Source organism: Aquarana catesbeiana, linkage group LG13 (assembly GCF_042186555.1).
Source record: "Aquarana catesbeiana isolate 2022-GZ linkage group LG13, ASM4218655v1, whole genome shotgun sequence".
Lineage (NCBI taxonomy): Eukaryota > Metazoa > Chordata > Amphibia > Anura > Ranidae > Aquarana > Aquarana catesbeiana.
This window is the reverse complement of record NC_133336.1, coordinates 27,393,370-27,537,548: the sequence shown is the minus strand read 5'-3', so window position 1 is coordinate 27,537,548 and position 144,179 is coordinate 27,393,370. Positions and strand designations below refer to the sequence as shown.

General features: G+C 44.4%; 2 protein-coding genes across 5 annotated transcripts; one reads left to right on the top strand and one right to left on the bottom strand.

Moving 5' to 3' along the window:
* Positions 1-48,693: 48,693 nt before the first annotated feature.
* On the bottom strand, positions 48,694-135,524 carry LOC141116361 (interferon-induced very large GTPase 1-like). Of its 4 annotated transcripts, XM_073608594.1 has the most exons (4): positions 135,402-135,524; positions 114,578-114,639; positions 65,645-72,942; positions 48,694-49,497 (listed from the first exon to the last, which is right to left on the bottom strand). In XM_073608594.1, the coding sequence occupies exons 2-3, from the start codon at positions 114,594-114,596 to the stop codon at positions 65,648-65,650; spliced, it is 7,314 nt and encodes a 2,437-aa protein (XP_073464695.1). In that variant the 5' UTR covers positions 114,597-114,639; positions 135,402-135,524; the 3' UTR covers positions 48,694-49,497; positions 65,645-65,647. The 4 variants fall into 4 exon arrangements, with proteins under 4 accessions (XP_073464695.1, XP_073464694.1, XP_073464697.1 ...); XM_073608593.1 differs by lacking the exon at positions 48,694-49,497 and having other exon boundaries at positions 60,927-72,942; XM_073608596.1 differs by lacking the exons at positions 48,694-49,497; positions 135,402-135,524 and adding an exon at positions 127,335-127,664 and having other exon boundaries at positions 60,927-72,942.
* On the top strand, positions 95,318-97,895 carry LOC141117718 (E3 SUMO-protein ligase ZBED1-like). Its single transcript, XM_073610724.1, has 2 exons — positions 95,318-96,856; positions 97,076-97,895. Exons 1-2 carry the CDS (start codon positions 95,387-95,389, stop codon positions 97,544-97,546), a joined length of 1,941 nt encoding a protein of 646 aa, XP_073466825.1. The 5' UTR covers positions 95,318-95,386; the 3' UTR covers positions 97,547-97,895.
* Positions 135,525-144,179: the final 8,655 nt, after the last annotated feature.

Sequence of the window (144,179 nt, the reverse complement as noted above, 5' to 3'; positions counted from 1 at the left end):
TTCGTCCGTCGGACTAGCATACAGACGAGTGGATTTTTCGACCGGACTCGAGTCCGTTGGAAAGATTTGAAACATGGAGCCCACACACGATCGAATAGTCCAACGGAGTCCGGTCCGCCGGACCAAGTCTGCCGGAAAGTCTGCTCATGTGTACACGGTATAAGTCATACAAATTAAGAAATTTGTCTCACAATCATCTGGAAAAGGCAGAAAATACTTTTCCCAGCTATACTGACTTTTTATATTGGCGCATGCAAGCCAGTATCAATTTGGCGGAAGTTTTTTTTTTTTTTTTACCACTTCCTTCCTTGATCAGAAGGGTGAAGTAATGTACTGAAATTAAACTTCGGAATTATTATATAAACTTAGAAGAAAAATCGATCGATTGATGATTGTGAAGACCTGAGAATTTTGTGTGGAAATCACAAGTCTTGAAAGACGGTTATTTGAGATCAGCGCATAAAGGAAAAAGTCCTATATTCGGTGAGTAGAAATCATGGAATGTGTTGCTTGTCTAGCTAATGAAAGCAAATTGGAATTTAAAGTTTTAGTGAATCACGTGTCTGACACTATTTTGTGGAAATCAATGTATGAACAATGTTTACAGGCGAATGTTAAAATTGATATGGCTAGATTTTCATTAGCTAAAACAAAGAGAAAATTACGAAATGTAATGAAACTGGTTTATGATGTGCCTGAAAAACATATGATTTGTGTAGTAAACAAATCAGGAGGTGAAAATGTTTCAGAAATTATTATTATTATACAGGATTTATATAGCGCCAACAGTTTGCGCAGCGCTTTACAACATGAGGGCAGACAGTACACTTACAATACAAATCAATACAGGAGGGATCAGAGGGCCCTGCTCATTAGAGCTTACAATCTAGAAGGGAGGGTCAAGTGGAAACAAAAGGTAATAACTGTGGGGGATGAGCTGATGGAAAAAATGAAAATACAGTTGTTAGGTGTGGGTAGGGTGGGCTTTTCTGAAGAGAAGGGTTTTCAGGGATCGTCTAAAAGCTAATAAAGTAGGAGATAAGCGGACAGATTGGGGTAGGGCATTCCATAGGATTGGAGAGGCTTTGGAAAAGTCCTGTAGGCGAGCATGGGAGGAGGTGATGAGGGTGCTAGAGAGCAGGAGGTCTTGAGAGGAACAAAGAGAACGAGTAGGTTGGTATTTAGAGACTAAGCAAGTGATGTAGCTGGGGGCGAAATTGTGGATGGCTTTGTACGTAGTTGTTAGAATTTTGAATTTAATTCTTTGGCTGAGCGGAAGCCAGTGGAGGGATTGACAGAGAGGAGTGGCAGACACAGAGCGATTGGTAAGGTGGATGAGTCTGGCAGCGGCATCCATGATGGATTGAAGAGGTGATAGACTATGTAGAGGTAAGCCAATGAGAAGGGAGTTGCAGTAGTCGAGGCGAGAGATGACCAGCGAGTGAATTAAGAGCTTTGTTGTATCATTGGTTAGAAAGGGGCGTATTTTGGAGATGTTGCGGAGGTTGAGGTGGCAGGATTTGGACAGTGATTGGATGTGTTGCTTGAAGGAGAGTTCAAAGTCTAGGACTACACCTAGAACCTTGGCATGTGGGGATGGGCTTATAGTTGTGCCATTGATTTTGACAGAGAGATCAGGGGAAGGGACATATGGGGGAGGAAAAATGATAAGTTCGGTTTTGGATAGATTGAGTTTGAGGAAGTGGTGAGACATCCAGACTGATATATCTGAGAGTAAATTAGTGATACGTGAGGAGACAGAGGGAGTGAGCTGAGGGGTAGAGAAATAGATTTGGGTGTCGTCAGCGTAGAGGTGGTATTGGAAGCCATGGGAGGCAATCAGCTGACCCAGGGAGGCGATGTAGATTGAAAATAGGAGAGGTCCACGAACAGAACCCTGGGGGACCCCAACAGAGAAAGGAAGAGGATAGGAGGAAGTAGAGTTGTAAAACACTAAAGGTGCAGTTGGAAAAGTAGGAAGAGAACCAGAGAAGAGTCCAGTCACAGGGAGACCAAAGGCGTGTAGTTTTTTGAGGAGGAGGGGGTGGTCAACCGTATCAAAGGCAGCAGAGAGGTCCAGGAGTAGGAGTACAGAATAGTGTCGATTGGTTTTGGCCGTTAGTAGATCGTTTGTTAGTATTAGGAGAGCAGTTTCTGTGGAGTGTTGAGGACGAAATCCAGACTGAAGGGGATCAAGAAGGTTATTATATTAAATTACACAAACACATGAGAATTTATCTATTGAACCTAGTTGTTCAAACTGTGAAATTTTTTGTAACTATATTGAGCATTTGGAGAGTGAAAAGGAAATGCATGATGTTGCAATTTAAAAAAACAAACATATTTCGGTGGTTACGACGAGGAGTATCAAAAAGCAGTCGGAAACAGCAAAGTCATGTTATATACCAGATTGTCCTATTGAGGTAGGGTAGACGATGCAGACACGACAGTAGCGTATATATATATATATATAATTATATAAGTTGCAAATACATGAATACATGATCAGTTGATGAAAATTTTGAAAGATATCCCGCACTATTTAAGAGCAGATGCGTTTCACAACGGGGATGTCTTTGAAAGTTTTTGTGATCGTTTCAACTTGAGTGATGATCAAAGGAATAACATTTTCTGTTTATGGGTCCCTATGCCCATTGCATGCCTCACTGTGCCCATTTGCTGCCTCACTGTGCCCATTGCATGCCTCACTGTGCCCAAATCATGCCTCACTGTGCCCAAATCATGCCTCACTGTGCCCAAATCATGCCTCACTGTGCCCATGTACCTTATCCGCCGTGTCAGTATTGATGCGGAGGGAAGGAAAGCCATATTACGCTGTACATTGTCCCCATAAACAAATAAACCTACTTTTTTGATCTGCACCATTGGAGCACTCCTTTCTTTTCTTCCCCCTGTTTTTGGTTGGATGAGAGATTTTGGATGTTCCTTTGGATGCATCATTTCTTCGGTTTAGTGGATACTGCTGAAGTTGTTCCAGCCAAGAGGAGATGTCTTCTGAGATCCGGGGTCCCTACCTACATCTGAGAGAGCCATCCATCTGGATTTCTAAGCTTGTTTGATTCTGTGTCACCGGCATCCAAATCCATCTGCTCCGGTAAGAGTGTTTAACCTCTTTCACTTTAAGGATTCACTAGCTGACAAATTACACGTGGGAAGATTTTCTCATTTTTCAGATGGACTTTTTACTTATTTCACTGTTGGACTTTATCACACTTATATATATTTTTTTCACATCTATATTATATTGGTTTGATTTCAATATCCACTATTTTTGAACACTATTAGTTTTGATATATTGTGTTTACATTACATTTGGTTTTAGTGCTACATTTTTCACATTATCTTATTTGAATACTTGTCACATACTTGTGTAGCAGCTTTGTGTTTTTTTCACTGGGTTAGCGCAGTTACATTACAATTTTTACTGGGTTCACACTTGTACGACAATTGCTCCGACATTGGGAGCTCATGCCGCATGATGTGTGAAAATCAATGTTTCCTTATGGGAGCCATCCTAACTGGTCCGACACAAGTCAGTCCGACTTTGAGAATGCTCCCTGCACTACTTTGATCTGACTTTGATCCTACTTCAGCCCATTGAATATCACTGAAATCGGATCAAAGTCGGATCACAGTCTTAACTGACTTAATCTGACTTTGGCATGCGACTTGTGCTCTGATGATCTTGAAGGGGAACACCCAAGCCAAAAAAAAAACCCGCATGGGTACCCCCTCCAAGACCATACCAGGCCCCATGCCAATATAAGTAGTGGGGTTGTCGGGAAGAGGCCCTTGTTCTCAACAACATGGGGACAAGGTGCTTTGGGGTGGGGGGTGCAGCACCCCCCCCCCCCCCATGTTGAGGGCCTGTGGCTTGGTATGGTTCACAAGGTGGGAGGGGGGCGCTCCCTCGTCCCCACCCCCTTTCCTGGCGCGCCGTGCTGCGTGCTCGGATAAGGGTATGGTATGGATTTTGGGCATGGGGGTTTCCCCTTAAAATCCATACCAGACAGAAGGGCCTGGTATGCTCTTGGAGAGGGAACCCATGAGGGAACCCATGCCGTTTTTGTTTTTTTTTAAATTTTGGTGTGGAGTTCCCCCTAAAGATTCATACCAGACACAAAGTGCCAAAGTTGGATCCCCATTCATTGAAGTCGGACGGATGTTGGACTTCAAGTCGCAGGGCAAAGTTGGATCCACAGTGGTACGACTATCGTGTCATACCAGTGTGAACCCGGCCTAAAAGACAAATGCTCCCTTCCAGCCCAGCCCTCTTAACTACAAGGAAAAAACATGTGTTTATGTGTATACGATTTATCCACAATCCCATGGTTTTCTCAAACAGTTAAGAGGGAGAATGAGAATCTGCTGCTGAAAAGGTACAAGCTAAATCATATATCATTATGCTATATATGTTATAAGATAATAATGTATTATTTATTTACTGTGAAATTACTGGTTTAAAGTTATAACTTCAAACTTCAGTAATTTGTCCATTAACAAATGATAAAAGAGGATTTGGGTCTTTTAGTTCAGAAGGGCCTGAAATGAAAAGTTCTTACTACAGAGGAAGCCAATTATCTAGATCCTAGTGCCTGTAGGACGCCAATCATATATTTTTTGCCGAAGGTCCATAAGGATGCTATACATCCGCCGGGGAGACCTATAGTAAACGCCATAGAATCAGTTTTTAGGCCAGTATATTGATCATTTCCTTAAGCCTATTGTCTCAGAGACCAAGGCTTAGCTTAGAGACACCAAACAGTTTATTCAGATTTTGGAGAAAGTTCCCTGCAGGAGTAATAGTATATTGATTACTATTGATATACTAACATTAGCCATTCTGATGCTATCCTTTCTGTTAAATGGGCTCTGTTAAAATCTGATCTGTCTAGTAGACATAGAAAATTTATATTACCGTGTTTAGAATTCTGCCTAACCAAGAATTATTTCTGGTATGACAGAAATTTCTATCTACAAACCAGGGGTGTTGCCACGGGGGCCAAATTTTTCCCCAGCGTGGTAAATTTGTTTATGGCCTTGTGGGAAGAGGGAAGTATTTTTCAGGAATGTCCTAACCAATTAAAGTGCTATAAACCATTCAGTGATGATCTCATCATGATTTGGGAGGGTGACATGTCTAGCCTTGAAGCATTTATGCTGAAGTTGAATACCAACACTAAAAACATATCTCTCTCATGGAACATGGATACTCAAAAAATGGTGTTCCTTGATTTAGAGAGTTATAAGGAGGGAGTTCTCAAGACACGGAATTTTTTTAAGCCAACTGACCCGGAATGGTTATATCCCTCTCGACAGCTGCCACCATAAAAGTTGGCTTTGTAACATTCCTAGAGGGCAATTTATTCGCCTAAGGCATAATTGCTCTTCTAATACTGACTTTTTAGCTCAATCTCAAATCTTGGCAGACAGATTCCACCAAAAGGGTTATCATAAGGACCAAATTCAGAATGGGATAGAGAAGGTTGGTGTCCTGGATAGAACCAGTTTGGTCTCGGATTCTAATATTAAAAAGGATGCTAAATATGAAATTAAAATGGTCTTGGATTTCAGGGGGCCAGACACATGAAATACTATGGCGGATAGGCGGGGGGGTGTATTTTGAAGCACAGGAGTAGAGCCAGAGGCTCTATTAGGCTTCAAAATAGGGTGGGCTCGGGGCGCAGAGCACTGGGTCCAGATCCCACCTGTTGTGTGGCATAGCGAATGAATTTTCGCTATTTTCACACTAACGTTCCTCCCTGCCAATCAGCAGGCAGGTCAGTGAGACCTGTCTCCCGATTGGCCAAAGCATTATTGGATGCCTAACGCTTTGGCGGAAGAGGAGATGAGCGGACACAGGAGCCGCAGCCACCGCTTCCCACCGAGGAAGAGACGAGAGCCACTGAGGAAGAGACGAGAGCCACTGAGGAGCCACTGAGGAAGAGAGCTGCCGAGGAGAAGAGCCACCGAGAAGAGCCGCCGAGCAGGAGAGCCGCCGGTTCCTGCTAAGGAGGAGAGCCCCGTCACTCCAGGAGAGGAGCAGTAAATGCCGCTGGAACGGCCGTCTGTGGGGGGGGGGGGTAGTGAAGTGACAGCCGAGCCTGGCTGCATTTGATGGGCAGAAGTGGCTGCATTTGATGGGCACAAGTGGCTGCATTTGCTGGGCGCAAGTGGCTGCATTTGCTGGGCGCAAGTGGCTGCATTTGCTGGGCGCAAGTGGCTGCATTTGCTGGGGCGCAAGTGGCTGCATTTGCTGGGGCACAAGTGGCTGCATTTGATGGGGCACAAGTGGCTGCATTTGATGGGGCACAAGTGGCTGCATTTGATGGGGCACAAGTGGCTGCATTTGATGGGGCACAAGTGGCTGCATTTGATGGGGCACAAGTGGCTGCATTTGATGGGGCACAAGTGGCTGCATTTGATGGGCACAAGTGGCTGCATTTGATGGGCACAAGTGACTGCATATGATGGGCAAAGTGAGGCTGCAACTGATGGGGGGTTCAGTATTTTTCAGTTTGTTTGCGCACCCCCAAAGAGAGCCGCCAAGGAAGAGACGAGAGCCGCTGAGGAAGGGACAAGAGCCACCGAGAAGGAGAGAGCCGCTGAGGAGAAAAGCCGCTGAGGAGGAAAGCCACTGGTTCCCCCTGAGGAGAGGAGCAGTAGCATTTGATGGGCACAAGTGGCTGCATTTGATGGGGCACAAGTGGCTGCATTTGATGGGGCACAAGTGGCTGCATTTGATGGGGCACAAGTGGCTGCATATGATGGGCACAAGTGGCTGCATATGATGGGCACAAGTGGCTGCATTTGGGCACAGGTGGCTGCATTTGGGCACAAGTGGCTGCATTTGACGGGCACAAGTGGCTGCATATACTGGGCACAAGTGGCTGCATATACTGGGCACAAGTGGCTGCATATACTGGGCACAAATGGCTGCATTTGACGGGCACAAGTGGCTGCATTTGATGGACACAAGTGGCTGCATATGATGGGCACAAGTGGCTGCATATGATGGGCACAAGTGGCTGCATTTGATTGGCACAAGTGACTGAATATGATGGGGCACAAGTGGCTGCATATGATGGGGCACAAGTGGCTGCATTTGATGGGCACAAGTGGCTGCATTTGATGGGCACAAGTGGCTGCATATGATGGAGCACAGGTGGCTGCATATGATGGGGCACAAGTGGCTGCTTATGATGGGCACAAGTGGCTGCTTATGATGGGCACAAGTGGCTGCTTATGATGGGCACAAGTGGCTGCTTATGATGGGCACAAGTGGCTGCGTATGATGGGCACAAGTGGCTGCGTATGATGGGCAGAATGGCTGCATTTTATGAGTACAATGGTTGCATTTGATGGGCACAATGGCTGCATTTGATGGGCACAGTGAGGCTGCAATTGATGGGGGGGTTCAGTATTTTTCAGTTTGTTTGCGCCCCCCCCCCCCCCCCAAATTTTGAGCACCAGCCGCCACTGCTAATAGGACTTATCAAATTAAGAATCTTATTACGTGTGGCACCCGTGGAGTGGTCTATATGTTGGAGTGTACTTGTGGACTACAATATATAGGCTGAACTTCCAGACCCCTGAGTGTTCGCATCGGGGAGCACGTTAATAATATCAAAAAGGGCCTCAGGACCCACAGCGTCTCTGAACATTTCAGACAATGCCATAACAGTTATCCTAGATGCCTAAAATTTTGGGGTATTGAAAGGGTGGACAGACATTGGAGGGGTGGTAATTATGTCCGCCACATCAGCCAAAGAGAATCATTCTGGATTGTAAAGGCTAAAGTTTTAACGCCCGAAGGGTTAAATGTTGATTTCGCTTTAAACTGCTTTATTTCTGCCAAATAATGAGTAATTTTTAATCATGTTTATGAATTTTAAATAAAAGTTTATGATTCTTTGTGATGTTTTAAAGGATGGCATCGGGTGAGGTCTTGTATAGTTCCAACATGACTGCTCACCAGTGCACAAAGCAAGGTCCATAAAGACATGGATGAGCAAGTTTGGGGTGGAGGAACTTGACTGGCCTGCACAGAGTCCTGACCTCAACCCGATAGAACACCTTTGGAGTGAATTATAGCGGAGACTTGAGCCAGGCTTTCTCATCCACATCAGTGCCTGACCTCACAAATGCACTTCTGGAAGAATGGTCAAACATTCCCATAGACCAGTGTTTCTCAACTCCAGTCCTCAAGGCGCCCCAACAGGTCATGTTTTCAGGATTTCCCTCAAATGAAACAGCTGTGGTATTTACTAAGGCAGTGAAACTGATCAAATCACCTGTGCAAAATAATGGTGAGCCTGAAAACATGACCCGTTGGGGCACCTTGAGGACTGGAGTTGAGAAACACTGCCATAGACACACACCTAAACCTTGTGGACAGCCTTCCCAGAAGAGTTGAAGCTGTCATACCTGCAAAGGGTGGGCCAACTCAATATTGAACCCTACAGACTAAGACTGGGATGCCAGGAAAGTTCATGTACGTGTAAAGGCAGGTGTCACAATACTTTTGACAATATAGTATATATCTATCTAGATAGATAGATACTTTATATATTTATTATGGGTACTTATTTGGCACTTTCAATTTATGCAGCACTTTACACATATACAGTGATGTGAAAAAGTATTTGCCCTCTTCCTGATTTTTTTTCTTTTTTTGCATATTTCTCACACTTAAATGATTCAGATCATCAAACAAATTTTAATATTACACAAAGATAACCTGAGTAAATCCAAGATGCAGTTTTTAAATTATTATTTTATTTAATAAGGGAAAAAACTGTTCAAACCTGCCTGGCCTCATGTGAAAAAGTAATTGCCCCCTCCTATGCTGAATCATGAATGAACTGTGATTAACCACAATTTTTTGGAAAGCTGAGTTAAATTTCACTTGCCACACCCAGGCCTGATTACTGCCAGACCTGTTGAATCAAGAAATCACATAAATAGAAGCTGTCTGACAAATTGAAGCATGCTAACAGATCACAAAAAGCCACACATCATGCCACAATCTAAAAAAAATCACAAACAGATTAGAAACAAAGTAATGCACATGTATCGATCTAGGGAGGGTTTCAAAGCCATTTCTAAGGCTTTGGAACTCCAGTGAACTACGGGGAGAGCCATTATCCACAAATGGAGATAACTTGGTACAGTGGTGAACCTTCCCAGGAGTTGCTGGCCTACAAAAATTACTTCAAGAGCATGACGACGACTCATCCAAGAGGGTATAAAAGAACCCAGAACAACATCTAGAGAACTGCAGGCCTGACTTGCCTCAGGTAAGATCAGTGTTCATGATTCAACAATAAGAAAGAGACTGGGCAAAAATGGCATCCATGGGAGAGTTCCAAGGCCAAAGACACTGCTGACCAAAAAGAACACAAAGGCTCATCTCACACTTACCAAAAAACATCATCTGATTATACCCAAGACTTTTAGGAAAATATTCTGTGGACTGATGAGTTAAAAATGTAACTTTTTGGAAGGTGTGCGTCCCGGTACATCTGGCATAAAACTAATACAGCATTTCTTAATAACAACATCATACCAACAGTCAGACATGGTGGTGGTAGCGTGATGGTCTGGGTCTGCTTTGCAGCTTCAGGACCTGGACGACTTGCTATAATTGATGGAACCATGAATTCCGAGCTCTACCAGAAAATCCTAAAGGAGAATGTCCCGCCAGCAGTTTGTGACCTCAAGCTCAAGTGCAGTAGGTTTATGCAGCAGGACAATGATCTGTAACACAACAGCAAGTCCACCTCCAAACGGTTCAAACAAAGCAAAAGTTAGGTTTTGGAGTGGCCTAGTCAAAGCCTGGACTTAAATCCAATTGAGATGCTGTATCATGACCTTACACAGGCCGTTCATGCTGGAAAACCCTCCAATGTGGCTGAATTAAAACAATTCTGCAAAGAACAGTGGGCCAAAATTGCTCCACAGCGATGTGAAAGACTCATTGCCAGTTATCGCAAACGCTTGATTGCAGTCGTTGCCGCCAAGGGTGGCACAACCAGTTATTGGGTTTAGGGGCAATTACTTTTTCTCCTAAAGCCAGGCAGGTTTGGACAGCTTTTTTGCCTAATAAATGAAACCATCATTTAACCACTTGCCGACCGCCTCACGCGGATATACTGCGGCAGAATGGCACAGGCAGGCAAAATCACGTACCTGGTACGTAATTGCCTTCCCGCGGGCGGGGGGTCCGATCGGACCCCCCCCGGTGCCCGTGGCGGTCGGCTTTGGTCTGGGAGCAGTAAGAGGTGAGGGGGAGACCATCCATTCGTGGCCCCCCCCTCGCGATCGCTCCCAGCCAATCAGAATCATTCCTCTGTTGCTGTATGCTAAACAGCAGCAAAGGAAATGATGTAATCTCTCCTCGGCTCGGTATTTTCCGTTCCGGCGCCAAGGAGAGAAGACATCAATGTGAGTGCACAACACATACACATACAGTAGAATATGCCAGGCACACTTTACACTCCCCATCACCCCCCGATCCCCCCCCCCCCCCCGATCACCCCCCAACCCCCCCCCCCCCGTCACACTGGCACCAAGCAGTTTTTTTTTTTCTGATTACTGCATGGTGTAAGTTTGTGACAGTTAGTGTGGGAGGGCAGTTAGTGTTAGCCCCCTGTAGGTCTAGGGTACCCCCCTAACCCCCCCAATAAAGTTTTAACCCCTTGATCACCCCCCGTCACCAGTGTCGCTAAGCGATCATTTTTCTGATCGCTGTATTAGTGTAAATATTTAGGTTCGTCGTCATCGTTTTATAGCGACAGGGACCCCCATATACTATCTAATAAAGGTTTTAACCCCTTGATTGCCCCCTAGTTAACCCTTTCACCACTGATCACCGTATAACCATTACGGGTGACGCTGGTTAGTTCGTTTATTTTTTATAGTGTCAGGGCACCAGCCGTTTATTACCGAATAAAGGTTTAGCCCCCTGATCCCCCGACAGTGATATGCTTCGCCCCAGGCAGCGTCAGATTAGCGCCAGTACCGCTAACACCCACGCATGCAGCATACGCCTCCATTAGTGGTATAGTATCTGAACGGATCAATATCTGATCCGATCAGATCTATACTAGCGTCCCCAGCAGTTTAGGGTTCCCAAAAACGCAGTGTTAGCGGGATCAGCCCAGATACCTGCTAGCACCTGCGTTTTGCCCCTCTGCCCAGCCCACCCAAGTGCAGTATCGATCGATCACTGACACTTACAAAACACTAAACGCATAACTGCAGCGTTCGCAGAGTCAGGCCTGATCCCTGCGATCGCTAACAGTTTTTTTGGTAGTGTTTTGGTGAACTGGCAAGCACCAGCCCCAGGCAGCGTCAAGTTAGCGCCAGTACCGCTAACACCCACGCACGCACCGTACACCTCCCTTAGTGGTATAGTATCTGATCGGATAAATATCTGATCTGATCAGATCTATACTAGCGTCCCCAGCAGTTTAGGGTTCCCAAAAATGCAGTGTTAGTGGGATCAGCCCAGATACCTGCTAGCACCTGCGTTTTGCCCCTCCGCCCGGCCCAGCCCACCCAAGTGCAGTATCGATCGATCACTGTCACTTACAAAACACTAAACACATAACTGCAGCGTTCGCAGAGTCAGGCCTGATCCCTGCGATCGCTAACAGTTTTTTGGTAGCGTTTTGGTGAACTGGCAAGCACCAGTGGCCTAGTACACCCCGGTCGTAATCAAACCAGCACTGCAGTAACACTTGGTGACGTGGCGAGTTCCATAAATGCAGTTCAAGCTGGTGAGGTGGCAAGCACAAGTAGTGTCCCGCTGCCACCAAGAAGAAGACAAACACAGGCCCGTCGTGCCCATAGTGCCCTTCCTGCTGCATTCGCCAATCCTAATAATTGGGAACCCACTGCTTCTGCAGCGCCCATACTTCCCCCATTCACATCCCCAACCAAATGCAGTCGGCTGCATGAGAGGCATTTTTATGTCCTCCCGAGTACCCCTACCCAACGAACCCCCCCCAAAAGATGTCGTGTCTGCAGCAAGCGTGGATATAGGCGTGACACCCGCTATTATTGTCCCTCCTGTCCTGACAATCCTGGTCTTTGCATTGGTGAATGTTTTGAACGCTACCATACACTAGTTGAGTATTAGCGTAGGGTACAGCATTGCACAGACTAGGCACACTTTCACAGGGTCTCCCAAGATGCCATCGCATTTTGAGAGACCTGAACCTGGAACCGGTTATAGTTATAAAAGTTACAGTTACAAAAAAAAGTGTAAAAAAAAAAAAAAAACACAAAAAATATATGAAATAAAAAAAATAGTTGTCGTTTCATTGTTCTCTCTCTCTCTATTCTCGCTCTATTGTTCTGCTCTTTTTTACTGTATTCTATTCTGCAATGTTTTATTGTTATTATGTTTTATCATGTTTGCTTTTCAGGTATGCAATTTTTTATACTTTACCGTTTACTGTGTTTTATTGTTAACCATTTTTTTGTCTTCAGGTACGCAATTCACAACTGAGTGGTTATATCAGAATGATGCCTGCAGGTTTAGGTATCATCTTGGTATCATTCTTTTCAGCCAGCGGTCGGCTTTTATGTAAAAGCAATCCTAGCGGCTAATTAGCCTCTAGACTGCTTTTACAAGCAGTGGGAGGGAATGCCCCCCCCCCCCACTGTCTTCCGTGTTTTTCTCTGGCTCTCCTGTCTCAACAGGGAACCTGAGAATGCAGCCGGTGATTCAGCCAGCTGACCATAGAGCTGATCAGAGACCAGAGTGGCTCCAAACATCTCTATGGCCTAAGAAACCGGAAGCTACGAGCATTTCATGACTTAGATTTCGCCGGATGTAAACAGCGCCATTGGGAAATTGGAAAAGCATTTTATCACACCGATCTTGGTGTGGTCAGATGCTTTGAGGGCAGAGGAGAGATCTAGGGTCTAATAGACCCCAATTTTTTCTAAAAAGAGTACCTGTCACTACCTATTGCTATCATAGGGGATATTTACATTCTCTGGGATAACAATAAAAATGATTAAAAAAAAAAAATGAAAGGAACAGTTTAAAAATAAGATAAAAAAGCAAAAAAATAATAAAGGAAAAAAAAAAAAAGCACCCCTGTCCCCCCCTGCTCTCACGCTAAGGTGAACGCAAGCATCGGTCTGGCGTCAAATGTAAACAGCAATTTCACCATGCATGTGAGGTATCACCGCGAAGGTCAGATCGAGGGCAGTAATTTTAGCAGTAGACCTCCTCTGTAAATCTAAAGTGGTAACCTGTAAAGGCTTTTAAAAATGTATTTATTTTGTTGCCGCTGCGCGTTTGTGTGCAATTTTAAAGCATGTCATGTTTGGTATCCATGTACACGGCCTAAGATCATCTTTTTTATTTCATCAAACATTTGGGCAATATAGTGTGTTTTAGTGCATTAAAATAAAAAAAAAGTGTGTTTTTTTTCCCCACAAAATGCGTTTGAAAAATCGCTGAGCAAATACTGTGTGAATAAAAAAAATGAAACACCCACCATTTTAATCTGTAGGGCATTTGCTTTAAAAAATATATAATGTTTGGGGGTTCAAAGTAATTTTCTTGCAAAAAAAAATAATTTTTTCATGTAAACAAAAAGTGTCAGAAAGGGCTTTGTCTTCAAGTGGTTAGAGTGGGTGATGTGTGACATAAGCTTCTAAATGTTGTGCATAAAATGCCAGGACAGTTCAAACCCCCCCCCCCAAAATTACCCCATTTTGGAAAGTAGACACCCAAGCTATTTGCTGAGAGGCATGTCGAGTCCATGGAATATGTTATATTGTGACACAAGTTGCGGGAAAAAGACAATTTTTTTTTTTTTTGCACAAAGTTGTCACTAAATGATATATTGCTCAAACATGTCACGGGAATATGTGAAATTACACCCCAAAATACATTCTGTTGCTTCTCCTGAGTATGGGGATACCACATGTGTGAGACTTTTTGGGAGCCTAGCCGCGTACAGGACCCTGAAAACCAAGCACCGCCTTCAGGTCTTTCTAAGGGCGTAAATTTTTGATTTCACTCTTCACTGCCTATCACAGTTTCGGAGGCCATGGAATGCCCAGGTGGGACCAAACCCCCCCAAATGACCCTATTTTGGAAAGAAGACACCCCACGCTATTTGCTGAGAGGTATAGTGAGTATTTTGCAGACCTCACTTTTTGTCACAAAGTTTTGAAAATTGAAAAAAGAAAAAAAAAATTTTTTTTTCTTGTCTGTCTTCATTTTCAAAAACAAGTGAGAGCTGCAAAATACTCACCATGCCTCTCAGCAAATAGCTTGGGGTGTCTACTTTCCAAAATGGGGTCATTTGGGGGGGTTTTGTGCCACCTGGGCATTCCATTGCCTCCGAAACTGTGATAGGCAGTGAAGAGTGAAATCAAAAATTTACACCCTTAGAAATCCTGAAGGCGGTGATTGGTTTTCGGGGCCCCGTACGCGGTTAGGCTCCCAAAAAGTCCCACACATGTGGTATCCCCGTACTCAGGAAAAGCAGCCGAATGTATTTTGGGGTGAAATTCCACATATGCCCATGGCCTGTGTGAGCAATATATCATTTAGTGACAACTTTTGTATTTTTTTTTTGTCATTATTCAATCACTTGGGACAAAAAAAATTAATATTCTATGGGCTCAACATTCCTCTTTGCAATTTCCTTGGGGTGTCTACTTTCCAAAATGGGGTCATTTGGGGGGGGGGGGGGGGGGGGTTTGTGCTGCCCTGCCATTTTAGCACCTCAAGAAATGACATAGGCAGGCATAAACTAAAAGCTGTTTTTTTTATAACAAAAAGTAGAAAATGTCATTTTTTTTTTTCAAAATTTTCAGTCTTTTTCCGTTTATAGCGCAGTGCCAAATTGTAAAAAGTGCTCTGGTCAGGAAGGGGGTAAATCCTTCCGGGGCTGAAGTTGTTAAAAACTGCATTTTGTATTTACTCTGGTTATTTAATGTTATTTAATGCAATTTGTTTGATGATCTGAGTCATTTAAGTGTGACAAATATGCAAAACAAATGAAAAAATCTGAAAGGGGGCAAATACTTTTTCACAACTGTAATTAAAGAGGAACATACATGTGATACTACTTCTTCAGACAAAGCACCAATTAGCCCATATCTGCTCTTCTTTTGTTTTTGTCTTTTCCTTACCTGGATTACAAAAATACACTGAAGTATAAACAACAGGCTAGCTGAAGATATCCGGAAATTGAAAGAACATTGATCATTTCCCCTTTGTTATGTACCACTGCTCTGTATTCTATTGTTAAATCACTGAACTACAACCTAGGGGGAGCCAATCTGTAGGATATTATACAATTTACATTGTGGTTATTGTGTGTATGTGCCCAACACTGTTTGCTGGTCTGTGTGCTGAGGCCTCAGAGGAAAGGTATCCGATACATGTGTTAAGGGTGTTGGATATGTAGCGGGCACCTACTTTTAGGTAGGTGACCTTTCTTGTTAGCTTTCTGTTACAGGTAAATTTAGACAGGCTGATGCTATTTGCAGCAGGCCTGTTTTGTTTGATTTCCCTATTTGAGTGACAGGTGGTTATTGTGTTGGTCTCGGCCAATCATTAATTTGCTTGGTAATCCCAGGACTCTCATATAAAATGGGGGTCACATGGTTCCGGGAAGGTTCCAGTCCAGTCCTGCTCTGAGGAGCGAGAGAGCCAGCCTGGTTCCCGGAGGGGAAGTTGGAGGTTTTCCCGTCCGGGGAGCCAATGGAGCTTCACCTTAGTGAGAAGGGTGGAGATCCGGTCCTCATGGAGGAACAGACGACATCTTGCCGCATGTAGTCGTGGATGTTGTAGGCCGCCCCTTCGGGGAGGGGAATGGGCCACAAAGAGGTAGAGAAAACTGAGGATCATTGCGGATGAAGTAGCAACAAAGCAGAAGGAAACTGGGCGATCGATCGTTTATGAGTGGCACGTGGACTATCGATCATGTGAGTGAAAGCCCAAGGGAAAGGTACTGCCAGAGACTGAGGGTTGTTGGTGCACAAGTCAGTGAGATGGGCAGTGATGGCCTATGACTTTGAGTTCAGCATTGCCCCGGGATTCCAATCAGTCAAGCGGGAGGAGTTATCCAGATTTGCTCTCCTTTAGCTTAATTTGGAAGTATCATGTCGGTGGGAAGTAGTGGTAAAGAGGTAGCGGTGAAGCTGCAAGTACACACATAGAGATATGGATCGTTCCTTTTGAAGTTATCCAGATGAAGAAGTTATTCAGAGTGACTCTTTATCAACTCATTCTCTATCAAATCTACTTCCATCGTCCCTGATTGAAGAGATCGTTTAAAAATGATTTCTTGACTACCCGCAATTGTACTCAGATTTTCCTGTATGATTCATTGAAAGATGACAATGTAACAAAAGAGCATCTCAAAGGAAGTCCTTCTCCCATCCCAGTTTATGTTGATGAATAAAGCATTAAGAAAAAGCATTAAGGACTGTGACTTTTAAATCTATGGGCTGCGAGGGTTGAGTAGTAAACGTGAATTATGGATATAGCAAATATTAAGCCACTCTTTCGGGGGTAAGCGCTGCAGATATTTGTTTCTTTGTATACCTGTTCATATAGGTCTTGTAGAGGTTTTATGTCAAGCACCTTTGTATATCAGCTATGAGAAATGTGTTCTGTCAAACATAAGCTGTGTTTTACTCATGCCATTCTTTGTGTTCATTTCTATCTCAGTAAACATATCAGAGTGGTTCAGTGATACTGTGTGAGTTTCTCATTACTAACGCAACATTGCAGGATGGAACCCAAGGTGTCAGAGGTAAGATAGGATTTGCAGAGTCGAGGTAACCAGTGGGGTATAGAGTTTATCAGCAGCCCCCACAGGGGTACCGCTACAAGAGGGTGACTCTCCCTAACGGGGCACAGACAGCAATAAACAGTGACAAGCATTCTATTCCCTCTTCACCCTATCTAAAACCTAAAGAAAAGTTTTGCCTTTAGTTATACTTTAAGGGTTCTTTTACACTGGCAGCAGACCTTGCCAACCCTCTGAAAAGCTTTCATTGGTGAATCACTTTTCAGAGGGCAGTTGACAGGTGGCTGGGAGTCAATAATAATATGTCGCCTCCTCACCACCTGTTTTAACCCTGAAAAGCCCATAACACAGGGCATGTGGTTGCGGAGCAGCTCCATTTACTTAAATGGATTGTTTTCACTGTCAGTGCTGCCCGTCTAACCCGACATGGAGTATCATTTTTGCCCTGGTATGTGTACAACTCTATCCAGCTGCTGTTGAGGCTTAAGGGGGACAGTTAAAATGCAGCTATTTTCTATTACTCACCACCCTCACTATTGCACCCCCTCGCCATCTTAGTCTCTCACATAGTCCAAAACACACCAAAACAACTGTTGTGCTTATTGTGGAAGGATGGCGTTTAGGAAACCACAACACATACGTAACCCTCTATCAGGAGAGAGGAAAAATACTTCTCACGTGTACCACAGAGCAAGGAAGGGCGAGATATTCTGCAGGGGGAAAGCGATAGTCTTCAGAGAGAGAAATGCCATAGGTGAGAGCAGAAGTTACATGAGAGATACTCTGAATGGAGAGGAGAGATACTCTGCAGGGAGAGGGGAGATACTCTGCAGGGAGAGGACAGATACTCTGCACGGAGAGGGGAGTTACACTGCATGGAGTGGAGAGATACTCGTCAAGAAAAGGAGAGATACACTGCACAGAGAGAAGAGATACTCTGCAGGGAGAGGAGAGAAACTCTGCTAGTAAAGGAGAGATACTCTGCATGGAGAGGGGAGATACTCTGCATGGAGAGGGGAGATACTCTGCACGGAGAGGGGAGATACTCGGCACGGAGAGGGGAGATACACTGCATGGAGTGGAGAGATACTCGGCAGGTAAAGGAGAGATACTCTGCAGGTAAAGGAGAGATACTCTGCAGGGAGAGGAGAGATACTCTGCAAGTAAAGGAGAGATAGATACACTTTGCAGGGAAAGGAGAGATGCTCTAGGTCAGTGGTTCTCAACTCCTGTTCTCTGGGCCCACTAACAGTCAAGATTTTAAGTATTACCTTGGGGGGATGCAGACTAGAATACTGCAATCACTGAGCAGCAAATTATATCACTTGTGATGTATTTCAGTTACTGTATATGTAGCACTAACTCACGGTGGAGCTGCTGGTTTAAGCGGGTCTGTTACTTTCACTCTGCTTCCCTCTGTTTCACCGGCACTGGGTCTAGGGTTCCATTGAGTTTACTGATGGACGACACACGCACCAACACTAGAGTACGTTTTCAATGCTTTATTAACACAAACGACTTAGGAAGTAGCAGGAAAGAGGTAGAAAGGGAACTTGCAGAAGAAACTCAAATATTCGCTGGTAGGGTTCTCTTGACAAAATGTCCTGGTAGAATTCAAATACTATTCAGAATGCGCTCCCCTCGTGGGACACACTCTTTTGCTCGTCTGGATAGGCCTCTCTCACTGGTCTAGCAGCCAGCACGCAGCACGAATCAAAGTCTCTGCCACAGACTTGTTTGGGAATAAAATCCGTACGATCCTCTGCCACAGGATGTATAGGTTTTCTGTAGTGAAAGTCAGTCACAGTGCTTGAACCTTTAAGCCGAGCCGGCATCACTATGCTGTGTGGATGCTTTTGGATACGTCCTCCAACCGAGTCACCAGGCCCCTCTATAGACCAGCACGCTGCGAGATCTCTCCAAGACGGGTCCTCCCCTGGGATCTTCTCGACTGTCCAGCTTCATCACACAGGACCGACAGCTCAGGACCATTCCTCGGCCGCGGTGGTAGGCCCCAGACAAGCCTCTGGACCCACCTCTGCGCCGCTGTATCGTGGGCCTCCCGATCGGAGGACCACGAGGTAGCTCCTTAACGCATACCTGTCGGCCAGGAGGGCCAACAGGTGGCTGCAAAACGAACCCCAAACTATGGCATCTGTCCCATAAATACCCTCGCCCAGAATGCAACTCGGAGGACCACCTCCACCGAGCTTGTCTCCGGGACAGAGGAGCATCCATACGCTTCAACACATTGCTTTCCTAACCCTGACCAGTGGTAACAGCGACACCCACCGGTCAGCACGGAAACATACGCAACGTAAGCCAAGCTGGAACAGAGGCAAACTTTACCTTATTAACGCACAATTTACTAAATTTACCTAACATGCGGTAGATTGTAAATCTTCCAGCGCTACATACTCCCCCCACTGCAGTAGACGTTGTCCCCAAAGTCTGTCCAAAAACAGTAACGGTAATTCTCAAGCCTGAGAGTAATCATTTGAGTTTCTTATAACTTTGGATAGACAGAGAGAGAGAAAGACAGTTTAAAGACATTACAAGACTTATATCTATAAAACATATGTTCACAGCCGCAAACAAAACTACAGTATGATTGTACACAACCTCACTATCTAACTAGCTGAAAAGCCTCCCAGCTTTATATATGATCCGATGATCCCTGAAAAGGAAACATAGTTAAACACACACATGTAAATCCTGCGCAACATTAGGAGCAAAGCCTCATTTAAAATGAGACTCTCTTCCTATGATCCATACCACAAACTATATATACATTATCTTTAGGAGTCCATCCCTGCATAAGAACTTTTGTTTTTTTTCTATAAAAGAAATCTGGCTAGCAAAAGAAGTCCTTGGATTTAAACACAGAACAGGATCTGTAGATCTTAACCATGCTGATCTCCTTACCCTGACACTATCTAAATAATTTCAAAGTTCTGTTGTCCATAATTACCAGTAAAACCGAGGATCTGGCAAAGTCAACGATTTTCCTTCTTTTTCCACAGTGGCAATAATATATACAACATTGTCCTTTCCCGGTCTGCAGATTACCACTTTATCAGCATGTATATGCCGACCAAAGTTCCAATGTACAAAGCATCCGTTGAAACCTTTATCCATCCGGACGGAACATCCAGTCTTTCTAAAGGGTTTAGGCACAGACAAGTAGTCCCAAACAGCTTCACTGTACCAAAGTTCCCGATTAGCTTCAATCTCCTGCATTACATCCTGGGGCACATAGGGGAACTCCAGCCCATACTCTGCTGCTACACGCTTGTTCAACATCCATTGTAAGCGAGCAAGTTTTGGCAATGATCTGTCTCTCCCCATACCAGGCGGTACACAGGCATTCAATGACTTGCTCACCATAGACCCAGCCGGTGTCTGTAGTGAACTAGTGGCTTTTAACAAAGTCCCAGCAACAGTACTGTGTGGCTCAACACAGGTTGACATCTTCCCAGAACTTTGAGCAGTCCATTCAGAAAAAGTCATTGTGGAGGCAACATCCTCCCTTTGAGACCACAATAGCTCTTGTGACATAGTCTCAAACAAGTCATCATCACCGGAAAGATCCGACATGGATTCTATTTCCGAGTCTCTCAGTTCTTCCGCTGGCAAATATTTATTTACAGTCCCCAACAATGACTTACCCGTTCCTGACGTGGACTCTGGTAGCTCCGGTTCAGGTAACCTCTGGGGTAGGCCTCGACCACGGCTGCGGGAAGTTTTTACATAGCCCACCTTCTTCTGAGTAGGCAGCATAGAAGTAGGTGTAGTGGACTCCGAAACTAAAGCAATGTCTCCTGATGAGACGACAGCAGCAATGTCTCTCTCCGGAACACTGTCCGTAACAACAGGCAAAGTGGCGGCCTGTCGCTCTCTCTCTGTAGCGATAGAAGCTTCCACTGTGGCGATACCTGTCGCCCAATCCATCTGGTAAGCACGGGGCGGCATGGTAGGTTGCTCCACCACAAACAGGTATTCTCCCCACTTTTGCTCATCTGGATAGGCCTCTCTCACCGGTCTAGCAGCCAGCACGCAGCACGAATCAAAGTCTCTGCCACAGACTTGTTTGGGAATAAAATCCGTACGATCCTCTGCCACAGGATGTATAGATTTTCTGTAGTGAAAGTCAGCCACAGTGCTTGAACCTTTAAGCCGAGCCGGCAACACTATGCTGTGTAGATGTTTTTGGATACGTCCTCCAACCGAGTCACCAGGCCCCTCTATAGACCAGCACGCTGCGTGATCTCTCTAAGACGGGTCCTCCCCTGGGATCTTCTCGGTTGTCCAGCTTCGTCACATAGGACCGACAGCTCAGGACCATTCCTCGGCCGCGGTGATAGGCCCCAGACAAGCCTCTGGACCCACCTCTGCGCTGCAGCATCGTGGGCCTCCCAATCGGAGGACCACGAGGTAGCTCCTTAACGCATACCTGTCGGCCAGGAGGGCTAGCAGGTGGCTGCAAAATGAACCACAAACTATGGCATCTGTCCCATAAATACCCTCGCCCAGAATGCAACTCGGAGGACCACCTCCACCGAGCTTGTCTCCGGGACAGAGGAGCATCCATACGCTTCAACACGTTGCTTTCCCAACCCTGACCAGTGGTAACAGCGACACCCACCGGTCAGCACGGAAACGTATGCAACGTCAGCCAAGCTGGAACAGAGGCAAACTTTACCTTATTAACGCACAATTTACTAAATTTACCTAACATGCGGTAGATTGTAAATCTACCAGCGCTACATATATACTCGAGTAAAAGTCGACCCGAATATAAGCCAAGGCACCTGATTTTACCACAAAAAACTGGGAAAACTTATTGACTCGAGTATAAGCCTAGGGTGAGAAATGCGCAGCTACTGTAAGTGGAAAAGAGGGTCAACAATATCTCAGGGCCACTTGGAGCTAGGAACCCTAGCTATGGATATGTTGTAGTGTTAGTTCCATTTGGTTTGCATACCAAATTTGGGGTTACTAGCACCAAATGGCCCAGAGATACGGGGCCCCAAAGTCGGTTCGGAAAATGTCATTCTCTGCTGCAGAAAAGTGCTTGACTCCAGTATAAGCCGAGCGGAGCATTTTCAGCACAAAAAAATGTGCTGAAAAACTCGGTTTATACTCGAGTATATACGGTATCTTTCAAACCTGGCCTGTTAGTGGGTCCTGAGGACAGGAATTGAGAACCGCTGATCTAGATAAAGAAGGAAAATACTCTAGTCTACCGGGAATGATAAGGGGAAGTCCCCACCTTAGTCAGAGGTTCCTGCAGACCGTCTCTCCATTCTTCTGTTCCTCTTTGCATTTTTGGTTTCTGTACAAATCGGTTTAACTTTCTCTTTCTTACACAAACCAGTTTGCACTGACATTGAGGCCCCACCGAACATTTTTTTCCACTGACGTTTTTGCCACCATCTTCTTCCTTATATGAAGGTCAGTGTCAGGTTATTTTAACCCTTTTCCGACCAGCGGCCATTGATGGCTTTTATCCGGCACACCATTTTCATAAATATTCCGCTCAGAATTTATATTATAAGTTGAGGGAAGTGCCGGAATGTAAAAATATTATATATTTTTGGTTATTTTACTTGTAATAGTTTTATATCACAATTAAGCGATTTGTTGTGGTGTGTTACTGCGCGTTATGACTTGCGTTATCGAGCATTGTGTTACGGCCGCACCTTTATTATGAATGGGCTGCCAACGCACCACAACAGATGAAAAAACGCACATGACCCATCATGACGCATCCTGCCCTCTACAGTGTGTTGGGATGCCATTCACAAGGAATAGCCCGGCTATACACCACACAGAGTGTGGTGCATTGTGGTTATTGTCTTGCATTGTGGTAACACATGGTTCAGCACATGTTTGTCACAATGCAGAAATGTGAATGGGCCGTCCCTTGTTTATTTGTGCATATTGTATCTTTTGCTATTACCCTTTCTATTGCCCCCTTCTGATTGCTACTTACCTTAACTATTGCCCCCTTCCTATTATTCCCTGTCCTCACTATTCCCCCCCCCCCTCATATTGCTACCTCCCCTTACTATTGCCACCTTCCTATTATTCCCTGTCCTGAACTATTGCCCCCCCCCTCCTATTGCTCCCTCTCTCTCTCTATTTCTCCTCCTTATTGTCACCTATCTTCACTATTGCCCATCCCCTCACTATTGCCCTTCTTTATTGTCACCTATCATCACTATTGTCCCTCCCTTCCTAATTCTCTCTAGCCTCACTATTGCCTTTCTCATCTGATTGCTCCCTACCCTCACTATTGCCCCCTTTCTATTGCTCCTCCCCTCACTACTGCCCCCCCTTATTGTCACCTATCCTTACTATTGCCCCTCCCTTTCTATTACTCCCTAGCCTCACTTTTGCCTTTCCCTTCTTATTGCTCCCTACCCTCACTATTGCCCCCTTCCTATTGCTCCTCCCCTCACTACTGCCCCTCTTTTTTTTCACCTATCCTCACTATTGCCCCTCCCTTCCTATTACTCCCTAGCCTCACTATTGCCCCTCCTTCTTATTGCTCCCTTCCCTCACTATTGCCCCTCCCTTCCTATTACTCCCTACCCTCACTCTTGCCCCCATCTTCCTATTGCTTCCTACCCTCACTATTGTCCTCCCCACCCCTTTTCCTCACTGCCAACACTATTGCCCTTCCCTTCCTGCCCATAAGGCTGCCCATAGATGGGTCTTTTTTTTTGATCAGCCAGCAGGCAGATTGAAAAAAATCAAACCCATAATGGATTCTACCCATCCACACAATCAAGGTGGATAGAGGAATTCTCCCCGCTATGCATTCTAACAGTGAGTTCTCCTCCACTGCCAGAATACACTGATCAGCGCTGATTGGCTGCAGCCACTGATCAAATGAAAATTTTCATACTGTAGCCCGAGTAGGAGGCAATTCCTGGACTACAACTGCAAGGACCAGGCTGTCACTGCAGAGTCACACATACTGCAGCAGTTCAGCAGTGAGGAACGGAGAGGGACACTGCCCATTTGTATGACTGCATGCAGCCACAGAGAGAGAATGGGAAGAAAGACCTGCCCACCACCTGGGATCACAGAGAGGAAACTGAGCTGCTGTGGATTGTGGGAGGAACTGAGACTTGTGGTTGATGTAGTCCCCAGACAGACCAAACATGTATTACAGATTGTCAGTGGAACGACACATACCAGCATGACTGGAGCTCTGAGGAGAGGAAAAGGAAGGTCTGCTTCCGGGCTTAAGTGAGATGTAGTAAGGATATTGCGGGAGGCAGACCATACTGCAAGCTTTTAGCATACATTTTGTCATGGCATCAGGGACACAGAGTGGCAGAGAAGCGGACATGAGAACACCACTGTCGCTGACTGGTGCTGATGCTGATCGCTGGGGAGAATGCCAAAAGGAGAATAGGAGACCAGCTGTCACCACAAGAGTTGGTTTTAAGCTGCTGGCCAACCCCATCTGCTCTCCATTAAAGAGGAACAGTATTGTTTGCTTGGGAGACGGTGAAGGTGTTCTATCGATTTGTGCCCTCCGTCGAAAAGTGCCTGCGCATGTGCAGAACGGAAGGGCACTCCAGCTGATTAGCCGATCAGCTGGAGTGACGTCACCATCTCTTTCTTACACAAACCAGTGTGCACTGACATTGAGGCCGCACCTAACATTTTTTTCCACTGATGTGTTCGCCACCATCTTGTTCCTTATATGAAGGTCAGTGTCAGGTTATTATTTTAACCCTTTTTCGACCAATGGCCATTGATGGCTTTTATCCGGCACACCAGTTTCATAAATACCCCACTCAGAATTTATATTATAAGTCGAGGGAAGTGCCGGAATGTGAAAATATTATATATCTTTGGTTATTTTACACGTAATAGTTTTAGGTCACAATTAAGCGATTTGTTGTGGTGTGTTACTGCGCGTTATTGTTTTGGACCGAACAGAACCGCTCGGTACTCTTGTTTCTGTCCCCCTGGCCAAAATAACCTTCAATGTAAAAGTGTGCACACTCGACACAAATCACTGACACGGAAACGTTCAGTAGGTTTGGTACTTCTGTCATTTACTTCCTGGGCTTAGGATAATATACCGAGAGACGGATATTTCGTTATCAAATCAAATATCAAATAAGACAAGCGTGTACAAACCACAAATTATACATATTCATTATTGTGATGAAATATAAGCTTTGCTGGGTTATATCTGTATAAGGCAGTGGTTCTCAACTCCAGTCCTCAGGACCCACCAACAGGCCAGGTTTGCAAGATAGCTGAAATACATCACAGGTGATATCACTTGCTGCTCAGTGATTGCAGTACTCTAGTCTGCAACTCCCCAAGGTAATACTTAAAATCTGGCCTGTTGGTGGGTCCTGAGGACTGGAGTTGAGAACCACTGGTATAAGGGAATAGCAGACTATCATAGCTAAATATGGTGTCTTGTTTTCAGTTCCTATTTCTCTTGAGTGTAGTCTCATAGGCTTGAAAATAGGTGCAATTGGAGGGGACTGGGCGGAGCCTAGCAGAGCAGACATGTATTGTTAGAGCTCCACACCGCTGAGGAGAGAAGAGAAGGACAAAGTGGAGCCTGCAGGCTCAAAAGGTATCCATTTGAACCTTTTTGCCCCAGGGAACAAACTGTGAAAGTTTGGGCAGGAAATATGGTACTGGGAGGAAACCGTGGCAGAAATAAAAATCACCTCACAAAGAGCTCACAGGCACTCACTGCAGCTGAAGCAGCTCCAGTCACCTCACAATATACAGCATCAGGGCGCTCTCACAGACAGAAAATGTCACAGCAAGACTCTCCATTTGAGTCAGATACAGAACAAATCCTCTCACAAACTTCTCCACAAGCCTCCTCAGCATCCCCAGTAATATTATTACAATTTGAAAAGATGCTTCATAAGGCTTTAAAACAAACCTCAGACCAAATAACAAAAAGCCTAACCAAAGAAATAAGAGAGCTGGGAAACCGCACCGCAGCCTTAGAAATAAAAATAGATGAAATTGAAATTACAACCCAAGAAAATATAACAGAATTGGAACAATTAAAAGAAGAGAATTTAATACTTCAAACTAAGCTTGAAGATTACGAAAATAGAGCCAGACGTTCAAACTTGCGCATAAGGGGAATACCTGAAACTGTGACAGACCTGCAATCTACTATTACTGCTCTATTACAAGAACTAAAGCCAGAAATCCCTATTGAACGTTTAGAACTGGACAGAGTACACAGAGCCCTCACAGCCAAAAAGAAAGATGGACCCCCACGTGATATAATCACAAAATTTCATTATTACAGAACGAAAGAACAAATACTAAATGCTGCAAGAGAAAAAAAGGAACTTAATTTTCAAGGACACAATTATCAAATTTTTGCTGACCTATCCCAACTTACTATTACTAAAAGACGATCCATGAAACCCCAACTAATGGAACTGCAACGCCACAACATTATGTATCAATGGGGCTTCCCCTTTTCAGTCAGATTTAACTACCAAGGTACAATTTACAGAAGCAGATCAGCAGATGAACTACAACAGACCCTTTTAAAATTAAATCTGACAGAACCCACAAGCAGCAACTCTCCCACACGCAGAAGAATGGCATCATCTTCACCTTCAGGCAGCACCCAGAAAATTTCAGAACAAAATGGGAATCATCATTCTCACAAAAGAGGCCGTTATGCCACATCATCCATGGACCAAGAAGATTCAATGGACTGACATCCTAATTCCTGATATCTCTTCATTTATTATACTAAGAGATGGTTCTCTATAAAAAACCTGTATTTATAACTGAATGTAACTGCATTCTGATAGTCACACACTGTGTGGGATCATGTTACATTCCAGTTATATTTCTTATTACTTCTGATTCATATAGCCTTAGAATATATAAGTGAAATAAGGAAATTCTTGTTCAGTTATATATTATCAGGTAATAACAATAGATTTATTACTTTTTAGGACAAATATGTTCAATAATCCAGAAGTAATGGAAGCTTTTTCTTTCTTTTCTTAAAACAAATATATTATTACCTAACTAGTTCCTAGAATTATGTTTTTGTTTATTCTAATCTGAAGCAATACAACCTCAATTTTATGAGTTAACATATCTAAACAGTTACATATGAATAAAATATGTAATTGTTTACTCTAAAAGGGTTAAAATCCCAAAATAATTCAAACTATCTTCATCAATACCAAAGTTATTAACAGTACCTTTCTAACTGAATTATTTAGCCTAGGGCAAGACTAACCATATACAACCACCCTGGAATAAATAATTTCAACAAAAACTATATTCTGCACTCCAATTAATGAAACATCATTTTGATGTCTTTTGACATAGCACTTCTCTCCTGTAAGCGGAAGATCCGTGTACCCCCATTAGCCCTCCTCATTCTCCCAACCATATTATGTGGGAGTGTGACGAAGGCACTTATTCCCCTGAGAGAGATATTTATTCTCTTTCACGGGTAAATTGTGATTACTTGCAAAAAATAATTTATACAATGTAGCATCTAATCTCATATGTTTTTAGTTTACTCTTTACTCCAGAATTCACTGGTTTCTTTTTTATCTTTTCATCTCTTCAGTCCACACAAGTTGATCTGCGCAGTCAGCTCTGCATAACAAAAAGTAAGTCAAAACTATTTGATCTGTTGCCATGGCACCACTGAATATACTTTCCCTGAATGTTCAGGAAATAAATGTCCCTCAAAAAAGGACCAAAGCCTTCCGTACTTTCCATAACAAGAAGGCTCACATAGTATGCCTCCAAGAAACACACTTCACCAAAGATTCTACTCCAAAAAATATTTCTCCTTTTTATCAACAAATTTACACGGTTTCTGCCTGTACCAAGCAAAGGGGAACTCTAATTGCATTTCACCGATCCACACCATTCACCTTATCATCAGAAATTAAAGACCCAGAAGGTAGATACCTGATACTCATGGGTTATATAATGGATACAGCAATCACGGTGATTTCCTACTACGCTCCTAACAAACAACCTACACCATTCCTCTCACATATATTACAAGTGATTAATACACACAAAATAGGAACAGTGATAATGTGTGGGGATTCGAACCAGGTCCTCCTCCCATTTCTAGATAAATCACCTTTTACACCATCCAAAATAACCTCTAGATTACCTTTTTCTCAACTTCTTTCCAAATACAATCTGGTAGATTCGTAGAGAGAAAGTAACCCAATGAAAAAGAAATTCACATATTTCTCGCACCCTCATCAAACCTTCACCAGAATAGATCATATTTTTCTAACAATAGGAATGATACCAGAAATTATTGCATCAGATATAATTCCGATTCCGTGGTCTGACCATAATGCAGTATACACTACTATAGCCTCAGCCATACCAAAAGCGCATGACCCAACGTGGTACTTACCGGACATAATGCTCAAACACCCACTACATCAGATGGCCATTGAACAAGCTTTAAAGGAATACATATCAATTAATAATACAACAGACATCTCCCCAATAACACTGTGGGAAGCTCATAAGCCTGTCTTGCGTGGTACAATACAAAGACAAATGGCACTATTTAAACGGGAACGCAAAAATCTAGCAAAAAAACTAGAACTCAATTTTAATGCAGCCTACATATCATTCCAAGATAATCTATCTCAGAGTACAAAATCTCATCTGGAAAAATCTAGATTGGAATACGATCTATTTCTCACTGAGTCAGTTGATAAATCCCTCAAACGCTCCAAACACAATTTCTAAATGAAGACAAACAAACCAGGTACATATTTGGCTCGGGCATTAAATTCAACTAACAAATCTTTCAAACCAATACGTTTGAAATTATCAAAAAATGTTTATACTTGTAATCCAGTTAAAATAGTCCATAAATTTCACTCACATCTCGCAACTTTATACAAGACAAACAATGAATTTAATCCTACAGAGGCTGAATCCTTCTTCTCAAAAATAACCTTACCTGAGTTATCTCAGAATCAAAAAAGCAGTTTGGATGAGCCTATAACTATAGATGAAGTTGCTAACGCCATAAAAGACCTAAAACTTAACAAAAGACCAGGCCCAGACGGCTACTCGGCTTTATACTATAAAACATTCTCAGAAATACTCTCTCCCATTCTCACTGAAACTTTTAACAAACTTCTAGATGGACATTCTTTTCGGCAAGAAACACTAATGTCAATTGTTTGTATGATCCCAAAACCCCTTTCTGATGATACTTCCTGTGTGAATTATCGGCCTATCTCTCTGTTAAACCTTGAGATTAAATTATTAGCAAAAATAATAGCAAAACGCCTCAATAGCATTATAGGAAAATTAATACATAGAGATCAAGTAGGCTTCATGCCAAATAGACAGACAGGCGATAATATACGCAGGGCAGTGTTATTGGCACATATTGCTAAAAAACGGAAAATCCCTTTATGTTTTCTATCTCTCGATATTAAGAGGGCATTCGACACAGTATCCTGGCAATATATGCAATATTCATTACAAAAATGGGGTTTTGGACCCCACTTTTTAACATGGATCAAAGCATTATATAATAAACCCAAAGCCTATATAAAATATGCTTGATACAAATCTGATGCCTTTAATATCGAAAGAGGTACCCGACAGGGTTGCCCATTATCTCCCTTATTATTTGCCCTTATACTCGAACCCATGGCCCAATACATCAGAACAAACCAAACTATAACTGGCATTGAAGTAGGAGGTATTACACACAAATTATGTATATTTGCAGACGATATATTACTTTTTCTATCATCACCACAGGTCTCTGGTCCTAACTTAATACCAGCTCTTGATGGATTTGCAGCCCTATCCGGCCTTATGATTAATCCTAAGAAATGCCTAGTGCTTAATATTTCACTCACAAACATGGAATTGATCCCGGCTAGGGCTGCACTCCCATTCACATGGGCAGAAAAATCAATCCCATATCTTGGAATTCATTTAACAGCATCTCATTCTGACTTATTCTCAACCAATTATCCTCCTGTATTAAGACAGATCACAAATCTAATAAAACAATGGTCGCAACTTCCTTTATCCTGGATAGGGAAGATTAATGCAATCAAAATGACTATTCTACCCAAATTGCTTTATCTATTCAGAGTCCTCCCTATTCCAATTCCTTCCTATTTTTTGAGAATAGTACAAAAAAGAGCAACTTCGTTTATATGGGGCTCTTCTAAACCACGTATACCTATACACACACTACATCTTCCCAAAAATAAAGGAGGCCTGGGATACCCTAATTTTACTAACTACTACAGAGCAGCACATTTGGCCAGTCTGTCCAAATACCATGCAAAACAGGAAACCCCATTATGGGTATTTATAGAGGCTTCAGAAAATGACCCTCTATTAATATCAAACTTATTATGGCTTGATCCTAAAGACCGCTTTAAAATTCATAATCCCATAACTAAACACTTCTTATCTCTCTGGGATAAACTAAAAACTAAATATCAGTTACAATCTCCACACAATCCTCTCCTTTCTTTTATCAGAAATCCGGCCTTTTATCCGGCATGGATCTACCCAAATTCTTTTAAAGCTTGGACAACATCAGGCATTCAGACACTAAATGACTTCATAGCATCTAAATCATTCCTTTCATTCCCATCGCTTAGAGAAAAATATGATCTACCAAACTCTGAGATATTTAGATATCTCCAAATCAAAAATTTCTATACACCATTCCTAAAGGGGGATACACCATTATCCCAATTATCCATTTTTGAATCAATCTGTACAAAAGATCCATTTGCTAAAGGTACAATTTCATCACTTTATAATCAATTATATGGAGTAGCAAATCTTAATAGACCCTCTTACGTTCAGAGGTGGGAGGAGGACCTGGGACGAACTTTAGAAGACACGGACTGGTCTAACATATGGCTCACATCTAAGTCATCTTCACCCAACATCTTAGCACTGGAGACAAATTATAAAGTCCTAACTCGCTGGTACCTTGTACCCGCTAGAGTGGCAAAATATTCACCTAATACCTCAGCTCTTTGTTTTCGAGAATGTCCAGAAATAGGCACACATTTACACATATGGTGGACGTGCCCAGTAATCCAAACCTTCTGGAAGGAAGTCTTCGTGATTGCATCTAAAATATTTAAAAAAATAATACAACCAGATCCATATATAACTTTACTTAATCTAAAACCGGAATGGTTAACACTCTCTCAATTCAAACTTATGATCCAACTAATAACGGCTGCAAAACAAACAGTGGCCAAGGCATGGAAATCTCCTACATTGGTACTAGCAGAAACAATTCACAGAATGAATAATACAATGTCCCATGCTAAGATGGTAGCCATCGATCAAAATCAAATTCCAAAATTTGAAAAACTTTGGCATCCTTGAATAAAACAACAGTTCCTGTCAAACTTCAATGACTCTGTCCTGTTGCCATGATAACAGATTAAATGACTTACAGAGACACCCATTCTAAGACTTCAAAGAGAACTAAAAAGAATAATAAACTGACGAGCGGGACAACCTTGTGGACTATACCTCTACCTTTCTACCCTTTTTTCTTCTTTCTCTTTCCTTTTCTCCACCTTACGATTAAAGCTCATTATCAGAATTTATTTGACCAATATACACTCTACCTGTAAACAATATGTATAGTAGGTATAAATCATTTAAATACCTACAAAAGTGACTAAGGAAATGATCTATATCTTTAATTTAGGTTTACGTGAACCCAATGTTTAATATTTGAAATTTCATGATATTTACCTATATAAACCCTACTGTAAAACAATGAGCTTACTTTATAGATCCTTGTAAACTTACTTTATGTATCTTTATAATATTGTATACTCAATAAACTTCTTTTGACAAGGAAAATAGGTGCAATCTTCTTCTTCTTAACTTTGTTCTTTAACTCTTGCAGTTCTGTTCCACTTGAAGGGAGAAGCTGGCAGACATCTAATTTGAGCATGGTTAAGGCTAATAGCTGGTTTTTGGAAAATAAGCATTTACATCTATATGGTTATATCAGGGAATGAGCATTTCCCCATAACACTCATAATGAAATTCCATTACAGTCCCCCCCTGAAATGCGTATTTCTCAGAACTGTCCCTCACACTGGAGAACAACCTGTCATCACCCGGCTCATTTCACCAACTGCAACTCTTTTAAGCTGTATGTAGAGAAAGGGCTGTGACTAGCTCACCACCCCCCTCGATACAGCTGGTGAAATGCCGCCAGGTGCTATCTGTCCCTATAGCCCTATTGTGTTGCATCTCGGGGAAGGGTGACTGTAACGGAGTGTAATGTGTAACTTTCATCATAGGTTTCGTCAAGCCTTACATAGACATCGTCGTCATCATCTGGGATCTCTTGGTTCACAAATGTGGGGGTATTTTTGGTCAACAGCTTTTTCTACACACTTCTTAATACAGGGCAAGACACAGCAGATTATGGCAGCTATTGTCAGGACGGCTATCCCTATCTGGGTCAGTAGTCCCTGCCATCCTCCCTTTATCCAGGTAAAATACTGGTCCCATGGGTTGGTGAGCCCTGAATTCTGTTTTAATTCTTTGGACAGGTCCTCTAGTTTCTGGATGGCTAAAGTCACTTTACCATTTGGGCCGGTGTTGTCTGGGATGTAAGTGCAGCATGTACTTGTCTCGGGGATTATCTTACACACACCCCCCTTTTCAGCTAGGAGCATGTCTAAGACCATACAGTTTTGGAAAGTCATGTGTGAAATTGCCTCTAACTGTTTGGCCAAACCTTGGAGTGCGTCCCTGGTGTAATTGACAAATCTTTGCTGGTTGTAGTAGATGTAATTTATCCAGTCTACATTCTTGTTTACAGTAATAATGGGAATCAGTGACTCGAAACCTGCTGCTACTTGGTCTCTTGCTTTGAATTCATCTGGGACCCCCCTTGGGACCCCTATGGCATCTATGTATACATGGGGGTCAAAGCTTCCTGCTGGGGCACTCCTACGTTTTCTATTTGATTTGTGTGCATCACTGGTTTCCGGCTCTGGGGTTTGAGGGAGAATATGCAGGGGCATTATGGCTTTAGCTAGTGCACATTCTCCTGTCCACTGTCCTGTCATTCTACTTCTTACTTTCATGACCCCACAGATCCAGTACACGTCTCCTAGGGACTGGACTTGATTCTGCACTAGGTCTGCAGACACCTCACTATAAGACTCACAGTAACCCTCAGTGAAGTTCCCAAGGGGTTTTCCCACCCCATGGTACTTCCCATACCATGTATAATTGCCAGGATATATGGTAATACCTTCTGCTGGTTTAGGGGCTTTAGTGACTATGGGGTGCTCCTTTTTCCAATGCTCGCAAAGGGAGTGGTTTGTAGCTGTGTTGGTAAACAAACTAAGGACACAGGTCTCATGTTCTAGGGGTATGTTAAGGGGGACTGTTCCTAGATGTGGTTTAGCCCCCCCACACAAGTAGCAATTAGTCTTGTTATGTTTCCCTGCATTGTACTTCATCCATTCGAGCCATAAGTTGACATCTGAAAAACTGGTCTCAGCAGCCATGGTGTCCTCAAAGGTAGGGTCTGCTATGGCTACCATGTCTCCTAATGTTTGCATGTGAGGCTTTAGGGGGTTCGAACTGGATGTAGATTGGGGAACTGTCCACTCTGGGTTATTGAACATGTCTTTCAGTTGAAAAGGTTTCCTAAAGCTGGGATACCCATTTGCCCACCACAGACCCAATACATAGGTCCCACTATCCCCTGGGCTGGGATTCTCAATGGTTAGTCTAAATTCTTTTGTGAAGTATTGATCTGCGTGCTTGTTGATTGTCATTCTGTCAAGGAGTGATTTCCCCTTCTTGTCTTTCTTATTTTGGGCGATTTCAGGCTTATACCCCCAGTTTGTGTCCCCAGTGTTCCAACCCACTGCTCCCCAGTAATCACAGTTGTCGCCCCAGTAGTCGTTGGTAACACATACATACACAGTCATGGGACCTACTGTTCTTTCATAGGATCGGATTCTGTGATCTGTACCTGGAAGTATCTTACTATAAGGGGATATAAACGTGGCAACGTGTGTTGGATGAGTTGTACCAGAATTGAGTTAAACCATTTTTCTGTTTGATGGCCACCTCTTGGGCCTGAGCAAAGATTATAACAAAAAGGATAAACAGGATCATGGCTTGGTCTCAGCCTCTTCTTCGGGCATGGGGACTTTCTTGCAATGAGAGGCGTGTATCCACGAGTTCTTTCCGGCCACTTTTACTGACGTGGTAGTTGTCAGAAGGACTTGGAAAGGACCATCATATCTGGGTTCAAGGGTGTGTTTCCTCACAAACTTCTTTACCAGGACCCAGTCACCAGGGACCAACTTGTGCGATCCTGTGTCTAGCTCAGGATCTGGAATGGAAGAAAACACTTGCGCATGGATACGGGTTAATTCTCGAGATAAAGCAGTCACATAATCAGTTAATACATCAGATTGCAGTTGCAACTGTTGTGGAAAGTAACAACCCAGTCTGGGGGCCGAACCAAACAATATCTCATAGGGTGACAAACCATGATTTCCCCTTGGGGTGTACCTGACACTGAACAAGGCAATGGGCAAGCTGTCCGGCCAACTCATTCCTGTTTCCTGAGACATTTTTAGCATTCTAGACTTTATTGTGCCATTTAGTCTTTCCACCTTCCCACTACTCTGAGGGTGGTATGGAGTGTGGAAAGCTAGAGTGACCCCTAAGGCTGTCCATATTTCCTTGGTTACTGAGGCCGTGAAAGCCGGCCCCTGATCACTCTCTATAACCTCTGGGACACCATATCTGCACACAATTTCGGTCAAAAGTCTTTTTGCTGTAGTCTTGGCCGTCATGTTGGTGACAGGGTAAGCTTCTGGCCATCCAGAGAACATGCAGACGATGACCAATGCGTATTCATACCGGCCACTCTTCGGCATCTGGATGTGGTCAATCTGTATCCTTTGGAAGGGGTACTGGGCCTTTGCCAGGTCCTTCAAAGGTATCTTTTCTGTCTTTCCAGGATTGCATTTGGCACAGATAGCGCATGATCTGCAGAAGTTGTTGGTAAGTGGGGTGATACCTGGGGCTAGGTAGTATTTGTTGATTAGGGCATTCATCAGAGTCTTTGACAGGTGGGAGGCCCCATGGGCCCACTGTACCACTGCAGGAAACATTGATCGTGGTAGGCACGGTCTTTTGTTTAACTCCATGATTCCTTCAACTTCTATGGCTCCTTTCTTGATCCACATTTTCTTTTCTTCTTTGTCAGCTGCCTCTTGTTGCTCCTTGAGGTGAGTTCTGCTCACAGGAGGGGTTTGTAGAATCATGGTCGTTTGTGTTGTCTCTTCAAGGCTGTCTATTGGGTTATACAGGATAGGTGGATTCACTCTGCTGACCACTTCTCGCGTTCCATCTGCAGCTTGCTTTGCGGCAGTATCTGCCAGATAATTGCCTCGTGCTTCTTGGAAAACCAGTTTGCCGTGTGCTTTTACTTTAAGTATGGCCACCTGCGTTGGGAGCAGTAAGGCATCCATCAGGGTCTTGATAGCTGTGCTGTGTTTTACAGGAGTTCCTGCTGCTGTCAGGAATCCTCTAGTTTTCCAGATGATCCCAAAATCGCAGGCCACTCCCAGAGCATATCTTGAGTCTGTGTAGATGTTAGCTCGTTTTCCTTCTGCCAACTTGCATGCCATTGTAAGGGCCTGCAACTCTGCTTCTTGTGCAGATATGGAGGGGGGTAACGCTGAGGCTTGGAGGACCATGTCTTCTGTGGTAACTGCATATCCTGTATGGTACCGCCCAGCATCATCTGCATATCTGGAACCATCCACAAAGATTGTCAGGTCAGGATTTTCAAGGGCAGTTTCACTGACTGTCGGCAGGTGTGATGTCTCCATCTTCATCACTTCAAAACAGTCATGGGCGGTATAGTGGTAATCCTCTTCCACAGAGGTTCCCCACTCGAGAAGGGGAAGTAGAGTGGATGGGTTGAGGGTATCACATCGGAGAATGGTGATGTTGTCAGGGAGAGGTAAGGCACACTGGAGTCTGAGGTGTCTTGCTGAGGACAGGTGTTTGGGCTGTACTTGGTTCAGTATGGCAGTTATGTCATGAGGGGCATTGGGCTGCACAGATGGCTTTAAGGCAGGAGGGTCCCCCCCTGGCCACTGAGTCCAGTTGACAGGAGTGATACCCTGAGTCTGTTATCATGGGCCTGAGCCAAAACTCCTGTGGCATGTCCTTGCCTCTCTGAGACAAACAGTTTGAAAGTCTTTTAGTCCCAAAGCAGAGGCTGTTGAGAGGATCTCCTTCAGAGTTTCAAAATTGTTCACAGCTTCTGGAGAAAGCAGGAAAGGGTCGGTTCTCAGGGCATCATAAAGGGATTGCTTGACCTTGAGGCAAAGGGATGCCCTTGATTGCAGCAACTCTTTCTTCAGTGAGATGTCAGGTGCCTTGGGAGATGCAGAGGCCTGGGAAAATCACCTTCTTTCTGGACTTTTTGCTTTTTATGGCCTTGCAACCTTGCTCAACCAGGTAGTGGAGGAGACTTTCTGAGAATATGGAGGCGTCATCGAAGGAATCTGCACACAGCAGGAGGTCATCTACATATTGGAGAAGTACAACATCTGGGTGTAGTCTCATTCATGTGTCCAGGATGAGAGCCATTGCTTTGGCAAATTGAGTAGGGGAGTTCTGGGCCCCTTGGGGCATGACAGTCCAAGTGTAGCTCCGCCCCTCATGAGTGAAAGCGAAAAGGTACTGGCAGCAGGGACTAAGCGGTACACTAAAGAAGGCGTTTGCCAGGTCCACCACTGTGAAGTATTTTGCTGTGGGTGGTATTCCTGCTAGCAACGTGTGGGGATTGGGGATGATGGGGGTCTCCAGGATGGTAGCTTCATTCACTGCTCTGAGGTCTTGTACCATCCTGTACTTTTCTGGTTCCCCTTTTGCGGTTCGCTTCTTCACTGGGAACAGTGGTGTGTTAAAGGAGATGTACAGGGTACCAAGGCTCCATTTGACAGAAGAGCCTCAACTTGTTTTGAGATGGATGCCGATTGTGCAGGCTTCAAGGGGTATTGTGGTTTTCTGGGTAGGGGAGCCCCAGGCTTCAGTTGTACCATGATTGGCGGCACTTTCAGATGTCCTATGTCGTCCGGCCCTGTGGACCATAGGCATGTGGGGACCCGATCCAAAACTTCTTCGGGGACTTCAGGTTCGTCTTTTGGGTTCAGGGATAACAGGAGTGGAATGGAGCAGGGTGCCGATACGTCATCGATGGCCAGTGGTGAGGTGATCAGAACACCACCATCAGGTTGGAAGGAGATAGAGGCTTGGAGCCTGGACAAAACATCAGTTCCTAGTAGGTTGAGGGGGCATGTGGGTGAGACCACAAATCTCGCTAATAAGTCAGGAAAGTTGCCGACTTGCAGGGGGCGGGTCAATGGGCTCTTATTGGGCGTTCCATCAACCCCTACACATGCTATGTTGATGTCCGATAGGAATGAGGTATCGGGTAATTCTTCTGCCCTGATTACGGACTGGGCTGCACCTGTGTCACATAAAAATGTGGTGGGATGTCCTTCAATGGGGAGGGTTATCTTCGCTAAAGGTCCTCCCGAATCTCCCGAAGACATCATGACAGGGGCAGGTGACACAGGCTTGCCGAAATCCTAGCGGAGAAGGTCCATGTGTTCTGGAGTGGGGTGTGGCGGTTGGTGAGGTGGGTCCTGAGATTCTTGGCGACGAGTGGGAGTGGTTCCGTACAGTGGCGTAGCATGGGTTGTCAGCACCCGGGGCAAGGCAAGTAATTTGCGCCCCCCCAACCTGCGGACTTTTAGCTATCCCTGAGTCCCTTCAAATACAATAGTACTGACCTACCTGATTCCTATACTGACCACTACACTACATTGTCCGCTACACTGACCACTATACCATACTGACCACTATACTGACCACTATACTATACTGTTCTCTATATTACACTTACCACTACACTGACCACTACACTGACCATCATACTACACTGTCCACTATACTGACCACTATACTACACTGTCCACTATACTACATTACACTGACAACTATACTACACTACACTTGACCACCATACTACACTGACCACTAGGGATGAGCTTCGTGTTCGAGTCGAACCCATGTTCGACTTGAACATCGGCTGTTCGGTCGTTCGCCGAATTGCGAACGATATGGGCCGTTCGTGCCAAATTCGTGTGGCGCGTCACGGCCCATAATTCACTGCCGCATCGCAGTGCATTGCTTGCTGATGATTGGCCAAGCATGCACTATGACCCGCATGCTTGGCCAATCACAGCGCCGCCTGAACAGAGAGCCGTAATTGGCCAAAGCCAAGGAGGCTTTGGCCAATTATGGCTCAGGGGATTTAGTACACGCTCCACACTATATAAGGCCGCCTGCACGGCGGCCCTGTGCAGTGTGTTCCGGTGTGCTTAGAGAGAGAGAGAGAGACAGTGTCATTTCATTTGAGTTAGCTAGATTAGGCAGGACAGTCAGTCAGTTAGCTGCACTTAAAGTGTATTGTGTATATATATGCATCCCAGGTGTTACATATATATATATATACACTGTATTCAGTTTAGCTAGATCCGTTCCTGTTATCTTCTAGACTATTTACATTTAGTGCAGTGCGTCCTGCTCACAGTGTTCAGCTAGATCCGTTCCTGTTATCTTCCTACTGACAGGCAGGCTTGTCTTGTTACAGTATTTACAGCTACCTAAAGAAAATTACTGGTGTTCTTTTGATCCTATTAGTACCACGGTCAGACAGCTAGACTGTATACATTTAGTACAGTGCGTCCTGCTCACAGTGTTCAGCTAGATCCGTTCCTGTTATCTTCCTACTGACAGGCAGGCTTGTCTTGTTACAGTATATAAAGCTACCTGAAGAAAATTACTGGTGTTCTTTTGATCCTATTAGTACCACGGTCAAGCAGCTAGACTATTTACATTTAGTACAGTGCGTCCTGCTCACAGTGTTCAGCTAGATCCGTTCCTGTTATCTTCCTACTGACAGGCAGGCTTGTCTTGTTACAGTATATAAAGCTACCTGAAGAAAATTACTGGTGTTCTTTTGGTCCTATTAGTACCACGGTCAGGCAGCTAGACTATTTACATTTAGTGCAGTGCGTCCTGCTCACAGTGTTCAGCTAGATCCGTTCCTGTTATCTTCCTACTGACAGGCAGGCTTGTCTTGTTACAGTATATAAAGCTACCTGAAGAAAATTACTGGTGTTCTTTTGATCCTATTAGTACCACGGTCAGGCAGCTAGACTATTTACATTTAGTGCAGTGCGTCCTGCTCACAGTGTTCAGCTAGATCCGTTCCTGTTATCTTCCTACTGACAGGCAGGCTTGTCTTGTTACAGTATATAAAGCTACCTGAAGAAAATTACTGGTGTTCTTTTGATCCTATTAGTACCACGGTCAGGCAGCTAGACTATTTACAGTTAGTGCAGTGCGTCCTGCTCACAGTGTTCTGCTAAACCTACAAGTTAGTGGGGTGCGTCCACCTCACGGTGTTCAGCTAAAGCTACCTGTAGAAGGTTGGTGGTGTTCTCATACTACAGGCAGGCAGTTGATTTTGCTAGCTGCAGTATCAGTACATATATATATATATCCCAGCTTAGTGCAGCTACAGGCCATTAGTATGTCTGGAAGGCCAAGAAGGAGAGGCAGACAGTCACAAGCCAATAAGAGAGGGCAAGCAGGCTCTGTGTCTAGTCTAGTGCTGGTCGTGGAGACGGTGCATCCTCATCAGCACGTGGCCATGGGACACGCTTGGCCTTTTTTTCGGCAGCTGGCCGTGTTGAGCCGCAACATGCGGAAGACTTGGTCGAGTGGATGACCAAGCCGTCCTCATCCTCCTCATCCTCTCTCACCCATGCCCAGGGTGCTTTGTCTGGCAAAGCAGCGGCCTCTTCCCTCGGCTCAATGTCATCAGTGACTGCTTCCCTAGCTCCACCATGTCCTCCTGAGGAGTCCCTCGAACTGTTTGACCACAGTGTTGGGTACATGCTCCAGGAGGATGCCCAGCGTTTGGAAGGCTCTGATGATGATACTGAGCTCGATGAAGGCAGTAACATGAGCACGGACAGAGGGGGTGCCCAAGAAGGACAGCAATCTGGCAGTCATGCTCCCCCTGCTGCAGCATACTGCCAGGTTTGCTCCAGTGATGAGGAGGGAGGGGATGATGAGGTCACTGACTCAACGTGGGTGCCTGATAGGAGAGAGGAGGAGGAGGAGGAGGCGGCACATCACCAACGAGGCAGGATGCCCTCCAGGGGCCAGCCTAAGGGCAGCACATTGACTGCATCACACCCCAAAGCTCCACATGTGCAGGGCGCTGCAGTCTCTGCGCGTTATTCAAAAAGTTCTTTGGTGTGGGCCTTTTTTGAGACGAGTGCATCAGATCGCACCGCTGCTATTTGCAACATATGTCTCAAGCGTATCTCACGTGGCCAAAACATCTCCCGCTTGGGTACCACATGCTTGACCAGACATATGTTGACCTGCCATGCAGTTCGTTGGCAAGCGTATCTAAAAGACCCACACCAAAGAACAAAGAGGACCTCTCCTTGCTCCTCATCAGCTGAGATTTCCAACCCCACTAGACCTCCAGTCCTCTCTGAGACCTGCACTGAGAGGAATGAAGGTGTAGAATTAGGTGTGTCACAGCCAAGTACTTGTGGGCAATCTGCTTTTGGTACACCAACGTCAGATTGTACCAGGCAAATTTCCCTGCCCCAGCTGCTGCACCGCCGAAAGAAGTTTGCTCCCAGCCATCCACATGCCCAGCAAAATTGCTAGCACTTCAACTGCTGCCTTTTCAGTTGGTAGACTCTGCCCCCTTCCGTGAGTTTGTGGAATGTGCGGTTCCTCAGTGGCAGGTACCCAAACGCCACTTTTTCTCACGGAAGGCGATTCCGGCTCTCTACCGGCATGTGGAAGGCAATGTCCATGCCTCGCTGGACAGGGCGGTCAGCGGTAAGGTGCATATTACCGTTGACTCATGGTCCAGCAGGCATGGACAGGGACGTTACCTAAGTTTCACGGCGCATTGGGTGACTCTGCTGGCAGCTGGGAAGGATGCAGGACAAGGTGCAGTAGTGTTGGAGGTTGTTCCGCCACCACGCCTCCAAAATGCTAATGAATGTGACACACCTCTCTCCTCCACCCCCTCCTCTTCTTCTTCCTCCATGGCCTCAACCAGCGGTGCTCCGTAGTCGTTCAAGGGGCTACGCAAGTACGCAGGCCAAAAGATGCCATGCGGTGCTTGAGCTGGTGTGCTTGGGGGACAGGAGCCACACTGGGGCAGAGGTTCTGTCAGCTCTGCAGGGGCAGGTTCAGAGGTGGTTGACGCCACGCCAAATTAAGGCAGGAATGGTGGTTTGCGACAATGGCACCAACCTCCTCTCTGCCCTCCGACAGGGACAAATGACCCATGTGCCCTGTTTGGCTCACGTCCTTAACTTGGTGGTGCAGTGGTTCTTGGGCAGGTACCCGGGCTTACAGGATGTCCTGAGGCAGGCCAGGAAAGTCTGTGTGCATTTCCGCTGGTCATATAATGCCAGTGCTCGGCTGACGGACCTCCAAAAGGAGTTTAACCTGCCCAAGAACCGCCTAATCTGTGACATGCCCACCAGGTGGAACTCAACGTTGGCCATGCTGCAGCGGCTGCACACGCAGCAGAGGGCCATCAATGAGTACCTGTGCAACTATGGCACCAGGACAGGGTCAGGGGAGCTTGGTTTTTTTTCCCCACGCCAGTGGGCCATGATCAGGGATGCATGCACTGTCCTGTCACCATTCAAGGAGGCCACGAGGATGGTGAGCAGTGACAGTGCATGCATCAGTGACACTGTCCCCCTTGTCCACCTGTTGGAGCACACGCTGCGTGGAATAATGGACAGGGCACTTGAGGCAGAACAGAGGCAGGAAGAGGAGGACTTCCTTAGCTCTCAAGGCCCCCTTTATCCAGACAGTGTTCCTGCGTGCCCGCCGATCACACAGGAAGAGGAGGAGGAGGAGGAGGAGGAAGATTGTGTCAGTATGGAGGTGGAGCCTGGCACTCAGCATCAGCAGCAGTCTTTAAGGGATCAGTCCCAAGAAACACATGGACTTGTACGTGGCTGGGAGGAGGTGGCTGCGGACGTTGTCGTCCTTAGTGACCCAGAGGACTCCGGACCGAATGCCTCAGCAAACCTACGCTGCATGGCCTCCCTGATCCTGCAAAGCCTGCGTAAGGATCCTCGTATTTGTGGTATCAAGGAGAAGGACCAATACTGGCTGGCAACCCTCCTTGATTCACGTTACAAGGGTAAGGTTGCGGACCTTATCTTGCCATCGCAGAGGGAGCAGAGGATGAAACATCTTCGGGAGGCCTTGCAGAAAGGTCTGTGCAACGGGTTCCCAGAGACTGGAAGGTTACAAACTCCTGTTTCTGGACAACGTGTTGCTGAGGCTTCGGTCAGTCAAAGAAGGAGCGGTGGAGAAGGTGGCCGTCTGACCGATGCGTTCAGACAATTTTTTGGTCCGCATCCCCAAGGTATGATCGGTTCCAGCAACCATCGCCAGCGTCTATTTTACATGGTGCAGGAATACCTGAGGGCAAGATCAGACTTGGACACCTTTCCCACCGAAAATCCTCTGGGTTACTGGGTCTTGAGGATGGATCACTGGCCAGAGCTTGCACAGTATGCAATTGAGCTACTGGCCTGTCCTGCATCCAGCGTTTTTTCGGAACGCACATTCAGTGCTGCTGGAGGCGTGGTAACCGATCACAGGGTGCGTCTGTCCACCGACTCGGTCGATCGACTGACCTTCATAAAAATGAATCAGTCTTGGATCACCACCAGCTACCAAGCACCTGATGCTGATGTAACCGAATAATTTTTTTTGAAATCTCAGATCCCTTCAAAGACTGCCTATGCTGATGCTGAGTGACTATCCCTGAGTAATTATCCTCTTCCTCCTCAATCATCACGCTGATAGCTTGTAAGAACATTTTTGGTTCTGGGCGCCACCACCAGTGCCTAAGGCACAATTTTTCAGCCCCTGTTTAACAGGGGCGTGTAATTACAATTTTTGATGTAATACTTTGCAGCAGGGCTCGTTCCTGCATTCCAACTAGAGTGTCTGTGAGGGGTTGCAGTGTTGTGGCACCAGCACCAGTGCCTAAGGCCCAATTTTTCTGCCCCTGTCTAACAGGGGCGTGTAATTACAATTTTTGATGCAATACTTTGCAGCAGGGCTCGTTCCTGCGTTCCAACTAGAGTGTCTGTGAGGGGTTGCAGTGTTGTGGCACCAGCACCTAAGGCCCAATTTTTCTGCCCCTGTCTAACAGGGGCGTGTAATTACAATTTTTGATGCAATACTTTGCAGCAGGGCTCGTTCCTGCGTTCCAACTAGAGTGTCTGTGAGGGGTTGCAGTGTTGTGGCACCAGCACCAGTGCCTAAGGCCCAATTTTTCAGCCCTTGTTTAACAGGGGCGTGTAATTACAATTTTTGATGCAATACTTTGCAGCAGGGCTCGTTCCTGCGTTCCAACTAGAGTGTCTGTGAGGGGTTGCAGTGTTGTGGCACCAGCACCTAAGGCCTAATTTTTCAGCTCCTGTTCAACAGGGGCATGTAATTACAATTCTTGATCTAATATTTCACAGCAGGGCCCTGTGAGGGCTTACAGTGTTGTGGCCACAGCAACACCTAAGGCCCAAATTTCTGCTGAGTATATAGGGCAGGACCCTACTTTCAAACATCTAACTTACAAACGACTCCTACTTGCAAACAGAAGGAGACAACAGGAAGTGAGATGAGATGAAATCTACCCCTAGGAAGGGAAATTCTCTCCTGTAAGAGTTAATATGGGAAAAAAATTTCTCCTTTCCACTGATGCTTTCCAATCCTTGTTCCACAAAAAAATCCAAATTTTCAAAAAACATTTTTCATTGGGACAAAAAGTGAGGTGAAATCTTCTGAAGAGGAGGAAAGACAGCAAAACAAATGTCACAGGGGTGATAACCCTTCCCTATGTTTTCCAAAAAGCTTAAAAAAGATTTTTTGGCTGGAGCTAAACACGTTAAAAATGTTCAAAATTACAAACAGATTCTACTTAACAACAAACCTACAGTCCCTGTCTTGTTTGCACCGCCTGTATACTGCTGTTCAGAGTATATAGGGCCTGGTGGCCCCACACCTTTCCTTATTTTAATTTGGGTGCGGGGTTCCCCTTAATATCCATACAAGACCCAAAGGGCCTGGTAATGGACTGGGGGGTACCCATGCCGTTTGTCTCACTGATTTTCATCCATATTGCCATGACCCGACATTACATTAAACCCGCAAGCAGTTTTAAATGAGATTTTTTCCTTTGAAAATGACATTTGGTGCAGGGACTGTTCTAAACATGGGAAACACACGTCACTTTACAGGCATACTATAGACACCCCCCAGGTACGATATTTAAAGGAATATTTCACTTTTTTTTTTTTTACTTTAAGCATCATTAAAATCACTGCTCCCGAAAAAACGGCCGTTTTTAAAAGTTTTTTTTGCATTGATACATGTCCCCTGGGGTAGGACCCGGGTCCCCAAACCCTTTTTAGGACAATACCATGCAAATTAGCCTTTAAAATGAGCACTTTTGATTTCGAACGTTCGAGTCCCATAGACATCAATGGGGTTCTAACGTTCGTGCGAACTTTCGGTCCGTTCGCAGGTTCTGGTGCGAACCGAACCGGGGGGTGTTCGGCTCATCCCTTCTGACCACTATACTACACTACACTTGACCACCATACTACACTGACCACTATCCTACACTATACTGACCACCATACTACACTGTCCACTATACTACACTACACTGTCCACTATACTACACTATACTGACCACCATACTACACTGACCACTATACTACACTGTCCACTATACTACACTATACTGACCACCATACTACACTGTCCACTATACTACATTATACTGACCACCATACTACACTGACCACTATATTACACTGTCCACTATACTACACTGACCACCATACTATACTGACCACTATACTACACTGTCCACTATACTACACTATACTGACCACCATACTACACTGACCACTATACTACACTGTCCACTATACTACACTGTCCACTATACTACACTGACCACCATACTACACTGTCCACTATACTACACTGTCCACTATACTACACTGTCCACTATACTATACTGACGACCATCCTACACTGACCACCATACTACACTGTCCACTATACTACACTGAACACTATACTACACTGACCACTATACTACACTACACTGACCACTATACTACACTGACCACCATACTACACTGTCCACTATACTACACTGTCCACTATACTATACTGTCCACTATACTGTCCACTACACTGACCACCATACTACACTGTCCACTATACTACACTGACCACTATACTACACTACACTGACCACCATACTACACTATCCACTATACTACACTGACCACCATACTACACTGTCCACTATACTACACTATACTGTCCACTATACTACACTGACCACTATACTACACTACACTGACCACCATACTACACTGTCCACTATACTACACTGACCACTATACTACACTGACCACCATACTACACTGTCCACCATACTACACTGTCCACTATACTATACTGTCCACTATACTATACTGTCCACTACACTAACCACTACACTACACTACACTGACCACTATACTACACTACACTGACCATCATACTACACTGTCCACTATACTACACTGACCACTATACTACACTACACTGACCACTATACTACACTGACCACCATACTACACTGTCCACTATACTACACTACACTGTCCACTATACTACACTGACCACTATACTACACTACACTGACCACCATACTACACTGTCCACTATACTACACTGTCCACTATACTACACTATACTGTCCACTATACTACACTAACCACTATACTGACCACCATACTACACTAACCACTATACTACACTACACTGTCCACTACACTAACCACCATACTAACCACTATACTGACCACCATACTACACTAACCACTATACTACACTACACTGTCCACTACACTAACCACTATACTAACCACTATACTACACTACACTGACCTCCATACTAAACTACACTATACTGACCACCATGCTAACCACTATACTATACTACACTAACCACTATACTATACTACACTGTCCACTACACTGCTCCCCATAGTGACCACTACACTGACCTCCATACTATACTACACTACACTGTCCTGCCTACAGTCTCTCTCTCTCGCCCTCCCCGGCCAGTAACAAGACTCTCACTCACCTTCTTATCCTGGCTGCATCAATCCGGAGGAGGAGAACACAGCGGCGGCTCACTTTCTTCTCTCCCCTGCGCTCTGCTTGGTGCCATGTTCAGTGTCCAGCGCCCTGTGATTGGGCGTATGGGGGGTCATGTGCGGAGGCGGGACTTCAGGAGCGATCGAGGACAGGCCAGCCCTATGCCTCACATGACCCCCATACACTCAATCACAGGGCGCCGGACACTTAACATGGCGGCCGGAGCCCGGGGACACAGAATTAGAAATTAGGAGGAGGCAGCCAGTGACACATACTGGCACCCCCTAAATATCGCGCCCGGGGCCACGGCACTCCCTGCACCCCCCACGCTACGCCACTGGTTCTGTACGGCCCATGGTTCGGTCCAGTTTGACTGTGGTTGGGGTTTGGTTGACTGTGGGTGAATTTCCATGGGCTTCGGTATGCCCTTCTGGAGTGGCTGGGTCTTTCGCAGTTGTAGCAAGCAGACACATGGAGTTGGTACTGGTGGGCGCAGATAGGGTGTGTCAGAGGCCATCATGAGAGGAGCTACTCTCTACTGTTCTGTGAGGATTCTGGACCTAATAACTACTAATAACAACGTCTCAAGCTCCAAGGTTGTGGGTTCTCTATATTCAAACCCTTTCATATTGACTCTTTAAGACCTGAAATAAATGCGGCAGCTAACATGTGTCTATGCGCTCTGTTCAGCACGCTAAAACCCAAATCAAGAAACTTCTTGTACACATATTGACTTCAGGCGTTTTAGAGTAGAGATGCGAACCATCTCCATACAGAATATTTTTTTATAGGGAGCCTCGGTCCAGCCGATCTCCACAACATACATATTTATTTTTCTTTCTAAACATTCTAATTAGATACTGAGTGAGTCTTTTTTTTTTTTTTTAAATACAAAACGCTCAGATGTGAATGGGGCCTACCTAAATCTAGCACATGGATTTAAGCAAAGAAAGCATTTCCTCTTTTGCTCTTCTGGCGTAATGCCTAGAATACATAAACTTCCTCTTTATTGCTAATACAGCTTAAACACAATTAAAACCAAAAGAAACACCTTTTAGCTTCAATAATGCAAGGGTATGCAATTACAACTAAATTCAGACTCTGACTGAAATATTCAATACATCCTATACATAAATTATTTATTTAATTAAGTTGCTACTATGCTCCATCACTGGAAACATGTGGGTGGGTTTCAGTGTGGGCGGTGGCATAGGGCGTGTTGCCACAGGGAGAGGTGTCACTTAGAACAGAGAGGCGGTAGACGAAGGGCAGTGTCTACTTACTTAGGACCAGACGCAAATATAGGGCGGTGGCTGACTACGTAGCTTCCTCTTTTCTAGTTTTCTTGTACACGTACACAATGCAACCATTTTGGTTTGTTTCCTGTTCCATCCACCCTCTTCTTCATGAATAGCGTTTGCAACTTTAAACCAAGCATCTGCTGCTCGTAGCAACCCATAATCTGACAACAGACCTTATTTACGTTTCAAAAAACAGTATGCCATTCATCTACTTGTAATCTCCCACCCAAAAGCATATCAATTCCACACACTTTTGCTAATTTCTTTCCCTTTTTCACAACATCCTCTCCCTCCCGTTCTAGTACCAAATCACAAGCTAGACTGCCCTCTGTGGGCCTAGTCAACTTATTTCCCATTTCACACAACTCTTGGATTTAATAGGAGGAGAGGAAAGCAAAAAAGGTTGAGGCAAAACAGAAAAAAAGTGAAGATATGCAGTGACAGGGTGATGTGGAAGATGAGGAAGTGAAGAGATCTCTGTTAAATCTGCAAAAGGGGAGACATGAGACAAAACAGACAAAACACAGAATGTAAGTCAACAGCTGGTACTCAGTGAACCACTTCACACATCTTCTACACGTCCCAACTCAAAACCCAAACTCCTCACTCTGGCTTTGTCTGCCTCCTCGTAATCTTCTGGCTGCTTAGGTTGCAGGGGACACCTTTCACTTCCCTGTCCTGTTATCCTGGCCTCAGCCTCAATAACTTCCAACTTCTTACCAACTGAAAACTTCACTGGATAATGTACATTCAATCTGAATACCCCTGGCATTAGAGGTTTGTAACCGAGAATAGATCTCTTATAACCTGGCTCTACCTTTGTGACCAAGCCCCAGGCCTCCTCATTAATGCCGAACAACAGTCCACAGACACATCTAGGACATGACATTACCAACAACAATTGATGTGACGACTGGAGTGAATTCTGGACTTAATCAGATCCTCACGGGATCCCCACGCCACCGCTGGGCGTATTCCTGACGCCTCCTTTCCTGGTAACCCGTGCTTTACCGCACCCGTGCTTTACCACACAATTATTTCCCCCAGGAAGAGTTTACCGCGTCCCGACGCCCTCTCTTGATATCAATTCTCAAGAGAAGTTTAACCACGTCAATTATTCCATCCGTGACTATATAATCAATCCCTCATTCACAACAGCCGTCACAAAACACAAGATCGATCGACAAAACAAAACACAATATACTCCAAATACAGGCGGGTCAGAAACAATTGCAGGTTCGTACTATATAAATAGGCTCGAGACAAGATATATACCTGTCTTTGTGGACCGCGGGAAGCCGATGCGGAGACAGAAATTAACCAAATACGGATGCGGATCAAACAGCAGACAAACTATTAAGGAAAATGTCTTACCGTTTTCTCCAGAGTTGATCAGGCTCTGCTCCGCTCGTATTTGGTCCTCTTTCAGTGTCCTCTAAGTTCGGCTTCCTTTTGGGCCAATCTCGAGCCCCACGTTGGGCACCAAAATGTTTTGGACCGAACAGAACCGCTCGGTACTCTTGTTTCTGTCCCCCTGGCCAAATTAACCTTCAATGTAAAAGTGTGCACACTCGACACAAATCACTGACACGGACACGTTCAGTAAGTTTGGTACTTCTGTCATTTACTTTCTGGGATCAGGATAATATACCGAGAGCCAGATATTTTGTTATAAAATCAAATATCAAATAAGACAAGCGTGTACAAACCACAAATTATACATATTTATTATTGTGACGAAATATAAGCTTTGGGTTATATCTGTATAAGGAAATAGCACACTATCATAGCTAAATATGGTGTCTTGTTTTCAGTTCCTATTTCTCTTGAGTGTAGTCTCATAGGCCTGAAAATAGGTGCAATCTTCTTCTTCTTAACTTTGTTCTTTAACTCTTGCAGTTCTGTTCCACATGAAGGGAGAAGCTGGCAGACATCTAATTTGAGCATGGTTAAGGCTAACAGCTGGTTTTTGGAAAATAAGCACTTACATCTATATGGTTATATCAGGGAATGAGCATTTCACCATAACACTCATAATCACATTCCATTACATTATGACATATGTTACTGAGCTATGTGTTACGGCTGCACCTTTATTATGAATGGGCTGTCAACACACCACAACATATGAAAAACGCACATGACCCATCATGACGCATCTTGCGCTACACAGTGTGTTGGGATGCCATTCACATTGAATAGCCCGACTATACACCACACAGAGAGCAGGTCATTGTCGTGCATCGTGGTAACACATGGTTCAGCACATATTGTCACAATGCAGAAGTATCAATGGGCCCTCCCTTGTTTGTTTTTGCATATTGTATCTATTGCTACTACCCTTTCTATTGCCCCCTTCCTCATGGGCGTCCGCAGAACTTTTTTTAGGGGGGGGGGCATAATTTTAAACAGATGTATATTCTCTATATAGGCTATATTCATATGGGCATGGTACGCCTGGCTTGAGTAATTTCCAATACAAAGTGACGCTGAATTATCTCTTGTATAACACATATATCTTTGCCCCTGGTGCAACAGGTTCCATCATATTTGAAGGATACAAGACATGTAATTAATTTACTTTCCCAACTTAAACCGAGGGAACACACTTGGTGACAGCAGATGTTACATCTATGTACACCATTATACCAAACAGTTTGGGTATAGCAGCAGTTAAGCATTATTTGGATATTCTATCAAAGGTACCGAGACAGCAGCAGACCTTCATTATGGATTTGCTGGAATTTGCAGTGAACCACAACTATTTCTGGTTTGATAACCAGTATTACCGTCAGCAATGTGGTGTAGCTATGGGGGCTAAGTATGTCCCCAGTTTGGCTAACTTGTTCATGACTAAGTGGGAGGAGGACAACGGACATCATCTATATGAACCAAAGTCCACATTTGATGTTTTGGGCTAGGTACATTGATGACGTCCTCCTCCTATGGGATGGAACGGGCCCCCAGCTGGATGAATTATTTTCCTCCATCAATGACAATGATAGGGGGATCAGATTTGTCCATGAGGCGAATCAAGAAAAAAATCAACTTTTTGGACTTAACAATATCTAAGGGGAGGGACAGTTTCAATACTGTGACCTACTTTAAAAAGATGGATCGAAATGCCTTCATACATCTTGGCAGTTGTCATCTTGAGTCCTGGCTTAAATCAGTTCCCAAAAGCCAGTTTGTTAGAATGAGAAGCAACTGCACAGAGGTGGAGGACTATAGACTCCAAGCAAACATCTTAATAAAGAGATTGGAAAAAAGGGGCTACGATTCCGACTCTTTACAGGATACTATAGAACAGGTTGGTAAGATAGATTCACTCTACTAGATGGAGGATCTAGGAAGCAGGAAGGGAAGGGTACACCTTCAGTACCCTTTGTCACCACACCACTTTTTCTACCCAGCACTATCAAATTAAGAATTTAATTCGTAAGCATTGGCACCTGTTGGGGAATGATAGGATCATCAAAACCTTTTTTATCAACAAACCCACAGTTGATATTCAGAGGGGTTCCCTCTCTTAGAGACAGGGTTTCCCCAAATGTTGTGGATCCTCCTACCAAAAAGTTAGCTTTCTTCCAAAATCTTACGGGATATCATCAGTGTCGAAGATGTCAAATCTGTTCTTTAAATAAAAGTAAAACTAGGAAAACGGAAACTTTTGTTTCAACTAGTACCTCAATGTAACATCGGATCGAACCCTTCATCACTTGCTCCACGACAGGCGTATATTTGTTACAGTGCCCGTGCGGGTTGCAATGTGTGGGCAGGACTAAACGCACCATGCAGATCCGCCTTGGGGAACGTATCACCAATATTAAAAATGGTTTCAGGTTCCATTCAATCTCAAGACACTTCGCTATCCATCATAATAGGAACCTGGCTAACACTTTGTTTATAGGGATCAATAAATTTAGTGCCCACTGGAGGGGTAGCTCTCTAGTTCAAAAACTGTCCAGATTAGAAATGTCTTGGATACATAGGGTACAATGTTACACTCCGTATGGTCTCAATATAGACTTAGACGTCAATGCGTTTATTGATAATGCTTGAAGTCATATTTTTTGTACTTGTGAACCTGTTCTGAGTTCCCAGCTGATCCCATTTGGACCTATCAGATCATTTACATCTGGGGTCAGAATGCTCTTCTATTATTACATTTCGTTATTTAAGGGGTATGGCCACATTGCTCGTTTACATTCTGTTATACAGATTGTTGATACTACATTTCAATATGTTGGCCATTATGCTGTGCATATAGTCAATTTAGGATTCATTTATCCATAATTCATCATTCCCTCTTTCAATCAAAGGTTATGAGGATCTGGTGACGAGGCTATCTCCAACCTTATTTAACCATGACACTTAGCTTTGTGTAGAGCCATATCAAGCCAACAGGTCTGTGGTGGCATTTTCATTAAGTGCCACTAGGGGTCACCACTGGTCAATCAAAGTTTGGAGCTTGTTATCTGAGTCTGATTTAGGGGTTCTCAATCCACCGTGTGGTTTCGTACTATGAGGTGGGAGAGAGAAGGATTTGGTGTACCATGATCTGACATTCCTCCTTTAGAGTCTCACTTCAAGGTTGCCATACGGCGATCGAGCGTAATTAGTATAGACATTTATTTTTTTCTCTTTTTGATGTATTTTTTTCTTTTTTTTACATATTCTTCTCTCATATGGGGGAGGGGATCTAATCATTAGGCCCTCTCCCGAAGGACTCTGAGGGTCTTGCATTCATGTTGTGATGCAACCCCCAGAGTGGTAGTCTGGCATTATTAAGTTATGTGCATTTGGACTAGTCCCAGCACATATTAGAGTACTTGTGTTCATGGCACAATATTACTTTTATATTAATGCCCGTTCGGCAAGTTACATATTTTAAGTCTTTTAGGTTACAATATTTAGAACCCCTTCTTGCCAATAACTGTGCAGGTTAGGATGCTTTTAATAGTAGTGATTTTTTTTTTTACTGCACATAGCCGCAACCTGTGTAAGTGCTCCGGTTGCAGGGTATCCTAAGGATGCCATTCATATTGTTAACCAACAGTAATATTAGTATTTTTTTATTTCATTATTAATTCTATATTTACATCTAACACGGCAATTTTCAGTGTCCAATTTAAAGCGGAGTTCCACCCTAAAGTGGAACTTCCGCTCATCGGATTCCTCCCTCCCTCCGGTGCCTCAATTGGCACCTTTCAGGGGGGAGGGGGGAGCAGATACCTGTATAATACAGGTATCTGCACCCACTTCCGGGAATAGCTAGCCGCAGCTAGCCGCAAATGCCCCCCCCCATTGTGTTATGGGAAACACACAGTTCCCACAACACAACGGGGACCAGTGTAGACGCGCAGTGCGACTCGCGCATGCGCAGTAGGAAACCGGGCAGTGAAGCCGCAACGCTTCACTTCCTGATTCCTTGACCAAGGATGGCGGTGGGGGCAGCCGAGAGACGAGCGATCGATCGGCTTCGGCTGCCGACATCGCTGGACCCTGGGACAGGTAAGTGTCCATTTATTAAGTCAGCAGCTGCAGTATTTGTAGCTGCTGGCTTTTAATATTTTTTATTTAAGGTGGAGCTCCGCTTTAAAGCCAGTTTAGTTTTTTGGGTTACTCCAGTAATATGGAGAATATATAAACAAGAAGCGCAGCGCTGGATATAAATAAACAATGAAAAAATTGTGCTATGTGCAAATGGACATTGAAAATACAAATGATGACTGTGCACATTAATTCACTAAATAATGTCCGTGAATAATCCTAATCAAGCAAAACCAAAATATAGGTATAAATAAAAACGTCCATGAAAAACATGTGAAGAAATCGCTATGGATATCTGACTTCCACCGCTGTAAACCCGTCACCACAGAAGGATTAAAGGCTTACCAGACAGCCCTTAAATAAAGGCATGAATCGATCTCCACTTTGGATGCTGTCCCTTCTATGGATGGATCCTGCTGTGAAGTGCTAGATGGTTAATCTCCGATTTATCAGCCATGGAGGAAAGCCATTCCCAGCGATAATGGATATCCAGGAAGAAAAAGAAAGGGATGCTCCGATAGTGTAGTAAAATTATGGTTCCTTTATTAAAATGCCATACAGGCGTTCACCACAAAAAAATCCTTGCAAGGAAAGTTTAAAACAACTCCGATAGAAAACGAAAGTTCGCGCATGCGCAGTCCGTGCGTGCGTGTCTACCCTACGGCCGATGACATCATCAGGGGCACGCCTACACGTCCGCGCATGCGCTTTAAGTACCTGAGCGGCGAAGCGAAGAGACTCAGCCATTGGTCACATAATTACCGGAGTTTTAAAACAGCTGAAGCGTCAACACAAGTGTTGTTACTTATATACATGCATGAACCTTATCCAGTGCCATCTTGTGGACAACTAGGTTATTGCTTCAAGTTTAAATTAAATTTGGTATTTTAAACCTGATAAGATAAAAGAAAAATAGCTGAAGGACAATTCGCATCCCCCTTCAAGTTAAAAACATTTCTCATTAAACAAATTTCAGAAAAGAGAAGGAATATTTCCTCTCTGAAAATTAAATTAAAAATAAAATTAGAGATTCCAGTAATATAGAAACGTAACATAAGTAAAGATCTAGATATATTATGCAAAAATATCTTACTGGGAACTGAAACATCATAAAAAAAGGAGGGTTATCTAAATGTAAGATGATAGCCCCTAGGTAGGGGAAACTTGTTTTTAATTAGAGGGTTATTAAAAACCTAATGGCCCAAGCGGCGAAAACCGAGATCCTTCACTATATAGAAAAAATAAAAACAGAGGATATTGACCAAAGAATGTGGAGGGGACATCAAAAAGGGGGCGGAGTCAAAAAAATGTAACTATTATTAATAAAACAATTGATGTCCCACTCCACATTCAGACCTGTAGGGACATGACAGCCCAATTTGTATATCCAGTTAGTCTCACTTCTAGATATACTACGTTTGCTGTTACTGCCTCGCCAATGTGGTGTATATTTTTCGAGGGCTAAAAACGTAGTCCCTGTGGGGTCCCTTCTATGTTTAAGGTCATAATGTTTTGAGACATTATGCTTATGTTTAAGGTCATAATGTTTTGAGACATTATGCTTATCAAGATAAGCATAATGTCTCAAAACATTATGACCTTAAACATAGAAGGGACCCCACAGGGACTACGTTTTTAGCCCTCGAAAAATATACACCACATTGGCGAGGCAGTAACGGCAAACGTAGTATTTCTAGAAGTGAGACTAACTGGATATACAAATTGGGCTGTCATGTCCCTACAGGTCTGAATGTGGAGTGGGACATCAATTGTTTTATTAATAATAGTTACATTTTTTTGACTCCGCCCCCTTTTTGATGTCCCCTCCACATTCTTTGGTCAATATCCTCTGTTTTTATTTTTTCTATATAGTGAAGGATCTCGGTTTTCGCCGCTTGGGCCATTAGGTTTTTAATAACCCTCTAATTAAAAACAAGTTTCCCCTACCTAGGGGCTATCATTTTACATTTAGATAACCCTCCTTTTTTTATGATGTTTCAGTTCCCAGTAAGATATTTTTGCATAATATATCTAGATCTTTACTTATGTTACGTTTCTATATTACTGGAATCTCTAATTTTATTATTTTTTTTTTTTTTCAAATATTAAGTTTTATTTATTTTTTACAGGCCCAATCTGGGCTTAAAACATACAATACAGTACAGTACATACATATATTGGAAATGAGGAGAGGTATATTCATTTACCTTCCTAGATAATCCTTTATATTGATAGATTTCGTACATTCGAAGGTCAGCAGTAAAAATTCACATTTAACATTTCTCTCCATTAATCTCCACTCGCCTCCTCTCCCAGTCAGGCAGAACCTCAGTACCCGAGAGGGAAGGAGCAGCGGAAATAATCATAGGTGTACCTCGGGAAAAGGGGGGATAGGAAAGGAGAAAAATAAGGAAAGGTAGGGAGGGGGGGGGGATTTGCAGAGGGAAGGGGGGGGGAGGGTATAGGGGGGGGGGTATAGGCTCTGGTTGATTCAGGACAGCCTCAGATTGTGTATTACCTGGAGAAGTGTACTTATCAGGTGGTTCTAAGGGTGGTGCCCTCTGAGGACAGAATAAATTGTTGCCATATTGCCCACGTCTTTCTATATTTTTCCTGTTGGTGTCTCGCCGTTAGTACCAGATCTTCCATTCTACTTATCTCCTCCACCCTCCGAACCCACTCCGCCACAGTTGGTGGGGTTTGTCTTTTCCAATGGCGTGGGATACAGGATTTAGCTGCGTTAACTAGGTGTCGCACGATGGACTTTTTATATCTTTTAGTTGGTATAGTATTTACGTGTAACAGAAAAAAGGCCGGGTCATTGGGGATATTGTATTCCGTGAATTTTTGGATGGTTGCTCTAATAGTGGACCAGAAATGTGAAAGTTTCGAGCAGGTCCAGAATATGTGCAGCAACGTGCCCCTCTCCGCCCGACATCTCCAACAAAGTGTCGAGGTGTTCGGGTAGAAGGTATGTAGGGCTTGGGGGGTTAGGTACCACCTCGTCAAAAGTTTATAGTTAGTTTCCTGTATTTTTGTGCAAATAGAGGATTTTAGCGAAAAAGTTACTACGCGTTGAATCTGGTCCGATGTAAATGTATGGTTCAGATCTCTCTCCCATTTACGTATAAAGGTTAGATGTGTGTCGTCCGTCGGGGTAATGAGTAGGTTATACATAATCGATAGTGTCTTTGTGAGTGCACCTTCCTCTGAGCAGTAATCTTCAAATGTCGTTAGAGGTTGTGCAAACCCCTGTGGGTTAGGTATAGACGTGAGGTAGTGTCTCAACTGGATAGCCGTCCAAAAAGATAACTTAAAAGGGCCTGTTTGGTCACTTAATGTCTCCACGGATGGCCATGAATCTCCTGTCAGAAAGTGTCTAGCTTGTGTGCGTTTTAAGTTCAAGAGTACATTTTTAACCTGAGGGTCTAGGCCCGGGGGGAATTGTGGGTTTCCTATAATTGGGTAGAGTGGGGAGTTAGCCGACGACAGTGATTGCTGTTGGCATGTTTGTGAGCTCACCCTGAGCGTCGTCCCAATCAGCGGGTGTCTTTTGTCTTGTACTCAAAGGTGTTCATAACACCACAGAGCTCCCTGCAAGGGTATTTGCACCTGGGCCTGTTCCAGGTGTGTCCACAGTTTGAGGTCTTGATGTCGACACCAGTCTATAACTCTGCCCAGGTGTATAGCTTGGTAGTATTTTCTCACATCCGGGACAGCAAGGCCTCCGGAATCTTTGGGCATAGATAGGAGTGTACGTGGTAATCTCGATTTTTTGTTTGCCCATATGAATTTATGAAATTGACTGTGCACCTTTCTGAAGTAGGATGTGGGGATTGCAATTGGGAGTGCTTGTAACATGTAAAGGTATTTGGGCAAGATGCACATCTTGATAAGGTTGCATCTACTGAACCAGGAGTGTAGGCCTTTACCCCAAGACGTCAGTATAATCCTTGTTTTCTCTAGTAAGGGTGGGAAGTTCAACCTAAAGGTATGGTTAAGATTTGCTGGGATAAGAGTTCCCAAATATGTCAGAGCTGTGGATGTCCACTTAAAGTTGAAACTGGAGCGCAGTGTTTGCATTGTGGGTCGTGATAACTCTATACCCATGGCCTCTGACTTATTGTAGTTAATTTTAAGATTGGAGATATTTCCAAATTCTTCAAATTCTTTAAGAAGATTTGGGAGGGAGATTACTGGGTTTGATAAGGAAAACATCAGGTCATCCGCGTATGCAGAGACCTTATATTGGGCCCCTCCGACCTTTAGACCTTGGATGTCTGGGTTGTTTCTAATTTTGCTTAAGAACGGTTCTAACGTGAGGGCAAACAATAGGGGGGACAGTGGGCAACCTTGTCTCGTCCCGTTCCTAATTTGGAAAGGGTCCGATAAAATTCCGTTCACTTTGACTTGAGCTGTGGGGGTATTGTATATCTGGGTAATCCATCCCAATATCTTTTCTCCCAGTCCTATGTGTCTGAGTACTGTAAACATATATTCCCAATTAACCCTATCGAATGCTTTTTCAGCGTCCGTGTTTAGAAAGACTGAGGGTTTATGGGTCTGGTTAGCTATATGTATCAAGTTTATTACTTTAATTGTACTGTCTCTAGCTTCCCTGGTGGGGATAAAGCCCACCTGGTCTAAGTGAATTAAGGATTGCATATGATGGGTTAGACGGGACGCGAGGATCTTAGTAAATAGTTTGAGGTCTGTGTTTAGCAGGGAGATGGGTCTGTAGCTACCACACTTTAGAGGGTCTTTGCCCTCTTTTGGGATGACTGTAATGTGCGCTCTTGTGGTATCGTTTGAGAAGGCTGTTTGAGGTCCTATTGCATTAAAAAAGGATATCATGTGGGTGTTGAGAGATGAGAATAGCGTTTTATAATATGGGAGGGTAAGGCCATCTGGTCCAGGGGCTTTGTCAGGTTTGGCGGACTTAAGTGCTAATGTCAATTCTTCTTGCGTGATTGGTGAATCTAAATCCGCTGTATTTTCTGGTGTCAGTGTGGGAATCTGGCTGGAGGATAAATATGCCTCCATCTTCGACTGTGCTCTTGGCACAGAAGGTAGGTTGTAAAGAGTTTCGTAATACTCCTTAAAGGAGTTAGCTATCTGACGTGGTAAGCTGACTTTCGTATCTGTTATTGTTTTAATATGGGGGATGTATGTTTTTATTTTGAGATCTTTGACTGCTCTGGCTAGTATCCGTCCACATTTATCTCCTGACTCATAAGTAGTGAGGCGACATCTTTGTAATGCTGCTTTTGCCCTATACCCGAGAAGGTCATTTATTTGACTGCGGATGGAGTTTAGTTCGGCTTCGACTAGAGGGTCTGGAGAATTTTTGTGTTGCGTCGCAGTGATGTGGAGTTTGTTAAGAAGTAGCTCTAGCTGTTTCCCATTCTCTCTTTTTATCCGTGCGCCGTGTTTTATAAATATCCCCCTGATAACCGCCTTATGGGCCTCCCATACCGAGCCTGGGGTGCAGTCAGTCTAATTTTATTTTTAATTTAATTTTCAGAGAGGAAATATTCCTTCTCTTTTCTGAAATTTGTTTAATGAGAAATGTTTTTAACTTGAAGGGGGATGCGAATTGTCCTTCAGCTATTTTTCTTTTATCTTATCAGGTTTAAAATGGGCGGCACAGTGGCGCAGTGGGTAGCACTCTCGCCTAGCAGTAAGAAGGGTCGCTGGTTCGAATCCCGACCACGACACTACCTGCCTGGAGTTTGCATGTTCTCCCTGTGTCTGCGTGGGTTTCCTCCGGGTACTCCGGTTTCCTCCCACACTCCAAAGACATGCTGGTAGGTTAATTGGATCCTGTCTAAATTGGCCCTAGTATAGGTATGAATGTGAGTTAGGGACCTTAGATTGTAAGCTCCTTGAGGGTATAGGGACTGATGTGAATGTATAATATATATATGTAAAGCGTTGCGTAAATTGACGGCGCTATATAAGTACCTGAAATAATAATAATAATTAAAATACCAAATTTAATTTAAGCTTGAAGCAATAACCTAGTTGTCCACAAGATGGCACTGGATAAGGTTCATGCATGTATATAAGTAACAACACTTGTGTTGACGCTTCAGCTGTTTTAAAACTCCGGTAATTATGTGACCAATGGCTGAGTCTCTTCGCTTTGCCGCTCAGGTACTTAAAGCGCATGCGCGGACGTGTAGGCGTGCCCCTGATGATGTCATTTCTGATGAAACGGCCGTAGGGTAGACACGCACACACGGACTGCTCATGCGCGAACTTTCGTTTTCTATCGGAGTTGTTTTAAACTTTCCTTGCAAGGATTTTTTTGTGGTGAACGCCTGTATGGCATTTTAATAAAGGAACCATAATTTTACTACACTATCGGAGCATCCCTTTCTTTTTCTTCCTGGATATCCATTATCGCTGGGAATGGCTTTCCTCCATGGCTGATAAATCGGAAATTAACCATCTAGCACTTCACAGCAGGATCCATCCATAGAAGGGACAGCATCCAAAGTGGAGATCGATTCATGCCTTTATTTAAGGGCTGTCTGGTAAGCCTTTAATCCTTCTGTGGTGACGGGTTTACAGCGGTGGAAGTCAGATATCCATAGCGATTTCTTCACATGTTTTTCATGGACGTTTTTATTTATACTTATATTTTGGTTTTGCTTGATTAGGATTATTCACGGACATTATTTAGTGAATTAATGTGCACAGTCATCATTTGTATATTCAATGTCCATTTGCACATAGCACAATATTTTCATTGTTTATTTATATCCAGCGCTGCGCTTCTTGTTTATATATTTAGTGGTGCCCCCTATCAGGGTTATAGCGTATAGCTGCAGGATACCTCTTCACAGGTTTATATTGTATATTTTTCACAAATATTTGCACACCCAGTATAATATATACCTTTTCATAGGTCTATATTTTATTCACAATATTTACACCTAGCGCAAATTTTTCCTTTTAGAATAAGTAATATGGAGAACCAAAGCCGGGGGATATGGGCATTTCCCCTGTTCTGACATGGTGGATCTAAAAACATTAACATCGAGAACATAAGCCGTGGGATGTGGGCAATTTCCCTGTTCCAATATGGCGGATCCAAAACACACGACACACAGAGCTCAGAATAGGGCGGTACTGTGTTATGCAGATTATATAATGGCGGTGAGTCAGCACACCGCCCGTGCCCCAGGACGACGTCAGGTCTGATGAAACGCGTATGGCTGACGTCACCCCGTGTACGCAGGTCCCGGAAGCAACGGGCTGCTATCGAGAGCCGGCCGGCTCGATTTTTTCCAAATGCCGATTTTATTTCATCTTACTTGTAAGTGCAACTTCATTTTTTAATTCGAATAAAAGTATTTACACTATGCAAGTCTTTATTTCAACATGGGGACCTGTTGATTATATATGTGTATGAGGACATCCATTGGCGAAGACTCTGAGACAAGCCCATTTGATCTCCCGTAATAGGGGATCAATTACAGCTGGTAAGCGGCAGTGTGTACAGAGGTGGAGGCAATATTCTATCTTACCTTTTCACTTCCTTGGTGGTGTTTTGTCCGTGTGTCACCGTGGATGAATATACTGATTCACTACTCACAATATATGGACTTTTGTTTTGGTTCTTTATTCGTCAAGGATTAATTTGTTACATTTGTATTATTTAAATTTTTTTTTTTGCAAGCACTAAGAGGTATTCTTTTACATGTTATATGGACTTTATATGTCATATACTGTATTTAAGGCATGATTTTTGATTCAGCAATCTATAAATCAAAATGCTCCTCCTAACTGCTGTTACCTGTGGTTCTTCTTCTGTTGCTTGCAACTGTATATGCCACTCACTTCAGGTCAGGATTTCCTGTGATGTGCTGATGAGTAGGCACTAGCAGTGTATCATTCAGCAGCTTGGCCACTCACTGCACTGAGTAGGCGGTGCCAGCGCCGGCCGGATCTACGCAACATGTACACAGGCAGCCAATCACTGAAGAGGAGCGGCGGAACGGCCGAGCTGCCGAGCCATCTCATTCTGTCACGGTACTACTACAGTGAGCCCACAGGTGAGCAGGTGACATGGAATCCCCCAGGGCGTGGAGTCTAAAGGACAGCCGGTATTCTGCCAGAGACCCCCTTACGAGGGTTTGGGCTTAGCTGCGTGCTCACCCCAGGTCACGACCCTCGGGTTCACCCTGCTCGCTAGGGGAGTACCAGAAGGCACTGTCAGACAAGGATGGATGGATAAAGCAAAGGAAATCTGGATAGCGAGCCAAGGTCAGGGAGGGCAGCAGACAATGAGCTAGAAAATAGCCGAGTCGGTACACAGGAGATCGGTTCACGAGAGGTCAGGTTAAAGCAGGTTATACAAAGGGAGCTCAGAAACAAATGTTGTTCAAGCAACCAGAAACTGGTCTGAGAGTAATTTAAATAGAGAAGCACATGGGGGCAGGGTTGCAAACCGCCAGTAAATTTACTGACAGCTTGTAAAAATCAATGATTTATTTACAACTGCCAGTAAATATCAGGGGCTGATAATTTCATGTTGTGTTGACTTTTTAAGTGTAAATCAAGCAAATTACTTTGTTATAGGTATTGTCAGTGTTTCCATATCATATTTATACTGTTCAAATATTCACTGTGTTAGTTTTCAATAGGAGTTCTGTAATCTCTCAGTTTGCCAGCAAAAAAATGTGCTCTGCCAGTAAATTTCCCACGTTTTGTCAGTAAAAAATGCTGCGGGAGGTTGGCAACCCTGATGGGGGGCAGGACAGGAAGTATCAGGAAGGAATGATGTATTAAGCAACAGGTGAAACCAGCAACACCCATAGCTGCAGAGTGCAGCCAGAGCTGAACACAAGCTAGTGGAACAACAGGTGCCAGCCGACCTACAAAAGATATAAACAATATATCAAAAGATATAAACAAGAAAAGCTGCCATGGTGTAGTTTGTGGTGTCTCCACAGGCTTCTTTCTGCTTCCTGTTTATAAAAAAGCCTGTGGAGACGCCGCAATCTCCATCTTGAGTCATATTGCTGTACCGCTCATGAATATTCTACATCTTGTAAGTGCAATTAATTTGTTTTATTAAATTCAGTTTTATTGAGTACTACACCATGGGAGCTTTTCTTGTTTATATCTTTTGAGTGTCACGGGTCTAGCAACAGTTCCAGACATCAGTAAAGGTTTTTGGGGAGACCGAATTCCTTATGCTCGGTGAGACTACTTTTAATAGTGCTCATGGAAAGCTGGTAAGGAGACTACTTACTCACTCGGGTGTGAAGCATATTGGATGAAGGTTTCCTTTTCACTAATTTTCCTTTGTAATTTTATTACCTGCACTCTGCACGAATGGTTGTTGTTAACCCTTCATCCCATGGATTTGAATCACTTTGGGACTTTGCTTAAGTTTTCATCTTTTTTTCACTTTAATATTTGAAAATTGGGACTTTGCTTTTGTTTTCCGTTTTCATCTTAAAAATTTGAAAATGTATAATGCGTTTAGATTATTAGCGCTGCATCCACTTTTTATATTTATTCTATTGAGTTTTTTGTATTTAATACTTTTGGTGCTGGCGGCTGTATATTGCACACTATTATTCATATATAGTTTTTTCACTTACTATTTATTTATTTCTAGCGCAACGTTAACCTTCGGGGTTTTTTTTACACAATACTAATATGTACATTGGTGTTCTGTATATTTTTCTGATGATATATATTCTATCATCATAGATTTAAGTCACAGCTTTTGAAATTTCAAGCCCTTTCAGTCCATGAAGAAGATCCACACTAAGTGTTTTTTGTTGGACGCCCTGTTGGTTAACAGTTCCTGTGCCTCTTTCTCAGCTGGTTTCATATTTGTCCCCAATTTTATGTGTTTGTTTTTATCATTGTCCAATTCAGTATTTTCTTTTGTGTTTGATTATTTGTCTAAATTGTTGTATATTCATTAAAACATTTGTACTATTTGTTTTAAATTACTGCCTGTGGTCCATTTAAAATCCCAATTTGAGGAAAATTTCTTTACTTTGGTGGTATTTAATCACCAATGGGTTTTTTATTTTTTGCTAAGCAAACAAAAAAAGACTGAAAAAAAAGTTTTTCTTAGTTTCTGTTGTAAATTTTGTAAATAAGTAATTTTTTCATTCACTGATGTGCGCTGATGAGGCTGCACTGATCGGCACTGATGAGGCGGCACTGATTAGGCAGCACTGATGAAGAGGCACTGATAGGTGGCACTGATAGGCACTGAAAGGTGGCACTGATGGGCACTGCTAGACGGCACTGATGGGCACTGATAGGCGGCAATGATAGGTATTACTGATAGGCACTGACAGGCAGCAATAATGGGCGCTGATTGGCAGCATTGATTGGCACTAGTTGGCAGCACTGGTGGGTACTGGCTGGCAGCACTGATGGGGACTGTTGGGGCTGCACTGATAACCAGGGTACCGATAATCAGTGTAGATGTCCCCTGTGTGGATTTGCCGGTCATTGGCTCTCCTCTCCTCACACGCTGTCAGCAAGAGAAGAGGAATGCCGATAACTGGCAAATCCTGTTTACACTGTGATTGGACAATGCTGATAACATGGTAAAAAGCTGCTATGATTGGCTCTTTACCACGATATGTGATCAGCTGTGTCTCAAGAGCCCAGCGATCACAGATGCCTGCAGATGCGCGCTGCGGGGCAATGTGCAACCACGCTGTAGTCGTCATTTGGCTATAGCGAGGTCATGAAGAGGTTAAAAGCGAAGTATGGGATTCACTTTTTTGGGAATCATATTTACCTTTAGACTCCCTGTGGGTTCTTTGCAACCCTGACACACTACAAGCAAAATTATTTTCTAGTGTGCTGTCCCATTTTTAATTGCTAAATAGTAAATGCTGAATACAAATAAAGGGAGAAAATCCCCCACCCCAAAAAAAGTGGGTTTACATTCCATTCTCCCTAGCAATAAAAACACAGTACTGAATATAGAGCTGCATATAGCGCTGTATAGATGTAGTAGCACGATACTTTGCCAACTCTCTTCTTGCAACACTGTAAGCTGTCACTAACACTAAACTCCCATACACTGACAAAGGGTTGCTGGGTCAGTAGCTTTATGGGTAGCATGGAGGCTGCAGATTTGTTAAAACCACCATTGGCAAAAGTCTTTCACCGGTCCAGAGGTCTGGTGCAAGACTGTGGCCAATGATAATTTCCAGTGCATTATGGGACATTTGGCAGAGTACTTTCCATTGAATGTCCCTAAAGTTCAGATTTAATCTGAATGTCTGAAGAGCTAAATTTTCTCACCCCACTTAGCTTCGAACTAAACTCTCAGCTCATCCCAAATAAGGAGCTTCCAAGATACCAGTGTATGCCTGGAAGGATTTAGTTAGTTGCATCATCTTGAGAATGAATATATCCAGTCAGTTTTAGTTTGGCTTTTGGTAGATCTTCTGTTGTTCAACTTAAAAGACATAGCATTCTTCGCTATGTGGCCCTGCTTAGACTTCCCTCAGAAATCCCACCCATTGGGTGCTCTTGTTAGTGTGCAGTAACCCCCACACAATCCCTTTGCGACAATCTTACTCTGTTGGATTGCTGGAAGCCGCCATGAGTATAGCTCTCACATAGGAATGAATGAGGCCACAGTTTACATGCACACTAAGAAGATGACCTGATGGGGACGTTTTCTGAGGAAAAGCTGTGCAGCACTGCACCAGATCGGAGTGCAGGGGCGTCTGGCATTTTTTTTCCTGCCTCCAGATGCTCCTGCATGTTAGCCTATGTGTCTATGCAAACATAGGCTTTTAGAGGCAGAGAGTTTAGAGGCAGAAAAATAAACCCACTGCCAGTGCGTCCAGGAGCAGCAGCGTTTTGGCTGAAAAAAACACTTGACGCCTGTAAACGTGTCTAAACGCGTGTTAACATTAGATGTGATGTGTTTAGCGCTTGAGTGTTTTAATTCCTTTAATGGCCAGAATACATTTTTATTCTGGCCAATTAAAAGAATTCACGCCCAACCCCTTGACACGCCTAAAAACGCTACACACTTTTACAAGTGTTTTTTTCTGCCAAAGCGTTGCTGCCAGCAGGAGAGGCTTCTAGAAGAGTTTGCAAAACATCCTCTGTGCATGAGGCCTTAATGTCTATCTATAATCTTTTTTACTAGTTTTAGGGGGGAACAGTTAGAACCTCTGTCAGGTTTCTAATCCTGTTCTTGCATCAGAGGAGAGATACACCCTATTTGTCCTGGTGAACAGTTTACTACAATGCAATGTTACATATCTCACCAGAACAGGGATAACCAGAACAGGGATAGGGTAGGAATCTTCCAATGGGGAAACCTGTTCTGATGACAACTGTCTACAGGGGGACTCCCCAAACTTTTCTATTGCCTCCTGTTGTGTCCTCTGGACAACTGAAAACCTCAAACAGGACACATGCACACCATAAAAAAAAAAAAAAAAAAATGATTGGGCGTTCCAATTTCCAGTCATCACGTGCTCAATCCAAAATGATTTTGCTAATAGATACATTTTAGAGTTCCTTCAAGCTAGCAATCACATCTTCCTTTGTGATATTTTCCCACTGGGATGGAATTTCTCCTCTGAGTTCAAACTTCAAGTCATAGTTCTTTTCCAGGTTTGCACGGAATTTGCACACAAACCACTTCCAGTATAGCTGAGAAGACGTGTCTGGGGTGATGCTCCAGTTGGCATAATTAGGGCCAATTTTTCTATAATGTTTATAGGGGATTGTTTTGTCTACTTGTGAGCAGACATTTGAGCTAACAAGGGATGAACATATTTCAGTGATAAATTCTTTTGAACCATTCCATGACATGCCATTAACTGCCTGGGAACGGTGGAAAGCCACAGAATGATCTCCATCATGGTTAGGGATTGTGTTGGTGCATATTGCTTTACAGAATGGGCACTGTTTCCAGCAGCCACAGAGCTGATCAATAAGTATTTCATGAGGCTTCTTCTCAAAAGAGTCAAAATTAATTATTGCTAATTCTTTTTGAAAACTCTCAATGGCAGTATCCCAAGCAGTACACATGACTTCCTGAAAGAACTGGATGTCTTGGATTGCTAGGTGCTCAATGTACTTCAGATCTGCTCTTGAAAAAGCCACAACATTCTCAATTCTTTCGTAGAAGACATCCAGCCAGTTAGACACATTGCTGCTTTCATTCTTAAATTTAGTGGATTCTATGATGTTTCCAAGAACTTTTTTTTGGAAATAATCAAGACTGATCTGCAAAAATGTTTTCATTCTTGATGAATCTTTCCCTAGACAGTAATCATTAACGTGTTTCTTAATAAAGTGTTCGAAAAACCTCTTTGGGAAGTGAATATATTCTCTATATTGTTCAAAGTCTCCCTGCTCAGCTAAGTCTAATAAAATGTAACTTTCCAGCTTGGAACGATTACCACTAAATGCTGGAAAGTTGCATGTCATCTCATCGACAATCGCCCGGGATGTTCTATCATACAATGCTGAACGCATAGCTTCCACAATCTTCGTACATAGTAAGTCAGAAAAAGTTTTGATGGAGACAGCACCTTGGCAAGAAATTTTGAAACAATTGAAAAACTCTTCACGGTTGTTCTCAAGAGTTACAACAGGATTGTTGGCTCTCTGAAATGCCTCATGCATGGATTCAAACTCTGGCACTGCCAAACCAAAGAGATGCAAGGACACATCAAACTTGAATAAGTTGGTCACTGTAAATTTCCTTGATGCATCAGAATTTATGCTGCTTACAGAGTCAGATACTTTATTAATTATCTCATGAAAGTATGCTTGATTATAATCTACCCGTTCTTTCCTTTTTTTCTCCAGGTAATCACAAATGTCTACAACAAGGTTATTGAACACCATCATGATCTGTGTCTTATCAGAGTCATCTGGTTTATGGTTTAGTATCTTCCATTGTTTTTTACCGACAGCATGGTTTGACAAGTCAGTGGAGAATGACGTCCATCTACTGAAAGTTTTTAGTTTATCAGTCATACTACGTTCATGCCTGAAATACCCCAACAGGACATCCTCTGCTTCAGCAATAATGTTAGGTTTTTCTGTATGTGGGGTAATGGCATTTATTTCAGCAACCCATTCTTGCCACAGTATGTTGAAGTGGTCACTTAGTTGGGATTCATCTAGACCTTCATCTTTAATATCAAGTGCCAGCTGTTTACTTTTAGTAAATAATTCTTCCTCATATCCCGTCTGCCTCTGCTTCACTTTTCTCTGACTCTTATTCAGATTCATGTGTTCCATTGCTTGTCTTATGGTTTCTTCTACAAGCTCTGTATATAGACACTTTAATCTGTTTTCAGTGTTGGCTTTCCACTGGATTAGAATCTCTTTGTCCTTATCTTCACTGAAAAATATTTCAAATTCTTCTTTAATAGTGTCAAATGTTTTTGTCACCTCTTCCTCCACAGCAGTTTGGCTGACAGTGCTTATTTCACCCTTCTTAATTTTGTTGTTCAGTCTTGTTTGGAGTTCAAGAAAACTCCGTCTCAGCTGCCATGTTAGTTTTCTGTATCTGTGTTCTACCTTGCTGTAGGCAGAAATCTCCAAGGTGTTTTTAAAACTAAACACAAAGTTCTCATTTCTCAGAGCTGACCAAAGGTCCTCTATACGGACAATGAGCTCTGAGATGTTCAGAATGCTGTGGGAATCTTTTTGCTTACTCAGTAGGATATCTTTAACTATTTGAGCATCCTCGCTATAGCACGGGTTGGGTGGAGCCATTGGAGGGTTTCCTTCCCACAAATGAGCAAAATAATATATGTGTGTTTTTGCATCAAATCTGATGACCTCACTGAATCGCTGAATATTGCACTGTTCTTGTTCAGCTGCGAGAGCCGTCATTTTGTCTAATTCCATCTGAAGGGTATGACGCCCTTCCATGTTTTTACCCCTAGCAGTTAAGTCTCCAACATTTTGGTGAACAAAAAGACAGCTGGAGGAGAGCTTAACCCGTTTCATTCTCAGAAATGCCTGGACAGCAATTTGGGGAATGTCTTTGATCTCAGAAAGATTTTCACCAAAGACGTTGATCAATGTCATGTTGCCCACGCCTATAACAAATGTTGCTAGTTCATTGTCATGCTTCAAGGTTACTTTGCTGGATAGTTCCATGGCTCTCAGGCCTTCAGTATCAATAACCAGGATGTAATCAAAGTCCAAGTCTTTTCTGAGCTCATCTGCAATTTCAACAAGCTGCATGAAAGCTCCTCGGGTACATCTCCCAGCACTGACAGCAAACTGTAGACCAAACATGGTGTTCAGCAGAGTTGATTTACCCGAACTTTGAATCCCAAGTACAGACAGAACAAATAATTTCTTATCTCCTATGATCTTTTTTAATTCTCCTAGAACAGCTTTTATCCATTTCAAGGGCACATAGCAAGCATCACCATCCATTAGCTCAATGGGATATCCAGCAATCATCATGTCAGCAGCAATTTTGGGCAGCTCATAGAGGCAGTCATCTTTATATTGCAAGTCATAGAGAGCTTCATAAGTCTGCCCAACTTCCCTAAGAAGATGCTCAAGACCAAACATACAGGCATTCATCTGTTCTGAGAAAGACTGTACTGTGGTCATCAAATCTTTGGCCTCTATCTGTTCTGATTGAAGTTGACTCCATAGTTTGTTGTATTCATCATGTAGATCCATCACACGGTCACAGGACAAGTCATCAATGTAGATTTTTAGCCACTGTAAGAAAAACAGTTTTGTTGTTTTTGAAAGAGATTTTAACTGAGAGATGAACGTTTTCATGAATTCATTGTGACTTGCTTTTTCTATCTGTTTCTTCCTGATTAACTGTTTTTCCATTTCAATATTGCTGGATTGTTGCTCGATGCTTTGATTCATCTTGTTATGTAATTGAGTCAATTCTTTGTCTTTTTTGCACCAGGAATGCCAGAGCTGACCTGAAAGGGGTAACAAATGATCCTTGGCCCCCAGAAGATCTTTTTGTGTTAAAAATGACATAATTTTCTGAGCTTGGGATTTGCCCTCTGTGCATTCCTTGATGTCTTCATCCACTAGAAACCCATGCTGTCGACCTATTTCAGCACAACGTTCAAGGCTGCAAGGCTTAGAATACAAAGCCAACAAACGACAAAGAGAATCAGTTAGTTCCTTCAAGACTTTTGCTTCATTTTGGTTTTTTAGGCCAATTATCACCTGTTTGCTTTCTGTGTACACATTCATAGAAGACTCTTTGTCTGGGGAGAGAATGATCAGTGGTTTCTCTTTTAGTTTTTTTAACAATTCACTACCTTGTTCTTTTTTATCAGATCTTGAGAAAAGAATTACATTTACTGAAGAAATCTCTTGTAAAACTGAAGATTGTTTGGCATATGTAAAGGCATCGCCATGGAGGTTAACAAAGGCAGTGAATTTTTTAAACTGGTCTGTGTCCTTCCCACTTGGGCAAAACCAGAAGATCTCAGCAAGTCCATTAACCAAAATGCGATTTTTCACACTGCCTTCACAGTTTCTGTGAAAGAATATATCATGTTTGTGCTTACTCAGCAGATTGTTCAAAATCTGGGATTTTGAAAATGGAGCTGTTCCAAACCGAGTGAAACAGACTACTGGAAAATCACTTTGACAGATCATTTTTTCTTTATGTTTCACAACATCTGATACATCAGTGTCCAAAATACACTTATAGACCTGTCTGAAAGCCCACAGAGGTATTTCTATCATGGAATCATAAGGCCTTGGAACTATAAGTGGCAGTGCAAACTGGCACATGGACAACTTGGTAAAAATATACTGTCTCATCATGTCATTTGCACAGTGGTAGACAGCCAACCACAGGTCCATAGGGTGTATCACTTTTGTGTCGATTTGAACCACATGTGTCTCTTCTTTGGAACAGAAATCAAATAGGTCATCAACTGTGTCAAACATGCTAATGTCATCTTCAGGGTTCTTTACATTTTCAGTATTGCTGACAACAATATTCTTGCATACAAGGTACCTAAAGCGATAATCTAAACCCATTAGCATCTGCATAAACCGCTGAAGGAGTTCAGTCTCCTTCTCTGGATGAAACTGAACAGATCTGTGAACTACATGAAAGTTTTTTCTGTTCAAACCTTTAGGGTAATATTGCCCCAGGCCCAACCTTTCCACGAGACTGTGAACATTTTGATTAACAGTAGTAGTTTCTACAGTGGTAATGGTTGGTTGGTCTTGAGATTCAGTTGTTGGTACAATTATTGTTTTTAATGTGTTTACAAGGCTTTCTGTAGTATTGTCGATAATGTCTTCAAAAGTACTCAAACATAAATGGTTCAAGTCAGCAATTAATGATTGCAAATCAAAAAGTTCACTATGTTTTTGCAGAACAGTCAGAATCTCTGGTTTCAGGGTACTTCCTATGTTCTCCAGCATTAAATTGAGAAGTTCCTTTTTTTGTGCAGTAGACCTTGGCCTACTGTCCTCGTCACCCAGTGTTAGTCCTGTTGCCAGTATAAAGGCTTGCCCTCTATATGCTTTGATGCATTTGAGATTTTTATATTCTTTGAATAAATACTGGATCTTTTCAACCAAGAAGGTGACCTCTTGCCACCCAAGACTCTGCTGGAAATAATGATTCTGCAATGAGTATCCCACACAGCTTGCAGCACAAACAACCAAAAGCTCCTCTTCTTTTTGTTCCATGTGTTTCAATGTGTTTAAGAATGATTTAAGATAAGAATTAATAATATCAGAAAGTTTAGTTGTTGCTCCTTGAAAGTCCTCATCACCATCAGCAGTTGGATTAACTTGTAGATATTCTTTTGCCTGAGACATCTGTTCAATGAAAAATGAAAAATGAGAGACGTCACTAAGATCTTGCTCTTTCTTAGACTGGTAAATCCATTTAATTAGGGGTGCATATAAATCTTCATAGTCACTTGAACATGCAATGTTTTGAAGAAGACATTTCAACATGCAACGAATAACAGATTCATCTTCTCTGGAGCTTTGACTGTAAAATTCTTGAACTCTTCCTAAGAAACCTCTTAATTCTTCATGAGGGAGGCAAACCTTTAACCAGATATCGTAGTTCCCGGTCTTTTCATTGAGATATTGTCTGAAATCAATCAACCTCTGTAATTGATGCTGTGTTGGATGAACCTTCCAAGATTGCAGTTGTGTAAAAAAAACATTGACTTCATGAATGGCAGTGGAAACTTTTGCACCAATTGGCAAATTGTGGTGTAGACCAGTAGCAGATGCATATATGTTTTTTAAATCTTTTGCTACTTGATAAGCATTTTTAAAATCCTCTATATGGCTAGACAGTATTATATCCCAGACTGGAATGAGATGGGTACCTCGATCAATCACACTCCATGTCTTATTGTTGGCTTGAAGACCCGATTTCCAGTCATTTAGAGTGTCCACTGTTGGTGGTCCTCCAGTCTTTGTTACAGAGAGTTCAATGTTTTTCTCAAGCATTTTAGTCTCATGATTGGAAGAGGGTTGTTTTGTGTCAGTTTTTGTGAAATCAACACCAGCTGATGCTGACCATAGCCCAGAGTAACTTACATGCACTGAAGCATTTACAGCCCTTGTAGTTTCCTCTTTAACTTTTTCCAACATCTCCTGCTTAAACCCTTGGGATGAAGCCGTCCACCAATATATCCCTCCAAAATGAAGTGGCCCTTGATTTGCATGAGAGCCGAAACGGCTGAAGAACTTTTTATATCGTTCATTCACAAAAGGTTTTTCCACCATATTACAATATTCCAAAAGTTCCTCAATTGATTTTAGTTCTTCCAGGGCTGCTGGAGAGAGATGGAGCTTCTCTTCGGGAATATAGCAGGAGGCCAGTGGAATGTAGTTGTATTTTGTTGTAGAGATATAGGCATGTTCTGCGTGAGATTCTCTCTTTTTCTCTGACATATTGGTTGAACTGTAGCCCACACTAGCCTCGGCTTGCAACTTCCAGGAGCCACCTTTAGCTGCAGTAGTAATACTGAAACCCAACTTCTCCATTGATTGTTGAAACATTGATTCTTCATCAGAGGATGAGAACTCTTTCTGCTTAAGCACAGGCTGCTGCCGAGGACCAACGAGAGTAATGCTACTTGGAACAGCGAGAAGTCTTTCCCGTTTCATTAGAACATCCTCCTGCCTCTTTGTCATGTAAATTCCTTCCAAAGCAAGGCCGCCTGATGCCTGGTATAAAACATCTGCATCTGATAGGTTAGCAGCATTGGGAAGCGATTCCCCTGTTACAGTCAGCTCCTTGTGCAATTTTTCAACTATTTCACCTAGCAGTTTGGGGGATTTAACAGATTTATCTTTGTGCTTCTGCAAGCTCTCAGCTGCTGACTTAGCAATGTTGTCAGTCCAAGTTTTGGCTTCTTTCTGCAATTTTTTAATTTCCTCTAGTCCTTTCTTGGCTTTGTCTTGCTTTTCTTCTAGTCCTCTCTTGGCTTTTTCTTGGTTTTCTTTCCTCTTTGCGGCCTGCTCATCTAATAATTTGTTCTGGGTAGTTTGCGGATTTTCTACATTCAAAAGCTTCTGTAGTGCTTGTTTTTCCCAACGATGTTCTGCGTTCTCTTCAAGCTTAAGATAGTCCTCGGTATCCAGATATTGCAAGGCCTCTATGTTTTCCACTCCCAGGAGTTGCTGAAAACGTGGCACCCATTTTTCTGGTTTAAGTGCAAATGTTTTAAGCTTCTTGCTAAGCTCTGTTTCTTCTGGTTTGGGTCCAACTTCTTTGTCTTTTTTGCCAAGCTCCATTTTTGCAGGAGTCTCAGCATTTCTTGCTGCCTCTTGAAGCTCTTCATACAGGGCTGGAAAACAAAGACAATATGCTTTAAAGTGGTTGTAAACTCTTACATATAGCCAGTGAAGTGACTGAGCTCAGTTGATACACAGAGATGAAACAAAGTGCAGATTTTTTACAGGATTTCTCAGCTCCTAAAAGCAGGGGGTGGAGAGCTGAAGTTACCTTAGTGAGAACCAGGGCTTTTTTTCTCAGAGAATAGGTGCAGGAACTGCCCCCTTCTGAGTCACTTCTTATCTCCACCCCCTACCCACCTCTGAGCACCGTTCCTTAGTTTTATCCCCTACCCACCTCTCAGTATTGCCCCTTTTAGAGAGTACAGAGCCAAGTATAATTGTGTGGTGCTAAGTAATTTGTATAAAATTTGTTAATGATAGCAAGAAAAGTAGTAAAATAGATTCCCCACAGCCAGCAGCAATAGAACTCCCAGCAACAATAGATTCACTCAGAGACAATAGACCCCCCCTAGCAATAATGGACTCCCACAACAAAATACCACCCAGCAGCAACAACAGATCTCCCAGCAGCCAGCATCAATAGACTATCCAGCAGCCAGCAACAATAGACCCCCTCCATCAATAATAGATCTCTTCCAGCAATAATTGACCCCCCAGCAACAATAGACCGCCACTCTAAAAGAGATCCGCTCCAGCAACAACAGACCCTCCAGCCCACCCCAGCACCCCTTGCCATTACATACATTCAGTGCTGGAGGTGCCGGAACTGCGTTCCCCCGCGTTAAAATATTAAAAAAGTATGGTACAGCGCTGCGCTAAGAGAAAACTAAGGAAGCAGCCAACACACCCGTAGACTCAGGGACAAAAATAACAACAAAAAATTCACAGTGTGGCGCTATTTGTTAAGTGTGTACAATATGAGAGCCTAAGCGTTAAATAACATCAAATCATACAATGTAAACAAGGAAAATACCACGTAAACACCTGTGACAGTGACTAGTGAACAAAATAATAATACATATATGTGTTCAATTAAAATAAACATCAAAAACAATATCAAATATAAAGTCCATAACACCAAAAAAAGTCTGTGATGACAGTGCATAAATGATGATGAGCAGGTGTTTTCTTGTACGTGCAGAAAAATTAGTTAGACCCGGTAGCCTGGTAGATGAATGGACCATAGAAGACCAGAGGTGCACAGAAGTTTTGGAAACAGTGCCAGGACCATCACCAGAATGTATGGAGGCTTACCAGAAGTAGTGGCCTGAAATAGCATATGCCAAACAGGTCAAGAAAGCTTGATGACCAACAGGTCTAGATGTATTATCTGGTCAGATGTCATCACCGCACAAAACGAGGGAAGGGGGGAAATGATCAGCACGACTTCCTCCAATGACCTCCGTGTCAGCGATGCCACCTGCACCATCCGTAGAATAAGCCAGGAGCCGGCTCCTGGCTTATTTGCTGGGTGTCTGGTGTGCTCCTGTACCTTTAAGAAGGGATGGGCTGCCCTTCAGTCCACCTGCTCTCATTTATCCATCAGAATGCATGTGCCTCCACTGTGGGGACACTCATATTTTAGTGTTAGGACCACAGATATCAGGGTGCCGTGACGAGGCTCTGTGGCTTACGCATGCGTTTGCAAATGCGTGCGGACTAAACCCCTGTTTTTAACGCATACTGTTAGACAGGTTAATTTGGTTGTCTGCGAGCTGGTGGTAAGTAGGCTTGGAATTTTTTCCTGGGCATTCCCCAGGCCTTGTTTATATCTGTTGGTCATCAAGCTTTCTTGACCTGTTTGGCATATGCTATTTCAGACCACTACTTCTGGTAAGCCTCCATACTTTCTGGTGATGGTCCTGGCACTGTTTCCAAAACTTCTGTGCACCTCTGGTCTTCTATGGTCCATTCATCTACCAGGCTACCGGGTCTAACAAATTTTTCTGCACGTACAAGAAAACACCTGCTTATCATCATTTATGCACTGTCATCACAGACTTTTTTTTGGTGTTATGGACTTTATATTTGATATTGTTTTTGATGTTTATTTTAATTGAACACATATATGTATTATTATTTTGTTCACTAGTCACTGTCACAGGTGTTTACGTGGTATTTTCCTTGTTTACATTGTATGATTTGATGTTATTTAACGCTTAGGCTCTCATATTGTACACACTTAACAAATAGCGCCACACTGTGAATTTTTTGTTCCCCCGCGTTCCCGCTGAAATGCCCTGGTGAGAACTGGTCTGAGAGCTAATTGGAGGGAAGGTACACACCCCCCTTCACATAGCACACTAGAACAGAGCTGAGGCTGTTAATCAGCTAGAGATCCCTCCCCTGTCACCATTTTTCTCTCTGTGTCAGGAAAACTTGTCAGAAGTGACTCAAGCTGATAGCAGAGGAAGGAGGCAGCAGACAGAAATCATGGTGCTCTGGATTGAGGCAAGTACACACTATAGAGGGATATGCTTTGTTAATGTTTCATGTCTGAGGTTTACAACCACTTTAAAATAATGTGAGAGTTAAAGTGGTTGTAAAGGCAGCACATTATCTTACCTTAAAGTGTTTGTTAAGCCTTTTTAAAAAAAAAATGCCAGCCACTCTATTAGAGGCTGGCATAGCACACTGTGTAAATCCTTTCTAAAAATGTGCATTCTAAATAGCTATTAAGAGCTGTCTTCAGGCCGGTCACGTGACTTGTGGCCCGCTTTTCAGCTCTGTTACACGGCTAATGTAGGAGGGACCGTGATCCCCCTCTTGTTGGAGATACAACAACTTTCAGCTTAGCCTATTGACTGCAGTTCACAAACAGGACACTAAATGTCGCTAATGCTCAGAGATATGCTATGCTATGCATTTTTCTATGATGTGTTGTATTTCCGATACAGTGGGGAAAAAAAGTATTTAGTCAGCCAACAATTGTACAAGTTCTCCCACTTAAAAAGATGAGAGAGGCCTGTAATTGTCATCATAGGTATACCTCAACTATGAGAGACAAAATGTGGAAACAAATCCAGACAATCACATTGTCTGATTTTTTTAAAGAATTTATTTGCAAATTATGGTGGAAAATAAGTATTTGGTCGCCTACAAAAAAGCAAGATTTCTGGCTCTCACAGACCTGTATCTTCTTCTTCAAGAGGCTCCTCTGTCCTCCACTCATTACCTGTATTATTGGCACCTGTTTGAACTTGTTATCAGTATAAAAGACACCTGTCCACAACCTCAAACAGTCACACTCCAAACTCCACTATGGTGAAGACCAAAGAGCTGTCGAAGGACACCAGAAAAAAAATTGTAGACCTGCACCGGGCTGGGAAGACTGAATCTGCAATAGGCAAGCAGCTTGGTGTGAAGAAATCTACTGTGGGAGCAATAATTAGAAAATGAAAGACATACAAGACCACTGATAATCTCCCTCGATCTGGGTCTCCACGCAAGATCTCACTCCGTGGAGTTAAAATGATCACAAGAACGGTGAGCAAAAATCCGAGAACTACATGGAGGTGTGACGAACGCGGGTGTCAGATCCCTGCCCTCCTCGCTAACTTGCAATGAAGGACCGGCCAACCTCACACCACGCTGTCACTTACGTAACAATGCCACTCTCAGCTGCGCCCAGCACAAAGATTTTCCAGCTTTTGGGACCACAATCTAGGTGCGAGCAGCCTGAGAGTGATTGTCACTGGGCTAATTACACAATTAACCCTTTAACTGCCACCACCCCCGTTTAAAAGACTGAGCCGGGGGAGACTCGTAATTTTAGCAATGCCAATTATAATTTTAGAATAAGCGTCTGCCACACACACTGCCACCACAGACAGGTCTGCTCAGAGTCTTACTCTACAACAGTAGCGCCCTTCAAGAGGCAGGTTCGTTTATAGCTTGCATTAAGAGCTTTAGAGACAAGGTTAACACTTTTCAACATAAGGGTTTATTATGAAAAGGTCAAAGTTGATGCAAATAAAACATTTACAGAAAAAAGATGTTTCAAAAAATAAAGACAATATACAGCCACAAAGCAATAAGGTAGAATTGGGAAGAGAGAATACTTGCAATTAATGTCCGAGGGTTGATCAGAGTTCGATCAATGAGCTTGGTAATCGGTTCTCGACTTGGCAGTTGTTTCTTCTTGGATGGTAAAATCTCCATCTCCTCTTTTCTGTCAAATCAAAGGGGGTGTTGACAGTGACCAGTAACCAATCGTCTGGTCATCTTGTTTAGGGGTTGGTTGCTGGGAGGTGTCTACACTCATGACCACGTCCCAGGTAGATTTTGTGATACATATTCATATATCTGCATCTGTAGTGTTTACAGACTGCCACTATCCATATTATTATTCAACGTGAGATTTCCTTCAAAACAAGTCTAAACATGCTATGTCTATAATGTATAGTCTGCTCAGGAGGAATAAGTGGTACCAGTGGTTTCCCATAAGACCTGACATAGGGGTGTCTGGACTTGAAATGTTACAAATTATCTGAGGAAACTAAATATGTCCATATTATGGCTGTGCTATTACTAAGTCAGAAGTTATGAAACATGCTGAGATTTCATACTTACTACACTGAGGTGTATTCAGACAATTTACAACCGAGGCCTGTTAGGTCTCTGAATGGAGAGGGTGACAGTTTTACGACAGGCCTGAACACTCTGTCCTTTTAACACGCAGTTTTTTCTGACCTAGCATGGTTCTGTTTTCTCTGTTGAGATAACCTTTTCTGTTGAACTTAAAAAGCTTTGAATTCCTAAGACAAGGGAGGAGGGAGGAGGGAGTTCAGATTTCTCTGTAAGGTTACATGGTTAGCCAAACTGTCATAGCTACTTCCACACAAGATGGCAGCTAGCTACAGCTTTTCATGTCCCGTACGTGATATCGTTACAGGAGGGACCAAGTGAATGACCTGTAGAGAGCTGGGACCAACGTAACAAAGGCTACCATCAGTAACACACTACGCCGCCAGGGACTCAGATCCTGCAGTGCCAGATGTGTCTCCCTGCTTAAGCCAGTACATGTCCGGGCCCGTCTGAGGTTTGCTAGAGAGCATTAAGGATGATCCAGAAGAGGATTGGGAGAATGTCATATGGTCAGATGAAACCAAAGTAGAACTGTTTGGTAGAAACACAACTCGTTGTGTTTGGAGGAGAGAGAATGCTGAGTTGCAACCAAAGAACACCATACCTACTGTGAAGCATGGGGATGGCAACATCATGCTTTGGGGCTGTTTCTCTGCAAAGGGAACAGGACGACTGATCCGTGTACATGAAAGAATGAATGGGGCCATGTAACGTGAGATTTTGAGTGCAAACCTCCTCCCATCAGCAAGGGCATTGAAGATGAAACGTGGCTGGGTCTTTCAGCATGACAATGATCCCAAACAGACCACCCAGGCAACGAAGGAGTGGCTTTGTAAGAAGCATTTCAAGGTCCTGGAGTGGCCTAGCCAGTCTCCAGATCTCAACCCCATAGAAAACCTTTGGAGGGAGTTGAAAGTCCGTGTTGCCCAGCGACAGCCCCAAAACATCACTGCTCTAGAGGAGATCTGCATGGAGGAATGGGCCAAAATACCAACAACAATGTGTGAAAACCTTGTGAAGACTTACAGAAAACGTTTGACCTCTGTCATTGCCAACAAAGGATATATAACAAAGTATTGAGATAAACTTTTGATATTGACAAAATACTTATTTTCCACCATAATTTGCAAATAAATTCTTTCAAAAATCAGACAATGTGATTGTGTGGATTTGTTTCCACATTTTGTCTCTCCTATGAGAGAGGTATACCTATGATGACAATTACAGGCCTCTCTCATCTTGGGGAGAACTTGCACAATTGGTGGCTGACTAAATACTTTTTTGCCCCACTGTACATAGTGTTTTGCTTGTTGGTTTCTTTTTCCTGTCTGTGTTTTTTCTTACCAAGTGTGGTGACATCTGTGCTAGTGTGGTTATGTTCCAATAAAGAAGCCAGTTCCTGTTACTCCACAACGTCTGATCTGAATTGACTCCACCGCACCCAGCAATCATACTCTGCAACAGGTTATGGGCCCAGTGTCCGGATAAAGTCATATGACCAGGTGCGGCCCAGGCAGAACAAAGCCTCGAACGGTAAACAGTGTGGCTGAGGTGGAGATCGACATAAGGAAGTTTTCCAGTGACATCTCCTATAGACAAGTAAGACTGTTCATATATAAAGGAGGGAAAAAATGCCCGGAAACTCAGAGCTTAAACTCTCAGTGGCCAAGCTGAACAATGACAATTATCAACTATAGAAGTTCAAAGTGGAAATGCTATTATCAAGAGACGACTTGTGGGAGGTTACCACCACAGAGAGGCCACAGGATAATAATCAGGACTGGGACAAGAAAAACAGACAGGCATGGGCCACCATAAGCTTACTAGTGGAGGATGATCAGCTCATTCATATACGTCATGAGGACATAGCGAAAGGCATGTGGGATGTACTGAAAAGACTGCATGAAAGATCCAGTTTAAACAGTAAGCTGTTTCTGCTGCGGAAACTTTACAAAATGAGACTTGGCAAAGGACAGGACATGCAGGAGCATATAAATGCAATGCTGGAAGTGATTGCGCAACTCAGATCAATCGGGGAGAATATAACAGACAGTCACACTGCAGCCATGTTGTTATGCAGTTTGCCCGATACATATACTGCACTAATCAATGCACTGGAGACACAACCTGAGACAAATCTGACGCTAGCATTTGTAAAAAAACAGGCTCATAGATGGGTATCAGAGAAGAAAGGAATTAGTGCATGACTCCACAGAAACCGACACCAGAACCGCTCTTAAAGTTACAGATGCAAGGTTACACAGGAAAGAGACCAGAGTGTGTTTCAGATGCAACAAACAGGGACACATAAAGAACGACTGTACTTAACGAAAGCAGAGCAAATGAGACAGCGTCCCTCTTACGCTAAACAAAAGGTCAAAACCACAATCAATGATCCATTGGAAGGAAACTGGAATGCCACATTTAAAACGACAGGCAACAATAAATGCCAAGGCTGGTGCATCGATTCGGGGGCCAATTCGGGGGGCATCACTCGTCACATGACGAGTGATAGAAGTTTCTTCACAGAACTTGACCTGAACAACAAAGAAAAAAATTTATCCTGCAGATGGAAGCCAAATACATGCAGAAGGATATGGGCATGGAACCCTTGTATGCCCGAATGATGCGGGACACAATTTAGCCATACCAGTGAAAGATGTGCTTTATGTTCCTAATCTAGAAGGAGGACTCTTATCTGTGAAGCGTCTAACAACCACAGGACTCACTGTAAAATTCCAAGGTGACAAGTGTTCTATTCTAAATGGTAAACAGACAATAGCAAGTGCCAAGCTCATCTATATCACCTCATGCATACAGGAACTACAAAGGAGGAATCTGACAAGGGATCTAACAGTATCCTCTTGTCCAGAGAGTCACGGAGCCAAAGGGGGACCCTAAGCGCAGGGACGGCATGACAGTGCTGGACTGCACATCTGCTTGTCTCTGCAGGGTACAGTTCTCCTTTTAGAGAAGGGGAGGGGCTGGAGGAAGAAAGTGTAGGAGATGCAGGAAGGGGAAGTGACGTCAGTCTAAGAGCGGTGGTGGATGAGATTAGAAGCACACCTCACCGCTCTTCACCTTCCCCTTCCTATAACACAGCATGGCAGCGATGGAGGGGTTTATAGATCAGCTCAGAGCGGCGGTTGCCGCTAACGGCGCGGACTGGCTCCAGCAGCAGCTCCGTGTGATCGCTGACGGCGGATCGACGGTGAGCGGGGGGGGGGCCACCAACTCCTAGGGCACGGCGGTCACGGCCGCCGGAGAGATACAGCCCTGAGGCTGGCTTGGGCTCATCCAGAGCAGCGCAGCGTGGGATAGCAGCGGGAGAGGCCCAGACACCCACTATGCAGGTCAGGCAGAGGGATGGACGAGGAGAGGCCCAGGGGAATCGGAGGAAGGTTGGAGGGACAGGGGGAAGGGTGCCCAGCAATGCACGCGGCTCTTCCCCTCCAGCAAGGCGCAGATGCTTACAGCCCCCTGAGAGGTCAGCAGGAGAGGGACGGAGGGCTCGGGACACACAAGAACGCACCACGGCAAGTGGAGGAGGGGCACGGGCGACAGAGATGGCCAGTAGTCCGCCGCAGGGCGACAGCGGGTCAGAGAGAGACGCCAGGGCCAGCGTGAGGGGGGGTAATGGACGGTCAGCACGCACCCCGCGCAGCAGTAGACGTAGGAGTCCGTCACCAGGGGCATCCAGCGGGCCTAGCGGTATCCAAGGGAGGAGTGGCCGAGCTCAGCACCGCAGGCCCTCGGCAACCACTGCGACCGCAGGTGGGGTGCAACAAGAAGTTGGCAGGATGGACGAGCACGACGATCGGTCGGAAGGAGAGCTGTCCGGGTCTGACGGAGGCATTGGTTCCAGGAGTGGCGGCTGTTGGGCCCAGTCCAGGGCAGCCCGGTGAGTGCGATTCCTCTAATCCTGTTACTATTCTTTTACATAATCTATTGGGGCAAAATGTACAGGGGGGAGGTTCACGGTTGGGGGGTTTAGTCAGGCCAGGGGGGGCGGAGAACGTACCAGCTCCACCGTCAGCATCAGCGCCCCAAACAGGGAATGAGGGTTTGCGGGAGTTGCTAACTGGCCTAAAAGAGCTAGTAGCACGCGTGGAATCAGGGTCAGGAGGTGGTCCGGCGACTGCGTGGACGACAGAGAGGAATACCCCGCAGACGGGGACCACCCCAACTCTTACGAGTGACGTCCAGGTTTCGCCGGTGGCGGCTCTTACAGCGGTTGGGGTGCCCCCCTCTACAGCAGCAGTGGCTACGACTTCGGGGGACCAGGGGAAGACAACTGAGAAAAAAGCCGATGCAGTTAGATTAGCAGATGCGGCAAGGAGCGAGGTATATGTCTGCTTTGAGGGCCCGTTGGGGGCTCATTTAAAAGCAGAGATAAAGGAAAAAATATGGAAGGGCGAATACGTGGAAATTTTCACGTTACTGCCGTTAGAGAAATTTAATCTGGATAGGTTGAAATCGGTGGAGGGAAAAAAGGAGGACGAGGAGAAGCGTAGGTATCGCTTGATCCCGCGAACGTTCGCCAACTGGCTACAAGCGTTCGCAATTTTGGCGTGCGTGGTAGGCGAGAAAGCGCCAGAACATTGTACCTAGAGGCCATTAGTGAGGCCCATAGAACATACGGGGGCATGGCGTGGCTACGCTATGATGAACAATTTCGTCAGAGGATGGCTGTGCGACGAATCTACGCTGGGATCACAAGGACATCAGCTTGTGGATGAGGTTGATGACGGCAGCGAGGGCCCCTAGTCAGTTTTTTCAGGCAGGGGTCGGAGGTTCAGCAGCCCCAGGACAACCGGCTGAGAAAAAATGGGGATATTGCTGGCAATTTAATGAAGGAATCTGCAGATTCGGAGCCAACTGTCGTTTCAAGCATTTGTGTTTCGGCTGCGCGGGATCCCACGCATTGGCAAAATGCTTCAAAAAAGGAAAAGGACGCGCCGGAGATACTTCAGGTAAGAGGGAGGACTCCGGTACGGGTGGAAAGGATGCGGCCTTTCCTCAATAGGTACCCAGACCGGGCAGCGGCTGCCACGCTGGAGGCAGGTTTTAGGGAGGGTTTTCACATTCCTTGCGAGGTGCCGCCTGAGGCCAAGAATTTGCGGTCGGCCTTGCTGCATGAAGCGGTGGTCTCTGAAAAATTGGAAAAAGAGGTTTCATTGGGACGCATGGCGGGTCCTTTTCGGGAAACTTTGGTGGTACCAAAAAGAGAGCCAAACAAATTTAGACTCATACACCACCTCTCTTTCCCAAAGGGAGGGTCGGTGAATGATGCTATAGCCCCTGAAGAGTGTGCGGTTACGTACACATCTTTTGACGCAGCGGTCTCATGGGTTAGGAGATATGGGCAGGGGTCTCTAATGGCCAAGTCCGACATCGAATCGGCTTTTCGGCTTTTGCCAGTTCATCCCGACAGTTTCAGGTGGCTGGGCTGTAAATGGGAAGGGGCCTACTATGTAGACCGATGTCTTCCAATGGGATGTTCTATATCCTGTGCTCTTTTCGAAACGTTCAGTTCGTTCTTGGAATGGGCAGTTCGGGATGTGGCAGGTATCAATTCAGTCATCCATTATTTGGACGACTTCTTATGTGTGGGTCCAGCAGGTTCCAACATATGTGCAGTGCTTTTGGGGACCTTGCAATATTTAGCAGAAAGATTTGGGGTGCCGCTAGCCCCGGAAAAAAACGGAGGGTCCAACGGCGACTATCACATTTCTCGGAATAGAGATAGATTCAAGGAGGATGGAATGCAGGATTCCGCAGGACAAACTGTTGAAGTTGAAAGAGGAGGTTCGCGGGACTATTGGAGTTAGGAAATTGCAGCTTCGCCAACTCCAATCTCTGCTAGGTAAGCTAAACTTCGCTTGCCGAATCATCCCTATGGGCCGAATTTTCTGCAGGCGGCTGTCAGCCGCCACTGCAGGGATCCGGGCACCGCCACATTTCGTGAGTCTGAATAGAGTCCACAGGGATGACTTACGGGTGTGGCAGGTATTCTTGGAGTCTTTCAATGGAAGGGCTTTATGGATGTCTGGGCCGATCAGCAACTGGGACCTAGAGTTATTTACTGATGCGGCCGGGTCAACTGGGTTTGGTTTAGTGAACGGCCGATGTTTATCATCAGGCTTGCTCACTCTCTTCTCAGCCCTTTTTTATCCCCCTCCCATCAGTTGAGGGCAAAGATCTCTCAAAATGGCGATTGGGGACTGCACATCTAGGCAGTCTTTCCCATCTGTCATTTCAGCCTGGAGCGCATGCGCAGTGACACCTCCCTTACGTCCGCGGAGTGACGGTGACGTCAGACGCCGTCCACTCCGGAGTCTAATACTTAAACGGGGAAATCCACCTGTGTTCCCCGTCATTCCCTCTGTTGGACACCACGAGACAAGGAGGATTTTTCCTCCATGGATTGTCTTTTTGGACTACTCTTCACCAGGTATGAAGCTATATCTTTTTTTGGCAGCAGCCTGTATATATTTCTTTTTTCTCTAAACTTTACATTGAAACTGGATATGGCTATTTTCATTGCTCAGGTTTTGGATATTCAAGCAGGCTGATCCGGCCCCCCTCAATTCCACACCTGTTCAAAACATCTTTATATTGAAGTCCTTGGTTCCCTACATCCCACAACGGTGCTTATGTCCCTTTCTACACCCAGGATGTCATTTCTAATGAATATTGATTCTATCTAATAAATACACAAAAGGTAAAATTTAACTGAATATTTAAATATATATATTTTTGTTTTTGCAAACAACCAATCAGAGTCTTATATAGAAATTCTATATAAATACTCTATACAATTACAATTATTATTATAATTATTTTTTGTCCTGTGTTTCAAACTAGGACACTCTAATAATCCAACCTAAACAGTATTACCTCTGCAAGTTATTTCTGGGGGATTCAGAAACCTAGTGAGAGCGGGCTTTTTCATGGATGAATTTTCTCTTATTGCCTGGTGATCTTCAGCTTCATCTTATAATTGATAGAAAGATTTTGGGAAAAACAATTTTTGTCAGAGTTTTTTTTTTTTTTGTGTTTATTTACATGTATATATATATTTTTGTACTGCATTATCTGCATTGTATAAATATAGACCTATTAAAAATATATATATTTTAAAAACGTATATATAAAAAATTCGATTTTCAATTAAATTTGTTAATTTTCTTCATTTTCAATAATTCGTGGATTCTATGATCTTGTATTGTACTGATTTATTTCTTCTTTATGTAAATTACAGTTATAACGGTACCATCTAATCTCCTGAGGAAGCTCCAGAGAGCGAAACATGTAGAGAACAAAATAGTGGTATCTGGAATATAAAATTGTTGTTACATTTTTATATATATTTTTGAAAAAAGATTGTACTATATGTGGCCTTGATTAGGCTCTTTTTAATCTATTTGTAATAAAAATTTCTTTTTTACTTTAATGTGGTCTAAATACCTACTATCAATACCAACACCTCAAAAGTCCCTAGGCTTTATTGCCTAACAGTCCCCTTCTTTTTTCATCAACTGGGTTTGGTGCTTTCTGTAAGGGCCACTGGTGTGTGGCCAAGTGGCCAGCGGCTTGGCAGGAGGCTGGGTTCTTAAAGAACTTGGTTCTCTTGGAGTTGTTCCCCATTGTAGTGGCCATGGAGCTGTGGGGCGAGTCATTTCGAAACCTTAAGGTCCGCTTCAATTGCGACAATCTGGGGGTGGTGCAAGTGGTTAATCGGCTGACCGCGGCATCAGTGCCGGTGGTCAGGCTTTTGTGCCATCTAGTACTTCGTTGTTTACAATTGAATGCGTTCATTTATGCTGTGCATCTACCAGGGATCGAGAACACCTTGGCTGACGCTTTGTCTCGTTTTCAGTGGGACAGGTTCCAGAGGTTGGCACCAGAGGCAGATCATCAGGGGGTCGCCTGTCCCAGCTGGATATGGAGCATTGCCTTGGAACAGCAGCAAAATGGATTCAGCGATCCGTGAGTATGGCTACATGGAATGCCTACTCTAAGGTATGGAAGGAGTGGTTCGCCTTTCTGAATGACTTGGGCATGGGATCGGATGATCCGGACGTGGACAAGGCAGTGCTGTACTTTAACATTAGGGACTTTGAAAACGGTATCTCGGCAGCTGCCGTCAATCGTGAATTGGCAGGTTTGGCCTTCCTTTTTAAATGGCAGGGGAGTCGGGACCATACGAAGGAATTTTGGTTACGACAAGCAGTCAAGGGATATAGAAAAGCTTACAAACAGAGGGACGGGAGGCGCCCCGTCTCATTCGAAATGCTTAAGCAGTTGATGCTTAGTTTGGAAAGGATCAGCAGATCCGAGTACGAATGTGCACTATTCAAAACAGCGTTCGCGCTGGCCTTTTTTGGGGCGCTGAGGATAAGTGAGTTGGTGAGCCCTTCAAAGACGGTTCCGGGCGGGCTTTTCAACGGGGAGGTTGAAGTGTGGGAGGATAGAGTCCGCATATGGATTCATAGGTCAAAAACAGATCAAGCAGGGAGAGGTAAATATCTGGAGTTTGGAAAGATTGCGGAGCATAGCATATGCCCGGTTAGGATTGTGGGAGCTTTCATGGAAGTCAGGCCTGCTGTTAACGGCCCCTTCTTGATACATGAGGACGGCTTGTGTCTTTCAAAATACCAGTTTGTAACGGTTTTTAAGAAATGTGTGGTCAGGGTGGGATGTGACCCTTTACAATTTTCCTTGCATTCTTTTAGGATTGGGGCGGCCACAGAGGCTGCCAGGGCGGGTTTGAGTCAGGAGGTAATTAGACGTATTGGCAGATGGGATTCGGATAGATTCAAACTGTATGTCCGCCCTCACATGGTTCAAATGTAATTTTAGCTGGGAGTTGTTTATGAGTGGGAGTTGGGTATCAAGGTTCATGAGGTTGTATTATCTATTTCATTAACAGGTCAAGATGTATGTCTGGTTTGGATACTCGGTCACTCCTACGTGTTTTGGGGCGCCAAGAGGGTGGACGTTCGGCCGAACGGCAGACAGCTTCGTATTCCCAGACAAGAGGCCCTCATAAGGTGGATTGGGGTTCCGGGCATGCAGTGGAATAGGGTGCTTGGGGAAGTGCATAGATTTTCCCGCTTGGATAGGGCCCCTGATGTATTGTTATTGCATGTGGGGGGTAATGACATGGGAGCTAGATCCATGAGGGACCTCATCAGAGACATCAAGTGCGATTTTTTGTGTTTAAAAGCTGCTTATCCCAAGATGGTCTTAGTGTGGTCTGATATGATTGGGAGGTTATCGTGGCGCTGGGCTTTGTCAGATAAAAAAGTGAATAGGGCTAGGATAAAAGTAAATAAGGAAGTGAGCCGGTTTTCTATAAGGAATGGGGGCTTAGCCATTCGTCATAGGGAGTTGGAGGTTGACACATGGCGTTATTTGCGCAGCGATGGTGTACATCTTAATGAGGTGGGCACGGACCTATGGTCATTGGGCTTACAAGAAGGCATACAGAGAGGGCTTAGTGTGTGGAGGTGCTCGCAAGGGTAAGGGGTTACCCCTTTCGTGCTGTGGCAGTTGTTGTTTTCCTTTAATAGGATAAGTTCTGTTACAAGTTGTAACATGTGTACCCATCCAAGGATGGGGGGTTGTTTGATGGTACCCATCCAGATGATGGGAGGTTTTGATGGTACCCATACATGGAAGGATGGGGATTGAAGTTGGTACCTGCAGGCCTTAAGGGTTAACCTGCAGGAGTTAAAAATGCTAGGTCACTGGGGTATGTTGTTATAATGCCGTGTCAGGGGTTTCCGACTGGCAGGTTTTAAATTAAGGAGGTTGCACCAGTGACCAGGTTCATAGTCATCGTTTTACTGAGAAAGTTACCGTAACAAGTTATTTAAGAATATACAGTTATTTATAATATTTATGTTAATTTATAAGTTTGAATAAAAGGCCGCAAGGCCATTTTACTCCAAAAACTAGTCCGAGTCATCCATGATGTTTTTGGAGGGAGGGTATGTACGGGTAGGATGGTATTAGGTATATGGGCTTAAGTCCTACAGTGTCAAGAGAGTCACGGAGCCAAAGGGGGACCCTAAGCGCAGGGACGGCATGACAGTGCTGGACTGCACATCTGCCTGTCTCTGCAGGGTACAGTTCTCCTTTTAGAGAAGGGGAGGGGCTGGAGGAAGAAAGTGTAGGAGATGCAGGAAGGGGAAGTGACGTCAGTCTAAGAGCGGTGGTGGATGAGATTCCCACCCACCCTCCCGATTGTTGGCAGTGGTTGTTTTCCTTGAATAGGATAAGTTCTGTTATAAGTTCTGTTACAAGTTGTAACATGTGTACCCATCCAAGGATGGGGGGTTGTTTGATGGTACCCATCCAGATGATGGGAGGTTTTGATGGTACCCATACATGGAAGGATGGGGATTGAAGTTGGTACCTGCAGGTCTTAAGGGTTAACCTGCAGGAGTTAAAAATGCTAGGTCACTGGGGTATGTTGTTAAAAATGCCGTGTCAGGGGTTTCCGACTGGCAGGTTTTAAATTAAGGAGGTTGCACCAGTGACCAGGTTCATAGTCATCGTTTTACTGAGAAAGTTACCGTAACAAGTTATTTAAGAATATACAGTTATTTATAATATTTATGTTAATTTATAAGTTTGAATAAAAGGCCGCAAGGCCATTTTACTCCAAAAACTAGTCCGAGTCATCCATGATGTTTTTGGAGGGAGGGTATGTACGGGTAGGATGGTATTAGGTATATGGGCTTAAGTCCTACAGTGTCAAGTTACTGTTAAGTGTGAATGTTGCATTAAATCCAAAGCTACAAGAGCAACACTTCCCAAAGTCAGTCAGAAGAGAGCTTCAAGACCACTTGACTTCGTTCAAAGTGACGTGTGTGGTCCCCTAAACCCACCTACACCTGGAGGCAACAGGTACATAGTGACTTTCATAGACAACTATTCAAGATACACAGTCACCTACCTAATGCAACACAAGAGTGAAGTTTTCAACAAATTACAAGACTATATAATAAAGAACAGTAACAAGTATACTTCGGTGCGATAATGGAGGTGAATTCACAGGAGGTAAGATACAAGAGTACTTAAAACAGAATGGAATAAAACATCAAAAGACAGTCCCGTATACCAGTGGTGTTATTAGGTTTTGTGCTGCCCTAGGCCTGACTAAATTCATGCACCCCCTAATTTAAATACGACCCACCCTTCCTGTCAAAGCCACACCCCTTCCTATTTAAGACCCACCCTACCATCTGTAAACCACACCCCTTCCAGACCCCCCGACCCTCCATCTCTCCCTAGCAGCAAAAATACCCCCTTTCAACACAAATCCTCACCCTCATATAACCCCTTCCAGTACAAATCCCCCTTCTCAGCACAAACCCTTGCCTCAATCTCCCCTTTCCCAGCACAAATCCCCCCTCTTAGCACAAATCTTCCATCATCTCTCCCTCCCAGCATAAATCCCCCTCTCAGCACAAATCTTCCCCCATCTCCCCCTCCCAGCATAAATCCTCCCCCATCTCCCCCTCCCAGCATAAATCCGCCCTCTCATCACAAATCCTCCCCCATCTCCCCCTCCCAGCATAAATTCCATCTCTCATCACAAATCCTCCCCCATCTCCCCCTCCCAGCATAAATCCCCCCCTACGTCCCCCATATCCCCCTCCCAGCATAAATCGCCCCTACCTCCCCATCCAAACATAAATTCTCCCTCTCATCACAAATCCTCCCCCATCTCCCCCTCCCAGCATAAATCCCCCCACCATCTCAAATCCTCCCCCATCTCCCCCTCCCAGCATAAATCGCCCCTACCTCCCCCTCCGAGCATAAATTCTCCCTCTCATCACAAATCCCCCCCCATCTCCCCCTCCCAGCATAAATTGCCCCTACCTCCCCCTCCGAGCATAAATTCTCCCTCTCATCACAAATCCTCCCCCATGTCCCCCTCCCAGCATAAATCGCCCCTACCTCCCCCTCCAAGCATAAATCCCCCCACCATCACAAATTCTCCCCCATATCCTCCTCCCAGCATAAATCCTCACTTTCAGAAAAAAACCCCTCATCTCAAACCTGTGCCTCCTTCTCTCCCCTCCCAGTACACCCCCCCAGCTCCTTCTGTTCTGTAAGAGCAGCCTCCTATGCTGGGGCTTGTAGTGCCCTTTGTGTGGAGCTGAGATATGGCAGCCTCCTATGCTGGGACTTGTAGTGCCCTAGACTACAGGGGACTGAAGAATGGAAGCCCACTCTGCTGAGACTTGTAGTGCCCTCTGTGGGGGACTGAGGATTCCTCAGTCCCCCAACAGTCTAAGGCACTACAAGTCCCAGCATAGGAGGCTGCCATATCTCAGCCCCCCAGAGTGCACTACAAGCCCCAGCATAGGAGGCTGCCATATCTCAGCCCCCCACAGAGTGCACTACAAGTCCCAGCATAGGAGGCTGCCATATCTCAGCCCCCCCACAGAGTGCACTACAAGTCCCAGCATAGGAGGCTGCCATATCTCAGCCCCCAGAGTGCACTACAAGTCCCAGCATAGGAGGCTGCCATATCTCAGCCCCCAGAGTGCACTACAAGTCCCAGCATAGGAGGCTGCCATATCTCAGCCCCCCCACAGAGTGCACTACAAGTCCCAGCATAGGAGGCTGCCATATCTCAGCACCCCAGAGTGCACTACAAGTCCCAGCATAGGAGGCTGCCATATCTCAGCCCCCCAGAGTGCATTACAAGTCCCAGCATAGGAGGCTGCCATATCTCAGCCACCCAGGGTGCACTACAAGTCCCAGCATAGTAGGCTGCCATATCTCAGCCCCCCACAGAGTGCACTACAAGTCCCAGCATAGGAGGCTGCCATATCTCAGCCCCCCAGAGTGCACTACAAGTCCCAGCATAGGAGGCTGCCATATCTCAGCCCCCCCACAGAGTGCACTACAAGTCCCAGCACAGGAGGCTGCCGTATCTCAGCCTCCCCACAGAGTGCACTACAAGCCCCAGCATAGGAGGCTGCCATATCTCAGCCCCCCCCCACAGAGTGCACTACAAGTCCCAGCATAGGAGGCTGCCATATCTCAGCCCCCCACAGAGTGCACTACAAGCCCCAGCAAAATGGGCTGCCACCAGACCTCCAAACACAGCATGAGGAGAATGCACAGCCTTCCACTCATTCCTTTGCTGCCATACACTCTTGTGTATGCTGCATGTCACGCTGCATGGTGAAGCAGTGGGTGGGATTTCCTGAAGTCTGAAGACGAGTCCAGGCTCCCAGACCCCGGCGCAGCACAGAGTACACAAGGCTGCAGATCGATCTGGTCAGGCACCTCAGTGGCTGTGGGCGGCGGATTCGGCCGCCGACACCACGTGTGTGCACACAGGAGGCTGCATTTAAGCGGGAGGAGGCTGCGGGAACCGGGACTCGGGAGGACAGGACGGGGGAAGTTTTTGTGAGGGGGGGGGGGCTGTTCTGCCGCCCCCCCCCACCCCCGCAGAGTGCCGCCCTAGGCCTGGGCCTTGTCGGCCTAGGCCAAGACACAGCACTGCCGTATACACCAGAACAAAATGGAGTAGCTAAAAGAAAGAATAGAACTCTGACTGAAATGATCAGATGTATGCTGACAGACTCTGGACTACCACAAAAATACTGGGGTGAGGCAGCTATGACAGCTACATATTTGTAGAACAGACTTCTTTCCAGAACAGTGGAGAAAACCCCGTATGAACTATGGCACAATGAGAAGCCAAGTGTAAAACACCTAAGAGTTTTTGGATGCAAAGCATTCATCTACATACCTGAAGAAAAAGGCACCAAACTCCAAAACAGAGCATTTGAAGGTATCTTTGTTGGATACAGTGACATTGTCAAGTGTTACAGAATTCTAAATCCCAAAACAAACATGGTTACCATTAGCAACAGCATAACTTTTGTTGAAGATTTCAGAGACAATGTAATGACAACAGTAGAAGCAAGAATAAAAGAGAAAACTGACATTGACCAGCCCATCTCTGTAACTTCCGAACAAAGAGTTGAAGTGAGTGCAGACTCAACCAGTACTGAAGAGCAGACACAAGAAGGCTCAGACACAAAAAGGAGACGTTCAACAAGAGAAAACAAAGGTAAACCACCTATACGTCTCTCATACAAAGCAAGTACTGCCAGTATCAACGAACCTGCAAGCTGGGAAGACATATCTCAGCATTCAGAACAAGAAGCAAGTAAATGGATAAAGGCTGCTGAGGAAGAGATAAAATCCATGCATGACACTAAAACATGGACACTTACAGAACTACCACCCGGAAGGAAAGCCATAGGCTGTAAATGGACTTTTAAAGTGAAATTCAATGCAGATGGCACAATTGAACGGTACAAAGCAAGACTAGTAGCCAAGGGCTATTCTCAAAAATACGGAGAGGACTATGATAAGACATTTGCACCTATAGTCAAGCACGCTACAATACGGACTGACAGTAGCCGTCATAAGGAAAATGCAAGTGAAACATTTTGATGTGAAAACCGCGTTTCTACATGGTGATTTAACAGAAGAAATTTTCATGGAACAGCCGCCAGGATTCAAAGATGAACAAAGGTCAGACCTAGTGTGCAAACTTCGCAGGAGTATATATGGTCTAAAGCAAGCAGCCAGAGCGTGGAATATAAAAATAAATGAAGTGCTTACACATCAAAACTTTCTAAGGAGTAAAGCAGACCCCTGCTTATACACAAAGAAATTGGCAAACAGATGGGTCTATATGCTTATTTATGTGGATGATATCCTGATTTGCTTTGAGCAAGAAAGGGATGAAGCAGAAATACTGGAAAAACTAAATCAGCACTTTGACACCAAAGACCTTGGCAACATAAAGAATTACCTTGGCATCCAGATCGAGCGAGAGGAAGATGGCAGCTTTCTTCTGAACCAAAGGCACAAAATACAAGAAATAATTGAAACATTTGGAATGGAAGATACCAAACCAGTAAAGTCTCCCATGGAAACCAACTACCTAAAGGAGATGAATTGTCAAGATAACCCATTACCTACTAATACTCAATACAGGAAAGCAATAGGGAAATTGCTGTACCTTACCACTGCTACAAGGCCGGACATTGCAGCAACTGTTGGAATCCTATGCGGAAAGGTTTTGATGCCAAGTAAAAAGGACTGGAATGCTGTAAAGCAAATTATTCGCTATCTTAAAGGGACTTTGCACTACAAGTTAAAGTTACCAGCAAGTGATGAAAGCACCTTAACAGGATATGTGGATGCTGACTAGGCAGTAGGGCTGTTGAAATTAATCGTCGAATCGATGCATCGCGATTCGACCGTCCACGATGCGGCATCGATTCTATAGCTTTAAATAATCGATTATTGAGGATGACGTCATCCTCGCGCTGTGCCGCCGCGCCATGACCTGCCTCCGAGTGAAGCCGAGTGAAGCCGAAAGCAGCCGAAGCTTTCGCGCCGTTTTCTCCCGCCTCCCGCTGACGTCATCCTCCTGTGTCGCGGCTTAGAAAGAGGAGACACAGACAGCGGAGCAACACGTGTCCGACCTCCTCCAGCCTCCTCCGTGTCCCGGACTACCAGTCCCCCCAGAGCTTTCCTCCCAGTGGGCTCCCGCTGTGCAGTGTGTGCACTGCAGTGAGTGAACAACACAGCAGGCTGTCACAGGGGGAGAGGGAGAAGGTCCGTCAGTGCCGTCACCGTCACCCGACTCAGGGCACGGACGGAGAGACCCAAGCTAGGCCGCACTTGGTTGTCCTCAGACTCCAGTCCTCATCACCAGGCTGAGTGTCCTGTCAGTGTGTCCAATGATGAGTGCCCTCACTCCAAGTCCACTCCGAGTCCTCACAGGCAGCAGCAGGAGAGGAGACCCGCTCCAGACCAGCAGCAGCAGTGAGTGCCAGCCAGGCCAGCCAGTCAACTCATCTTGTCGTTGTCAATGCCAGCCAGTCACTCTACCACTGCAGTGCTCAGCTCAGTAGTACCACTACCACCACCACCACCATCATCTTAATCAGGTAGGTAACTGACTGTGTGTGTGTCACATCATCATGTTAGTGTCACCATATCACACAGACACACACACACACACAGTATGAACGAAGAAGTGACACTCAGTAAACTTGTCATTCTGTCCTGTCCTCAGACTCCAATCCTCATCCTCACTCAGTCTCGCAGGCAGCAGCAGGAGAGGAGGAGAGACCTGCTCCACCAGCAGTGCCAGTGAGTGGCTGAGTGCCAGTGCCACTGCCCAGCTCAGCTGTAACACGTCACCGACTCGTCATCATCACAGGTAGGTAACTCACTGTCTGTGTCACACACAGTAGTATTAGTAGTAAAATAGTAGAGGACGGTGTTACACTTAAACTAAGATAATATATTATAAATAAAATATCATATAATCTGTATCTCTGATGCATTATGGAAGGAGTGGACTGTGTCTGTCATTGCAAAATGCAAATGCCAAATGTATTATTGTAAATAATAAATATTAATAATGATGATGGTGCTTGCCATGCCATTCTGAATTCCTATTCCTAAACATTAACCCCTTTGCCTCGTCGAGTGGACGCATTTGCGGCCTCGGCTTAGGGGGGTTATACCAGGATAATGCCCGCAGCTGCACTGCTGCAGGCATCATCCCGCCCGGTACCGTTTTTTACAGCGGGCACTGGGGTTGTGTTATCCCGGAGGAGCGGACTGGACATCCCCTGCCTACTCCTAGTGCCTACCACCGCTCTAGCCTCTCAAATTAAAGACATAAGAAAAAAAAAAATTATAAAAGCGGCCCGCAGCAAAGAAAACGCATATGGAAGTTGGCTTGGCAAGTCGCACCCGGCCCACATAGTTAGTTGCAGTGTTCAAATCTCATGTGAGGTATCACCGGGATCGTCAGAGCGAGAGCAATAATTATAATTCTAGCACTAGACCTCCTCTGTAACTCTAACCTGTGGTATCCGTTATTTTTTTTTTGTCTCCTTTGGAGATTTTTAGGTACCGTAGTTTTGTCACCATTCTACGTGTGCGCAATTGTAAAGCATGACATGTTTGGTATTTACTCGGCGTAACACATCATATTTCATATTATACCAAAAAATTTAGGCTAACTAACTTTGCTGTTTCGATTTTTTTAAATTCATGAAAGTATTTTTTTTTTCCCCAAAAAGTTGCATTTAAAAGACCGCTGCACAATAAATTAAATACAATGAGACATAAAATATTGCAACAATCGCCATTTTATTCTCTAGGTTCTCTGCTAAAAATATATATATATAATGTTTGGGGGTTTTCTAAGTAATGTTCTATCAAAAAAAATATGGATTTTAACTTGTAAAAAACACCAAATGTCAATAGGCTTAGTCATGAAAGGGTTAAAGTGAGTTTAAGTGACCATGCCAATGCCATTTAATTAATTACGGTTTAGGTCAGTCTAACTCTATTCTCTAATCTATTGAATGTCCAATGTTTGTCTTAGTGATTGATCACAACTTCATTGATACCTTTGTATGATTTATGGTTTTGCTCATCACTGCCCCACACATGCTGCTGCGGTGAGTGCAGTGCATGTGTGGGGCAGTGATGAGCAAAACCATAATAATATCATACACAAACAAGATAACTATGAAGTTGTGATGTGAATCAATCACTAAGACATTGACAATGACAATGAATACATAAAACTATAAACTATTTGTTTAACATATCATGACATACATACAATCATACTACACTTACACTAGTAGAGGAAACTTGTTACTTTTGTTTTCTGGTGATCTCGTGGCAGGCTTTAGGTTTAAACACTTAATTTTTTTTTTTTTCTTTTTTTTTTTTTAATACTGACAGAGTTTGTAGACGACAACATTGTCATCATCACCCCTGTCACAATTACATGGCATGCTACACTAGTAAAAAATGGCAGAAGGAGACCAAAAAGAACGAGAGATAAAAAATGCACCTAGCTTTTTAAAAGCAAACATCTGGGCACATTTTGGCTTTTATGAACATGAACAAAGTGGGAAGCATGAATTGGACAAGTCATACGCTGTGTGTAAAGCCTGTCATACAAAAATTAAATATCTAGGGAATACTACTAATATGAGAAACCATGCTAGCCGTTTTCACTCAGAGATGCTAACACCTGCCACCACCACCACCACCACCAGTGCCGCCGCCAAGTCAATAGACCCAGCTCAGCCAAAAATTGATGCAATACTCTCAACTTTGCCGCCCAACTCTGAAAAGGGGAAGAGAATAACAAAAGCTGTGGCAGCTTTCATAGCTAAGGACCTGCGCCCTTACTCTGTTGTGGAGAACACTGGGTTTCGCTACCTGTTGAAGACGATAGAGCCGCGTTACAAGATCCCATCACGAAGTCACTTTACAGAAAACGTTATACCTGCACTCTACCACGAAACCAAAGCTCAGATAATTGCGTCAATGAGCCAAGCAAGTCGAGTCGCAATAACGTGTGATTCATGGACTTCAGTCACGACGGAGTCTTATGTTACAATAACAGCACATTACGTTAGTAAGGACTGGCAGATCTTGTCGCATGTGCTGCAAACGAGAGCCATTTATGAGTCTCACACAGGTGCTCATCTGGCAGAGCTACTGTCTCATGTTGTGGAAGAATGGCAACTGTCCGATAAATCTGTAGTGCTTGTGACCGACAACGCATCAAACATGATAGTTGCAGCTCAAGTTGGGAAATTCCCCCATGTGAAATGCTTCGCCCATACACTGAACCTTGCATCCCAGCGAGCGCTGAAAGTGGCCACACTCTCCAGGCTTCTTGGCAGAGTGCGACGGATATCCACATTCTTTCACCGCAGCACTAGAGCAAGCCACTGTCTAAAAGAGAAACAGAAATGTCTTGGCCTGAAGAATCATAAGCTGATAACTGATGTGCCAACAAGATGGAACAGCGCATATGACATGGTCGAGAGGTTCTTAGAACAACAACCTGCAGTCTGTGCCACCTTGTTGTCTCCAGAAGTCAGAAAAGGAGAGACCGATCTCTGCACTCTCAACGAAACAGATGTGTCAAATGCAGAGGATGCTATGAGTGCATTAAAGCCAATGAAGGATGCAACCATGCTGATGTCAGAAGAGCGTAATCCAACAGTTTCTCTCATTGCCCCTCTAAATGCACAACTCCTCCAGAGCATGACAGACACCATGGGAGACACACCCATGATCCATGAGATCAAGAATGCCATCAGAACAGATCTTCAGAAGAGGTACAGCAGCGAGGCAGAGAAGAAGATCCTTCATACAGCCTCTGCACTGGATCCTCGCTTTAAGGGACTGCCTTTTATCCTCACAGAGGAGGAGAGATTGGAGATATACAATGGAGTGACTGAGGAGGCTGCATCCTTGGAGGTAATTCAACTAATTTGAATTTTATCATGTTTCTTGAAACGAATTGTAACTAGCAGCTAGCTACAGCTTGCTACATAGTGTAAGCCACGCTTCTGAATCTGATGAGGTGCAGGAACTGCACCATCCGTTTCCTGTGCTTTTTCATCACCCCATCGGAATCATAGGCAATTGACAATGTGTTTTATTTATTTTTTTCTATTCTTTTTCGTTCAAACACAGATTACATCTAAGAGGACACATGAGGAGGATCAAGTGCCTAGAAGAAAAGAAACTCTGGAAGAAGAAGAAAGTTCACCCGTCGAGGATAACCATTCTCCATCTCCTCCCAAAAGAAAGGCCAGATCGCTGCTCATGAGTTTGCTGGGACAGTCTTTCACTGACACTGAAGGTACAATAGAACCCAAGACCCCCTATGCCAAGGCTGAAGAGGAAATGGAAAAATATTGTAAAGCCCCACCTCTGCCTCTCAGTGAGGACCCTTTGAACTGGTGGTGTGAGCATGAGGTCATATTTCCCCTCCTTTCTCAGCTGTCAAAGCAATACTTGTGTATCCCAGGCACAAGCGTGTCTGCAGAGCGTGTTTTCTCCACTGCAGGAGATGTGGTAGATGCAAAAAGAAGCGCACTCAAACCAGAGCATGTGGATCAACTAGTGTTCTTACAGAAAAATCTACACATTCCCAAATCTTGAGCAGCATTGCTTGCGCCTTGCAGTCACCCATTTTTTTTATCCAGGAAGTGCTGATGTACTGTTGTCGTGTCTGCCAGTGCCACTGCCCCTGCCAAGTTGCCCAGCCCGCTGTTAGTCTGCCACACGACTGACCACTGTGACCAGTGACCACACCAGTGTTGTTAATTTTATATATTTTGTTTATAGCACAGCACTGTCAGTGTCTGCCACTGAGATTTTGATTTTTGAAGATTGGAAAAAAAAGATTTAAAAAAAAGTAGGGGTTACTTTAACCCTCAGCCAAATACTAAAAGTTCCAAACAACTGATGCCAATTGCCAACCAAGCCTCATCCCCTCTCCCCCCTCAGCCCAGTCTCTGTCTCCCCTCCCAGTCTCGCCCTAACCCTAGTCCCTCTACTCCCCTTCCCTCTCCCCCTACCCTTCCCCTTAAGGCCCTCTTCCCCTTTCCCTCTTCCCCTTTCCCTCTTCCCCTCTCCCTCTTCCCCTCTCCCTCTTCCCCTCTCCCTCTTCCCCTCTCCCTCTTCCCCTCTCCCTCTTCCCCTCTCCCTCTTTCCTTCCTTCTTTTCTCTCTCCCTCTTTCCTTCCTTCTTTTCTCTCTCCCTCTTTCCTTCCTTCTTTTCTCTCTCCCTCCCTCTTTCCTTCCTTCTTTCTCTCTCCCTCTTTCTTTCCTTCTCAGAGAGAAGGAATGGAGGAGAATCTTTCTTTGTCTCTCTCTTTGTCTCTCTCTTTCTTTCTTTGTCTCTTTCTCTCTTTCTTTCTTTCTTTCTTTGTCTCTCTTTCTTTCTCTCTTTGTCTCTCTCTCTCTTTCTTTCTTTGTCTCTCTTTCTTTCTTTGTCTCTCTCTCTTTCTTTCTTTGTCTCTCTCTCTCGCTTTCTTTCTTTGTCTCTCTCTTCCTTTCCTTCTTTGTCTCTCTCTTTCTTTCCTTCTTTGTCTCTCTCTCTCTCTCTCTTTCCTCCTTTCTTTGTCTCTCTCTTTCCTCCTTTCTTTGTCTCTCTCTCTTTCTTTCTTTGTCTCTTTCTTTCTTTCTCTCTCTCTCTCTCTCTCTTTCTTTCTTTCTTTCCTTCTTTCTTTCTTTCCTTCTTTGTCTCTCTCTCTCTCTTTCCTCCTTTCTTTGTCTCTCTCTCTCTCTTTCTTTCTTTCTTTCCTTCTTTGTCTCTCTCTCTCTTTGCTCCTTTCTTTGTCTCTCTCTCTCTTTCTTTCTTTGTCTCTCTTTCTCTCTCTTTCTTTCTTTCTTTCTTTCTTTCTTTCTTTCTTTTCCCTTTCCCCCTCTTCCCTTTCCCCCTTTTCCCTTTCCCCCTTTTCCCTTTCCCCCTTTTCCCTTTTCCCCCTTTTCCCTTTTCCCCCATCCCCTTTCCCTCCCCTACCAAATACCAATGCCATACCCCTCTCTCCCCCCCCCACCCCCCTTCTACAACCATCCCCATCCCCAGTCCCCACCATTCCCCTTCATCTCTACATCCCACTTTCTTTTTTTTTCCCTCCCGAGTCTCTTCTATCTATTGTCTATGTCATTGTCAACAAGACCTTATAACGCCAGTTATGCCACTCTAGTCTAGCGTCAACTCAACGCAGTCACAGTCACACTGTTTTTGACTGACTGGTGGCAGCAGGCCTGCAGGTGGCCGTGGCACTGGCAATTGCAAACAATCAATGATCATCACAGTGAATTGAACCTGGAGTCATATAAATATAATATTTGTTATAACTTTTCTAGCACTGAGGAGATGGAGAATGGTTTTCTATTGTTGTGTCCAACTGTCCATTTAGAATTTTTATACTAGTGTCGTCATGTGACTGTGGCGTGTTCAATGTCACAGTGTGTCTGTCATGCTCTGTGACTGCCTGTCTGTTTCTAGGGGTTTAACCTTCAACAAAATCAATTCTGTATTTAATTCCAGACAACTGACGCCCGCCAAGCCACCAGAGGAAGGCAAATCCTTGAAAGAATAAATTGAATCTTAAAACTTGGAGTAAATCTTTATTGGATCACACAAATATACACACACAAAAGAAAAATCACACACCGACCGGCGACCTGATGAGTGGCTGACTGTGCCACTTGCCTGCGTTGTTCATGTTCACACAGTGGTCTGCCCTTTCTCATGATTCACAACTGACGTGATGTCACGTGTGTCTTTTTTGTTGGTATTGTGTGTGTATATTTCTGATCCCATAACGGTTTAACTCAAGGTTTTAAGCTTCAATTGATAATTTATTCTGTCAAGGATTTTTGGGCTTCCTCTAATGGTGACTTGGCTTGGCTTCAGTTACAGATGTATCGTGGTAGAGTGCAGGTAACGTTTTCTGTAAAGTGACTGAGTGACGACTTGAGTGACAACAAGCTTTGCTAGCACTGGGGGGAGATGGAGATAAATGGTTTATTTTTGAAGATTGTGTCGGACACAATCTTCAAAAATGAATGTGTTCATCGAATTTTCACACTTGATGTTATATTGTCAAATGTCAATGTTTGGGGGGGTCAACTCAACCCTCAGCCAAATAAAATTCTAAAATTGTATTTAATTCCAGACAACTGACGTCCGCCAAGCCACCAGAGGAAGGCAAATCTTTGAAAGAATAAATTAAATCTTAAAACCTGGAGTAAATCTTTATTGGATCACACAAATACACACACAAACAAAAACACACACCTACCTGACCTCATGTCTGACTGTGCCTGTGCCATTGCTGGCGCCTGACCTATGGCCTGCCCTTTACCATTATGATTCAGTGATGTGTGTGTTTTTTGGTATTGTGGTGTGTAACTGTATATTTGTGATCCCATAAAGATTTGTCCAAAGTTTTTAGATTTAGTTGACAATTTATTCTGTCAAGGATTTTCAGACTTCCTCTAATGGTGGCTTGGCTTGGCTTCAGTTACAGGTGTATTGTGGTAGAGTGCAGGTAACGTTTTCTGTAAAGTGACTGGGTGACACAACTCCGAGAGCTTATAACGCCGATCTAGCCATCTGTGTTGACTCACTGGCGCTGGTGGTGGTGGTATTGGCAAACAATTATCACTGTGAACCAGGAAGTTCTGCAACACAGTGTGTGACTGTGTTACAGGTTCACTGTGATGTTTGCCAGTCAATAACTGGAAGTGCTCTGTGTTATATAGATGTAGGTGTTACTGTTTACAAGTTATAGTTTACTTTTTCATAAAAGAAAATATTAAAATGTAAACTACTGCTCCAGGCCAGCACTGTATGTATGTATTATACACAACAGTTTGATGTCACAGTACTTTTTTAAATAAATACTGTTGTTGTCTGCTGCACTGTTCAATGTTCATGTTTAGACTTTGCTATATGCAGGGAACTTGGTGTAATTTGTTTAAATAGCAGATACAAATAAATATATTTAATATTTCTTTAATTTCTGACTGCTTGAATTAATTTTTTGAGGAAAAGTTGAAAACCATGGGCACTTGGGTATTAATCGTGATGCATCGTGATGCATCGCGGAATCGCATCGAATCGAATCGTGGATGGGATAATCGTAATCGAATCGAATCGTGAGGTGAGTGAAGATGCGCAGCTCTACTAGGCAGGAGACAGCAATGACAGAAAATTTACCAGTGGGTACTTATTCTTTCTGTCAGGAGGTGCCATCAGTTGGACTAGTAAAAAGCAACTCTCTGTTACAGAGTTGACTGACTGAAGCAGAGTATGTTGCTGCAGCGCAGGCAAGCCAAGAAGTTATATGGCTGAGACAGCTATTAACAGACTTTGGTCAACCACAGTTGGGACCAACAGAAATCTATGAGGACAATCAAGTATGTCTTGTACTTGCGCACATGGAAGGAGTTAATTCAAGAACCAAGCACATTAATGTGAAGTTCCACTTTTTTAGGGATCTTCAAGAGCTAGGCCTTCTTGAGTTACTTTATTGCCCAACCGAGGATATGACAGCAGATATCCTTACAAAGCCCCTGACCGCTGAAAGACATTCAAGGCTTACAAAGAAGATGGGTTTAACAGACTAAGCCTTAGCTGTTGAGAAGGGGTGTTGGAGATACAACAACTTTCAGCTTAGCCTATTGACTGCAATTCACAAACAGGACACTAGATGTCGCTAATGCTCAGTGATATGCTATGCTATGCATTTTTCTATGATGTGTTGTATTTCCTATACATAGTGTTGTACTTGTTGGTTCCTTTCTCCTGTCTGTGTTCTTTCTTACCATGTGAGGTGACATCTTTGCTAGTGTGGTTATGTTCCAATAAAGAAGCCAGTTCCTGTTACTCTACAACGTCTGATCTGAATTGACTCCGCCGCACCCAGCAATCATACTCTGCAACACCTCTGACGTCAGCCGGGGAGATCACGTGGCCGCTCAGATCCTCCAGCTCTGTCTCTGAGCTGTAAAGCGGCCACGAGTCATGTGACTGGGCTGAAGACAGCTCTAAATAGCTATTTAGAATGCTAATTTTTCAAAAAGGATTTACACAGTGTGGTATGCCAGCCTCTAATAGAGAGACTGGCAGTGACAATTTTATTTATTTTTTTTTTTTTCAATAATAGTGGCGGGGGGCAGGGCGGAGCGGGAACAGAGAGGGCACTGACAGACAGGAAGGAGGGGGGTGAGGGGGGAGAGAGGAGAGCAGAGCAGGGCAGCGTATGATGGAAGGACATACTTTGACCATGGTGATCAGGGCTGAGTAGGCCTGGTTATCGTGGTCAGTTTAGAAAGGCCATACAGAAAGTGGCAGGTTCAGGGAGTTTTTTTTTTACAGTTTAGAGGGGTGCAGATTACACAGCACAAGCACTGTGCTGTTTAATCTGCTTTAACCACCTCAATACCGGGCACTTACACCCCCTTCCTGCCCAGGCCATTTTTCAGCTTTCAGCGCTGTCACACTTTGAATGACAATTGCGTGGTCATGCTACACTGTAACCATGTGAAATGTTTATCATTTTCTTCACACAAATAGAGCTTTCTTTTGGTGGTATTTAATCACTTCTGGGTTTTTTATTTTTTCCAAAAAAAAGACCGAAAATTTTGAAAAAAAAATGTCTTTGTTTCTGTCAGTGAATTTTGTAAATAAGTAATTTTTCTATTTCACTAATGGTCGCTGATGAAGTTGCACTGATGGGCACTGATAGGCGGCACTGATGGGCACTGATTAGGTGACACTGATGAGGAGGCACGAATATGCCGCACTTATGGGCACCGATAGGTGGCACTGATATGTGACACTGATGAGCACTGATAGGCGGCACTGATGGGTGGCACTGGTGGGCACTGATGGGCACATATAGGTGGCACTGGTGGGCATAGGTGGCACTGGTGGGCACAGATGGGCGGCACAGATAGGCGGCAATGATGGGCACTGATGAGCGGTACTGATGGGCATTGAAGGCTGGTATTGATGGGCAGCAGTGATAGCCAGCACTGACTGGCATCACTAATTGCTGGCAATTGTGGGCACAGTTTGGTGGCGATTGTGGGCACAGATTGGTGGTGATTGTGGGCACTGGTTGGTACTGATTGCTGGCACTGGTGGTACTTAATTGTAATCAGGGCACTGATGATCAGTGCCCTGATTACATACCTAGCTGTCCCCTGTGAGGAGAAGCCGCTGATCGGCTCTCCTCTCCTCACACTCTGTCACAGGCGGACGTTTTTTAGCTCCGCTCCGCCGTTCGGATCATCCATCCTCCATTCCCGCGGTGCTGGGAGCCCATCTGCCGCTGCAACACCTCCGATTCAGCCCCTGGATCCACCTGCCCATGCCTGGCTACAAATGGGGGGGAGCAGTGCGCCGACAATCCTACAAACAAGCCGGGACCCCACACCACGCCGGGGGGAAGGCCGCAGCTGTCCCTCACATCATGGCATCCCAGGAGGAGGAGGTGAGTCACGAGGCTGCTGCTCCACGGGCCCCTCCAGAGCACACAGCACTCTTGGAAACAATTAATGGCTGTAAAACAGCCCTAACTGAAAAAATGGACAGTGTGTATATAGAGCTGGGCCTTATTAGGAGAGACATTGATGCCTTCAGGGGTAGGGTGACAGAGGTGGAACAGCGTGTGTCTGTAGCTGAGGATGTACAGAGGGAGCACACGGCTGACCGTCACTCATTAAAAGTTAGAGTTAAACACCTTGAGTCGCGTGCCGAAGATGCTGAGAATTGCAACAGACGCAATAACCTGCGCATCATAGGGCTGCCTGAGGGAGCAGAGGGCAATGACACCACCCTGTTTACGGAGGAGCTGCTGCGGTCTCTTCTACCCCGTGCCTCCTTTTCACCTCACTTTGTGGTAGAGCGGGCCCACAGGATCCCCACAGTCAGAGGTCCGCCAGGGGCCCCCCCACGCACGTTTTTGTTTTAAACTACTGAACTTTCAGGACAGAGGGGTGGGGGACCTGAAGTACGAAAATGCTTAACTTGTAATATTTCCAGACTATTCCATTGAAACACAGGGTCAAAGGAAATCATTTGATCAGGTGCATTCCCGCCTTCGCGCCAAAAATCTGAAGTACAGCATGCTATTTCCCGCCAGACTCCGGGTCCAAGATGGAGAACGAGTGAGATTCTTCACGTCACCTGAGGAGGCGTCCTCCTGGCTCGACACGATCTGTGCGGGATAAAGCAAGTATATGTTCTACAGTTCATGTTTCAATTGAATATTCCCTGCTGATCATTCACGTGTGGCTTTCTGGCTTTCTCTGACGATTGACTCTATTTCCCCCTTTGACATTGTGGCTACAGAGGGTAAGGTAGCCCCCTCCGCCCCAACTATTCTCCTTTTCTTGGAGATGCGGAGTCACACAACCCAGCGCCTCCCTGTTGATGGGGGCCTACCATCATGTTCCCCTGAACCCTTCTTCCCTCTTGCCCCATTTGCCTTTTACGGGGAAACTCAGCCTAAGCCAGAGGCCCACATATGCCTCAGGAACATTTGACTGCCTACACCAAGTCTTGTACCCCCAGCTTGCTGGGAGACCGGTACCTCACTTATCATCCGGATGACCCTAGCTGTTATGGGTCAGCAAAAATATGTACAGTAAGCCTCTTGCACACGTTACCTCCATGGCTTGGCGTCTTGCCGAGCGGTTTTTGGGAAGGAATACCACCCACTGTTCTGGGGGGGCTGGCAGGGAGGGGGGGGAGGGGAATGTTTTGTTATCGTTTTTGTTTTTGTTACTGTTTTACTGATTACTATGTGTATGTATACCTGACACAGTCATATGGGCCATATGAGTCATATGTGGAACACCAGGGACCTTAATTCCCCTGTGAAGCGGTCACTGGTGTTCCAGTTCCTTAGAACATACAGCCCTCACATATGTGTCCTCCAGGAAACCCACCTGGTTGGGAGGAAGACCCTTAGTCTGAAAAAACCTTGGGTTGGCCACCAATATCATTCAACATACTCCAATTTTGCCAGGGGGGTTAGTATTTTAGTGCGCAAGTCTGTGCCGTTTACACTCTTGGGGCTGGTTTTCGACCCGGATGGACGGTATATAATAATACATGCTATGGTGGAAAGCTTGGAGATACTGCTAGTGGGTGTTTATATACCTCCCCCGCCTCGACTAAGCTACTCCACAAACTGGGCCCTCTTATTGCCAACTATGGTACGGACAATTTGATGCTTAAGGGGGATTTCAACATGACACCGAACCAGTGTTGCCAACCTACCAGACTGAAATTTACTGACACGACACCCAAAATTTACTGGCACAGCCAAGTTTTTACTGACATATTCAAAAGTTACAAAATGACAGTTTTAAGTGCAAATTTCAGTTTTTAGGCTACACACAAGTACAATATGCAATTAGCAAAGTGATCTAAGGTAAATATTAAGGCAAAAACATATTTCTTATTTTATTTTCGATATAATAAATAAGTAGCTCAGGGCCAGGAATTGAGAGGGCAAGAAATTAAAATGGGTGGCACACACACATAAAATTGACTCACAGTGACACTGACAGCAGTGTGGGGCAGCACAGATGATGATGGCACCTCACCAACATGACACAGCCCCTCCTGAGTCACAGTGACCCTCTCTCTCCATGCCAGGTGGTCCCTTCAGTCCACTACCGGCTTGTCTTCCTCCAGTTCTGCAGACCTGCACATGAGGCTCCGGCTGCTCTGTTCTCTTGCACCATGACTTCACGTGACACAGTGTCGGCACAGTCTGAACACACTGTAGCAAGCACTCGGATAGTCTCGGCCAAGCGTCACAGCCATATTTTTTACTGACAACCTTTTTCTTTCACTGGCATTTACTGGCAGGAGAAAAGTGCCCATTTTTTACTGGCTGCCAGTAAAAATACTGGCGGTTGGCAACACTGCACCGAACCCTGGGCTAGACGGCTTCAACGCGCTGGGGGAGTCCACCTCAGATCTGTCTAATTGGGTGGAGACGTATGGGCTGACAGCTTTGTGGAGGTGGCGACACCCCACTGATAGGTCCTTTACCTGCCACTCGGCCACTCATAGGACTCTCTCACGCATAGACTTGATATATGTGGGGAGACCTCTATTACCCAGAGTTCAGCAGGTATCCATCCTCCCGAGGGAAATATCCGACCATGCACCACTCCTTCTCCAATTATCTTTGGAGGGTTCCCCCGCGGATAAATTGTTGAGACTGTTGATATTTTGGATCTCTGACCCTGGGGTGGATGCTGGGTTTCGCCAACAGATGAATACCTATTGGGCACTGAACCTGGGGTCGGCCCCAGCGGCGGTGGTGTGGGATGCCTTCAAGGCCTCCTCCAGGGGACAGTACCAAACGCTTATTGGCGGAGTTCGTTGACAGCTAAGGGCAGATTTAGTTAAGGTTGAAGATAGGGCCGCCTCACTGGAGCGCCAATACACCCAGACTCGAGACCCGGAGCTCTACACTAAACTTCAGGAGTGCACTAGAGAGGTAATGCTGCTTCGCACCTCACGAACCAAGAAAAAATGACTGCAGCAATCCCAGAGAATCTTTGAGGGGGGTGAACGAGGGGGCAAACTGCTGGCATGGTTGGTCCGAGAACAGTCGGCCTCCATAAGTGTTCCTTCACTGATTGACAAGGACGGAGTTAGACAGACCTCCTCCAGAGCAATTAATGAGGGGTTCACATCACATTACTCAGAACTCTACTCTACCCGGGTGGACTATTCTATGGAAGACTTCCATATATACCTCTCGGACGTTGACTTCCCTGTCCTGACTGATACCTATAGAGACCAACTTGACTCCCCTATCACCCTTAAGGAGGTCCAACAGGCCATCTCCTCACTCCAGGCCGGGAAGACATCGGGTCCAGACGGGTTTCCTACTGAATTTTACAGAACATACCCTGAGGAACTGGCATCCAAGTTTCATTCTATGCTCCTGTCCTCCCTGAGAGAGGGGGCCTTGCCGGCCTCCATGTCGGAGGTGGTGATAGTGGTTATTCCCAAGCTGGGTAAGGACCCCGAACTCTGCAAATCCTACCGCTCGATCCCCCTGGTCGACGTGGATGCCAAGCTGCTGGCCAAAATATTGGCGACCCGGCTGAACAAGGTGATCACAGCTCTGGTTCATCCAGATCAGTTTGGCTTCATGCCGGGCAGAGGAACGGATATCAATATCCGCAGGCTGTTCCCCCACGTTGATCTGGCTAGAGAGGGCGACACAGGAATAGTGGCTGCGCTTGATGCCAAAAAGGCATTCAACTCAGTCGAATGGCTTTTCCTCTGGAAGGTGCTGGAATGTTTCGGATTTGGACCTAGGTTCGTCTCCTGGATCCATCTGTTTTACAGGGACCCGACTGCCCGCATTAGAGTTAATGGCCTACTGTCAGCCCCATTCAGCTTACATACGGGCACCAGGCAGGGGTACCCTAGGTCCCCGGGGCTTTAGGCCCTGGCGATTGAGCCCTTGGCGATCCTGATACGTCAGGATCAGAGGGTGGGGGGCCTATAGGTTGGGGTACTCCAAGAAAAAATTTCACTTTATGCCGATGACACCCTGTTGTACCTGGCGGACGCGGGAACCTCCCTAAGTTCTGCTCTTGAGATAATAGACCAATTTGGGAAATACTCCAGGGTTCGCGTTAACTGGGACAAATCGGTCCTGTTCTCCCTCCACCAGTCGGGTTACAGGGTGGTCACTGACACACCACTCCAATGGGTGGATAAATTTAAATATCTTGGAGTGATTGTCAGAGGATCCCTTCAGGCATACATGGAGGACAATTTCTCTCCCCTCCTGACCCAGTTCGGCAGGAAATGCCATCTCTGGAAAACACTGCCCCTGTCCCCGGTGTGAAGGGTGAACCTGCTAAAAATGGTATATCTTCCCAAGTTTGTATATTTTTTCAGGAATGCCCCATACCCTATCCCTAAATCCTTTTTTCAAAAACTAGACTCCATTATCTCTACCTTTGTCTGGGCTGAGAAAACCCAGAGACTGGCAAAGCGGAACCTCCAACTCCCCCTATCACAGGGTGGCTTGGCAATGCCTCACTTTCAGCTCTACTACTGGGCGGCAGTCCTGGTGACGGTCCGGTGGTGGTTTGACCAGCCCAGACAGAACCCGGTGGTGACCCTCGAGGCGGCCGTTCTGGGATCCTATGCGGTGCTGAGTAATTTACCTTACAGAGGGCCCAGAGCCCATCCCCAAACAACGACTCTGATGCGTACAACCATACAGACATGGCAAAGGGCTAGGGCTATTTACAAAGCAGACTCTGTCATTCCACCCCATACACCCTTATGGGGCAACCCCATGTTATCCCACCTCTGCAAACTTCCAGACCCCCAGTTATCGGCTGCTAAAGGGATAATCACAATCAAACACTACTACTCCGATGGGTCCTTCTCCTCCTTCGAGATGCTAAAAGCCAAATATGCCGTTCCCGCCTCCATGACGTTTAGATACTATCAACTCAGACATGCGATTCAGGCCCAGTTTCCCGACTCCCTGACTCTACAGACTGACTCTGTGGAACGACTGCTCATCTCAAAAATCTTGGACAAACCCCTGTCTTCCCTCTACTTCTATCTATCCATTGTGCACATGACATCCCTGACTAAAGTGTATAATAAGTGGAAGAATGACATCCCGGGAACTGACAGACGAGAGCTGGGAGGATGCTGTATCTGACTATACTACCAAGACGATCTCAGCAGGGGATCGTTTCATTCAACTCAAGTTTTTGCACAGAGCATATTACACCCCTGTTAGACTAGCCAGCATATACCCCGGGACGAGTGCCCTCTGTTCCAGATGTGGCTCATCCCCTGGATCATTCTTTCACATGGTCTGGTCATGCCCTATACTGCGCCCCTACTGGGAAAAAGTTCTGAGGGTCTGGGGTCCTTTGGGGATTGGTCTCTCAGCTTAGACCCGGCCATGGCATTGCTTGGTAGTATGGAAAACGTTGAAGCCTCAAGGCATGAAAAACTATTTTTGTTCTATGCTCTATACCAGTGGTCATCAACCCTGTTCTCAGGGCCCACTAACAGGCCAGGTTTGCAAGATAACTGAAATACATCACAGGTGATATAATTTGCTGCTCAGTGATTGTAGTATTCTAGTCTACATCTCCCCAAGGTAATACATAAACCTGGCCTTTTAGTGGGCCGTGAGGACAGGATTGATGACCACTGCTCTATATACTATGCCAGACGAGAGATTCTCCTCAAATGGAAGCTACCCACCCCTCCCACACACCACATGTGTATTGCCACAATCAACTCTGTCCTACCACTATATAAGCTAACGTACGAGAGTAGAAACTGCCCCAAAAAATTTAATAAGGTCTGGTCCCAATGGATCGATGAACATAGTCAGGCCCCCTAGGGCTCATGGAAACCCTGAGTAATACTACTGCCTCTTAAAGTGCCTCTTGGTTATATCTGGATATGCTGAATTACTATGTGTCTATTATCTCCCCCTCCCCTCTCCCCCCACTCCCCCCCCCTTTTTCCCTCTCCCCCCTTTCTTATCCTCTCCCTATCCTCCTTTCTCTTCCGATTCCAGTAATGTTACTACAAATCAGGCTGCCATATTTTTTAATACTGAAAAAGACTGTTACTCACTTGGGAAAATAATTACCAGCTGTAATTGAATCGCTAATTGTGACCTTATGTACAATGTAATGTCCATGCACTGTGTCATTGTCAACTTCAATACTTTTAAATAAAAACCTATTTACTGTTAAAAAAAAAAAAATCAAGTAGAAGCTCTTGTTCTATTACCATCAGACAGCTTAAACAAGAATGAAGAAACACAATCAGAGAACAAAACAATGCAATGACCCCTAACACTATACCTTCTATGCTACATAAGCCCAACTGGCCGTGGTTTCACAACCACTCAGATCAGCTTAAACTGTAACAAGGACACGAAGGGTGTAGTGGTGGCAGCAAGGAGTGTAGCAGCAAAACTTCTAGAGACTATGCCACCATCAAACCCACCTAGAGTGACCTGTGTATGTTCAGTTCTGCCTGCAGGACTTCACTGTGTACCCATTAAATAATAACCCAATAAAAGAAAAAAGGCATGGTTGATAAAGTCTGTGAAGCTGGATATATGGAGAGAAAAAAAAATATTTCTCAGAAAATGAGAGAGAAAAGAATTTCGGTCTTGTCGGCTTGGTTGGGGCCCTGATGGTGGTGCAAAATTTGTGGAGCTTAGAGTCATCACCTGCTTAGTCAGTTGTAACAGAGGTAACCGGAGGAGTTTAACTCTAAGGCATTCAAATCAAGCACAGAGGTACAACAAGTTCAGGGTGGTAGGATGGAATTATCAATGGACAGTAGCCTTGAGAATGGTTTGGATATGCTGAATGACCCTCAAGGTGGCAAGGTAAGTCAATGATGAACTATATTTTCAGTGTCTGCTGTACAGTGCAAGGAATGGGTTAACAACCCTCTCAGCAAACACCAAGCTTCAGTGGTAGGTTCTGGCGATGCAGGGGCCCCTCATGCACTGATGTGATGACTCGGGGGAACCCGCTTGGCTCTTCTGGGACAACTAGTGATCTGGTACTGTCTCTCTGAAACGCTGAGGATAGGCCTCCCCATTTTCACTGTCTTCGGAGTCTGAGATGACTCCTTTAGGACTACATCAGGGATCGGACCCCCTACGTTTCATCTGTGGAGTACCATTATATTGTAGCGCTGATACACATAGTGCATGTCATGTACCTGGTCGAGGCCGAGTTGATAAGAGGGCTGCCCTTTCACCTCTTGTCCTGTTTCCCCTGGGGATGATGACGGGGTATAACAGGGCACAATATGAATTGGATCCTGGGCAAACATTTTCTTGCCCCCCCCATGCAATTCGCTCTCCACCCCAATATCTAAAAACACAAATAAACACAGACTTATCTCAAAAAAACTTTAATAATGTAAACAAAAAGAACTGGTCCACACTCACCGATTGGTTGCTGGAGGTTAATGCATATTATAACTGCTCACTGATTGGTTGCTAGAGATTACTGCACATCTTTGCCGCTCACTGATTGGTTGCTAGATGTTACTGCACATTGTTACTGCTCACATATTGCTTGCTAGAGGTTTCTGCAAATCATTATTGCTGACTGGTTGCTAGAGATTTTTACCACTTCCCCATGCCCTCTCAATGAACCTCATATGTAAGTACCTTTTAGCCCAAATATCATATAGTCTACTATGTAAAACTACCTGTGCTTCTTTGTATTTCTGTACAAATACTATGTAACTATATCTATGTTGCAGATAAAGATTAAGTCACCCAACTATAAATCTCCCCTGATGAAGGAAAATATGTACCAACAAGAATTTCCGAAACACGTCGGGATGTATGCTAAAAATCTTTATGGACTGACCTCAGCTTTACTCTGGCAGGACCTGAATTATTAGCTTTGGGTTTGATATATATTTTTTTGTATAAACTGGTTCATTGGTGTACTTTTGTATATTTTAAAGTGACTCTTCATGATTATAAAAAACTCATTACATTTTGTGTATTCAATAAAGGTAGCACGTATGTGCCTTTTACATACTTCATTACTTCTATTTTCTGCCTTAAAAGTCCAAGGGGGCAGCCCCTGATGCACTCGTTGCATGTTCCCCTTCTTTTTGCTAGAGATTACAGCAGATCCCTACTGTTCACTGATTGGTTGCTAAAGGTAGGGCTGGTGCAAGGATTTTTGTTTTGACTGGTGAAGATGCATTTTGCTGCCCCCCACCCCACCCACACCGTCTTCTTGGGCATAGCATAAATTGAATGTTGGGCGTGGCTTAATACAACATTCTGATTAGAACCTATGAAAAAAACTGAGATTTAGCCCAACTTAAATTCAAAAAATTTGTTACTTTTCGTTTCATTCTTTTTTTTTTTTTTTTGGGTCATTCGTTATGATTGAAATTCGTAAATACGAAAATTCGTACATTTGTAAATTCAAAAATTCGTAAATTTTATAAATCAAAAATTAAAAAATTCAGAAAAATTCAGAATTTTTAAATTTCGAAAACCTGGAAATTCGAAAATTCGAAAATAAGAAAGAAAATCTGAAAATTTGAAAATACAAAAATAAGAAAGAAAATTTGAAAGAACGAAAATTCAAAATAATAGCTAACTAACTAATAATAACTATTAAACTATAGGTATTGGAATTTCATTCAAAATTGGCTGTTAAATTCGTATTCATTACGTTCACTATCTGAAGTTACGAATTATCCAAAATAACGACTGGAACGGAACGAATTAATAATAATAATAATAAAACATAGTTACATAGTAGGTGAGGTTGAAAAAAGACACAAGTCCATCAAGTCCAACCAATGTGTGATAACATTTTTATTATTATTATTATTGTTATTTATTATTATTAATTTGTTACGTTCCATTCGTTTAGATACGGCAATTGTTGTTTCGGATAATTTGTAACTTCACTAACAGCCAAATTTGAAAGGAAATTCCAATAACTTTAATTTAATAGTTAGTAATAGTTATTATTAGTTCGTTATTTCAGATTTTTAGAATTTTTGGGTTTTTGAATTTTCGTTGTTTTGAATGGTCGTTCCTATTGTCAGATTTTTAAATTTTTGCATTTTGCGCATTTCCGGATTTTCAAAATTCCGAATATCCGGATTTTCGAATTTCTGAATTTTCGAATTTCCGATTTTCCAAATTCTCGAATTTCTGAATTTTTGAATATTAGAATTTACGAATATTCAGAAAAATTTGCTAAACTGTTTTCATCTGTTCGGATATTTCAGAATTAACGAATTTGTCGAAATTTGTTAAAAAGCACTAATTCGTGTCTACATGCTATGCCCTTGTCAATCTAATGTCGCCAGCAACAGTGCCACCCAGTGACAGAAGAGAGAGGTGCAGCAAACCCAGAGTTAGGGAAAAGTTAGTGGATCTTCTAACAATAAGCCAGGACACTTACTACCTGGCAAACTAAATTTGTTAGCAACCCTGCCTAAACACTAGGGTGCTATAAACTTAAAAGAAAAAAGAAAAACATTAAAGCCTATAAGATTATTTCATTAACTGAAGACATATAGTTTGTATATAGTAGGATGAGCGTGGTCAAAGAAATTACCTTTTATAAATCTAGGATCCACCATTTCTTAACATCTGATGCTTACAGGTCTTGCCCCCTAGTCTATGATTGAACAGTGAGAGGAAAAACAGCAGACTGATCAGCTCATCTGTCCCTCTGCTCTCTCCTCCTATCTGTATGCCTCATTTTAGGACACGAGAACTGATGTTCCTTGCACTGTTTTTCCCTTTCCTACTACATCAATCATTTAAGTACCCTCCAACTAGAGATGTGCATGACAAAAAAAAAAGTTTAGTTTTGTATTTGTTTGTTAATTTAATAATTTTGTTATCACATTCATTATGTTAGAATGATTCGTTTTCGTAAATTTGTATTACTATTGTATATTCGTTATTTTCAAATCGATTCATAATTCCAATTTCAGAAGACAGCTATATTTGTTCTATTCTATTCTAAACTATTCTATATTTTTTTATTCTATTACCATCCCATTACTATATATTTGTCCTATTGCCATCCCAATCCCCATTCCATTACTATCCCAATCCCCGTATCATTACCATCCCATTCTCCATATCATTCCCATCCCATTCCCCATCTCATTCCCATCCCAATCCCCATATCAATACCATCTCATTCCCCATCTCATTACCAACCCAATCCCTGTATCATTACCATCCCATTCTCCATCTCATTACCAACCCAATCCCTGTATCATTACCATCCCATTCCCCATACCATTACTATACCAATCTTTGTTCTATTGCTATCCCATTCCCCATACCATTACTATACCAATCTTTGTCCTATTGCTATCCCAATCCCCATCCCATTACTATACCAATTCCTGTATCATTTCCAGGCAATTCCCCATCCCATTACTGTCCCATTCCCCATCCAATTATCCGATCCTGTCCTATTACCATCCCAGTCTCTGCCCCATTACCATTGCAATACACGTCCTATCACAATCTCAGTCTACGTCCCCATTCCATTACCTTCCGATTCCCCATCTCATTACAGTGCCATTCCCCATCCCATTACCATATCAATTCCTGTCCTGTTACCGTCCCAATCCCTGTCCATTTACCATCCCATTACTATACCAATCTGTCCAATTGCCATTCCAATCATATCCCATTATCATCCAATTCCCTATTCCTGTACCATCGAAATCCTTCTCCCATTCATCATATTACTACAATGCCAATCCCTGTACTATTACTTTCCCAGTTCACACCCATTACCATTCCAATCCGTGTGTCATTACAGTCCCATTCCATTACCGTTCCATTCCATGAATCCCTGTTCATTTACTGATACAACCTCTGTGCTTTAATCATCCCAAATTTTTGTCCCATTATCCATCCCATTACTGTCCCATTCCACATTGTATTTCCTTCCCATTTTCTATCCCATTACTATACCAATCCCTGACTTTTTGGCATCACATTACCATCCCAATCCCTGTCCCATTACCATCTCAATCCTCATTTCATTACCCATTTTAATCTCCATCCCATAACTGTCTTATTACCTGGAACTTTTATGTCCATCGTTTTGTCGTTCCATTGTCCTCACCCGAGTCGGCTCTCTAATCTGCAGAAGAAAAGTTAGTATTTATTATCGACAAGTCCAAACTCCTGGATTTTTATATAAAGAAAAAATCTCAGTAAGCCATATTTTGTACATAGTTACATAGTAGGTGAGGTTAAAAAAAAGACACAAGTTCATCAAGTCCAACCTATGTGTGTGATTATGTGTCAGTATTACCTTGTATATCCCTGTATGTTGGGGTCGTTCAGGTGCTTATCTAATAGTTTTTTAAACTATCGATGCCCCCCGCTGAGACCACCGCCTGTGGAAGGGAATTCCACATCCTTACCGCTCTTACAGTAAAGAACCCTCTACGTAATTTAAGGTTAAACCTCTTTTCTTCTAATTTTAATGAGTGGCCACGTGTCTTGTTAAACTCCCTTCTGCGAAAATTTTTTATCTCTATTGTGGGGTCACCAGTACAGTATTTGTAAATTGAAATCATATCCCCTTTCAAGCGTCTCTTCTCCTGAGAGAATAAGTTCAGTAGTTGCAACCTTTCCCCATAACTAATATCCTCCAGACCCTTTATTAGCTTTGTTGCCCTTCTTTGTACTCGCTCCATTTCCAGTACATCCTTCCTGAGGACTGGTGCCCAGAACTGGACAGCATACTCCAGGTGCAGCCGGACCAGAGTCTTGTAGAGCGGGAGGATTATCATTTTATCTCTGGAGTTGATCCCTTTTTTAATGCCAATATTCTGTTTGCTTTGTTAGCAGCAGCTTGGCATTGCATGCCATTGCTGAGCCTATCATCTACTAGAACCCCCAGGTTCTTTTCCATCCTAGATTCCCCCAGAGGTTCTCCCCCCAGTGTATAGATTACATTCATATTTTTGCCACCCAAATGCATTATTTTACATTTCTATACATTAAACCTCATTTGCCATGTAGTTGCCCACCCCATTAATTTGTTCAGATCTTTTTGCAAGGTCTCCACATCCTGTGGAGAAGTTATTGCCCTGCTTAGCTTAGTATCGTCTGCAAATACAGAGATTGAACTGTTTACCCCATCCTCCAGGTCATTTATAAACAAATTAAATAGGATTGGTCCCAGCATAGAACCCTACAGGACCCCACTACCCACCCCTGACCATTCTGAGTACTCCCCATTTATCACCACCCTCTGAACACGCCCTTGTAGCCAGTTTTCAATCCATGTACTCACCCTATGGTCCATGCCAACAGACCTTATTTTGTACAGTAAACATTTATGGGGAACTGTGTCAAATGCTTTTGCAAAATCCAGATACACCACGTCTACGGGCCTTCCTTTATCAAGCTGGCAACTCACCTCCTCATAGAAGGTTAAAAGATTGGTTTGGCAAGAATGATTCTTCATGAATCCATGCTGATTACTGCTAATGATACCATTCTCATTACTAAAATCTTGTATATAGTCCCTTAACAACCCCTCCAAGAGCATGCATACTATTGATGTTAGGCTAACTGGTCTGTAATTCCCAGGGATGTATTTTAGGCCCTTTTTAAATATTGGAGCTACATTGGCTTTTCTCCAATCAGCTGGTACCATTCCAGTCAGTAGACTGTCAGTAAAAATTAGGAACAATGGTTCCTAATTAAGGCTTACCTGTAGGTGCAAGAAATATCTCCCTAACCTACACGGTTAAGGAGATATTTGCAAGAAAGATGGCACCAATGTCTACGGCGCATGCATGCCTTAGACAATGGCGCAGACGCACTGAGCGTGCCCTTTAATGAATGAGATCATGCCGTCACTGACGGCTCCCGTGCGCAAGAACGGGAGTGACGTCATCGCGGCTCCGGCCAGTCACAGTGCTGGAGCCGCGATACAGGGAAGTCACTCATGGCGGTGACTTTGTTTTTTTTTATAGAGAGGGTTTACTTCCTCTTTAAAGAATTTCTTGGGATTTTTTTTGCTCTCCTCCACTATGTGTCTTTTGTGTTCTATCTTAGCCGCCCTAATTGCACTCTTACATAAATCACAAAAATCCCAAATTATCATTCTATAGACAGCTTGTTCCTCTCAGAGAAAGATATTTTTTTAAAGGGTCCCCATTCTATCAGGAATTGCAGAAAAATTAGTATTTTTGTTCCTGTGTGTGGGCTGCTCCCTCATCATAAGAGCTTACTGGGAAAGAACCAGGAAAAGAAAGGTTATGTTCCCATCGTATTGTAGCGCTGGTAGATTTATGATCTTAAAACGGAAAAACTGCGCTAAAATGAGATCAAAGCAAAATAAATACAAACATATTTTAAGAGTCCATATGAGTGTTAAACAGATGTTGTTATCCCTCAGAGGGAGATCACAATATGACATGCATCTTCATCCCAAGCAAAGGTGACATCACACATAAAATCCACCGCAGAAGATAATGTTATGGAAAGGACAGTCCTTCACCTATAAAACCGCTGCCTCTTACCAGCTATTTTGATCTCTGGTCAGTAGATCGCACACGCCTTTTGGCTTATAACCCAGCCACAGTCTCAGGATGAAGCGATATACCATCAGCTCTCTTCCTCTCAAAATCTTCTCTATTGGCCCACAGACAGCATCTCAAATGATAGTCACCAGACACATAGAAGAGAAGAGGGCTCCCATAGTGTAAAAACGTATATACCTTTATTCATTAAAAAGAAATGCACTTACACACATCCAAATGTATATGGCATCAGATACTAGTCGAGCCGGCCAGCTCTCTCAAAACGAACGCCCGTTGCTTCCGGGACTGCGTGTTGTATTCAGGTGGCGTCAGCACGCCACTCTCCCTACGCTGTTTCGTCAAACCTGACGTCGTCCAGGGGCACGGGCGGCGTGCTGATCCACCACCTTATATGCTTCACATTACAGGAAGAGAACGCCCAGTCCTGAGGTCCGAGCAGTCATAAAAAATGTGGGGAATTCATCAAAATTAAATTATCTACAATATACTGAAATACCGGTATTAATTATATTGAGTTTGTAAACCAAAATGGTGACATCTAGTGGTCAGACTCTATATGGTATGGCATCTGACATCTTTATATTATTAGCCATACCATCAGGTTTTCTGAGGTTAAAATTGAAAAACAAAAAAAAAATTAATTTTTTTCCCAAACATGGGATACAAAATCCATTGACACGCTTGTGCAAAAGGGAAAGAGAAAAAGGAAAAAGAAAAAAGGGGAAAAAGAAAAAATCAAAAATATATAAACGTAACTATCTTAGGCCTGCTGAACCATTAGGGAAATGTAATTAAGTTCAATATGGGAACTAATCATACCAGTCAAATAGGCCTAGAATGGAATACGACCATACGAGCATCTTATGACTCATGCAGTATATGGGTCGTTCTTCAATAATTAAAAAGAGCACTCTTAAAAAAACTTTAACAAGAGAGGGCCCTCCCTTAATTATAAAACATAAAGTCAAGCATAAGTGAAAACACCCCTCACACCCACCCCCACGGTGCTACAAGGAACTCAGGACTAGTTCACACATACTTAACCTTAACTGTTATCAATAAAGGCATTAACATCTGTATCTATGTTAAGGCCGTACGGGGTATAGCAGCGCACCCTATGGATCCACACCATCTCCATCTTGGACAGCTCTCTAACTAAAGATCCACCCCTCCAGTGGGCATTGTACTTATCTATAGCTAGAAAGATTGTATTTGCAGTGTTGCGATTGTGAACCATATCGTAATGTTTGGAGACTGAATGAAATTTGAAGCCTGTTTTAATGTTAGTGATGTGCTCTCCTAAACGGACCTGCATAGCACGTTTGGTCCTGCCTATGTATTGGAGCCCGCATGGACATTGGAGCAAATATACCACTCCAGTGGAGCTACATGTGATGAACGGCTCTATTTTGTGCTCCCTGGATGTACTGGTTGAAATAAATGATAATGTCTTTTTGGTTTTGATCAGATTGAGTGTACAAATTTGGCATCTACGGCATTGGTGATAGCCTGAGAGGTTTTGAAAAAAAGATAATCTTTTCCCAGGAGGGTCCACTACATTGGGAGCAATAATGCTCCTCAACGAGGGGGCCCCCCTAAAAATTACCTGAGGTTTGTCAGGCAAAAAAGTATTAATTAATCCATCATTAGCCAACAAATGCCAATGTTTGCTTATGATCTTTTTGATTTGATGATGTTGAGTTGAATAAGCAGTGATGAAGGGAATAATGGGACCATCTCTCTTTTTCTTAGGGCCCATATCCAAAAGTTTTGATCTATCACGTTTGGCCACTTCCTCTATGATGGTCTCCAGAGGGTCTCTTTCGTAACCCTTCTCTAAAAACCTCTTTTTTCAGGACATTCGCTTGAGTTCTATACTCCTCCACATCTGAGCAGTTGCGTCTCATCCTGACGAACTGGCTCATGGGTACTGACTTGAGCCAGCTGTCCTTATGACAGCTGTCAAGAGGTATGAATGCATTTCGATCTGTCTGTTTAAAGTAAGTGATTGTTTTAAAAGTATCTGTTCCTTTGTAGATGGTCAAGTCCAAGAAATTGATTTTTTCCTGACCCGCTTCATGGACGAACCTGATACCCCTCTCGTTATTATTTGCGAGAGAGAAAAATTCATCCAACTCCGGCAAAGATCCTTCCCAGAGGAGGAGGACGTCATCTATATACCTCGACCAAAAGGTCAAATGTGGATTACGGTCCTTATAGATGACGTCCTCCTCCCACTTGGCCATAAAAAGGTTGGCCAAGCTAGGGGCGTACTTGGCGCCCATAGCCACACCTCCTTGTTGACGATAATATCCTTGATCGAACCAAAAATAATTGTGGTTTGCCGCAAAATCAAGTAAATCCATAATGAAGTCTTGTTGTTTTAATGGAATCTTGGAAAAAGCATTCAAAAAATATTTGACAGCTGAAAGCCCCAACTGGTGTGACATTATAGTGTATAACGAAGTTACATCAGCTGTAACTAACCACATCTGACTGTTGGGTTTCAACTGGGACAAGAGATGGATCACATGCTTCGTATCTTTTACATAGGAAGGCATTTGTTGCACTAGAGGTTGCAGAAAAAAATCTATGTACTTGCCCACCCGGGATGTGACTGAGTCAATACCTCTTACTATTGGTCGTCCCGGGGGCCAAGTCAAGCTTTTATGGATTTTAGGCAAACAATACAATATCGGGACCCGTGGGGCCTTAGGAACCAGGAAAGTTTTTTCTTTGTCATTGAGTATCCCTTCTTGATATCCTCTTGTGACTAATTTTTCTAAATCACCTTTGTATTTAACAACAGGATTACCAGGTAAGGGGGTATATGTGTCTCGATCACCTACAAAATTATGCATTTCTTGTAAATAGTCTTTCCTATCAAGAATTACTATCCCCCCCCTTTATCCGCGGGCCGAATAACAATCTCCTTGTTATTGCAAAGGGAATCCAGTCCTTCTCTTAATGTGATAACCATCTTGTGGTTAACCACTTTAATGGAATCCAAGTCCCTAAGGACCACGTCTCTGAAAACCCTTAATGAGGGTGCTAGAGTACCTGGAGGGGTAAAGGTGGAAGCATTAGCTAGTCCAGTGTGTTGATATTCATGTTGGACAGGTTGCCTCAATCCCACTGGAATGTTTACAAAGTGTCTTTTGATATTGATTCTTCGGACGTACTTATGGACGTCCATGTATGTCTGAAATTTGTTTAATTTTTTGGGGGGTGCAAATTTAAGACCTTTATTCAATAATACTAATTCCGATTGAGTCAAAATCTGAGTACTAAGATTGAAGATACCATCTGCTCTTACATTCTTTTCTTCTTTGGATCGTGCTCTCCTCCCCCCTCTTGTCCCTCTTTGTTTTCTACTGGCCTTTTTTGCCCCTGGTTGGATCTGGGAAAACCCCAAGGATGTGATTCTTGATTTCTACCATGGGTGCTGATAGGACGATCCCTTACCGATCTATAATACCCCTGTTCGTTGTTAGGGTGGTCTCCTCTGTTATACTGGGTGGGACCTTCTCTATCTCTTAATGGATAAAAACGGTTTTGGGTGTCTACCCCATAATCCACATCATCCTCATCACCCTCCCTATCATAATACTGAGGGTTATCAGAATAGTGATACTGACTGGGTTGTATATCATAACCATGCTCATTGTGCCTTAGTCGCTCACGCTCAGAGTACAGAGTTGTTCTATAATTTTGATACTGGTTTTGATTGTGTTGTTGTACATATCTCCGCTCTTGATTCCCTCCTTGTCGTTGTTGGTACCCTCCAGTATTACGCACATGCTGGCCACCCCTATTGGATACCGGTGGGCTCTGGGGTGATTGATATGATACTCGTCTACCTTTTTTACTCTGTTTGTTGTTACTATGTTTTTTTTTTGGAGTTCTCTGAGATTCTTTCCTAATTGGGAGATGCTGAATCTGAACTGGGGGTTGTACTGGAGGTGGAGGCGGTCCTCCGAGTTGCATTCTGGGAGAGGGTATTTATGGGAGAGACGCCATGTTTAGGGGTTCGTTTTTAGCCACCTGATTATACACTGAAGGCTGACTATTCCCCGTCTCCATTCTATCAAAGTCTTGCCTTCAGCTTCATGGGCCCTAAGCACCGGCCCAAAAATTCATCCACACCAGGCCACCCGGCCCCTGCACCGGCTACACAGCCTGACTCTTCTCTCATAGGGAGGCTGCAGGAACTGCTGACCGAACTAGCCATGGAGCCCGAGGCTTCACCGAGTGCGGCTCTCCCTGCCCCACCCCCCTCCCAGGACAGCACTGCATTGATCCTGGCCGCCATTGAACAAAGCAAAACCTCCATGCTGGTGAGAATAGACCGCCTAGCTGAAGAATGTAATCTCATTAGAAACGACCTGGATAAGATTAGGGGCAGGCTGACTGAATCAGAAACCAGAATTTCTGCCACTGAAGATCTTACAGCTACCCACTCCAATACCATAGCAGACTTGCAACGCACAGTACAATTGCTTGTTGCCAGTACAATTGCTTGTTGCCAAAGCCGATGATGCAGAAAACAGGGCGAGACGCAACAATGTTCGAGTCCTGGGTCTCCCGGAGGGGGAGGAAGGTGACAGACCGGCGGAGTTTGCAGAAGAATTCTTCAAAAATCTGCTAGGCCTCGCGGATATCTTCCCGACCTATGTCGTTGTGTACCGTGTACCCACGGGACGCATTATCCCTGGTGCGAATCCCCGAACCTTCTTGGTTCGCTTCCTCAACTTCAGGGACCGAGACAGGATCCTTTCCGCAGCTCGCAAGCATCCTTCGCTCCAGTATGGCAATTCCGCAGTCCTATTATTTCCAGATTTATCAGCTGACCTACAGCGCAAGAGGAAGTCCTTTAATGACATCCGTAAACGCCTACGTGAAAAGGACATTAAATACAGTATGTTGTATCCCAGTCGTCTCCGGGTCCCTCACAATGGCTCGGTCAGGTTCTTCGACTCTCCGGCTGATGCAGATGACTGGCTAAACAGCCTGGGGTGAGCACCAGATATTATCCCTTATTACAAGTGGCTCCCCGACAGTTTTCATAAAAATTCTATCTCCCTTCCGGATCTGGGCTTGTGAGGGTTTTGTCCAGTTATCAGTCTGTTGTATAGCCCCTTGGGTCTTATCACCTAAAGTTGTTGCTAATTGACTCCTGAACCCCCCACGCAGGACTTACCCGTTATTTTGGGTGCGAGACCAATCTAACCCCGGGAGCTGGTATGTTTAATCTACCCCTGATTATGATTTTTCTTTTGCAAGAGCCATTGATCACTAGACATGTGCACACTGAAATATTTTGTTTCGGAATTTCGTTTTCGTCCGAAAAATACATTTATTTAGTTACTCCCGAAATTCGTTTTTATATAATTTCGTTTTTCGTTAAAAATTGCATTCGTCCGAAAATCCAAACTAGGGTCGAATCTGTCATTGAAAGCTTATGGTGTCTGTCGAATGTTCAAAGAAGATTCGACGGAGCAGCTAAACTGTACGACACCGTATAGTTTACCTGCTCCGTTGAATCTTCTTAGAACTTTCAAAAGACACCATAAGCCAAAGTACATGTTTACTTAGTTCTAGCTATTTTACTGCTCCTCCTCAGCCAATAACATTCATCATCATTATTATTTTTATTTTACTTCTACGTCAAATCTTTTCTCCCCTACGTCGAATCTTTTCTCTCCATGTCGAATCTTTTCTCTCTATGTCATCTTTTCTCTCTATGTAGAATAATCTTGAACTAATAGAGTTAAGGTTAGGCACATTCGACCACAGGTTTGATGGACACAGATTGTTATTGTCATCATCATGTCGAATCTCCCATCTATATTGAACTGTTGTAGCAACGAAAACGAAAATAAAGCATTTGTTTATGTTGGATCTTTCGTTTTTCGGATTCTGCACTTTCGTTATCGTTTGTTAAAACGATAACGAAAATACCTGAAATTCGGACGAAAATGCATTCGGACAAAAACGAATGCAAATGTCTATTGATCACTGGAGATTCCTCTAGTTCAGGACTAGACATGCAGTACTTCTACATTCTTCTACCCCGGAGCTACCTTGTTGGGCACAACTCACTAAAGTATCTAACCCCCCCCCCCCCAGTTTTTCTTTGCGCCAATTGAAGAGGCATCAGCGGCACTGAATCGCCGCACTTTGGAACTTTTCACAGAAGTCTGAAGTTCTAAGAATTTTGAGTTCAGGTTTTTGGGTATTAAACTGGCTATACTTCTGCTTTTTCTTTTTTCTCTTTTTTTAAATAATCACAGATCCCATATCTTGTTCCTGCAGGAGACCCATCTCTTGGGGAATAAGATCCTGGCACTAGGTAGACCCTGGGTACGGCAATCATTTCATGCAACGTACTCCAGTTATGCCAGGGGAGTGGCCATCTTATTAAACAAATTCCTTGCATATAAGGTCCTACATCTACAAACTGATCAGGAAGGCCGATTCATAATCCTCTTACTGGAGATCAGAGCAGTGGTCTAATGCTTTAGTAAATGTATACATTCCTCCTCCTTTCAACCAACAGGTCCAAGTTATATGAACATTTAGCTACATTACAATTCTCCAGACTTTACATAGCTGATACACAGACCTCAAGGCCTCAAGGCTGATACACAGACCAGTTTTATGTTGGAAACGCGTAGTGGACCCCTGTGAATCTGAAGTACCCGAGTGACGTCATCACCCATGTGACCTGTTGGAACGCGGAAGTGACTTTTCCACTTCACTGCACACACAGCCGGTGCTTCCGAGCGGAGGTCCGCGGCCATCCGCCCGGCATCCATCCTGCCCCACACTATTGGAGTTTTGACGATACCAGGTCTAGTTCTCTATGGAAGCTGTCACTCCTCAGCCTTAATGTAAGTGCTCATGTATGCTTTTAATATTTGAATAAATCACTGATACCTAAGAGGCGCTTTCTCTTTGAATCCTTGAGGAGGGAGAGGCTAAGGCAGCAGAGGCTTTTTCTGGTTCCCCGACTCGGATCACTTCAGCCAGCTAGCTGAAGCAAGAAGAGCATTGTCTCTACATCTTGCATCGGCCACTCATCTGGATTTAAAATCTCTGGCGGGGAGGATCTTTGAGTCGGGAGACAAGAATAGCAAACTCCTAGCAAATTTAGTTGCGGACTCTAAAATGCAGACAGTGGTGTCAGAAATCCGTGGTTCGGATGGTCAGGTGCTCTCTACTCCTGAGCAAATTTTGGATGAATTCAGATCCTTTTATGAAAAATTATATGAAGCAGTCCCTGGCTGGCCTGAGGACCGGCATAGGGAGTTTTTACATTCCCTGCACCTACCCACTCTTTCACAGGAGGATCTTGAATTTTTAGACAAGGATTTTACCACCGAGGAGATAGAGGCAGCGATTTGTTCGTTCCCCAGTGGAAAAACACCGGGACCAGATGGCCTGCCGGGTGAGTGGTACAGAATGTATGCCTCTTTAGTTATACCAAAACTGTTGAAGGTCTTCTCTGAAAGTAAAAAAACAGATGTCCTTGCCCCCTTCTATGTACCAGGCACACATAGTCCTCATTCCTAAACCCGGCAAAGACATATCCCTCTGTACTTCCTATAGGCCGATCTCCTTGCTAAACTATGACCTCAAGATCTTGACAAAAACCAGACTGCGGACGATTCTACCACCCCTGATTAATATAGACCAGACTGGTTTCATTCCAGGGAAATCAACAGATATAAATTTACGTAGAGTGTTTACACATCTTTAGCTGCCTTCCACTGAGTACTCCACGAGGGTATTGGTTACGCTAGATATTGAAAAGGCGTTTGATTCGGTGGCATGGCCTTTTATGTCTTCGGTTCTAGAGGTTATGGGTTTTGGAGAAGAATTCCGTAGGTGGATCGATATTTTGTATAAGGACCCAACAGCGCAGATAAAACTCAATGGTGCTCTGTCAGCGCCTTTTTCGGTGGGAAGAGGTACGAGCAGAGGCGTATCTAGTGAAAATGGCGCCTATGGCAAGCACTGAAACTGCGCCCCTGTCAAAACATTTGAAACCCATCTTTCAGATAACCTTAGCAGAAAAGACAGCTAACAAAATGACAAGTCAAGCTCTTTAATCTTTCAATTAACAAATTATGGATTGGCACTACATAAAAATTGCAACTGCACCTTCCTTGCTTTCACTAATGCAAACTGGTCTATGATGTGCTCAAAGTAATTTTTTTCTGTTTCTACACTCGGCACACACATAGTCCGCAGGCACACACTGATACAAAAATCACTGATGATACCAACACTGGCACTCACAGTCATTAAAATACATTGGTGCACACAGTAACTCATACAAAAACAATGACACACACACTCAATGCACACACATAATCGTTAACATACACTGACATACATACCAGTATGATGTCAGTGTAACTGCATGTCTTTGTGTGTGTGTGTGTGTGTGTGTGTATAAATATGTATATTACAGGAGGAGATGATCAGAGACTGCAGACACAGTACAGGAGATGATCAGAGACTGCAGACATACTACAGGAGATGATCAGAGACTGCAGACATAGTACAGGAGATGGTCAGAGACTGCAGACACAGTACAGGAAATGGTCAGAGACTGCAGACATAGTACAGGAGATGGTCAGAGACTGCAGACACAGTACAGGGGATGATCAGAGACTGCAGACATAATACAGGAGATGGTCAGAGACTGCAGACATGGTACAGGAGATGGTCAGAGACTGCAGACATACCACAGGAGATGGTCAGAGACTGCAGACATAATACAGGAGATGGTCAGAGACTGCAGACATAATAAAGGAGATGGTCAGAGACTGCAGACATAATACAGGAGATGGTCAGAGACTGCAGACATAATACAGGAGATGGTCAGAGACTGCAGACATGGTACAGGAGATGGTCAGAGACTGCAGACATGGTGCAGGAGACGGTCAGAGACTGCAGACATGGTGCAGGAGACGGTCAGAGACTGCAGACATGGTGCAGGAGACGGTCAGAGACTGCAGACATGGTGCAGGAGACGGTCAGAGACTGCAGACATAATACAGGAGCTCAAAGACTGCAGTTTCTGGCTTACCAACAGTCTATTTTACAAGCACAATTAGTAAGATATTAAATGGTTAAAAAGTCTGTGAAGATCCAAGCCTGACCAGCCGAAATCCCGAAAGGCCATATAAAAACCAAACAAATCAAATCATTGGGAATACTGTGTCACACTCTTGCAGCGTCTTCCAGAAGTCTAATCATCAGTGTGCTCACCCGTCCTGTGTGCAGTGTAAATAGATAAAGAGAAGAGCGAGGGGAATAATTCTCTAACCTGTGGGTGCTGGCTGATCTGCATACAGGACGGGTGAGCTGCTGCAGCTGTGACAGTGTGAGAGAGAGAGACCCATCTCCTGATATCACCTTTGCCATGAGCACTCCTCCATCCTCATTACATGTCACAAACACTCCTCCATCCTCATTACATGTCACAAGCACTCCTCCATCCTCATTACATGTCACAAGCACTCCTCCATCCTCATTACATGTCACAAGCACTCCTCCATCCTCATTACATGTCACAAACACTCCTCCATCCTCATTACATGTCACAAGCACTCCTCCATCCTCATTACAGGTCACAAGCACTCCTCCATCCTCATTACAGGTCACAAGCACTCCTCCATCCTCATTACAGGTCACAAGCACTCCTCCATCCTCATTACAGGTCACAAGCACTCCTCCATCCTCATTACAGGTCACAAACACTCCTCCATCCTCATTATATGTCACAAGCACTCCTCCATCCTCATTACATGTCACAAGCACTCCTCCATCCATGTCACAAGCACTCCTCCATCCTCATTACAGGTCACAAGCACTCCTCCATCCTCATTACAGGTCACAAACACTCCTCCATCCTCATTATATGTCACAAGCACTCCTCCATCCTCATTACATGTCACAAGCACTCCTCCATCCATGTCACAAGCACTCCTCCATCCTCATTACAGGTCACAAGCACTCCTCCATCCTCATTACAGGTCACAAGCACTCCTCCATCCTCATTACAGGTCACAAGCACTCCTCCATCCTCATTACAGGTCACAAGCACTCCTCCATCCTCATTACAGGTCACAAACACTCCTCCATCCTCATTACATGTCACAAGCACTCCTCCTGGTATCAGCTCTGTAATGGGCTCCCACCTTCTCCTGTCCTCGCCTTATCTATGATCTCCCTCCCCCACTCAGCCTGTATCACTCACCTGTTCTGCTGTCTTTCAGGGCAGCCCAGGCCACAGCGTCCCCCCTCCTCCTGGGCACTGTGCTGAGGCTCCCAGAGAGTGGGTGACAGGCACCTCCGAGCTCTGCGCCCTCAGGACTGAGGGAACCAACACCATCAGCAACATGCAACAGGTGGCAGCCATCTCTCTCGTCATGTGATGGCAGTCAGCTGACACTTCTGAGAGCACTGATTGGCTAGGACTCCCTTGCTATCTATTTAGCTCGTAGTTGGCTGCTACATCCCTCCCAGCACACTGTGTGGGCGGCGCCGGGTGAGAGCGAAGCAGTTCAGGTTTTTTAGGGGGGGGGGGGGGGGGGGGTCGGACACCTCAGCCCAGTTCATCCATGCCCAAAAATGATTTTTCTGGAAACAACCAGGGACGGCCACAGGTCCAAAACCCGGGAATGTGCCAACAAAATTGTAACTGTTGCTGGCAAGTATGTGATAAGTGCCTTGCTGCCCAGCCACTCATGAGCGCCCCCTTCACATGGCGCCCATGGCACTTGCCATATCTGCCATACCCTGGATACGCCACTGGGTACGAGACAAGGTTGTCCGCTGTCACCGGCTTTATTTGCCTTGTTGATGGAACCACTTGCTTCGGCCTTAACCACTTCCGGACCGCCCATTGTAAATATACGTCCTTTTTTTAAAGATGGATATCTCGGTAACGGCAGCAGCTGCTGCCACAACCGAGGTATCCATCTTTAGGGCCGGCGGTTCCGTACATGATAATGGTGGTCTCTGCGGCGGGTTCGCCGCGAGATCACCGTTATCGGCGGCGGGAGAGGTGCCACCCCCCCTCCCGCCGATCTCCCGCACCCTCCGCCGCTTACCGGAGCCGTCGGTAGTGGTGGAGGCGATCCGGTCCTTTCCCTGCTTAGGTATGGAGACGAGTGAGGCTAAGATGGCCCCCACCCGTCTCCATACCATGTGACGGCCGGAGCGACGTCATTACGATGGCTCCGCCCACTTCTCTTAAAGGCACAATTTTTTTTGTGTCATTTTTTTAAACGACTTTTTTTTTTTTTTTTTGCATTTTAGTCTAAATATGAGATCTGAGGACTTTTTGACCCCAGATCTCATATTGAAGAGGACCTGTCATGCTTTTTTCTATTACAAGGGATGTTTAGGAATAAAAGTGATCCAATTTTTTTTTTTTTTTAAAACAGTGAAAAAATAAATAAAATAAAGTGAAATAAATAATTAAAAAAAAAAAAAAATTTTTTAAAGCGCCCTGTCCCGACGAGCTCGCGCGCAGAAGCAAACGCATACGTGAGTAGCGCCCGCATATGAAAACGGTGGTCAAACCACACATGTGAGGTATCGCCGCGACCGGTAGAGTGAGAGCAATAATTCTAGCCCTAGACCTCCTCTGTAACGCAAAACATGCAATCTGTAGAATTTTTTAAACGTCGCCTATGGAGATTTTTAAGGGTAAAAGTTTGACGCCATTCCACGAGCGGGCGCAATTTTGAAGCGTGACATGATGGGTATCAATTTACTTGGCGTAACATTATATTTCACAATATAAAAAAAAATTGGGCTAACTTTACTGTTGTCTTATTTTTTTTTCAAAAAAGTGAATTTTTTCCAAAAAAAGTGCGCTTAGAAGACCGCTGCGCAAATACGGTGCAAAAAAAAGTATTGCAATGACCGCTATTTTATTCTCTAGGGTGTTAGAAAAAAAAACAATATATAATGTTTGGGGGTTCTAAGTAATTTTCTAGCAAAAAAACCTGTTTTAAACATGTAAACACCTAAAATCCAAAACGAGGCTGGTCCTTAAAGTGGTTTAGACAGGCAGATGGGGTTAGGGGCATACAGGTGGGATCCATACATGAGAAAGTGGCTTTATACGTGGATGATCTCATTCTTTTTTTGAATGACCCTGCTCAATCCCTCTGAGAGACGCTGACCATTCTTTCAAATTTCACTAGTTGCTCGGGACTCAAAGTGAACTCGGAGAAATCCCAAATCTTACCGATAGATATGGCCGCAAAGGACATAGCAGATCCCAACCTTCCCTTATTATGGACAGACAAAATTAAATATCTAGGCATCCACATTTCCACATCTACCTCTGACTATTATACCCTTAACTTTGAACCACTGATACAAATGATGAGGACAAGACTGAAGGCTTGGGCACATCTCCCCCTCTCTCTAATTGGGAGGATTAATTTATTCAAGATGAAACTACTGCCTGCCTTTCTCTATGTTCTCAGACACGCCCCTATCTGGATTCCAAAAAAAGTCTTTTGCCTGATAAATACCATTCTATTATCTTTTCTCTGGGGAACCGGTCAGCCGAGATTTAGGCTGACGGTGCTACAGAGACCTTGGGGTGAGGGAGGCCTGGCTTGCCCTGACCTCTATTCTTATTTTGTGGCGGCTCTGTTATCACATGCCCACAACTGGCTGGTCTCTGATGAGTCCAATGCAGCAGTGGTTCTAGAAGCAGCACATCTGGGGTCATACGAGGTGCTACAGAACTTACTTAACCGGGGTCCTAGAGCTCCATTCCCTCTTACAACGGCAATGAGAGCGGTTATACGAGCGTGGTCGGTGGCGAATTCCATGCGCCCCATACCTTCTGGACACATATCCCCGCACAGCCCTCTTTGGTTTAACCTGCAAATGTCAGAATTTGGGTCCATTCCTGACCCTAGTATATGGGCATGCAAGGGCATCAAATATATAAATCAGATCTGTTTTGATGGCCGAATACAGACTTTTGACAGGTTGAAACAACAATATGATTTACCCAACTCACACTTGTTTAGATTCCTGCAGCTTAGACACGCCTTTAACACCCAGTTTGATCATGCCCAAATGGCCTTTTACACCTCAAATCTGGAAACTCTGCTCAGGGATGAAACTCTAACTAAGCCCTTATCCACCATATATAAAGCGTTACTCGCTAATGTACACACGGGATTAGAAAACCTTAAGGCAAAGTGGGTGGTCGATTTCCCTACACTAGACACAGAAGATTGGGAGGAACTGTGGGAGTGTCCCTTTTCACAGCTAGTATCAGCTAGAGACAAATTAGTGCAATTTAAAATAGTACATAGGGTATATTACACACCCGTGCGTCTACACAAAATATATCCATCTATTCCTGCCTCCTGCTGGAGATGCAACTCATCCTCAGCGGATTTCATTCACATATTTTGGAGCTGTCCTCAGATCGAAATTTTTTGGGTTGAGGTAACCAATTTTATTTTGACTGTCACCGCTGTTCCTGTACCACTGTCTGTAGAGGTATGTCTACTGGGACTTGTGTAACCCCTGGCCCCACGCCGGACAATTAAAACCCTACTAGGATTACTACTTTACTATGCCCGTAAGTCGATAGTACTCAGATGGAAGGCCTCATCCGCACCCTCATTACATTTTTGGAAGAGGTTAGTGAATGCGGCTCTACCACTATACAAGGCTACCTACCTGTCACGTGGATGTGCCAAAAAATTCCACAAAATATGGGATATTTGGACAGATTCCCTGTCCACTAATGCAGACTCGATGGACGATTAGTAACGTTCTACTAAGTACCGTGAATGACCCAAGTGGCATCTCCGATCTCATAACACCCCTGGGATGCTCGGTCAATAGTCAGGGGGAGGGGGGGAATGCGATTATGTATCTATAATGTACACTTTATTTCACAAGAAACTAAAGTAAGCTTTGTAGGGTATATGTGGAATTGGAAAATTGCTTTGGATATTCTACACAGGTGGTCGAGCGTACAGTGGTTTAGGTAGTTTTTTTTTTTGTTTTGTTTTGTTTTGTTTTTTCATCTAGTTTTGTAGTTGTAGTAAACGAGCCTGGGTATGCCCAATAGGCTCTGTATTGTTTTGTTCTCACCTTAAAATTACAATAAAGATAACTTTAAAAAAAAAAAAAAGGGGCAACTGCAGCCAGGAGGGCTGGCAGAGCCTTAAGAGGTGGTACTGGGAGCAGTAGCCACATATAAGACAGCTAGCACCAAGGACTTCTATTTTCTTGCTACACAATAGGTGCACATGGTCCATGCCTGCAAGGGGCATTCTACTAAGATCCAGCTGAGGCTGTGTTTTGGATCTAAAATCTGTGCTAGCTGGTCCTGGGATTTGTTGTGCTGCAATCAAGATTATGCAGGAGGTAGAAGAGGAAAGTGTGTGTATATACTGGAGTATATATAGTTCTAATTCCTCACAAGTTCTGGTGATCAAATGGGCATCCCATATTATCCCTTCCCTATCCAAGTTCAATTTCCCTGCGGGTGTGACCATGACATGAGAGTGTGAGGACGCGCTCTCACTGAGCTCCAGGAGACCCGCTCTAAGATCCGTACCTGCAGCAGCTTTTTGGGGGAGATTGCAACCCGCAGTGATGCTCCCTAAGAGGAGGACCTCCCCACAATCACAGTGGACCCCTCGGGGTAACTCCAGCTCGCTGGACGTAAATTTTACAGAGATCCACCAGGGTGTATCAGAATCATCCAAGATGGCGCTGTGTGAGCACGCTGCACATACAGCCTCCCCTATTCCTTCACCACTTCTGCCTCTTCCCTTGCTTCCTCCCCTCACCTCTCCCTCCTGCTCGGACAGCCAGGATACACATTCTGACATGGGGGATGCCCTAGGGCAGTGGTCTCCAAACTGTTGCACTGGGGCTGGATGCGGCCCTTTGCTTGCCTTTATCCAGCCCTTGAGGCATCATTCCTGCCACTGACACCAACAGTGGGGCACTATTCCTTCAACTGACACCAACGATGGGACATAATTCCTTCCACCGACAACAAAAATGTGGCACTATTCCTCCCAATGACACCAACTATTTATCCCCCTAATACCAAAGATCAGGCATTGTTTACTCCCACTGGGCACAGTCCGGCCCCCTTAAAGTCTGCAGGACAGTAAACTGGCCCACTCTTTAGAAAGTTTGGAGACCCCTGTCGTAGGGGATAGAGACCTACACTCCCATATCCTCTCCCTCCCCACCAAGGCTGACCTGGAGCTATTTGCACACAGGATAGAGAAAGCCCTACAACAGGACATTGAGGCCCTGCACATTGACACTGTGCACATTGGGGGTAGAGTTGAAGCTCTGGGATCACATTGGGAGGAAACCACCCCTACACTTCAAGCCCTTACTGAGAAATGTAAGTCGCAAGATCACAGAATTAATTCCTTACTGGATCAAATGGATGATTTGGAAAACAAAATATATCTGGAATGGGAAAAGCCCATGTTTAGCCCTTTGCACCTTGCAGTGCCCTAAACGGGTGGAAGGCATGGGTGTACCCGCTTTTCGTAAATACTATGAGGCAATTGGCCTTCAACGGATATTGGATTGGTACCATAGTGTATCTAGTAAACTATGGGCCCCCCTCGAAAAAATGTTGGCTGGCCGCAATCTCTCCCATGCCTCTTAGCTTCCCCGGGAAGGCCGAGGTTTGTTTGAACTCACCTCTCCCACAGTTATCCATGCCTTGAAATGGTGGGATGCCCTAAATAGTCAAGGAGAGCTTGCCCCTCAATTTTCCCCTCTCATTGCCGTTGGTGGCTTCCCCTGGTTTGCTCCAGGGGAACACCTCTCCTTCTTCTGATCCTGGGCAGCTGACGGGGAGATGTGATGTGGCAGATTTGTGCAAGACCATGAGTTACTGCCTCTGGCTACTCTGAGAGCACAGTACAGCTGTTTTCCTCTGGACAACTGGCGATACAGGCAGATCAGCATTTCCTTCAGAGCCTGCCACAAGTCGTTTGCTCTCCCACCTTAGCGTCCCCATTCAAGAAATTTTGCATGTCAACCTCTGTGATTCCTCATTCCATTTCTGTGTTGTATTTGATGTTGCTGCCGCTAGAGATTAGGGAAAAGCCTGCTTATGTAAGGGAGTGGGAGCGGGACCTGCAGCATGTATTCACTGAGAACCAACTTGACCACCTTTACTGCCTCACTTATTCTAGTTCTGTGGACACGAAAATTCAGGAGAGTGGTTATAAGATACTTACCTGTTGTGTCAGTCAGATGCCTGCTGGAGGGAGTGTGGACATCGGGGTACATTGCTACACATTTTGATGGGAGTGCCCCAGGTTACAACCCTACTGGCAGGACATTAGATCCCAAGTCAAAGAAATTCTAGACATCAAACTGCCTGATTCCCCACTGGAACTCCTGCTTCATGTCCCGACTATCCCTCTTAGCCACTATCGTAAGTCCGTACTGCCCCACCTTCTAAATGCAGCGAGGAGGCTAATTACGGTTTTCTGGAAGAAACCTCAGATTCCTAGTCGAGCGGACTAGATCCGCCCAGTGAACGATATCATGGCTGCAGAGGAATGGATGGCGACATGTAAGGATCAATACGATAAATTCTACAGTATCTGGGCCACCTGGATACATCATGTTAATAAAACTGCGGCGGGCTCTCAGGTGGCTCAACTTCATTCGACCCTTGCACCATGCACGGTCGGGGCCCCCTGAGACCTCTGACCCTTAAGGGCCATCAACTGTTTTGAGCAGACTGTGCCTGAATCCTCATATTTCTTTAAAACTAGTCAAACCTGTTATGTTACATTATGTAGTAGAGTTCTGCTTTGTTCCCCACACTTTCCCTTACCTGTTCCCCCTTTTTCTTCCTGCCCTTATCCTCTCACTCCCCTTTACCCCAGCTCTCTTTCTGAATATATCTGGATCTATGTCCAAGTCTAAGGTATTGAATTTCCATAGGCTCCAATGTATGTAAAGGGATGTGAGACTTTAAATTGTGTTATTGTTCATCAGTTATAACACGGTTCTGATGTTTCTTTTGTCTCAATTCTCCTCATTTGATTAATCTCATATTTTCACAGACTGTTACCTACTGAGATTTGTTTATTGTCTATTTTGGTCTAAAGTCTGTAATTTTCTTTTAGTTTTTTACAGTGAAAAAATAAAGTAAATAAAGATTACATATAAAAAAATAAATAAAAATAAAGGTAAATTCCCCTAATAAAAAATAAATAAATAAATAAATAAAAACAAAGCTGTAAGGACGAGAAGAGGAGGATCTGGGCTGCTCTGTGCAAATCCATTACACAGAGCAGATAAGTATAACATGTTTGCTATTTTTATAGGAAAAAAAACGAGACTTTACAATCACTTTAAGGGCTCTTTCACACTGGTGGCAGACCTTGCCATCTCTCTGAAAAGCCACCCACGGTGGCTGGGAGTGGATATGTCACCTCCTCACCACCTGTTTTAAAGAGGAAGTAAACCCTGATGGGTTTTACTTCCTTTTTGTTTCCCTGCAAAGGCAAAGCATAATGGGCTACTATGCATCGCATAGTAGCCCATTATGTGTCACTTACCTGAAACCGAAGCCTGCGATGTCCCCGATTTCCTCGCTGGCTGGAAGCATCCATTCTTCACCCCTCTTCCTCCCGGGGCCCCCGAACTCCGGCTCTGTGACTGGCCAGAGTCGCGTGACGTCACTCCTGCGCATGCGCGCGGGAGGCGCCAGTCACGGCATGACCCCGTCTAGAAACGGCACAGTGTGCCCTTTCTAGAGTGTGCATGCGCCGAATACATCGGTGCATGCGCAGTAGAAATGATCGTACAGGGAATTATAAATATCTCCTAAACCGTGTAGGTTTAGGAGATATTTCAAGCACCTACAGGTAAGCCTTAATAAAGGCTTACCTGTAGGTGAAAGTGGTCTGTAAGGCTTTACAACCACTTTAACCCTGAAAAGTCCATAACACTGTGTCGCAGTGCATGTGGTTGCGGAGAAATCACAGGAAATCACAACACACAGAATCCTCCATTAGGAGAGAGGAAAAATACTTCTCATGTGTAAAACAGAGCAAGGAAGGGAGAGATATTATGCAGAGTGAAAGTAATAGTCTTAAGGCAGAGAGAGAAATGCCGTAGATGGGAGCAGAAGAGACATGAGAGATACTCTGCATGGAGAGAAGAGATACTCTGCATAGAGAGGAAAGATACTCTGCATGGAAAGGTGAGATACTAGATGAAGAAGAGAGGTACTCTGCAGGAAATAATAAGGAAAAACACCCACTTTAACCAGAGGTTCCTGCAGACCTTCTCTCCGTCCTTCAGCTTTTCTTTGCCGTGTGGTATTTGTACAAATCAGTTTCACTTTAGCCTAGTAGTGACGTTTCAACGTACTGACGACACTTCAAAAGAGGACGTTCAATTCTCCGGTGCCACCCTTTGGTCAACTTCTGTATTGTTGTCTGATCTTTTGCATTGGTTCTGATCATGTGTTTTTGTACCTTGTACAAAAGTCCGATGGGTTTGTGTACACACGATCGGACTTTGCTCCATCTGACTTTTGTTGCCGCCAAGTTTGTCTGTTCGCACACCAAACATTTGTCTGATGAAAACCGAAAAAGTTTGTCCGATAGAGCGTACACACGGTCAGATGTTGCCTTAACCACTTGCCGACCGCCTCACGACGATGTACGTCGGCAGAATGGCACGGGCAGGCAGAATCACGTACCTGTACGTGATCTGCCTCCAGTGGGCGGGGGGTCCAATCGGACCCTCCCCCCCGGTGCCCGAGGCGGTCAGCGTTTGTCCCCCGGCAATCGGAGGTGACGGGGAGGCCATCCATTTGTGGCCCCCCTCCTTCGCGATCGCTCCCAGCCAATGGGATCATTCCCCTGCCTCTGTATAGTACACAGAGGCAGAGGAAATGATTTCATCTCTCCTCGACTCGGTATTTTCCGTTCCAGCGCCGAGGAGAAAAGGCACACAATACACCCCCCTTTACCCCCTGATCCCCCCCTTTACCCCCTAATCACCCCCCCCCCCCGTCACACTGACACCAAGCAGTTTTTTTTCTTTTTTTTCTGATTACTGCATTGGTGTCAGTTTGTGACAGTTAGTGTGGTAGGGCAGTTAGTATTAGCTCCCTTTAGGTCTAGGGTACCCCCCTAACCCCCCCTAATAAAGTTGTAACCCCTTGATCACCCCCCATCGCCAGTGTCACTAAGCAATCATTTTTCTGATCGCTGTATTCGTGTCACTGGTTACGCTAGTTTACGCTAGTTACGCTAGTTTAACTCCTTGATTGCTCCCTAGTTAACCCTTTCACCACTGATCACCGTATAACCGTTACGGGTGACGCTGGTTAGTTCATTTATTTTTTATAGTGTCAGGGCACCCGCCGTTTATTACCTAATAAAGGTTTAGCCCCCTGATCGCCCGGCGGTGATATGCGTCGCCCCAGGCAGCGTCAGATTAGCGCCAGTACCGCTAACACCCACGCACGCAGCATACGCCTCCCTTAATGGTATAGTATCTGAACGGATCAATATCTGATCCGATCACATCTATACTAGCGTCCCCAGCAGTTTAGGGTTCCCAAAAACGCAGTGTTAGCGGGATCAGCCCAGATACCTGCTAGCAACTGCGTTTTGCCCCTCCGCCCGGCCCAGCCCAGCCCACCCAAGTGCAGTATCGATCGATCACTGTCACTTACAAAACACTAAACGCATAACTGCAGCGTTCACAGAGTCAGGCCTGATCCCTGCGATCACTAACAGTTTTTTTGGTAGCGTTTTGGTGAACTGGCAAGCACCAGCCCCAGGCAGCGTCAGGTTAGCGCCAGTACCGCCAACACCCACGCACGCACCGTACACCTCCCTTAGTGGTATAGTATCTGAATGGATCAATATCTGATCTGATCAGATCTATACTAGCGTCCCCAGCAGTTTAGGGTTCCCAAAAACACAGTGTTAGCGGGATCAGCCCAGATACCTGCTAGCAACTGCGTTTTTCCCCTCCGCCCGGCCCAGCCCAGCCCAGCCCACCCAAGTGCAGTATCGATCGATCACTGTCACTTACAAAACACTAAACACATAACTGCAGCGTTCGCAGAGTCAGGCCTGATCCCTGCGATCACTAACAGTTTTTTTGGTAGCGTTTTGGTGAACTGGCAAGCACCAGCGGCCTAGTACACCCCGGTCGTAGTCAAACCAGCACTGCAGTAACACTTGGTGACGTGGTGAGTCCCATAAGTGCAGTCCAAGCTGGTGAGGTGGCAAGCACAAGTAGTGTCCCGCTGCCACCAAGAAGAAGACAAACACAGGCCCGCCGTGCCCATAGTGCCCTTCCTGCTGCATTCGCCAATCCTAATTGGGAACCCACCGCTTCTGCAGCGCCCGTACTTCCCCCATTCACATCCCCAACCAAATGCAGTCGGCTGCATGAGAGGCATTTTCTTTATGTCCTCCCGAGTACCCCTACCCAGCGAACCCCCCCAAAAAAAGATGTTGTGTCTGCAGCAAGCGCGGATATAGGCGAGACACCCGCTATTATTGTCCCTCCTGTCCTGACAATCCTGGTCTTTGCATTGGTGAATGTTTTGAACGCTACCATACACTAGTTGAGTATTAGCGTAGGGTACAGCATTCCACAGACTAGGGCACACTTTCACAGGGTCTCCCAAGATGTCATCACATTTTGAGAGACCCGAACCTGGAACCGGTTACAGTTATAAAAGTTAGTTACAAAAAAAAGTGTAAAAAAAAAATATATATATAAAATAAAAAAAAATAGTTGTCGTTTTATTGTTCTCTCTCTCTCTATTGTTCTGCTCTTTTTTACTGTATTCTATTCTGCAATGTTTTATTGTTATTATGTTTTATCATGTTTGCTTTTCAGGTATGCAATTTTTTATACTTTACCGTTTACTGTGTTTTATTGTTAACCATTTTTTTGTCTTCAGGTACGCCATTCATGACTTTGAGTGGTTATACCAGAATGATGCCTGCAGGTTTAGGTATCATCTTGGTATCATTCTTTTCAGCCAGCGGTCGGCTTTCATGTAAAAGCAATCCTAGCGGCTAATTAGCCTCTAGACTGCTTTTACAAGCAGTGGGAGGGAATGCCCCCCACCGTCTTCTGTGTTTTTCTCTGGCTCTCCTTTCTTAACAGGGAACCTGAGAATGCAGCCGGTGATTCAGCCAGCTGACCATAGAGCTGATCAGAGACCAGAGTGGCTCCAAACATCTCTGTGGACTAAGAAACCGGAAGCTACGAGCATTTCAGGACTTAGATTTCACCGGATGTAAACAGCGCCATTGGGAAATTGGGAAAGCATTTTATCACACCGATCTTGGTGTGGTCAGATGCTTTGAGGGCAGAGGAGAGATCTAGGGTCTAATAGGGACCCCAATTTTTTCAAAAAAGAGTACCTGTCACTACCTATTGCTATCATAGGGGATATTTACATTTCCTGAGATAACAATAAAAATGATAAATAAAAAAAAATGAAAGGAACAGTTTAAAAATAAGATAAAAAAGCAAAAAAATAATAAATAAAAAATAAAAAATAAAAAGCACCCCTGTCCCCCTCTGCTCTCACGCTAAGGCGAACACAAGCGTCTGTCTGGCGTCAAATGTAAACAGCAATTGCACCATGCATGTGAGGTATCACCGCGAAGGTCAGATCGAGGCTTTTAAAGGCTTTTAAAAATGTATTTATTTTGTTGTCACTGCACATTTGTGCGCAATTTTAAAGCATGTCATATTTGGTATCCATGTACTCGGCCTAAGATCATCTTTTTTATTTCATCAAACATTTGGGCAATATAGTGTGTTTTAGTGCATTAAATATTAAAAGACTGTGTTTTTTCCCAAAAAAAATGCGTTTGAAAAATCGCTGCGCAAATACTGTGTGAAAAAAAAAAATGAAACACCCACCATTTTAATCTGTAGGGCATTTGCGGGAAAGAGACACATTTTTTTTTTTTTTTTGCACAAAGTTGTCACTAAATGATATATTGCTCAAACATGCCATGGGAATATGTGAAATTACACCCAAAATACATTCTGTTGCTTCTCCTGAGTACGGGGATACCACATGTGTGAGACTTTTTGGGAGCCTAGCCGCGTATGGGACCCCGAAAACCAAGCACCGCCTTCAGGCTTTCTAAGGGCGTAAATTTTTGATTTCACTCTTCACTGCCTATCACAGTTTCGGAGGCCGTGGAATGCCCAGGTGGCACAACCCCCCCCCCCCCCCCAAATGACCCCATTTTGGAAAGTAGACACTCCAAGCTATTTGCTGAGAGGTATAGTGAGTATTTTGCAGACCTCACTTTTTGTCACAAAGTTTTGAAAATTGAAAAAAGAAAAAAAAAATGTTTTTTCTTGTCTTTCTTCATTTTCAAAAACAAATGAGAGCTGCAAAATACTCACCATGCCTCTCAGCAAATAGCTTGGGGTGTCTACTTTCCAAAATGGGGTCATTTGGGGGGGGTTTGTGCCACCTGGGCAATCCATGGCCTCCGAAACTGTGATAGGCAGTGAAGAGTGAAATCAAAAATTTACACCCTAATGCCCCGCACACACGGTCGGACTTTGTTCGGACATTCCGACAACAAAATCCTAGGATTTTTTCCGATGGATGTTGGCTCAAACTTGTCTTGCATACACACAGTCACACAAAGTTGTCAGAAAATCCAATCGTTCTGAACGCGGTGACGTAAAACACGTACGTCAGGACTATAAACGGGGCAGTGGCCAATAGCTTTCATCCCTTTATTTATTCTGAGCATGCGTGGCACTTTGTCCGTCGGATTTGTGTACACACGATCGGAATTTCCGACAACGGATTTTGTTGTCGGAAAATTTTATATCCTGCTCTCAAACTTTGTGGGTCGGAAAATCCGATGGAAAATGTGTGATGGAGCCTACACACGGTCGGAATTTCCGACAACAAGGTCCTATCACACATTTTCCGTCGGAAAATCCGACCGTGTGTACGGGGCATTAGAAATCCTGAAGGCGGTGATTGGTTTTAGGGGCCCTGTACGTGGCTAGGCTCCCAAAAAGTCCCACACATGTGGTATCCCCATACTCAGGAGAAGCAGCTAAATGTAGTATTTTGGGGTGCAATTCCACATATGCCCATGGCCTGTGTGAGCAATATATCATTTAGTGACAACTTTTTGTAATTTTTTTTTTTTTTTGTCATTATTCAATCACTTGGGACAAAAAAAATTAATATTCAATGGGCTCATCATGCCTCTCAGCAATTTCCTTGGGGTGTCTACGTTCCAAAATGGGGTCATTTGGGGGGTTTTTGTACTGCCCTGCCATTTTAGCACCTCAAGAAATGACATAGGCAGTCATAAACTAAAAGCTGTGTAAATTCCAGAAAATGTACCCTAGCTTGTAGACGCTATAACTTTTGCGCAAATCAATAAATATACGCTTATTGACATTTTTTTTACCAAAGACATGTGGCCGAATACATTTTGGCCTTAAAGTATGACTAAAATTGAGTTTATTGGATTCTTTTTATAACAAAAAGTAGAAAATATCATTTTTTTTCAAAATTTTCGGTCTTTTTCCATTTATAGCGCCAAAAATAAAAACCGCAGAGGTGATCAAATACCATCAAAAGAAAGCTCTATTTGTGGGAAGAAAGGACGCAAATTTCATTTGGGTACAGCATTGCATGACCGCGCAATTAGCAGTTAAAGCGACGCAGTGCCAAATTGTAAAAAATGCTCTGGTCAGGAAGGGGGTAAATCCTTCCGGGGCTGAAGTGGTTAAAACAGCTAATTTGCATGTTTTTTGTCAAAAAGTCAGATCGTGTGCTCGGGCCTTTTCTCTTCTTTACACAAACTAGTTTGCACTGACATTAAGGCCCCGCCAAACAATCTTTTTCTGTTGACGCGTTCATCACAATCCTCCCGATTATATGGCTGTCAGGTTTTTATTTAACCCTTTCCTGACCAGAGGCCATTGATGGCTTTTATCTGGCACACCCTTTTCAAAAATATACCGCTCTGAATTTATAATATAAGCTGACGTATTTACCGGAATCTAAAAAATTGCGTTTTTCTTTATTTTACACCTAACTGTTTTAGATTGCAAATTAAGTGATTTGTTGAGTTGCCTTAATGAACACTATGGCATGCATTAACAAGCATTGTGTTACGGTAGCACCTTTTTTATGAATGAGCTGGCAACGCACCACAACAGATGAAAAAATGCACATGACCCATCATGATACATCAGATTGGCGCTGCTATGCAACACACAGAGAGCAGGTGCATTGCCATGGTTTAGCACACCTTGTCAAAATGGGCCCTTGTTTATTTGTGCACATTGGGGTTGATTTACTAAAGGCAAATAGACTGTGCACTTTGCAAAGTACAGTTGCTCCAGAGCTTAGTAAATGAGCAAAAGCTTTGCTCACTTCCATCATCCAATCATGTGCAAGCAAACTTTTTTTTTTTCCTTGCATGTGATTGGATATTCTTTGCACTTTTCAAGTCTTTTTGCCTTTAGTAAATTAACTCCATTGCATCTATTGCTCACTACCTTTACTATTGCCCCACTTCCTATTATTCCCTGTCCTCACTATTGCCCCCCCCCTCCTATTGCTTCCTCCTTTCACTATTGTCACGCCTTCTTATTGTTCCCTCCCCTTACTCCCCCCCCCTCCTTCCTATTGCCACCTATCCTCACTATTGCCCTCCTCACCCCTTTCTTCTTGCTCACTACCCGCACTATTGCCTATACCCAGGTTAAAAGGAACTTAAAGTGGTTGTAAACTCTATACAACCACGTTTACCTACAGCTAAGCCTATATTAAAGGGGTTGTGAAGCTTCAACTTTTAAAATAACAAACATATCATACTTACCTCCACTGTGCAGTTCGTTTTGCACAGATTGCCCCCGATCGTCCTCTTCTGGGGTCCCTCGGCTCCTCCCTGCAATAGCTAACCCCCTCTGGAAAGCTCTCTCCCGAGGGAATTACCTTGCTCGTCTCATACACTCTGCGTCCATAGACACAGAGTGTACGTCTTGGTCCAGCCCCCCGGCGGCCGCGTCATTGGACTTGATTGACAGCAGCGCGAGCCAATGGCTGCACTGCTATTAATCTATCCAATGAAGAGCCGAGAAGCCCGGGCAAAGATTGAGCGCGTTCGTGATGCGCGACTTTCCAGGGCTCAGGTAAGAAAACGGGGGGGGGGGGGCTGGGGGGCCGGAAAATGTCAGATGTTTTTTCACCTTAATGCATAGGATGCATTAAGGTGAAAAAACATGAACCTTTACAACCCCTTTAAGGCTCACCTGTAGGTGCTGGAAATATCTTCTAAACCTGCACGGTTTAGGAGATATCTACAATATACGCGTGCGCCAATGTCATTGCCATTGCGCCAATGCCATTTCTAAAGGGATCATGCCGTGACTGGCAGCTCCCGCGCATCATGCGACTCCGGCCAGTCACAGAGTCCGAGTCCACGGCCCCGGAAGGAAGAGGGGGGAAGATGGACACTTCCAGCTAGCAGGGACAGCGGTGATATCGCAAGCTTTGTTTTCAGGTAAGTGACACATAATGGGCTTGTAAGCGGGTGTAGGGTGTAGCGGCTTCACCGAGGGAATCACACGTACTGTCTTTATAAACCAGGCAACGTTTATTACCAGAGAGACGGTAGTAGAAAGAGTATTTACAGCAGTAATGCAAGTAGTTTCACTCCAAGCATGGAGGCCTAGATACACAGCACAGTCACTTCTGATGTAAGCGGTAGTTGTATTCGTCAGCACTATAGGAACTTTCCACTGACTAACACAGTATAAACCCAAGCACACAATGCGTATCGGTAGAGGTTGATATTCACACACGTTACCCGGTAACAGCAGTATTCCAGCAGCAGATGGATATAGGCATCTGATACACTTGTCCCTCCCTCACAGCGAGGGCACTGGTTTTATTATCCGCAACGGGGAGTCTTTCATCCGACCAGGATTGCTGATGCAGGACTCCATAGGAACCCTGAGCTATCCCTCACGAGCCCGAACACTCTCCCTACCTTCTCCTATCTCTCCCTCACAAACGGGTTCTCTGTCCCTGTCTATGCACACACGTGAACTGATCTCAACGTGGCTGGGCTTTCCTATATAAGATATCCACCCAAAAATGGCCGACCAAATCTCTCGAGATTTGCTTGTCCTATCAGGACACAGGCTTCTCCAAAATGGTGCTGGAGACAATTATAGAGGCCAAACAGCTCTGAACATATGTCCACATAATAAACACATCAAATTGGCTGAAAAGGGGTATATACACTTGCTAACCCACTTCCTCTTGCAGCCAGCTAGGCTGCCCTGCACTGCAGCTGCCTACAGGCTACTATGCGATGCATTTTAAGAATTGCAATTGCTTGCATGCACCTAGGGAGAGGTAATTAACACAGTGCAATAATATAGCAAGCAAGAAAACAAACAATACATAATGCCGCGTACACACGAGCGGACTTTGCGGCATACTTTGCCCGGCGGACTTTTCAACTGACTTTACGATGGACTTTCTGAATGAACGGACTTGCCTACACACAATCAACCAAAGTCCGACGAATTCGTACGTGATGACGTACGACCGGACTAAAACAAGGAAGTTCATAGCCAGTAGCCAATAGCTGCCCTAGCGTGGCTTTTTGTCCGTCAAACTAGCATACAGACGAGCGGACTTTTCGACCGGACTCGAGTTCGTCGGACAGATTTAAAACATGTTTCAAATCTAAGTCCGTCCAACTTTTGAGAAAACAAAGTCCGCTGGAGCCCACACACGATCGAATTGTCCGACGAAATCCGGTACGCCGGACCAAGTTTCCTGTAAAGTCCGATCGTGTGTACGCGGCATAACAGTTCAAGCCACAGTCAGAATACTTGACAGGTTTCAGTCCCCTGGTAATACGCTTTGGTAAGCGAGGCTCTGGGACTTCCAAATGTCCATCTCCTTCCGAGGTAGCAGGGCGCTGTCCCTCCTCCACAACAGGATCAGTAGGCACTATTTCATCCATAAGAG

What these genes read in the sequence shown, in the direction of transcription:
- LOC141117718 (XM_073610724.1), top strand. Translation starts at nt 95,387, where the DNA reads ATGGCAGAAGGAGACCAAAAAGAACGAGAGATAAAAAATGCACCTAGC. An exon ending in AGGAGGCTGCATCCTTGGAG is followed by an intron (nt 96,857 to 97,075) that starts GTAATTCAACTA and finishes GTTCAAACACAG; the next exon opens with ATTACATCTAAGAGGACACA.